At 41.3% G+C, this 112019-nt stretch overlaps 2 protein-coding genes across 4 annotated transcripts; one reads left to right on the top strand and one right to left on the bottom strand.

Annotated features, from left to right (window-relative positions):
• Nucleotides 1–17550: 17550 nt before the first annotated feature.
• Nucleotides 17551–31340, top strand: PAQR3 (progestin and adipoQ receptor family member 3). Of its 2 annotated transcripts, XM_032224268.1 has the most exons (8): nucleotides 17551–17767; nucleotides 20336–20604; nucleotides 21796–21958; nucleotides 22591–22746; nucleotides 25501–25698; nucleotides 27090–27180; nucleotides 28260–28411; nucleotides 31254–31340. In XM_032224268.1, the coding sequence occupies exons 2-7, from the start codon at nucleotides 20420–20422 to the stop codon at nucleotides 28385–28387; spliced, it is 921 nt and encodes a 306-aa protein (XP_032080159.1). In that variant the 5' UTR covers nucleotides 17551–17767; nucleotides 20336–20419; the 3' UTR covers nucleotides 28388–28411; nucleotides 31254–31340. The 2 variants fall into 2 exon arrangements, with proteins under 2 accessions (XP_032080159.1, XP_032080160.1); XM_032224269.1 differs by lacking the exon at nucleotides 17551–17767 and having other exon boundaries at nucleotides 20512–20769.
• A 9470-nt stretch (nucleotides 31341–40810) lies between these two features.
• On the bottom strand, nucleotides 40811–101507 carry BMP2K (BMP2 inducible kinase). Of its 2 annotated transcripts, none has more exons than XM_032223948.1 (16): nucleotides 100941–101507; nucleotides 81854–81972; nucleotides 80668–80773; nucleotides 79921–80063; nucleotides 75662–75783; nucleotides 74807–74888; nucleotides 73538–73670; nucleotides 71757–71860; nucleotides 70178–70257; nucleotides 66490–66647; nucleotides 65295–65470; nucleotides 64251–64358; nucleotides 62536–62717; nucleotides 61103–61260; nucleotides 56431–56544; nucleotides 40811–44275 (listed from the first exon to the last, which is right to left on the bottom strand). In XM_032223948.1, the coding sequence occupies exons 1-16, from the start codon at nucleotides 101143–101145 to the stop codon at nucleotides 42864–42866; spliced, it is 3402 nt and encodes a 1133-aa protein (XP_032079839.1). In that variant the 5' UTR covers nucleotides 101146–101507; the 3' UTR covers nucleotides 40811–42863. The 2 variants fall into 2 exon arrangements, with proteins under 2 accessions (XP_032079839.1, XP_032079840.1); XM_032223949.1 differs by having other exon boundaries at nucleotides 62536–62711; nucleotides 100941–101506.
• Between the last annotated feature and the right edge of the window lie 10512 nt (nucleotides 101508–112019).

Genomic DNA, 112019 nt, shown 5'->3' with positions numbered 1-112019 from the left:
CTAACCTCTTCTATAGACGAAGTTCCACAAATCTACAGTGCCGTTTAGAACCGGTTCCAGCTCCCTCCCCCCCCCGTCCGCCCATCATCAAGATGAAGAGCGGGAAGAGGAATTCTGGGAGTTGAAGTCCACAAGTCTTAAAGCTGTCAAGTTTGAACACCCTGGGGTTTTTTTTCCCTAAAGGATTAGGAGTGCAAGGGTCTTGTAACTTGACAGCTTTAAGACTTGCACGCTTCAATGTCAGAATTCCTGAGCCAACATGACTGGAGGAGGAATTCTGGGAGTTGAAGTCGACAAGTCTTAAAGCTTTCAAGTTTGAACACTCCTGGGGGTTTTTTTCTAAAGGGTTAGGGGTACAAGGGTCTTGTAACTTGACAGCTTGCATGCTTCAAATGCCAGATTTTTGAGTCAACATTTTGGTTGCTAAGCAAGAGCGTTGTTAAGTGAGTTTTCCACATTTTACAAGTTGGCCATGCCCACCTAGTCACGTGGCTGCCAAGCCACTCCCGCTCGGTCACATGGCCAGCAAGCCACTCCCACAAAGCAGGCTACAGAAGAGGTTCTAAAACATTTTGAAACCCACCACTGGCCCAAACCCATGCTAACCCCCAGCAGCCCACCCTTGGACTCACCACACTACAAAAAGGATGTTGAGGGCTTTGAAAAAAGTGGTGAGAAGAGGAACTCAAGAAGAGCAATTAAAAGCTCTTGGGGCTAAATCTTAGGAAGAACAGTTGCAGGATTTGGATTTGGCTAGTCTAGTGAAGAAGAACGAGGGCTGACATGATAGCACTGTTCCAGTATTTGAAGGGCTGCCACCAAGAAGAGGGGGTTGACTTGTTTTTCAAAGCACCTGAGGGCAGGACAAGAAACAATGGATGGAAACTAATCAAGGAGAGAAGCAACCTGGAATTAAGGAGAAACTTCCTAACAATGAGGACAATTAAACAGTGGAACAGCTTTCCACCAGAAATCGTGGGCACTCCACCACTGGAGGTTTTTGAGAAGAGAGTGAATAGCCACTTGTATGAAAGGGTATAGGTCTCCTACTTAAGCAGGGGGTTGGACTAGAAGACCTCCAAGGTTCCTTCCAGGCTATTCAATTCTGGCATAGCCAGAACTGAAGAGTTGGGATATTGGGGCCACCACTGAAAAGCTCTTGTCCTTTGTACAGTTTTAGAAGCTACTATAAGGGCCATTGCAGTCTAACTCAGTAAGTCCCATTGAACTCAGTAACTCATTCATTTAGACCAGGGGTCGTCAACCTGGTCGCTACCGCCCACTAGTGGGCGTTCCAGCTTTCATGGTGGGCGGGAGGGGTTTTGTCCGATACTGAAGCACTTTGCTTTTTTTTTTTTTTTAATTGACTTTTTAAAAAAATGTCATAGCATTATTTAAAAACATTTTCATTAGGTTTTCATAAAATCACCATTACTGTGGAACCGGTGGGCGGTTAGAAAATTTTACTACTAACAGAGATACAAAAGTGGGCAGTAGGTATAAAAAGGTTGACTACCCCTGATTTAGATAGATAGATGGATGGATGGATGGATGGATGGATGGATGGATAGATAGATAGATAGATAGATAGATAGATAGATAGATAGATAGATAGATAGATAGAATAGATAGATAGATAGATAGATAGATAGATAGATAGATAGATAGATAGATAGATAGATAGATAGATAGATAGATAGATATAATAGATAGATAGATAGATAGATATAATAGATAGATAGATAGATAGATAGATAGATAGATAGATAGATAGATGATAGATAGATAGATAGATAGATAGATAGATAGATAGATAGATAGATAGATAGATAGATAGATAGATATAATAGATAGATAGATAGATAGATAGATAGATAGATAGATAGATAGATAGATAGATAGATAGATAGATATAATAGATAGATAGATAGATAGATAGATAGATAGATAGATGATAGATAGATAGATAGATAGATAGATAGATAGATAGATAGATAGATAGATAGATATGGATATATCTAGCTATATAGCTATATAGCTATATAGACATCTAGCTATCTAGCTATCTAGCTATCTAGCTATCTAGCTATCTAGCTATCTAGCTATCTAGCTATCTAGCTATCTAGATATCTAGATATCTAGATATATAGATATATAGATATATAGATATATAGATATATAGATATAGATACACACACACACACAAAATTGTGAGAGGGATTTTGGAGTCCTAGTGGACAACCATTTAAATAGGAGCCAGCCGTGTGCAGCAGCTGCCAAAAAAGCCAACACAGTTCTAGGCTGCATAAACAGAGGGATAGAATCAAGATCACGTGAAGTGTTAATACCACTTTATAAGGCCTTGGTAAGGCCACACTTGGAATATTTGCATTCAGTTTTGGTCGCCACGATGTAGAAAAGATGTGGAGACTCTGGAAAGAGTGCAGAGAAGAGCAGCAAAGATGATTAGGGATTAGTGGCTAAAACATATGAAGAACGGTCGCAGGAACTGGCTATGTCTAGTTTAATGAAAAGAAGGACTAGGGGAGACATGATAGCAGGGTTCCAATATCTTAGAGGCTACTACAAAAAAGAGGGAGTCAAGCTATTCTCCAAAGTACCAGCGGGCAGGACAAGAAGCAATGGATGGAAACTAACCAAGGAGAGAAGCAACCTAGAACTAAGGGGAAATTCCCTTGACAGTTAGAACAATTAATCACAGCTTGCCTCCAGAAGTTGTGAATGCTCCAACACTGGACGTTTTAAGGAAGATGTTGGATAACCATTTGTCTGAAGTGGTGTAGGGTTTCCTGCTTAAGCAGGGGGTTGGACTAGAAGACCTCCATGGTCCCTTCCAACTCTGTTCTTCTGGTTTTCATCCCTTTAATCTAAAAACCGCACGCATCCGAAGTTTGCCCCAAAATAGCATTCAAGCTTAAGGCCAACGTTGCAAATGGTATTGACAAAAATATTGAAGCATACTGTATTTGCTTCTCCCGCTGTGTTTGGCCCCAAAGGCAATGAATCAGTTTGCCTGTCTCGTTTTTGTGAATAAGTAGAATAAATAATATAAATATGCAGCACTGAGGCCGCGATCAGAGGCACTGAATCATTTGCAGGTCCTCAAATCCTCAATTTGCAATCATTTATTTAGTGACCCTGCAATGTTACGACGGTGCTGCAAAATGTGACTGACAATCAGTCCTCGCACTTATGACTGTCATAGCATGCCTACAGTCACATGATCAGAATTCAAAGCCTAGGCATGCATTTGCAAGGGTGGCTGCATCTTGGGTCATGGGGCTGCCATTTGCGATCTTCCCGGGGGGGGGGGGTGTCATCCCATGAGACAAGCAAAGTCAGTTGGGGAAGCTGGATTCGCTTAATGGCTGGGTGACTTGCTTAATAACTGCAATGATTTGTTTAATGACCGTGGGGAGGGGAGGTAAAAAAAAAAAACAGGCACAACTGATGACTTAAACACTGCATCGTGGAGCGACTAAAGTTCTGATGCTGGTTGTAAGTCAAGGACCAATTTCGGTTATTTGCGTGGAGCGTACTGACTTGCAAAATACAGGTAGTCATCGACATACAGCGACATACAGCCGTTGATTTAGAGACTGTTCCAATTTACACTGTTTTTCCCACTTACGACTGTTGCAGCCATCCCTGTGGCAAAAATGATCATAAAATGGGGCAAAAGTATTTAATAACCGCTTTGCGCTCTCTCTCTCTCTCTCCTCTCTCTCTCTCTCTCTCTCTCTCTCTCTCTCTCTCTCTCTCTCCCCTCTGCCTCTCTCTATGTCCGTCTCTCTCTCTCTCCTTCTCTCCCTTTCTCTCTCTCTCTCTGTGTCTCTCTGCCTCTTTCTCTCTCTCTCTTTGTCTCTCTTTCTCTGTTGTTGTTTTTCTCCCTTTCTCTCTCTCTCTGTATGTGTGTCTCTCTGATTCTCTCTCCTCTCTGATTCTTTCCCTGTCTCTCTGTGTCTGTCTCTCTCTCTCTTTCTCTCTCTGTATATGTGTCTCTCTGCCTCTCTCCCTCCCTCTCTCTGTCTGTGTGTGAGTCTCTCTCTTTCTCTGCCTCTCTCTGTGTGTCTGCCTCTGTCTCTCTCTGTGTATGTGTCTGTCTCTCTGTTTGTCTTTTTCTCTCTCTCGTTGTCTCTCTCTCTCGTTGCCTCTCTCTCTCTGTGTCTGTCTCTCTCTGTCTCTCTGTGTGTCTATCTCTCTCTGTGTGTGTCTCTGTGTGTGTCTGTCTCTTTCTTTCTTTCTCTGTCTGTCTGTCTCTCAGATTAATAATAGATACCAGAGTTGGAAAGGACCTTGGAGGTCTTCTAATCCACCCCACTACACCATTTTAGGCAAACATTTATCCAATCTCTTCTTAAAAACTTCCAGTGTCAAGTTCAATATGTCAAGTTCCATTTCTTTCCATTTCTACTTTTTGGGAAAATGTGTCTAACCTACCCTGTTTCCGCAAAAATAAGACCTCCCCGGATATTAAGCCCAATCGCGCTTTTGAGCTCATGCGCTAAAATAAGCCCTCCCCAAAAATAAGCCCTCCCTGAAAATATTGAAACACAGCAGCAGCCATGAGGTGACCACGTTCGCTGCCTCCTGCTCTTCAAAAATAATAAGACCACCCCAAAAATAAGGCCAAGTGTTTATTTCGGGGGTCAAAAGAAAATAAGACCCTGTCTTATTTTCGGGAAAAGACGGTAGGTAGATTTTGCCCTAGTTTGTACTAAAAGTTTGCATGGGTGCATGCAAAAGCTTTGCTGCCATCTCATATCTAGATCTTCCCAACCCCTGGAATATCAAGTACGCCACTTACTCCAGCCAAAATATCAAGAACTTCTATCATTTTTCCTCATATCAATGGTAAGGAGACCACAGTTCTATTGACGTCACACAATATGGGGAAACTATAACTTAACTTTTAACAAAGTTAAACAAGCCACTGAAGATACACGCTTAACATCAGATCAGTGTTAAACCTGTTGGCTCTATAGATTTGCCCGACAACAAGAAACCCAAGAATTTGTAATCTACAAAAGGAGAAAGGATGCTCCCAATTGCTATTGCAACTCTGCGTGATTCAAAAGCATAATGAAATTGCAGAGAACATCAGATGCCGAAGTACATGCAAATAATTTTGTTTTTATAACCAATTTCAGACAGATAAATACTAGACTCCTTTCCAATTTCCCCCCTATTAAACTGAAGTGTCAGAGAGATTTACAATCCTCTCAACTTCTCTTTTCATAGGAACATTCATTTACATAAACAGATAATCCAAGATAAAATTTTCCATTAGACAAAGGTGAAATGGATCAATTTCCCCTGCCAAGACAAATCTTAAATCTTGAACGGATGGGGTCATTATTACCCCACCAGCCCCATTTCAGAAATAATGTGGGTTCTAAAAAATAATAATAATCTGATGGCAGCCATTTCCAGCTTTCCAATTATCTTTAAGAAAAGCTTATTCTGTGGACAATAAAGCACATTATGGCACAATATGATACAGTCCATAAAGATCACAACGTTTTATGAAAGGTTAAAAAGGAAAGCTCAGCACATCTTAGAAATTTCACCAACCACAAAGTCTTTGGTGACTTGACCAAGAGAGCTTGTGGGCGGCATAAATATTGTGAAACGGAAAAGGTGACATTTGCTTCTGAGTTAAAACACACATTTTATATAAACACATGTTTGCAAATAATTCTGTTAGAAGCACAGAAAGATTTACATACATCCCATTGCTCCAACCAAGGTGGCTTCAGAATAGAATAGAATAGAATAGAATAGATGGAATGGGATATGAATAGAATAGAATAAGGATAGAGTAGAGTAGAGTAGAGTAGAGTAGAGTAGAGTAGAGTAGAGTAGAGTAGAATAGAATAGATGGAATGGGATATGAATAGAATAGAATAAGGGAAGAATAGAATAGAATAGAGTAGAATAGAATAGAATAGATGGAATGGGATATGAATAGAATAGAATAAGGATAGAGTAGAGTAGAGTAGAGTAGAGTAGAGTAGAGTAGAGTAGAGTAGAGTAGAGTAGAGTAGAATAGAATAGATGGAATGGGATATGAATAGAATAGAATAAGGGAAGAATAGAATAGAATAGAGTAGAATAGAATAGAATAGATGGAATGGGATATGAATAGAATAGAATAAGGATAGAGTAGAGTAGAGTAGAGTAGAGTAGAGTAGAGTAGAGTAGAGTAGAGTAGAGTAGAGTAGAGTAGAGTAGAGTAGAATAGATGGAATGGGATATGAATAGAATAGAATAAGGGAAGAATAGAATAGAATAGAGTAGAATAGAATAGAATAGATGGAATGGGATATGAATAGAATAGAATAAGGATAGAGTAGAGTAGAGTAGAGTAGAGTAGAGTAGAGTAGAGTAGAGTAGAATAGAATAGATGGAATGGGATATGAATAGAATAGAATAAGGGAAGAATAGAATAGAATAGAGTAGAATAGAATAGAATAGATGGAATGGGATATGAATAGAATAGAATAAGGATAGAGTAGAGTAGAGTAGAGTAGAGTAGAGTAGAGTAGAGTAGAGTAGAGTAGAATAGATGGAATGGGATATGAATAGAATAGAATAAGGGAAGAATAGAATAGAATAGAGTAGAATAGAATAGAATAGATGGAATGGGATATGAATAGAATAGAATAAGGATAGAGTAGAGTAGAGTAGAGTAGAGTAGAGTAGAGTAGAGTAGAATAGAATAGATGGAATGGGATATGAATAGAATAGAATAAGGGAAGAATAGAATAGAATAGAGTAGAATAGAATAGAATAGAATAGAATAGAATAGATGGAATGGGATATGAATAGAATAGAATAAGGATAGAGTAGAGTAGAGTAGAGTAGAGTAGAATAGAATAGAATAGAATAGATGGAATGGGATATGAATAGAATAGAATAAGGGAAGAATAGAATAGAGTAGAATAGAGTAGAGAAGAATAGAATAGATGGAATGGGATATGAATAGAATAGAATAAGGAAAGAATAGAATAGAATAGAGTAGAGAAGAATAGAATAGAATAGATGGAATGGGATATGAATAGAATAGAATAAGGAAAGAATAGAATGGAATGGAATGGAATAGAATAGAATTGAATAACATAGTTGGAAGGGACCTTGGAGGTCTTCTAGTCCAACCCCTGCTTAAGCAGGAAACCCTACACCACTTCAGACAAATGGTTACCCAACATCTTCTTTAAAACTTCCAGTGTTGGAGCATTCACAACTTCTGGAGGCAAGCTGTATAATTGATGCATGCTAGATCCAGGGGGGAAAAAATAGCCATTCCATCAAAACTAGCAGGTCGCGGAGAACCCCATGTTATTTTTATTTTTATTTATGTACTAGCAGATAACCCGGTGTTGCTCTGGAATTTAGTTATGCTAATCCTGTACTAAACAAGAAAAAGAATGAATTATATCATCACAAAATATATCACAAAAGCTGTGCTGGCTGGGGGGGGGGGGATTCTGGGAATTGAAGTCCACAGGACTTAAAGTCGCCAAGGTTGAGAAAAACTGCGCTAAATCATCTTTAGGCTTTCTTGGTTATCCAGAATACGCCTTCTTTCTTTATTGCGAATTTTTGTCAGAGGAGATAAAACAGATTGCTAGATTTTATCTGGGGGGGGGGGGGAATCTCTGTTTATACATTACAGAAAATTATATGGAGGGAAATCTGTGCAGGACAGATTGTAAGATAGAAAAGATGAAATCTACTTTTGAGTTTACTGGCTCACTGAGCACTAACAGGGATCTCATGAAGTCCACCAACCTTCTTCTCCTCTTATTGCCTTCTCCTCTTCCATAACTGGAGTGGAAGAGCTGCTTATTGTGATTATGGTTGCTCACACAGTTGGGATCCAGATGTTTAGACTGCACTTGGCATTTTTATCCATCTATCGAACTTTCCCGCTATACTAGCTTCAATGCATCTTCTGTGCAGGAAATGTATTCTATTGGCTGTAGTCAGATTCCCATGGGGATATGTGGGGCCGTGTTTGTCTGAATCAAGTTTGGTGATGCTGGAGGGTGATGCAATTTTGTGAGCCCTTTTCAGTGGTGGGTTTCAAAAATTGTTCGAACCTACTCTGTGGGTGTGGCCTCCTTTGTGGGAGTGGCTTGCCGCCCATGTGACCGGATGGGAGTGGCTTGCCGCCCATGTGACCGGATATGAAGATGCCGACGACACTTGTCAGAACCACCTTAAATTACCTCACACACAGCACTGGCATGCATAAGAATAGGATGTAAACTTGTTTTTTAAAAGGCATCTTTGGTTTGCGTTAAAACAACTTCAACACACGCAATGTTCTGATTGCACCACAAACGCAGTAGTCATCCTCACCTTTCACAGAGGCACTGAGTTTTATAAATATGAACATGATAGTGTAGAATAATCATCTCCAAGGACCAGGGGTGGGTTTCAAAAGATTTTGGGGCCTCTTCTGTAGGTGTGGCCTGCTTTCCGGGTCCACTGGTGGAACCTCTTCTAACCGGTTCGGTAGATTTCACGAACTGGTTCTACTGAATAGGTGCGAACTGGTAGGAACCCACCTCTGCTGCGCACCCATAATTCTATCGTGTGACAACCTCCCCTTGAGCGCATGCATGCACGACCCCCCCTGCTTTCATTGTTCTGACCAGTTCTGAAGAACCGATAGCGGAACTTTTGAGTAGTTCGGAGAACTGGCAAATACCACCTCTGACTGGCCCCGCCCACATCTATTCCCTGCCTCCTGAGTCTCAGCTGATTGGAGTCCCAGCTGATTGGCTGGGTCTTCTTTTGTTGCTCTGCAGAGGAGAACGGAGCTGGAAAGCAGGTTAGTGGGGTGGGGAGGGAATGGAGATTCTGCAGTATCCTTCCCCCCAGGAGTGAGATGGAAATTGAGATTTTGCAGTGTCCTTCCCCCCTGGAAGTGGGCAGGGAATCCAGATTTTGCAGTATCCTTCCCCTGGAATGAGGTGGAAATGGGGATTTTGCAATATCCTTCCCCCCAGGAGTAGTATGGGAATGGAGATTTTGGAATATCCTTTCCCTGGAGTGAGGTGGAAATGGGGATTTTGCAGTATCCTTCCCCCCAGAAATGGGGAGGGGATGGAGATTTTGCAGTATCCTTTCCCTGGAGTAGGATGGGAATGGAGATTTTGCAGTATCCTTCCACCCAGGAGTGGGGAGGGAATGGAGATTTTGCAGTATCCTTCCCCTGGAGTAGGATGGGAATGGAGATTTTGCAGTATCCTTTCCCTGGAGTGAGATGGAAATGGGGATTTTGCAGTATCCTTCCACCCAGGAGTGGGGAGGGAATGGAGATTTTGCAGTATCCTTCCCCTGGACTAGGATGGGAATGGAGATTTTGCAGTATCCTTCCACCCAGGAGTGGGGAGGGAATGGAGATTTTTGCAGTATCCTTCCCCTGGAGTAGGATGGGAATGGAGATTTTGCAATATCCTTCCCCTGCCACGCCAACCAAGCCACACCCACAGAACCGGTAGTCAAAAATATTGTATTCCACCACTGATGCAGAATGATAACCTCCAAGACAAGAGGACATTAAGGAAGTGCTCTTGAAGTGGCCCACTGCTAAACCGTGGTATCTGGGAAATGAGCAGAGGCCCAGATGGTCACACTCTCCGCTCCATTCTGCTGACAGCGTATCTCTATTTAAATCACAGGCGTTATTCCTAAATCGGCATTATAAAGGTTAATTAGCACCTGCTCGTTTCAATGCACCTTGTGGTCATCGTGTGTCCTCTCGACTGGTGATGCCTCTCCTGTCCCTCTTGCAGGCCTCACTTCTCCCTCGTCTCCATACCTCCAAACGTGGCATCCCCTTGACGAGCATCACTGCTGCCATCTGAGTTCTTAGACAGCATTAGGGGAGGCTGATCGAAGCCCCGTACCACACCCTTCCCAAGCTGGTACCCTCCGTGCACGTAAGGGGCTACCAAACCCATAAACCCACTCCACCGTAGCTAACCCATCTGGAGGGCATCTGGTTGAAGGAGGCTTGCCGAATGCTGCCGGGTAGGAAACGGCGCCGGAATAATTGATCAGGTTTCCTTTCCATTTCCCTCCTTCTCCCGTCTCTTGAAAGAACGGCCTCGTTATGACTCCTCCACACAAATTCAGACACGAGACGGAATGATGACTTTTGGGGGGCTTCCATCGGCTTCCTGGCCAGGCTCGACGGGCAGCAGAGAATGCCCGCTGAGCGATGGCAGCAGACAGCTCCTCCCCAACCATGTTATGCCCGAGTTCCCACCCCTGGCCAGGGGACCTGGCTGATTTTAATTTCTGCCGGTTGAAATGTATTTATTGTTTGATGGCCTGCTGGATGATGAGGCTGTGGGCTTGTCAAGCGTCCTTGCCAGGTTTTTTACACACACCCCATCCCAGGTGGAGAATTGTGATAAACAGCCTGGCATCACTTCACATGGAATGACCAATGAAGAGTAATATATTTTTAATGGGCAGAATGTTTAATAAACATCTATTCTCCTGTTACTCTAACATTGCCTTTTTTTAAAGGAAAGGAAAGGAAGAAGGGGGATTGCCTTGAGCCATGTAGCTCTCCAGCTGAGAGTTTTATAACACAATTTTCTCCCCATCATTAGAGGTTATAACTGTCATTCCAGCTGCTCTTGATGTAAGATAGTCGCCCTACTTTTTTTAAAAAAGATAAAGGGGGGGAAAAAAGAAAGAACAACACGATATGGAAATAAAAAAAAAATGGGTTAGTTGCACACAGGGCTTGCCAGGATTCAGCCCTAGAGGCAGAGGTAGGATTCAGCCAGTTTGGACCAGTTCAGCCAAACTGGTAGTTCCAGTGAGCATTTGGCCCCACCCACCCACCCACCCACCCCTCCCTGCGCTTTTCGGTCCTATTTTTCCTCTATTTCTTTAGCTCAGCTGATTCGCACAGCACAGTGGATTTACTCACAGGCGCTGACATAGAAGGTAAGTTTTGAAGCTTTAAAAGGTTGTTTTTTGGCAGATTTTTTAAATTATTTTTTTCCCTTCTACAACACCTTACAGTCATTACATCAACATTGTTATGTCATCATACCTGTACATGTATATAATATTTCGCTTCTATATTTACACATCTTTATACACAGTTCTATATATATATTTATATATATATTGTTTTTGGGCTTAATTAATTTTATTCTTGTTTTGCAGCCGTTTGTACCAATTGTTCCAAATTTCATAATATTCCGACTCTTCTTTATCTTTTAATTTCAGTGTTAATTTGTCCATCTCTGCACAATCCAAAGTTTTTTTAATCACTAATTCGTCCGAGGGGGGTATTATTTTGTTTCCAGCATTGGGCAAATGCTATTCTAGCTGTAGTTAGCAGATGTGTTAATATGTACTTAATTTTCTTTGTATATTTTCCTTTGATTATTCCCAGTAGAAAGATTTTGGGTTTGTATTTTATCTGTCCTCCTGTAATTTCTTGCACCCATTTCCAAATTTTGGTCCAATATTTTTGTGTTTCCGGGCAGGTTGTTTTTTTTGAATGATGCATGTACCGGTTGCATCCCACCACTGCCTAGAGCAGCGATGGCGAACCCTTTCGGCACTGAGTGCCCAAACCTGAATGCGCATGCATGCGCATGTGCCAGAGTGTCGTAAACCCAAGGACCAGCTGCCCAGCACTGGTTTTTTGGCTGTTTTCAGGCCTTTTCGGGTCATTTTCTGAGCCGAAAATGGCCTGGAAAACAGCCTGAAGATGGCCCGAAAAACACCCGCGAAAACCAGCTAACTGATGCCCATGTGCACACTGGAAACTAGAAGAGCAGCTGGCGATGGCGCATGTGCCCATAGAAAGGGCTGTGCATGCCACCTCTGGCACACGAGCCATAGGTTCGCCATGATGGGCCTAGAGGTTGCAGTACCACTAGGGCATGTCCAGAGGGCGTATTTCACATGCTTTCATTTATACGTTTAAGAAGCGTTTGTGCCAAAACGTTGATTTGCAGAGAGCTAACACAACGGTTGTGGAAATGTTCTGTATTTCTCAGAAAAGGAGCCAACCGTGTATACGTATGAGAGATATGGTCTCCCCAGCAGAGATTAGATTAAAAATAATCATTCTCTTCCGTTACCTTCCAATTTGGTATATTATAGATTGACATCATGACGTTGTGCTTTCCATATTCCTAAAGACAGCTTTGACAAGTTCTGAAATAATTCTCAGAGATTGTATGCGGGATATCTCAAATGCTGTCAGAGGGAGGGAGGGAGGGAGGGAGGGAGGAAGGAAGGAAGGAAGGTTTGATTGACACAGCATTTAACATCCAAAGTCTACATTTGAGCCTAACATTTCTGACACTATTCTTTACAGACTAGGATGTACGGAATACAGAATAACAGTGTTAGAAGGGACCTTGGAGGTCTTCTAGTCCACCCCGCTGCTCAAGCAGAGGACCCTATATTATCCTGAACAAATATCTGACCAATCTCTTCTTTAAAACCTCCAATGATGGTTTTGCCTCCAACCACTGGAGGCGTGCTGTTCCAGTGGTTAACTGTTCTCACTGTCAGGAAATATCTCCTTAATTCTAGGTTGGATCGATCCTTGATATGTTTCCATCCATTGCTTCTTGTCCTGCCTTCGGGTGCTTTGGAGAATAGATTAATCCCCTTTTCCTTGTGGCAGCTTCTCAAATATTGGATGACTGCTATTTCTGCTTGAAACTTTGTCCTGCAAACTAAAATTCTATTTTTGCATCCTATCAAGTAGGAGGAATGTGTAGCATACTGACATATTCCTGATGCTTGAAAGCAAAATTTCAGTCATTCTGTAGCAACTTTCCTGATTATGACACCTGGGGTGAAAACTTCAATCTGCTATGTGAATAGAGAGGAGGGATTGAAGATACACACACACACACACACACACACACACACACACACATTAGTACCTGGATATGCAGGAGAAATTCAGTTCATAATCCGTTGGCTCAGTGATGGTCAAGATTGAAACACAAGGGAATATCACTGCTGCCGCTTTGAGTCCGGAAAGAGTTCCATAGGTGGAAGGCGTAGACATTTTGGTGAGGTACCGACGTTTCGTATTGAAAGGAGCCCCAGACCACTCCTGAGTGAAGGAGTGGAAAGTCTGCCAGTTTGAACTGAGGTAATGGAATGTGAGGCAACTGGCAGTTGGAACAGAGTTCTTTTCAGGTGGGGAGGGGGAGTAGAACTCCTTAGCATGAGAGCATGTTCGTTTTTGTATAAAAAATACTAATGATCTGATGGTCATTTTGAAAAATCCTTTCTTAGCTAGCACTTAGAAGCCAAGAGGAACATACTTGTCAAATTTCAAGTTTGTAGGTTTTACAGTTCTGGAGATTTCATGATGAGTGAGTGGTACTTGCCTTTTATATATGTAGATATGTCTTAATAATAACTCAAGGTACAAACACACACAATAGTCCTTCCTCTTCCTATTTTTCCCACATAAAACAATCCTGTGAGGTGGAATTTCACCAGCCCAAACACCTCAGAGTTTCTCATAACATTACGGCAGTGCTGGATTGGCTACATTGAACAGACCACAGAGGGAGGTCCAGGGGAAACCAGGGTTTAGTTCTGTATTGGCGCATGGGAATTTTAGATTTTGCTTGACTCTACTGCAAAGGTATGTGGGAAGTTATCATCCAGCCCTCTCCCAGAAAAAATGAAATATCCTAGGAAATATTGAAAAGGCAGAATGTTTCTCTGGATGTGAAAAGAAGCATGTTTTAAAAGACAGAATAGTTGCCTGCAGCTTCCTGTCCACCCCCACTTTGTCAATAGGCCCATTAAGACTAGCCAGGCTAGCCCACTTTACATAATAAAGACTTCAGTAGCAGCTACAGAAAGGCATGATAATAATTGGCCTTTTACTCAACTCTCCACATGGCATCTGAGAACTCATACCTGGATTCAAAACAGCCTAGAGAGTAGCCCCCTGCATGGCACCATGGGAGTCTGACAACCAATCAGAATACATTTCTTAAACAGGAACAGGAAACAGAGAGGTGGGACTAAACGGGGTATAAAAAGCCTAGCAAGCCCCTCCCTCAGCGCTTCTCTTCTTCTCCACCAACATTGAAGCATGTGATCACCTTTTCTGTTCAGGACCTCAAGCCATGTGGCCCTGTCCAACAATAAACCATCTTTCCAAGCAGCCTCCATGTCTCCAGTGTCTTCTTCCCCACTTGGAGCCGAACCCAGAAGGACATTTCTTTCAACAGGTATCAAACTCAGGTTGTCACGGGGATGTCATGTGACATATCAGGACTCCCCCCCCCCTTCACAAAACTGGGTGTGGGCATGGCCAGCACATGATCCATCCAGCCTGCAGGCCAGGAATTTGGCAGCCCTGCTCTACTGCAATCAGCATCTCATATTAAAAGTGCCTTTTCATTTCAAATGGAGTCGAGAGTTTTACTTCCCTATGGGATCAGACTGGGGCAGGTATGACACCTGCAGTCTCATTACATGACTTTTGGTTAGTCCAGTGTTTCTCAACCTTGGCGACTTTAAGTCCTGTGGACTTCAATTTCCAGAATTCCCCAGCCAGCTGTGCTGGCTGGGGGATTCTGGGTGTTGAAGTTCACAGGACTTAAAGTTGCCAAGGTTGAGAAACACTGGGTTAGTCACTCTCACACAACAGGGAAGGGAAGCGGGAAGGAAGGAAGGAAGGAAGGAAGGAAGGAAGGAAGGAAGGAAGGAAGGAAGGAAGGAAGGAAGGAAGGAACGGAACATGCAGAATGAATGTGTGAGATAACTCTAACAATCCCTTCAACACAGCCTCTTCCAAATGCCCTTGTAGAATTGGGGAACTGAAACTGTGGTGAGACAGAAATGTTCCTGTTATCAATGGATGAGTTTTAAAACCACAAATGCTTCCTTCACCAAAAGGCTGTAGAGCCCAGGGCTTCTTATAAAAACAGAACAGGATGGAAGACAATTTGTGTGTGTGTGTCGTGGGGGAAACAACAGTGGTGGAGTGACATCTGGTGGCAGATGGAAAGGTAGGATTTCTCAGGCAACTAGATCCACTAAGAATCACATCAGATCAGTTTTGACTACTAAACTCCTGCTGATCTCAGTGATCAGTCCAATCAGCCGAACACGTGAATCACACTTTTGATTTGGAGAAAGATTCTATCTGGAAGTAAAGTCCACACTTCTCTGAAGTACAGCTAGTCTTTGACTTACAACTGTTCGCCTAGCGACCGAATAGAACTGGAAAAAGTGACTTATGTCCGTTTTTCACCCTTACGACCGTTGCGGCATCCCCATAGTTATGTGATCAAAATTCAGCCACTTGGCAAACTGGCTCAAATTTATGACAGTTACTGTGTCCTGGGGTCGTGTGATCACATTTTTTGACCCTCTGAGAAACCAAGTCTATGGGGCAGCCAGATTCATTTAGACATATATCGCTCTATAGTGCTTTAGAGCCATGGTGGCGCAGTGGTGAGAGTGCAGTACTGCAGGCTACTTCTGCTGACTGCCGGCTGCCTGCAATTTGGCAGTTCAAATCTCGCCAGGCTCAAAGTTGACTCAGCCTTCCATCCTTCCAAGGTGGGTAAAATGAGGACCCAGATTGTTGGGGGCAAGAGGCTGACTCTGTAAACCGCTTAGAGAGGGCTGTAAAAGCACTGTGTATATAAGTCTAAGTGCTATTGCTTTATAGCACTTATGAGCAGTTTACACAGTCAGCATATTTCCTCAACAATCTGGGTCCTGCAATTTACTGACCTCAGAAGGATGGAAGGCTGAGTCAACCTTGAGCCAGCCAGGATTGAACTCATGGCTGTTGGCAGAGTTAACCTGCAAGACTACATTCTAATCACTGTGCCACCACAGCTCTTAATGGTATTAGCAAGCAAGCTACAGTATGTAAAAAAAATAAAAACTTTCTAAGTTTCATGTTCAAAGAATCTAGATTTATCTGCACAGTAGATTGCCAGAAATATCTGAAAGCTCCCATTATGAGACTGGAAACGAAAGGACTAGTGGCTTCAAATGATACTCCATGTCAGAATATAAAATTGGATGGGCTACTCGGCACAGCTGGCAGCATAATTTCATTGCAATTTCTAACGCCACAACATCTGGCCCTTGGCAGCTGGATTTCCATCTTTTTAGTTCACAGTCCACATTTCCCCCCTGGAGGACAGGGAGAAAATTTAAAAGTTTTGCATTGCTTCCAATGAAAAATTGTCATATTTGCTAATCAACACAAACAAGAGATTTATTCGGGAGCTAAACTGCATTAACCGAGGGATACAATCAAGATGAAGAGAGGTACTAATACCACTCTATAAAGTCTTAGTAAGACCACACCTAGAGTACTGTATCCAGTTTTGGTCACCACACTATAAAAAAAGACTTTGAGACTCTAGAAAGAGTGCAGAGAGGAGCAACCAGGATGATGAGGGGACTGGAGGCTAAAATATATGATGAACGGTTGCAGGAACTGGGCATGGTTAGTCTAGTGAAGAGAAGGACCAGGGGAGACATGATAGCAATGTTCCAGTATTGGAGGGGCTGCCACAGAGAGGAGGGAGTCAAGCTATTTTCCAAAGCATCCAAAGGCCAGGCAAGGAATAATGGATGGAAACTGAACAAGGAGAGATTCGAGCTAGAAATAAGGAGAAATGTTCTGACAGTGAGAACCATCAGCCAATGGAATAGAAGTTGCCTTCAGAAGTTATGGGAGCTTCATCACTGGAAGCTTTCAAGAAGAGACTGGACTGCCATTTGTCAGAAATGGTGTAGGGTGCCCAAACTTGGCGACTTTAAGACTTGTAGACTTGCTATGCTGGCTGGAGAATTCTGGGAGTGGAAGGGACCTTGTAGGTCATCTAGTCCACCCCACCCCGCCCAAGCAGGAGACCCTACACCAGGGGTGCCCCAACCGGGGCAACTTTAAGACTTGTAGACTTGCTATGCTCGCTGGACAATTCCGGGAGTTGAAGTCCACAAGTCTTAAAGTTGCCAAGTTTGAGCACCCCTGGTGTAGGGTCTCCTGCTTGGGCGGGGTGGGGTGGACTAGATGACCTACAAGGTCCCTTCCAACTCTCTTAATCTGTTATCTGTTCATGTCTGAATCGGAATCCCTGCATCCCATTCATTCCCCTACACAGCAAAGGGGTGGGCTTTAATTCCTTCCAATCCTCTTAAATTACAATTCCAATGTTTTGGTTTTTTTGAATAGAAAAAAAAAATCATTTAAAAATCGCTTCCAGCGATAATTCCCCACGCAGCCAATCCCCTTCAACTACCACCCGGGATGCTCCGCCCACTTTCCCCCCTCCCCGCGCTTTCCTCTGTTGATGTGGTGCGCTTCGGACACGCCCCCCTGCACGTGCCCCGTTGGCGCGCAAAGGAGATGGGGGAGGAGAGTGTGGGGGGAGCGTTTCTATTGGTGCGCTGTCGGCTTTTTCTTTCCCCCCTCGCCGTGACGCCAACACTGCGCGACCCGTCGCGAGGCTCCGGCATCATCCGAGCGGGCCTAGGCGACCGGCGGCGTGAGGGAGCGACGCAATGGCCGCTTAGGGGCGTTGGAGGCGGAGGTGGCTGTTTTTTTTTCTGGGCGAGGAGGAAGAGGAGGAGGAGAAAGGCAGAAAGGAGCCTCTTTTGCCGCCAGGATGCTCGAAGGGCTGAGGCGGCTTCAGCTGCTCAGGTGGCGGCGGCAGCAGCAGCAACGACCGGGGTGAGCGAGGCTCTCCGCCTGTCGGGGGTGCTTGAAGGGCCGGGGAAGATGAGGCCGTGGCCCCCGGGCTCGCTTTCTCTGGGCGAGCAGCTCCAATCACCAGCCTCAGGAAAGTTCAAATGAAATGGAGTTAAAGGGCCCCTACCTTTGTCTCTCTGACTCCCCCCCCCCTTGTAGAAAACAGCTCCAATCACCAGCCTCAGGGAAGTTCAATGATATTTAATGATATTTAAACGTAAACCTTTTAATAATGATGCTTAAATGTATACGTGTAGATAATATATACATTTTAATAATTAAATTTATATACTGCCCATCATCCAGATGACTCCAGAGAGGCAGCTGGAAGGTTTCACACAGGACTTTAATTAAAAACATCGAAAAAGGATTTTTTGGAAGGTTTTGGGAAATGAACTGGCTAAGATCTTATTTATGGGACTTTAAAATCTAAGCAGACAGGCAACTGTTCATAATATGCATGATTTAAGTTACTGGGAAAAAAAAGTTTATAGATTATAAAACAACATGACAAGGAACATGAAACAATAATCATGGAGAAAAGCAGCCTAGATGGGAACAAGGGAAAAGAAGAAATTATTAGGGCTTATTCTTAATCAGATTTAGAAACTACCCATCTCTCTCTGTCCCTCTGTATACAAGTAGTCCTCATATCACAACCTCCAAATTTCTATTGCTAAGCAACAGTTAAGTGAGTTTTGCCCCATTGTATGAACTGGCCACAGTAGTTACATGTGAATCATCACAGTTATAAAGTTAGTAATAACAATTGTAAAATGAATCTGGCTTCCCCATTGACTTTGCTTGTCAGCAGGCTGCAAAAGGTGATCCCATGACCTTAGGACACTGCAACCATCACAAATACACACCAGTTTCCAGGTGTCTGAAGTTTGATCATGCAACCGCGGGGAATCTCTGATAAGTCACTTTTTTCAGCGCCATTGCAACTTTGGATGGTCACTAAATGGTCTGTTGTAAGTCGAGGACTACCTGTATTCCTTGCATGCAGAGCACAACTTTTAAGATTGTTGTAATAACAGGGAGCAGTTTCTGGGCGGTCTGCCTTTAGGCCTCTTTCTCTAGTCAAAATACTGCTGAGAAAGCTTTTTTTAAGAGGAAAGAATATTAAACAGGTCTGTCTTTATCAACCCAGATAATTCTTGCTCTACATTGTTACCGTGTTTCCCCGAAAATAAGACAGGGTGCTGTTTTCTTTTCACCTCTGAAATAAGCGCTTGGCCTTATTTTCGGGGAGGTATTATTTTTGAGGTGCAGGAGGCCCCTTAACCTCTGCCTGTGGCCCGTAGATCAGGGGGTCCAGAGAGTGCCAGATGTTCTGTCTCTGTTTCTGGCACATTCTTGCCAGCCCTAGCGTCACTGGACCTGCTGCTCTTTTTGCGACCGCCACTAAGAGAAGGGGCATGGTAGCCAGGGTTTGCAGTAGCAGCCTCCGTGAGGCTGTTCCGTGTGGATTCCGTGAAGAGTACGGTTCTACATTTAGGCAAGAAAAATGGAATGCACAGGTACAGTATAGGTGGTACCTCACTCAATAGTAGTAACTGTGAGAGAGATCTTGGAGTCCTAGTGGACAACCATTTAAATAGGAGCCAGCCGTGTGCAGCAGCTGCCAAAAAAGCCAACACAGTTCTAGGCTGCATCAACAGAGGGATAGAATCAAGATCACGTGAAGTGTTAATACCACTTTATAAAGCCTTGGTAAGGCCACACTTGGAATACAACATTCAGTTTTGGTCGCCACGGTGTAGAAAAGATGTGGACACTCTAGAAAGATTACAGAGAAGAGCGACAAAGAGCATCAGGGGACTGGAGACTAAAACATGAAGAACGGTTGCAGAAACTGGGCATGGCTAGTTTAATGAAAAGGACCAGGGGAGACATGATAGCAGTCTTCCAATATTTCAGGGGCTGCCACAAAGAAGAGGGAGTCAAGCTATTCTCCAAAGCACCTGAGGGCAGAACAAGAAGCAATGGGTGGAAACTAATCGAGGAGAGAAGCAGCTTAGAACTCAGGGGAAATTTCCTGACAGTTAGAACAATTAATCAGTGGAACAGAAGTTGCCTCCAGAAGTTGTGAATTCCCCAACACTGGAAGTCTTTAAGAAGATGTTGTATAGCCATTTGTTTGGAACGGTATAGGGTTTCCTGCCTTGGCAGGGGGTTGGACTAGAAGACCTCCAAGATCCCTTCCAACTCTGCTATTGTATTATTGGATGGCAGGTGCATTCGGGGTGCATGGGGCATGTATTTAAATATTTTAGGGGAGGGCTTCTTTTCGTGGAAGGGTTTATTTTAGGAGAATGCGCTCAAAAGCCCGATTGGGCTTATTATTCAGGGACGCTTTATTTTCAGGGAAACAGGTTAGTCATTAGTCTTAAAAATTTCTGCTGTTGGTTTTTTGCTGCTGCTGTTGCATTTTCAGAATGTGAGTTGTTGTTTTTTTTCTATATAGAAAAACATTTTGTGACAAATGAACGAGGGAGGACAGCTTGGATGTTAAATCTCTGAACATTTTGTCTTCGTGTTTTTCAGATAACTTATAACAAGAAGTCCAAAACCTTGTGTATTGCTACATGTTTACTCTTGCCTTGGTTGATGACTTGAAACACTACTAAAATGCACCAGAAACTTTTGAAGAGCTCTCATTACATTGAGCTGGGAAGTTATCAGTATTGGCCTATTCTCGTTCCTCGAGGAATTCGTTTATACACCTATGAGCAGATTCCTGTGTTCCTTAAGGATAATCCTTACATCACTGACGGCTACAGAGCATACCTGCCTTCTAGGCTGTGTTTAAAAAGGTTTGGAGTTGAGCGAAATGGTTCAAAGTGAAATTAATCAACTAGCCTGGATTGAAGCAGTGCCTATAAGAATCTGTGAAATGTGTTTATTTTGAAACTGCTTGGTTTATTTATATTTATATCCCGCTCTCTGCAAAATATAACCAAAGCGACTAATGAAGCAAGGTGCATTGACTTGATTTAAATGTTCTTTTCTCTGTGTGAAATACATCTTAACTCTTCTGTCTTGCTGGTTATCCTTTGAAACTTTGGAGGCACAAGTCTCTTCTTGCCAGTCCCTTTTTCTAGACTCTGAATAGACCAGCTCCACCCTGCAATTTCTCAGGCCTAGTATATCCCTACAACAGCAGAAGTAATTGGCTCTCCTAATAATCTGCGAGCAGTGAGACTAATTTGCATGCTGTCCATTGCTTTAAGACTGGAATCCCTGATTAGATCTAGGCCAGTGATGGCTAACTTTTTCATTGCTGCATGCTGAAAGCGCTTGCATGCACCCATAATGCGATGCATGTGTGGAACCCCCCGTACGACCCACCTCCATGCATATGTGTGCAACTCTCTGCATGTGCGCACAGTCCCCTGTGTGCCCCCGCCCCTTGCATGCACATGCGACCACTGTACATGCACACATGACCCCCCCCCCAAGCCTGTGCCCCATGCATGGGTGGCATAGTCCCAGAAACAGGCTGGCTAGCGGGAGGCACATGCACATGCATGGTGGAGCTGAGCTGGGGCAACAGCTTGCGTGCCCGCAGAGTGGCCTCTGCATGCCACCTGTGGCATGTGTGCCATAGGTTTGTCATCACGGAACTAGGCATTGTCCAAAGCAAAAAAAAAATTAACAGAAAACAAAGTTCTGGATTGTCACGGGAACCATTTTCATGCACATATGGCGGCAATATAAATATTGCAAATGAGAAAAGCTAAAATCTCTGAATACAGAACCAAGAACTATTTTGTGATCAATTTATTTCGATTTTGTATTCTTCCTGAGGAAATGCAGAGAATATAATTCAGGTTCAGCCTAAAGTGCCCCCTTTCTGATAGACAGACTAAAGGACAGAATGCTGATCAGATGGCATGGAAAAAATACAGTACTAGCTGAGTTGGATCACATACTTACGCTGCTGTTAGTCAAAATTATTTAAAACTAGTCAGACGTCATTGTTTTTATCTTTTTTTCCCCCCCAGTCTCTTCGTTTTGTCCAATGAGACAATCAATATCTGGAGTCATTTGCTGGGCTTCTTTCTCTTCTTCACTTTGGGCATATACGATATGACTTCTGTGTTGCCTTCCGCGAAAGCTTCTAGAGAAGATTTTGTTATTTGTTCTATTTGTCTTTTTTGCTTTCAGGTAAGTTCTTTTACCTGTGGCCACCAAACTTTGCAAGGGATGGGTATGTCAGAAGGCGTGGGATAGAATAAAGCTTGCATTCTCTTCCAAGGCGAGGCTTTTGCCTCATTTATTTTAATCAAAACGTTGTGATAATTTACGGTCCTTTAATTATAGATTGCATGGAACAATATTATCATCTTATTCTGAAATCAAGGTAGCATCTCCAGTTGATCTTCTTCCTTCCTTCCTTCCTAGTCTCAATGCATTTGTATTTCATTAGGAATGTTAGTCATTAGTAGAACTAGTACATAGTAATAGAACTTTAGGGGATCGTGTAAATCCTAATTTGACGTTTTCAATTTTTCTGCTTAGTCCATTAGTATTTTCCTATAGTTGTTGCTAATTATTGTTAGCCTTCTTCTAGGATCCCCTTATATTGGAAGGTAGTAGTGTAATAAGTAAATACCTCCATCTCTCTTCATATTGTAAGCAGGTTGAGTAGAGCAAAGCCAGATGTTTCTGCTGTGCTCATGTTATAGTTTCAACTGAAAACGCACAAGCCCCTTAGACTGCTGCATGCTAAAATCTAAACAAAACAAACAAATCAGTTGCATAAAATTTAATGGGAATTTGTTTCCTTGTTTTTGTAGGTCTGTATGCTTTGCTCGGTTGGGTATCACCTCTTCTGCTGTCATCGCTCAGAAAAGACCAGTCGAAGATGGATGGCATTGGATTATGCAGGAATTTCGATCGGGATCCTAGGCTGCTATGTGTCAGGAGTTTTTTATGCATTTTACTGTAGTAATGTAAGTTGGGCACAATGCTAGCTGTTGCATCCTTTAAATTCTGCTGGGGTTGTCGTCTTCCAAATACTGTATTTTTCAGAGTATAAGATGCTCCCTCCCCCCCAAAAAAGAGGGTGAAAATTTGGGTGCGTCTTATACTCCGAATGTAGCCCCACCCACCCACCCCTCCAGAGTCCAAAAATGCGAGACATGGAGGCAGCGATGTCTGTAGCAATCCCTGCAGCCTGGAACAGCTGACTGGAGGGTATTCCAGCAGTCCAATCCACCCGCCAATCAGCTGTGCTGAATCAGGCTGCAATAAGTGCTGAAGCTGACTTGGCTGGTCAAAGTTTGCAGCAGTAATCACATTCAGAAAGCACACACAAGTAACTGATTCAGCAGGATTCAAAATAATAATAATATACAATACATTACCAAAAGCAGGTTTTCCAAGGTAGCAGTAAATACAAGCAGAACACAAGCAGTTTGACTTTCAGTTCTCAGCTAAGCCAGGCTCCTTCCTGTCTCCTTGCTCACACAGCAAATTTCATAGTCCAGATAGCCCACATTCACTGATTTTGTTGCTATGCATATTCATTGGCTGACCTTGTTACCATGTGTCAGCTAAATACCATGGATGCTGGTAGGCAGTGGCAGAATTTTTTTTCTTATTTTCCTCCCCAAAACCTAAAGTACGACTCTGGAGCATCTTATACTCTGAAAAATACGGTAATTAAGTATCTACATCTGATTGTGTATTTATTCAAAGTTCCAATCTGTAGTATAATCTATTTAAAATAAACCAATTCAAAATCCAATCTGCTATTCCATCTAAGCCGACTCGAATCCTGAATAAACCTTGATTATTTAATTACAATTTCTCAGAGCCCATGAATAACCTGTTATTTGAATACCTAAAGGCCTTGCTTGCCTCGCTAATTTAGCAAATACAACCGAGGATAATGCTGCTCTCCAAAAATGGTGCCTCTTTCATTTGGATTGTCAATATTAGCCCCATTGAGAATGTTGGATCTAAGCGAGCGAGCATAAACTGGGAAAGAAGCCATTCGCGGAGGGTCTGCTAATTTTGTCTCTCTGTGGGCCCAAACCATTCCAGCCTTCATATATTCAACACTGTGGTCTGAGGTAGCTTTTTCCAAGTAGTCCTAAGAATTCTGGCTGAGAAATGCATTCAAAAGCTTGGGAATGGCACGGCCATCCCATCTGCAACATTCCAGATCAGGCAAAGTTGATATAAATACCTTGATACTTAAAACAGTCCAGGTAGATCCTTGACTTACGACCTCAATTGAGCCCAAAGTTTCCATTTCTGAGAGAGACGGATGTTAAGTGAGTTTTGCCCCATTTTGCATTGATTTTGCTCTTCGGAAAGCTGCAAAAGGTGGTCACATGACCCCTGGTCATTGCAGTCGCGATACATGAGTCAGTTGCCAAGCATTTGAATTTTGATCACTTGACCATGGGGTCGTTAGTGTGGGGAAATGGTCATTAGTCACTTTTTTTCAGTGCCATTCTAATGGCCACTAAGCAAACTGTTGTATGTCAAGGACTACCTGTACATGCTTCTTCTGATTGGCAACCACACCACACCTGATTTGAATTGCCATTCCATAGAAACTTCAAATATTCAGAAAAATATCCAAAGTTAAGAGCAGGGAAAGGGACGGTGGCCCATTAGTGCCCATATAGCAATAGCAATAGCAATAGCAGTTAGACTTATATACCGCTTCATAGGGCTTTCAGCCCTCTCTAAGCGGTTTACAGAGTCAGCATATTGCCCCCAACAACAATCCGGGTCCTCATTTTACCCACCTCGGAAGGATGGAAGGCTGAGTCAACCCTGATCCAGTGAGATTTGAACAGCCGACCTGCAGTCAGCTGAAGTAGCCTGCAGTGCTGCATTTAACCACTGCGCCACCTTGGCTCCATCCATGGACCCCAACTCCATCTTTTCAGATAATCAAAATATGAAAGTCAGCCAGTCTTAGCAGCAAGGACTGGAATGTATACAGCTAGTGCAGATTCTAAGAAAGCTACTTCAACAAACACGGCAGCATCCCAAATGGGCTAGCTTACAGTTGAATAATCAAAACAGGAATAATACGTGTTAAAATTGCAGAGAAGAGCAACCAAGGTGATTACGGGACTGGAGGCTAAAACATGAAGAACGGTTGCAGGAACTGGGCATGGCTAATCTAGTGAAGAGAAGGACCAGGGGAAGTCATGATAGCAGTCTTCCAATAGTTGAGGGGTTCCACGGAGGAGGAGGGGAGGGTCAAGCTATTTTCCAAAGCACCTGAAGGCTGGACAAGGAATAATGGATGGAAGCTGATCATGGAGAGATTCAACGTGGAAATAAGGAGAGAGAGAGAGAACAATCAACCAAGGGAACAGAAGTTGCCTTCAGAAGCTGTGGGAGCTTCATCACTGGAGGCTTCCAAGAAGAACCTGGACTGCCATTTGTCAGAAATGGTGTAGGGTTTCCTGCTTAGGCAGGGGGGTGAGGGGTGGATTAGATGACCTACAAGATCCCTTCCAACTCTGTAATTCTATTTTCCTGTTAAAATTATTCTGTCAATATTTGGAAATGCAAATAGCACCACCCTCATTTATATAGTTGTTCCCTGTGTTTTGGAAAAGCAGCTTAAAATAGACATTCCAGCATTGGCTGGAATTGCCATGCGAGTACCCAGGTTTCTTCACATAAAGTTCTCCTCCCTTTTCTCTTCCCTCCCTCCCCCTCCCCCCTTCTAGTACTGGCGTCAAGTATACTTGATCACGGTGCTTGCTATGATCTTGGCAGTATTCTTCGCTCAGATTCACCCCAATTACCTCACTCAGCAATGGCATCGACTCCGCTTGGCCATCTTCTGCTCTGTGTCAGGCTACGGAATTATTCCCACCATCCACTGGATTTGGCTTAATGGAGGCATCACAGCATCTATTGTACAGGTAAATCTAGAACAGTTACCTGCTCCGCTACATTTGCTCCAAAGATGGTGTCAGGCCTGCAGCGGTTCCTTTAAGAATCTTTGGCCTGCCACATTCTCTCTTCTAGCTTTATCTTTAATATGTCTTTTCATTAAGGGGGGGGGGGAATAGCAAGGGGTGGAATGTGTTGTTTTCAAAACAAAAAAATCCTTTCTAGAAGCTCAAGGTTATTCTTTGTCTCCGCACCTCTGCCCCTGACCGGAACCAGCCAGATGGAGACGCCAGTGTGGAAGAAGAAGATTGGACCATGTGATGGATTTGTGGGTGTGGGGACAAGATCATGAACTTTCAACTGGGTGGGGATCCTAGGTAACTTCCAGAATTGAGATTCCACAGATGTACCAAGATGTCTGATTTATTAAATTGGAACTTTAAGGATCATTTTGCCTTGGACTCTGATTTAATTCTGCATGATACTTGGAACGCTGACAGATGGTTCTATGGACCTTATGGAGGCCCGTTTCCCATTATTATTGGTGGGGGGCAGTGCTTAGCACATAGCCAGCCACGATTAACCTTGGAGACTTTACAGGGTTGGCCTCGGTTAGTACTTGGATACAGGACCATTTGGGATTTAGCTAAACTTGGAAATTGTGGGGGGAAACTCTTGGAAAACCACAGAGAGAGGATACTTTCAAAACCCAAGAAACTGCATTTTGTTTGCTTGTTTATTTTATGGTTGTCCATCTCACATGGTTCTGGGAGCTTACAAATTTAAAAATGCTAACCTCCCACCCCAGAGTATATCTACTAAAGTCATCAAAACATAAATATACAAAATGTTAAAATTATTTTTTTAAAAACAGCCTGTGGGAAGAACATAATTTGTTTTCATAACCACACTGATGCTATTTATCAGTTGAGTTGGGCACAAGGGCATTTTTAGGGTACCCGATTTCTTTTGGTTATTACCAGTTAAAACGTCAAGCATGAGGACATTCGGTATTTAAACTTGCTTTCCATTTTTACAGCCTCGCTTTTTTTTTTGCTTTGTATTGAAATTAGGATACCTGGAAACATGGGAATATTCGCTTTACAAAGTTGTGAGTGAATGCATTGGTTGCCATTTCTTGAAAAGCCAGGTGCTTTTTTTTCTTTTAAAATTGTTTTTGTTTAGGGAAAGCTCAGTAATCCACACTGTTAGTACCCCATATTTAATTCTTTGTTTTGAATGAAATGCATAAAACATGGGAAAATGAACTGGGTAGATTTTGCAAGTCATCCAGCTTTTTTAAAATATATAATAATTGAAATCTGTTGAAAAGGGTTACCATCTTCTTTCTCATCTGTCAGAGATCTGAAACTTGGATGCTTTCAGTGACTACAGTTAATGTTTTATTCTCTTTTCTCAGGAATTCGCTCCCCGGGTGATTGTGATGTACTTAATAGCCGTCACAGCATTTCTCTTCTATATTTCTAAAGTTCCAGAAAGGTATTTTCCAGGTAAAGATATTCCTGATCGTTTGCTAGCTAGATAAAAGACGCACACTGTTGTTTTGGCTACTGTTGTGATCAGGTTTTAGAGTAAATATTGGAGGAAATATAGAAAACTCCCCGGTTTGGCACCTAAATTATTAAGTATTGTGCTTAAGGCAGATGTTGTCTTTAAATCTGCAGAGCGTTATTCAGTGTTATGAGAATATTTAGCATGATGTGCATCTTAACACACTATGCGTTACTATAACTTGAAGAATAGTATCAACATTGCTGTACACTATTTTTTAAATAGCAATAGCTGTTAGACTTATATACTGCTTCACAGTGCTTTTTACAGCCCTCTCTAAGTGGTGTACAGAGTCAGCCCATGGCCCCCAACAATCTGGGTCCTCATTTTACCCACCTCGGAAGGATGGAAAGCTGAGTCAATCTTGAGCCAGTCAGGATCGAACTGCTGGTAGTAGGCAGACGTAAACTGCAATACTGCATTCTAACCACTGTGGCACCAGGAGGGAGAGGGAGAAAGGGAATTAAGAGAGGAAGGAAGGAAGGAAGGAAGGAAGGAAGGAAGGAAGGAAGGAAGGAAGGAAGGAAGGAAGGAAGATCAATAGTACTTAGACATATACTGCTTTACAGTGCTTTACAGCCCTCTCTAAGTGGTTTACAGAGTCAGCCTATGGCCCCCAACAATCTGGGTCCTCATTTTACCCACCTCGGAAGGATGGAAAGCTGAGTCAACCTTGAGCCTGGTGAGATTCGAACTGCCAGATTGGAAGCAGTCAACAGAAGTAACCTGCAGTACTGCACTCTAACCAGTGCGCCACCACGGGTCTGCCTCAACATCAAATTGATAGTTAGCAGTAGCCAGCCAGACATACCTGGAAACTCAAGAGCCAAGCATAAGTGAGATGGCCCTTTCCTGACCCAAAAAAATTCTAGGCCGTAAAAATCCTTCATTCCTAGATCAGCCAGAGAACAAATATATTTGAATGGCTTTGCCTGTGTACCTCATCTTCATCTGGATGAACAAGAAAGCACCTTCCTTTACTCCCTTCTGATTAAATTGGTTTTCTCTTCTTCCACAGGACAGCTAAACTACCTCGGTTCCAGCCACCAATTCTGGCACATTCTTGCTGTGGTGATGTTATATTGGTGGCACCAATCAACCATGTACATCATGCAGTACAGACACAGCAAGCCTTGCCTGGATTAGAGTCATGCACCAAAGTGCATCAAGGTAAAGTGCTCTCAATATCGGAGAACTGAAGCTCTGTTCGACCCTGTTCTAGGGTGGGGAATCCCACCACTGCAGTGAATGTGATCTCTTAAGAGTTGTTGGTTGTGAAGTCGTGTCCGACCCATCGCGACCCCATGGACAACGTTCCTCCAGGCCTTCCTGTCCTCTACCATCCTCCGTAGTCCATTGAAGCTCACGCTGACTGCTTTGGTGACTCCATCCAGCCACCTCCTTCTCTGTCATCCCCTTCTTCTTTTGCCCTCCATCGTTTCCAGCATTAGGCTCTTCTCCAGTGAGTCCTTCCTTCTCATTAGGTGGCCAAAGTACTTGAGTTTCCTCTTCAGGATCTGGCCTTCTAAAGAGCAGTCAGGCTTGATTTCCTCTAGGACTGACCGGTTTGATCGCCTTGCAGTCCAAGGGACTCACAGGAGTCTTCTCCAACACCATATTTCATGGGCCTCATTTTTTGGTGCTCAGTCTTTCTTATGGTCTTGCAGACCAACTGCTTAATTCCTAGCCTGGAATTTCCCTTTACAGTGAATCCCAGATCTATCAAATTACTTGTTTCCATCGTCAGCCCATTTCTCCTCTTGTCCTTCGACATTTTGCAAATTATTCCAAGTCTGTGTTATGATTGCTGACTGGCAATGTCTCTCCTTCGTTTCAGATTGGTTTTTCTTTTTCCTGGCCCTGAAACTGTGATCAGGAGATCCAGTGTAGTGGTGGGGCTAGGGAGACCCAGGTTCTGCTTTCCCACAGGATTACAGGAGTTCACTAGGAGAGTTTAAGTTTAGGAATGTCCAACCTTGGCAACTTTAAAACTTCTGGACTTCCAACTCCCAGCATGGCTGGCTGGGGAATTCTGGGAGTTGAAGTCCACAAGTCTTATCCCTTACGATTTATATTGATTCTTTCCTAGTATGATTTGATTTGATTGCTTATTTGTACCCTATGACTATCATTAAGTGTTGCACTTTATGATTCGTGACAAATGTATCTTTTATGCACCAAAGACAAATTCCTTGTGTGTCCAATCACACTTGGCCAATAAAGAAATCTATGTTGTTTTCTATGTTAAAATTGCCAATGTCGGACTCCCCTGGTTTAGGCTATTCATTATGCTTTAGGCCAGCCTATTTCCCAGGATGATCGGGAGGATAAAAGCAGGGGAGAAGGTTTGAATCTTTTAAGAAAAGGCAGGCTATAAACATGGAAGAAAAACTTTTATGATACCTTTTACTCTTACAGTCCGTTTGTAAGTTTTTATTCATTAGGTTATATCCTGTCTATTCTTCAGGAACTCCAGGTAGTGAATACAGGTAATCCTTGACTTAACAACTAGAGCTGAGCCCAAAATTTCTGTTGCTAAGTGAAACACTTGTTAAGTGAATTTTGCCCCATTTTACAACCTTGTTAAGCGAATCACCACACTTGTTAAGTAACCAACACAGTTTTTAAGTGAGCCTGGCTTCCCCATTGATTTTGCTTGTCGGAAGGTTGCAAAAAGTGATCGCATGACTCCAGGACACTACAGTCATCCTAAATAGGAGTCAGTTGCTAAGCACGGCCGGCTGAAAAATTGTCATGTCATTTTTTTCCCCCACTGCCATTCAAACTTTGAGCAGTCATTAAACAAACTGTCGCAAGGCAAGAGCTACCTGTATAGAGTTCCTTTCTGTTTTTCTCCACCACCTGTCCCTCAGCCACTGAAGTGACCAGAGTGTCTTGGTTTAAGGACAGGGTTGAACCTGCATTGTTCCATTCTTCCTCCCAGGCCAACCTTTCAAACACCTCATTCTTCTAGCAGACCAAAGATTTGAAATTGATTCCATAAATTGTGGCCCTAATCTTGTTGGTTTGCAATTGCTGTAAATCAGATGGGACGCTGCAGAGGAAAAGGTGGCCAGCAGTGTATTGAAATATTGTCTATATAAGGAGGAAATTCTGTATTTTTTAACCAGGGAGGATGATAATGGGGGGATATTACATCCCTTTGTGTTTAAGATTCTCTTTCATATTCTAAACAAGTTATATGACCAAAGGCGATCAAAGGTATTCGTCTATGTTTCCCCAACTTAGATAAGGGGAAACCTGAGCTCTGAATGTCCAAAATTAGTGAATCAGGAATAAAGTAAGATATTGAGGTTCAGATCATGAAGTGAGCTAAATGATCATTGCACAGCTGTAATGTATTTCGTATTTCCCCGAAAATAAAACCAGGTCTTTTATGTTTTTTTGCCAACAAAAAAGGCATCAGGTCTTATTTTCAGGGTGTGGTGTCATCCATTGACTCACCTCACTTGCGTGTGTCGCCCCCAGCCTCCTTTTCGCTTTCAGAGGCCTTCAGAAACTACTTTATCTGGGAAGGCCAGCAAGAGCCGAGGTGGCGCAGTGGCGAGAGTGCAGTACTGCAGGCTACTCCTGCTGATTGCCAGCTGCCTGCAATTTGACAGTTCAAATCACACCAAGCTCAAGGTTGACTTCCATCCCTCCGAGGACGGTAAAATGAGGACCCAGATTGTTGGGGGCAATAAGCTGACTCTGTAAACCCCTTAGAGGGGCCTGTAAAGCACTGTGAAGCGGTATATAAGTCTAAGTGCTATTGCTTTCCTGAAGGACTCTGTAGCCGATAACAGAGCTCATTTTTATAATGGTTTCGATTTTCAATATGCACAGATTGATGGTGTAAAATAAATTTGAGAAAAGCAATGCTTTACAGCCAACTTTTTTGAGAACCTGGAGACGGCAACCTATCCCTACTAGGAAAGCTTTTCTTAGCAGAAGCACCTCGCTAGGTTCTGCTTGCATAATTTAAAATGTGTTTTGTGTCGTTCTTTTTCAGAATCCTTGTGCCGAAGTTTGGACACCAAATGTTTGCATTTCATGCCGATTTCAGGAGCAACAGCCTGAAGTTCTCGTTGGATCCTCTTTCTCTTAGGAACAATCTGTTAATAGGCACTCCTGAGATCATTGATCTCCATCAGCTTGAGTAACTTATTTGTCCTCTTAAGGAGATTGAAAGGACTGCAAATAACTCGGTCATATATAAACAACTTTTCTTTGAACTACTGACCTATATAAATTATAATAGGACGTGGGGACTGTTTGTGCTATCCACAAGAAAAGTTCTCCGAAATGCATGCATGTGACGTTCTTATTACATTTGCATGCTGGGATCTCACTTGAAAATCCATGTTAACTGTACCTTTTTAATGTACTCTGTGTTGTTGGCTGACGTTTCATTTGGGGGTAAAAGATATTCAAATATAATACATATTTTTTTTATTGGAGTTTCTTTTCCTTTCCATAAAAGAGTCTCCGTAGATCACCGTAGGTAACTTTTATCTTCAAACCAAGAGTTGGACCCATCAGTCGATTTAGAATTAAACCATTCTTTTCTAATCTTGGGAGCTTATAGTCAGTGGGTCAAACGTGTGATAAGGGTCAAAAGATTTTAGACTCCATTACAAATTGCTGCAAGTGACACTAGCCACAAACCTGACCTGCTTGCTGCTACTTGGATAAGTGGCCTTATGAGCTATTCTTCAGGATAGTACCTGCCTAATGCCAAACGCAAAGTGCTTGCTTGTGCCTTGACAGCACTTCCTGCTGCCTTGGAAATTTTGGAAGAAAGGGGTAAATTCAGCCAATGCAGAAAAAAAAAAAAAAATGACTAGCAGTGTGGCCACCCTGGGTTTTGAGATTCCAGCAGCCACGTCTTCACAACCTGGTGCCAAAAAGGGATTTGCAGAGAAGAATGAAGGAGGTAAGAGGCATTTGAGTTACAGTTTGTCAGCGGCAAACACTGGTATAGAATTGGGGAGGGAGGGAAAAATAACCCGTAACAAAATAAAGTTACTAAAAATCTGCTTTAAACACCCCTGGAGAACTATAGTGCTTCTCTCTTTCCCTGTAACTTCCCCCTCTTATTTTCTGACAATATTATCTGATCTTGCCCTGGGGAATTTTTTTAAAAATGTAATTCTTGTTTTAATGTGGCTGTATGGAGAAACTTTTCCTGTGTGTTTACAAGTTCATTTCAGCAGTTTTTTTTCCCCCCTTCTGAAAATTGTGCCGCAAGGCACATTAACTTCCAGAATACCCAGTCCATAAAAGTAACATAATGGGGAAAGTCTTGCTTATTTTCTTCATCTGAAGCAGGGTAAGATTTTGCCCTGTGCACACGTACCTTCAGAATTTAGGACACAAATGGGAAAGGTATGCCTTGTAGAACCTCCCAGTCCTACAGCAGTTGGACTGAAGATGCCTCTGCTATTGCTATTTTGCTATTTTTTTACAAGAGCCAAGGTGGCGCAGTGGTTGGAGTGCAGTACTGCAGGCCACTTCAGCTGACTGTTAGCTGCAGTTCGGCTGTTCAAATCTCACCGGCTCAAGGTTGACTCAGCCTTCCATCCTTCCGAGGTGGGTGAAATGAGGACCCAAACTGTTGGGGGCGATATGCTGACTCTGTAAACCGCTTAGAGAGGGCTGAAAGCCCTATGAAGCGGTATATAAGTCTAACTGCTAACTGCTACTCTTTTTTAAGTCTGATGACTACTAGCAGTTTCCCACCAGAGGTTGTAATTGGAGAGGGTAAAATTAAGCCTTCCCACATATTTCAGTTCTGTTTCTCCAGAGGTGCTATTTGGTGCATGTTTTACAAAAAGGCTTTTATCGCCGAACAGGGATGAGACTGAGGGGGGTGGGGAGTAGAAAGGAGAGGAAATGGACAGGTTTGAAAACAACACACTCGCCAGTGAAAAAGTGTAGAGCAAGGGTGTCCGAACTTGGCAACTTTTTAAGCCTGGCTGGAGATGGGGAATTCTGACAGTTGAGGTCCACCAGTCTTAAAAGTTGCCAAGGTTGGACAGCTCTGTTATAGAGCATTATAGTCTTTGGAAGGCATTGGGTTTCTCCAGATATTTGCAGTATGGACCTGTAAGGTGCTAAATTTCCTGGGTTTGGAATGAGCCCAGGCTTGTTGTAAAGCAAAATAATAAAAAACATGAACAGACCACAAAGCATAAATTGTTCATTAAGTAGGCAGAATCAGAGTTCACTGTTAACCAGTGTAAAACGTCCTCTAAAGCAGATGCGTTTTGTCTTCTGTGAGATCAAACTTTGCCTTTGATTTCCAAGCTTATTCCTTACTGATTTCCAGGCTTATTGGTATTGGAGAAATGATGTGTATTTTTGCCTTATAACTTAAAACTGTTAAGTTTCACTGGTGCCAGTAATACTGGAGGGGAAAAAACAGAATTAATGGCTTTATTGTGGTTATTAATAGTATGTCATGGCTCCTATAACCTCTTCCCATTATACCCTGTATGTGATAATAAAACAAGCTGAGTGTTTGTGCAATAGAAAACAAAATCTGCAACTGATGCCAAGATGGAAATGAACCTCCTTAAAAGTAAACTTGGCCATTCAGACAGAGTAACTCTAGTGTATTTTACATGGTTGAAAACAGTTGCTTAGTTTGTTTATGTAAGGGCATACTTTGTTACTACATTTTGTACAATGTAGAGAAGCAAGTCTGTTTCTGTTTTTAAAAAAATGAAAACCCAAGTGGAGATTCTTATGCAGAAAAAGCAGATATTAAGATATTAATTAAAGGGCTTTCCAGAGCCGCCTTCAAGATGTACTTGGAGCAGCAGGTTCTTCAAATAAATACCTCATTTTCATTTAAGAATTTAAAGAATCTCCAGCGACTTTTGATTTGCTGAAATTAAAAATGGGAAGACTGTTACCACAGGTGCATTGCTAGAAGCAAAATTTTAAATTTGGAAAGCTTATTGAAAGAAGAATTTCTCTGTGTACTTGCTTCCGCCTTGCTTCAATTTTGATAATTTCAGTTGAGAAAGGATCTTTTAAAAGTAACATCTGAAATGGCAGGTGATTTTTTTTTCTGCCTGGATAGACTGAATTCCAGTGATAATTTTCACTCTTACGTTTTTATATTTTAAAGGCATTATGCCGCTCTAACTAATGTTTTTTGGACACTTTCAGGAAGCTAAGTGCAACAAACAGCAATACCATCTCTGGAGTCCATAACTGACCTAGGACTTTTCAGCGAAGTTGATACGTGCCAAGATCTGCCACAGAAGCTGCAAGCATGTCCACAGAGGAATCCACCAGACACCTTTGGAAGAGGTTTTGTGGTGTATCATGAATGCAACCAATTCTTCTAAGGGATTCCTCTCCAACATCTTTATCCATCTCCTATGCCTTCCAATTGTTTCATGCTTTATTGTTGTTGTTTTGCCTGACACGAAAATGAAAGCTACAGCTTTATTTCAGATTTATTCCTCTGGCCTGGGAGAAGCGTTACAGAAAAATCTGGAGGAACTGAACATTCCCAGTTCACTACAGGCGACGTGTGTCATGGCGTCACCACTTTGGTTCTATCTTCGTCACCTTAGATTTTTAACTGCCTAGGAAAGTCATTAAAATTGTTGCACTCCAAGTATAAAGGCAATTTTATCAGGTTGCACTGTAGGTGTTGTGTAAACAGTGCTTCAATAAACGGTTTGCCAAAACGTATGATTTGGTGTGCTGCATGGTAACAAACGATTGGGTAAGAAAGGGATCGTGTCCTCCTCAGAGTCTGACTCCGAGATGGAAGAGGAACAGCTGACAGCAGGAGAGTGGCTCCGTTGGCTGTGCAGGAAACGGGGGTCAGGCTGGGCAGAGCAGGGGAGAGGTAGAACAAGGGAGGGAATTCAGATGAAGACCAAGGGCCACCCCCTCCTCATCCTAGAGAGTCTCCCGGTTGAGCACTGAGAGGTTTTAAAAAGAGATTGGAATGCAGAAGAGCGCAAAGGTGGGCTTACAAGGAAGGAAAAGGCCTCGATTCCCTTTGCAAGGCACACCTGGGGATGGAGTTTAAAGGAGAAGCAATTGGGAGGGGAGGTTTGTTGGGAACAAATGCTGAGTTCACCTAGTATAGCATTGTGGTCTGCATTCCTCCCTACTGTTTGAAGTATTTACGACCTTCTGTGTGTTTTATCTCCTCTTGCTGGTGTTACCTTTCGCTCCTGGGGCTCCCTATCTTGCTCTGCTGGCGTGATTGATTGCTGCCATTCTGCTTTCAGCGTTTGGGCTGCAGGTTTGTGGAAGAGCTTTTTTCCAGGCTGGAGAGTAAAAGGGACGTTGGGGGCACAGTTGGTGTTAATAAAGGTTGTCTGTCTACGTTGCCTTTGTGCCGCGCCCCAGCTCATCACAGGAGCCCTGAAAAACCCAGCATGGGAAAAGGCAGGGCTGTAAACTTTGAGATAGCCGGTATGTCCTGCCATTACCTTGCATGCTCAAAAGCACATTAAAGAAAACCTTTTAAGTATTCTTGTGAGGTACCAGCAAATCCCAAGAAGACAAAATGAGCAGTTTTGCATTCCCTTATCCCTCTTTATATGTAAGTTTTTAAGACAAGTATGGCCATATGAGGCTTTCAGTAGGATATAGATCAAACTAGTTTGAAACAAGAAGCCATACCGTTGTTCTGCCCTTCAGAAAGCTCTGAGTCTTTATAACTTGTGGCTTTTTCTCCCATATGATGTTAATCAATGAGAAGTTGGAGAGCAGCTGGATTCACACAATTCCTTAAACCCAAACACACATGCCATCTGATAGCTTACTATGAGAATAATTTAGTCTTTGTGGTGTAATCTTTACTGTAAAATTTTGGCAGGAACCAAGGTTTGTGGCATTGTTCCTTAGGATGAAGCTTAGTTTAACCAACCACGGAGAGACTATTCCGTTCCTTTGTAGAATATTATATTGCTCCAATCATAGTCTGAAAATACAGAGGTCCAATGGCATAAAACTTTCAAGTATTACAAAATAATTACCAGCACTATAACATTTACAGACGCAGAGACAATTTGGCACAAAACCAGAACTACCAAAATAATTACTGATCCAAGAAATGTAGCAATGGGGTGGGGAAAAAAATGGGCATCCATGGATACATAATTCTAGTAAATTGGGAGATTTGCTGGCAAAAATTTGACAAAAATATATTTTCGTGGTGTGATTTCACACAATTGTTCACATTTAGCCGTAGCAAGGTAAGGGAAAGCTTCCAGTATCTCCAGCCTCACAAAGCCCCCCCACCCCCACTAAATGGATTGGGGAGGGGACTTCCTTCTTCAAGAGCTCAAAAGGGCAGGTTCCCATTTACCCATCTCTGACTTCAAAACATATCCAATTGTTTTGGAGGTTTTTTTCCCCTCATAAAACTCTCTTAAAATACCTAGATAAACTCTGAAGTTTCACTCAGTTGTTATTAACACATCTCAGTAAACATGCTTTCTTTGAAAATGGTACAATAAGACTTTTATTATAACAGCTGGCATTGGATGGAACAAGATTTAAGTTAAAGGAGATGTAAATGAGATCTTACACATTGTGGGGGGGGGGGGGAAATCTTCATACAGTACTGGAATGACACATTTTACTCGTAACGCCCCAGGGCCCCCCCGTTGCAAATTCACACAGTGGTTGGTGTTACAGAAACATGGTAATCTGGTTGATTTAACAACTGGAAGTTGTTTCATGTACATTGTTTTTGCACAAAAGTCTGTATTAGTGGTTACCCTTACACATACATGCACACACACACACCGCACGACGCTTTTAGAAATTTCAAGTCTAACAAAAAATAAAATAAAATATGGAAGTGTAATTTTGAAAAGTGCACTTGAACGCTGTTTGCCAGCAATTAGAACAGTGTTTCTCAACCTTGGCGACTTTTTAAGTCCTGTGGATTTCAACTCCCAGAATCCCCCAGCCAGCTATACTGGCTGGGGAATTCTGGGAGTTGAAGTCCACAGGACTTAAAAGTCGCCAAGCTTGAGAAACACTGAATTAGAATGTAACCTTATTGTTTTATTCTTAAATGGTGTTTTTCTCCCAGAAACTAATCCGAGCAACGGTTTACAATATTCTCGTCAAAGCGCTCTAGAAAAATAATCAGACAGACGAATGTTGTTGTTGTTGTTTTTGCATTTTCTTGTTACTCTTTTAGCAGCTTTTGGCTCCATTTCGCTTTTCCAATGCCGTGAAAATATGATTGTGACTGCAATGCTATATTTTAAATCACAGACTCCCAAGAGACTACACAGGATGTGTGCGCGTGTATGCTTTATATACATCTCTCTATAAAAATACACTATCGTATTAAAAAATATTCCGATAAACTCTAATTGCTATTCTCACAGTAGTAGCTATCTCCTTTCAGTAGGTATTTTTTCTCTCTCTCTTATCGTTAAGAGGAGAAAACGGAGGATTTTTGGGCAGCCCGACCACAAGGGTGCTTGCTACTGAATTTCAACGTTGCAAGATCATCTCCGCAGAGTATATATCCGGGTAGAACACGCCAGGGAAGTAGCCCCGAATTGATATTTCAATCTGCAAGATTTGTGGCGAGAGAGTCCATCTCAGTTGCAAAGCTCAAAAGTTGTACCTTCGGAACACATTCAGGTAACAAATGCAGTCCGTAAGAGGGTAAGTGATATTCCCCCCCGAAGCACCTTGATTTCTATCTTCGACCTCACAGATAGAAATTGTATTTTCAAATTAAATATAAACAGTACCGTAGTTTTACCAGTAAATTATCCTGTCCAAAGCTACATCGGCCCCAAGATGAAGTACGCAGCTGATTAGTAAAAGGAAGGCTCAGATTTCCCTACACGGTAATGATAAGGCCTAAACATTTCACGAAAACGGAAAACGGATAACCACCTCCAATTCTGAATCAATACCTCTCAATCTTCTTACTATTGGAGGGAAGACCGAAACAGAGTGAAGACATATGGATAAATCCATCCATTAAGCGAGCAAAGCTATCTACTTCCCCACCCAAAGAAAATAGAACAGCTTTTTCAGTGAAGCACAGAATTCAATGATTAAACTAACTTGGCCAAGCGATTAAGTAGAATTCAACTTTGTGGGAATTGCCAATAGCTCATCCAGTTCAGCCACCAAAAACACACACACACACACACACACAATCAGTGTATGAATCTCATTTACAATAATCTAAGAGGGGTCGGCAACCTGCGGCTCTGGAGCTCCCATGCAGCTCTTTCATCCCTCTGTTGCGGCTCTCTGTCACCAGTCAGCGCCACAATTTTAAGAAAAGCTTCCGGTTGGGAGGGGGAACCATGGTGCACCAGGAAGAGACACTGGCGAGGTGCAGGTTTTCCGGTGGGCTCCACAATTGCTAGGGCTTTCGGGTAGGGTAGGTAGAGGAAAAAGGATGCCTCACTAGGAGGAGACTGGTGGGGGAACCGGACTTCCAATTGGCCCCAAAATTGAATGGGGGGCTTCCGCTTAGGACTTTGGTGGCTCTAAGGTTGCCGACCCCTGAGCTAGGAAATCAATTTTTTTAAAAAAGTCTGATTGATCAAAGGTGCAGAAAGCTGGGAGATTAAAGATGTTATTCAAAAGCAAAAAAAAGTTGGTGAAACAAACGAACGGCCATGAATTACGCAGGGTTATCACCAATCCTGCAGAGCTCTGTATATCTTTCATCTCGTATCTTCATCCTTATCAGCCAGTTATATAGCTGGAGCCATGTAGATGTGCTCCAACGTTGTCCAATGAAAAATCTGTCCTAGCAACCAAAGACGATGGCCAAGATCACCTGATGCATTTTCTAGCACAGATCAGATTTGGGAAGAATTATCTGAGAAAATATACAAACAGGTCAGTGGTGGGATTCAAATAATTTAACAACCGGTTCTCTGCCCTAATGACCATCTGGGTAGGTGGGGCTCGGTGGTCATGTGATTGGGTGGGTGTGGCCAACTCAAGGTCACTCAGGTCGATGGGCGCTTCGCCTTAGCTGTTACAATGTAATAAGGGTTAACTGGGGAGGCAGTTTCTGTAAGCAGGTCAATAAAGATTAGGCTAGAAACAACACTAGAATGTTTCCTTCCTGCCTGCCTTCCTTACAGGATTAGCCCTGTAAAGTGGAAAGAAACAAAAGGAGATTTCTTCCAACAATCGGTTCTCTGAATTATTTAGAAAGTTACCAACCGGTTCTCCTGAATAGGTGCGAACTGGCTGAATCCCACCACTGAAACAGATGCAAATCACGAAGTTGTGTTATTTCAGCTCTTCCCATCACCAAATAGATTGGTGCCACTTTTGGTCATTAAGTACAGGAATTCAATATATCCGTGTAGTGTAGTGAGTTCAGATGTACGTAATGTACAGAATAAAACCAACCACCACTGGTACAAAGGATATCCTTCTGGCAAATCGAAGCCACAACTTTAGGATCCTGAAGACGGAAAACGGAGTGACCCAATTACTCCAAATGTCATTTCTCATGGCATATACATCATCATCTTCTTAAACTGCTTACTGGAAACAACTTACAGCAATCTGATTTCATCAGGATTTTCTGATGAAAAGGGTTTGGATGGAGGTATTTAAAAAAAAATCAGATGGCAGGTGTAATCCTACAGATAACATTCAAAAAATAAATACGTTACCAAACTAATTAGGTGGATTAGCTGCAATTTACTTTTTGTTCCATTAATTTTAGTAAGTGGTGGCAAATTTGGGGTGAGGAATCCAAAACAGAGGTGGTATTCTGCTGCTTCGCTCTGGTTTGGGCGAACCGGTAGCGGTGGCAGGAGGCTCCGCCCACCGACCATCACGGGCGCTCTGCACATGCGCTCCTGTTTCCAAACCGGTAGCGAAGGTTAAGAGGATTTCATGACTGAATCCAAACTACTGCCTTCCTTTTATACCACATGAAGCACGTACATCTTTTCAAATAAAATGAGGTTATCACATGGAGACCATAATTAAAATCAGCTCTCCTTTCACTCTGGGACTCCAACCCATACGGACGTATCTCTTGCACAGAAAGCCTTCCACTATGACAGCCAGATACAGTACATTTAATTAGCAGGTCCTTAATGACTTGATTTTGAACAGCTTATAACCCTCCTTGATCGGACATCGGCCACGGTTGAAGTGGCCTCTGGAAAGAGTTATTTTACAACACACATAATGTCTGAGACTTTGGCACAAAAATAAAGGAACAGGCCTTCGGAGGCATGGGCACAGCTGATTTTTAACTGATCTTTACACAATATTGAGTGTAATAGACATCTAACTTTTTGGGGTGGATATGGGTTTCAAACCATGCGAAGAGATGGACTTCACTTCTAGAAGCACTTTTAGCATGAACTTGAAATTATATTTTCTAAGAATGATTAAAATGATTGACATTTTGTTCAAAACTTTGAAGTATGGTTAGAGGGCCTTAAGCCTCTATCTTCACATTTATGACGTTTGCCAATTATCCAAAAGTTACTCTATTTTCTTCAGGTTTTAATGCAGTAACAGGATGGCAAAAACCAGCTACTTGGTATCTTTTAAGGAAATTCATTCAATGCTTCCCCTTTGGAAATCTCTTCTCCCCCCTTTCCACAATGATATTCAAATTATGTAAATAGTACTCAGACACAGCTATAGTTAAGGTCATGTAGCTTCTACAGTTCAAATTCATATATGTGTGAATGTCTCTGCAAGGATCCTGAGATGTCGACCTTCATTCGTTTCATGAGAGAAATGGTGACTGAAACTTTTCACTTTTTAAGAATGGATCTAAACCAGGGGTGTCAAACTCAAGGCTTGGGGGCCGGATCCGGCCCGCGGGGTGATTAGATCTGGCCCACGGGGCTTCCCTGGAAGCAGCAAAGGACCAGCCCACCGTGCCTCTGCCAGCAAAAAAGGAGCTCAGGAGCGCTGCGTGTGGCTCTCCCGATCTACGTTTTTGCTGGCAGAGGGTCACAGGGGGCGGTTTCAGTCAAAAATACAGCTTGGGAACCCGTTTTTGCTGGCAGAGTGCTCGGGCCTCCACGGTGCCCCCGACACAAGTGACGTCAAGCGGGCCACTCCTTCACCCCACCCCCAAAGTCAAACACAACCCTGATGCGGCCCTCAATGAAATCAAGTTTGACACCTCTGTGCTAGACGTTTAGCATTTCTGATTCAAACACACACGCACGTACTCCAAAAAGATCCTGCCATGATCTCCGGATCCCTGGCCATGCTTTGTGACAAAACGTTTTACTACGTCCGCTTCCAAGACTGCCCGTTTTCACGAAACTGAAAAGGAGCTGCGGGGCATCCCATGGCTATTTTGAACACACACAGCTGCCCTAGACTGACCCACAGCGAATGAAGACATCGGGAGTTCCTTCGCTCCGATTGAAAGTTCCAAAAATGTACTTGTCTACGCACCGTAAGTTCTCCAAGTGTTACAATCTGTGTCTCAAGGGCACCCATTGGCTCAGAGGTAAATTAATATCAGGACGCGGTCCTGGCTGTAAGGCATTGCGGGTTTTACTACGCGGTAATGGTTAAGAGACTCAAAAGAGCATCGTTTTTAAGCCTTCGATTCTAAACCTCCTCTTGTTGGAAACTGACCGGTGTGTTTTGTGTAAAGTCTTAGAAAAGTACAATCACGTAATACAGAATTCAAAAATTAGGTGAGAACCATTTTAGAAGATTAAAAACCTTGTGGGGTGCATTCAGTTCATAGGAAATACAAAACCCCAGTAAAGCGAGCAGACCTGGGGTGAAAACTCTGATTTAAGCTCGTTATAGGTCTGAATTTGCTACAATTTCCTGGCTGTTTTTCCCCCCCGTATCTTTCTCTCTGTGTTGGTGTGGTGTGCAAGTAAGCCACGCTCTCTTCTCAAAATGGCAATCTTCAAAGTGCTGAAGAGAAGCTAACTGTTAGTGCTGCTGCTTTCTCGTTCCATTCCCACTTCCAACATCCCCAGCTAAGTTCTTGAAATCCTAAGAATTACAACGATCCCTGTTTTATATTAATGGCACTTACTGTGGAAAAGCACAGTTCAGGCAGATAGTGATAGAAAGATTTGGGTTTCTTCGTGTAAGTTTAGGAACCAGTATCAAGAGCGCAAGCTCTAATTTTCAGAGATGTTAAGAGGTTAAGAAGTGTTTTTCTTAAAAAAAAAAAAACCTTTAGAACAGGTACAATGAAGCAGTTCTCAATAAACCTGGCTTTTTTTTCCAGATATTTTCTTGATTTTTTTGACTGATAAGGTCTCGTTTCATTCATCCGACCCGGTCTGATGCTCCCATCAATTCAAGTGTAATTGCACTCTAGAAAGGACTCAACTCTGAATGTCCTAGTCCGATATCCTCGGTGATAGCTATCTCCCGATCTAACTTTTGAAAAGGTTTTTCTCTTACTCAAACCTTTCTCGCCATTGTATCATCCCGATCTTGCATCTTTTAACACGGCGGATGTTAAAATCTCATCGAGCCACAGCAGAGAAATAAGCGTGTTTTTTTAAAAAAATTGCTTCTCAACCGAAGTAAATGAATTAGAGTGGCATATTAAATCCAAGTTTGAAAAGGGAAAAAAAAAATTGGATGTTCCTAAAAAAAAAAGAGCCTACGGTTTGGAAGGAAACGGAGCTGCCCCAAATGGATCAAACTCCACTGCCTGTTGCTGCTGGCTCTGTTGAGACTTCACACTTGGCACGAGTTCGGTGAAAGGAACTGCTCCGAAATCATCTGTTAATTTTATGCCGTCGCCGGAATGAATGCTACCAATTAAGGAGCTCTGCCTAGGTCTCCCAGGCGCTGCAGAGTTGTGATTATCCCCACGATTATCAGCCAATCCTTGGTGTTGGGGAAGACGTATCCCTTCGGCAGGGTGGAAAGGCTTGGCTCCAAAGGGATCCAGGAGGTTATCCTCACCCTGCAAGGGATTGACTCTGTCCTTGCTATCCGACAGGCTAATACTTATGTTTTCCTTGGAATCGGAAATGGTCAGAAACTCGTTGCTGCTTTGGGAATCCCGGCGTCCGGCTTTCTTGTGCCTTCGGGCTCTCTCCGGCGTCCGGTAACTGGGCTTCAGGGTCTTCTTGCTGCTGGTGGGGGTTCCGTGATGGCGCTTGCCGTTGCTCTTGGACCCCTCTTGCTTCATGCGCCTCTGGCGGGAGGAGAGCTTCTGCAGGTTCCGTTGCTGCTGCTTCGCCTTGTGCTGCTGCTGGCTGCCGGTTATCTCCTCAAATGGGACGAGCCCGAAGAGATCCTCCCTCGCTTCTCCGTGCCTCTGCATGGAAACGGGCTGGAACGGGAGGCAGCCGAAGACGTCCACGCTTTTGGGGGGAACGGGAGACGTTTGAGGTTCCGAGCCTGTGATCGGATCGTCTTGCTGGGATATCCTTCTGCTGAAGGGGGCTTTGGTGAAGACGTCGAAGTCGTCCTGGTCTTGCTGGGAACGGGCGACGTGGGAAGAAGAATCCTTCTGTTCCTGGGGCTGCAAAACGTAGAACGGAACTGCTCCGAAGACATCAAATTCTTGTTTGGGGCTCAAACTGGAACCGGGGAACTCGGTCAACGATGGACAGGGAAGAATCGTCTCTCTGCTTTCTACGTTGCCAGGCCCTTCTCTGTATCTGCCGCAAGGCACCACTTCTGGGGGCCTAAAATGGTGACTGTCCGAGTCAGAACTGTGCTTATCGTCATCTTCTACATCTTCTTCAGAATCCATGAGAAGGGGGTGCTGGCCTAGGTTTTCTGGCTCTGTGTCGTTGTCGTCAATAAAGTCTCCCGTCTCGCCCTGCAAGACTTCTTCGTCCTCTTGCTCTTCCTCTTCCTCACTGCTCTTTGGAGAAGGGGGATCGGATTCAAAATCACTCTCCGATTCATCGTTTCCTTTCTTAGTAGGAACTTCCGCTGCTTTCTTTCCAGCATCCTGGTCCTTAACCACCTGGCTTGGCCTCTCGTACTTAGAAAGACCCTCTAACGTGTTTTCTAGATTGCTGGCTGGGTTATTAATTTCGTTTCCTGGGGAGCCTGAAAGGATGAAGAACAGGCAAAATAACTTCAATTTCAAATCAGTGTTTCACACCTCCACAGACACACATACAGATATACATGCTTTTACATTATACAGTTGGACAATTCTTAAGACTCAAAAGCAGACACTAGAACTTTTAAATCTTCAGCCTTACAGCCAGAAAAGGCATATCTGAGTATTAGTACATTCACTCTCAATAGCAACAACTGTGCTAAACCATCAACAGATGTCTTCCCACCAACCCTCATTTTGCATCCTCTGAGAAGGGAATCTGTAATGGAGGTCAGCACATTCTCTTATCCAGGGGTGAAATTCCGCAGGTTCTGACAGGTTCTGGAGAACCGGTAGTGGAAATTGTGAGTAGTTCGGTGAACAGGTAAATGCCACCTCTGGCTGGCCCCAGAGTGGGGTGGGAATGGGGATTTTGCAGTATCCTTCCCATGCCACGCCCACAGAACCGGTAGTAAAAAAAAATTGAATTTCACCACTGCTCTTATCTTATTGATATGCAATAAGTCATACTGTTTTGAAAGGAAACATACTGAAGTACAGTACTTAATTATGTTTATAATGTCATTCCTGACCACCTGCTTATTTAGAAATGTTTCTATTTAATTACTGAATGATTTTTTTTTCCCAGTATGGATTGTCCCACATCCTGGCACCGCTTATTTTCACACCCTGAAGATAAACAATCCCGAAGCTGACATTTCCTTCATGGTATATTTCCCTCTCTAGCCATTTTGTCCTTTCCACACTCTTTTCTATCCTAAATACACACTCCTTTTCAGCTAAAGTGGAGTTTGGCCTGCAGGATTCTAGCAATGCAGCTCTGTATCTGTTTCTTAAGAATTCCCATGGTGGTCCATACGATTTAATACCTAGAAAACATGTTTCAGATTTCACCTAAATCTTTGTGTGATAAAATATACCCCTTTATTAATCAATTTTATTTGCCCTCTTAATATTCCCACAAAGTATACCAGGCTGATATTTTCCTTCTGAATCAACTATGACTCCCCTCCCCCCGAGTATTAGTGACCAGTTTAGCTTTGATCTGTTTCCATGTGAAGCTAGCATTATTTATCTCAACACACATCAAGGAAACTTTCTCTCTCATTTCCACCAAACTGTTGAGAAATTATTTTCCTTACAATGTGGAACACTGTGTCTTTGTATTTAAACTGCGCTTCCCAGTTATTGATTTCCTATAAATGAACCCTTTATTTATTTATTTATTTATTTATTTATTTATTTATTTATTTATTTATTTATTATTTGGGGTTTTTATATGCCGCCCAATCCCAAAGGACTCTGGGCGGCTTACAAGAAATATAAAAAAGAAATAACGACAAAACAATTTAAAAACAACAGACACCCCTCATACATTCATTCTAGTCGGGGCCGGACCTCAACAGTGAGGTCAACAGTCCCAGGTCTGCCGGAACAGCCAAGTTTTTATAGCTTTTCTGAAGGCCATGAGAGGGGGTATGGTCCGGATTTCCGGGGGGAGCTGGTTCCAAAGAGTCAGAGCAGCCACAGAGAAGGCTCTCCTCCGAGGGCCCACCAGCCGACATTGTTTGGCCGACGGCATCTGAAGGAGGCCCAATCTGTGGGATCTTACTGGCCGCTGGGAGGTATGTGACCTTTGGATTAACTGTTGGGATTGCTTTTTGAGTCTAAAGAGTAACGGATTAGTACAGCTAGTCCCATCTAACTGACCAAAAGGGGATGCAGTGGCTCAGCGGCTAAGACGCTGACCTTATCAATCAGAAAGGTCGGCAGTTCGGCGGTTCGAATCCCTAGCGACACTTAACGGAGTGAGCTCCCATTACTTGTCCCAGCTTCTGCCAACCTAGCAGTTCGAAAGCGCGTTAAAAAATGCAAGTAGGAAAATAAGAACCACCTTTGGTGGGAAGGTAACAGCGTTCTGTTCACCGCCCCCTAGAGTCGGGAATGACTAGCACATATATGTGAGGGGAACCTTTACCTATCTGACCAAAATCTGTAACTAGCCATTCACAAGGCCACTGTGAAGCAAAGGAGGCACCAGGCATCCATTCTTCCTTTTTCCTTCTGTGGTATATCCATTAGACTCCAAGTCTTTTGAGACAAAAACCTATCTTATCCTTTACTCTCTGCACAACACAAAAACTGTTTTTCTTCCCTAACTCGGCAGCCCCCAAACTTTTGGGCACCAGGGACCGGTTCCGTGGAGAGAGGTTTTTCTCCATTGATAAAATTTGCTACAAACAGCCTATATCCTCCAATTCAATTTAAACCTAGAGAGCGTTTCTTTCAGTTTTTTCCTACATTTAATAATATACTATAATTTCTTTATTTCTTAATTAGTAAGATAACCATAACAATTGTACTACTATTCTCTTTTAGTCTACTAATGTAACTCTTTTTCCCTTTCTTCCTCTTTTAGCCATTTTCTCTTGGGCTCTCAAAAATTCCACTTTTAATTCTTTTTCTTCTGCTCCCCCTTTGCCCTAACTTCTTTTTCTTGCCTGTTTTTCTTCTTCCCCGTTTTCTTCTCCCCCGTTTTTGTGATTGCTGTATCTTTTCTTCAGGGTTGTTTTCTTTTATTATTCTAGTGACTTTCCCCAGGGTTTTCCCTGTTCTCCTCCTGTCCTTACTATTTCGTGGTTTCTTTTTTTGTCTGCTTTTTCTTTTGTGATTGTAAATATGGAGAGGTTTTCCCATGGACCGGAGAAGGCATGATTTCACATGCTGCCTGAGTGGGGCTTCACTTATTTCCGTGGGCCGGTTTCTGGCATATCGTGGCCCAGTTGCTGGACCACGGCCTGAGGTTTGGGGGAATCTCTGCTTTAAGTGTTAAATAGCCATTACTGATTATTTTTTGTTGCATCCAATATTTTATCACCATTTGGGGGGATCATTTTCTGTTGTGGCCCAGCTGCAAACAGACACCGACAGCAAGGGGCCTTATGAGTCAGCTCTGGAAGAGGTGGAGGACCCTGGACAGGGTTCCGACTCCGAGCAGGGCACAGAGAGGCTGGTTGGCCACCAGGAGGCACCTGAGGCATGGAGCAGCGGTGAGAGCTCATGACGTCAGGTCTTGGAGTAGTGACAAGGAGACAAGGGAGGTGGTGCTGGTGCTCGACGGAGAAAACAGCAACAAAGTTACAAAAGATAATTGGACTCAGCAGGTTGTAATTAGGCTCCTCTGAAGATTGTATTTAAGGAGGGACTTGGGGAGGAGTCTGATTTGCAGGATTCAACTTCATTCATAACGCTGGAGAAGCTGTTATCTGTCTATGTCTAAGTCTGAGTTGCTGCCAAGGTTCTTATCTGTTTGTTTGTGCTTGGGCTTTCAGCCACCAAAGTTTATGTTTCCTGTTAATTAAAGTGTTGTAAAATTCCAGTTAAGCTTGTCTCGGCATTTGTTACTGGACGGAGGAGGGGGTCAGAACAATTTTCTATCCATGGTTTTCTAAGATTAATGTCCACATGTACCATAGATGTATCAAACATATATAGTACATGTTTAACCCTTAGCTGCTGCCTTTGAAGTGGTTACAACCTGCTCTATTCATGCCTATAAGTCATTGATCAACCACCGAGGCAAAATATTTTAACCATTCCTTCTAGCCTGTAGACTGTATAGAATAGACCCTATTCATTTTTCATTCTTCTGCCTTCTCATTCCTTTTCCTCTTATTTTTGCAAAGTTTTGCCTGTTTTGCAAGCCTGGTAATTATTGCTCTTTGTAATATACTGCGTGGGGAGCTTTCTAAGACAAAAGAGCAAGGGGGAAAAAATCCTAGTAATAATGTATCATTCATAAAATATTCAAATGTGGGGTTAGTCCACCCAGTACAGTAATTAATCAAGGAAATGTGTTTTTTAAATCAAGGTGTTCGTAAGCATATTTCTATTAATTTTCCTTTCTACTAAAATTGTTCTCCTTTACAATAAAAGAAAAAGTTCCCCCTTACAATACTACATTGATTTTATCTAAAGTAGATAAAATCTTCTTTCATCTCCCTGACAGACACTTAAGACATTTACTGACAACAAATTAATACTAATGTAAGGTAAAGGTAAAGGTTCCCCTCGCACATATGTGCTAGTCGTTAGTCGTTCCTGACTGGGGGGGGGGGGGAGGTGGTACTCATCTCCATTTCAAAGCCGAAGAGCCAGCGCTGTCTGAAGACGTCTCCGTGGTCATGTGGCCGGCATGACTAAACGCCGAAGGCGCATGGAACGCTGTTACCTTCCCACCAAAGGAGGTCCCTATTTTTCTACTTGCATTTGTTATGTGTTTTCGAACTGCTAGGTTGGCAGAAGCTGGGACAAATTAACGGGAGCTCACTCCTTTCTGCGGTGCTAGGGATTCAAACCGCCTAACTGCTGACCTTTCTGATCAACAAGCCCAGCATCTTAGCTACTGAACCACCGTGTCCCTAATACTAATGTACTTTAACCACAAAAGTTACACTTCAACAATATCCAAAACTAAGAAAGTAACTAACAGAAACAGGGAAGAAGGTATAGGGGCATACTGCTATAGTGATAATCCAATCCTACAAATAGTCATAAAAATAATTGGATTGGGGGGGGAGCCTGTTTTTTTTTTTACATGGAAACAAATAAACAACTGTTTTTCAACTGTGATACTATAATAGGTTGTGCTACATTTCATATAATGGATTTTATAGTCATATGAATATGTAGATTCACTTTCTTGATGTGATAAGACTTTCCCCAAAGTAACAGTCGTGATAAAGAACTTTCAGAATCCATTTCCACGTATCTTTATGTGCTAAAATTGCTTACAGAAATGATTATTCTTTCAAATTAAAAATGTATTCTTTTCAGATGAACATAATTGTTTTTGTTTAACTACTAACTTTAAAACTGTTGGTAATATGGGCATACCTCTATTTGTATAACTGACAACAGCTAAACACATACACACACACACACAAATATATATATATATTTTGTATATATATATCTTTTTAGAGTCACAGCCCCTGGTATGCCCAAATATGGGAGGAAGATGATCACACTTCCATTCTCTGTCCTTCGGCTCGTCACAAGACACCATCCAGACAGAAACCCAATATTTTTTACTGTTGCCTTTTTGTTACATTTGTTATAATTGTGCTGATAAATAAATAAAGGGAGACTAGTAGGTTCGATTCCCAGCAAGGGTATGGCTAGCTGATGAGAGCTAAATAGCTTGAAATAGATCTATACTAGTCTCCCTTTATTTATTTATCAGCACAAATAACATATATATAAGATGACATACTTTCCCTTTATATCAGGAAGATAATTTGTTACATGTAACATTTGCTTGGTTGAGATAACATATAAATCAGGTAACTCATAAATTGCTCTAAAACTACTTCTCTGTTTTGAGCATTTCGTTTACAGGAAAAAAAGAAGTCAAGTCCAAATGAATCCAGATATTAACTCAACAGTAGTTCTAGCATAATGCTACTTTAAATATATGCCCACAAGAGATACCAAATCCATATTTTAACCCAATTCAACCTCCTGTGTCAACCTCCCCCCCCCCCTCCCATTTAATATTCTTACATTTATCAAAAGCCCAAGAGAGAGAAATTTCAAATTCACTTTTAAATTAATGCCATAAGTATGTTGTAATACACAACATGTAGGAAAAGATTGGATGGAAGTAATCTCAAAACTGCTCCAATGGACATCTCAAATCTGACTTTACGAACAGCTCAGAACTGGGCAGCATAACATCTGTTCGCAAGAAAATGTGCAGATTATATCACTTCTAATCAGGTTTGCCTCTTGTAGCAGGATGTAATTCTGCCCTCAAATCCAATGCAGGTAGTACATCTTTAATCATTAAGATCCCAATCTTCAAGATAAAAAAAAAAAAAATTCTGTTCCTGTGTTCATTTTCTAGACATCCGATTATAAGAGGATGAATGGCTTGTAACAACCGGAGTAATTACATGCCTTCTGCTAGTTCATCATTTCAAAAACGGGGAGAAACCCAGGGGCATAACCATTTTTTAAAGCTCTGCCTGAATTGGGAACATACTGCTGTCATCATTCCCCAGCAATCCGCCACATGTTAGCTCAAGGATTGAAAAGATGTCAACTAAATCTGCAGTCTTCCAACAACAGACAGAAAGGCAGATGTTGGACGCCGTCAAGAGATTTAGTGGCTTGCTTGGTGTTTTTCACTTAAGGGGCAGTCAAGCGGTATTTCCTTCATCACATTCACCCTTTGTGCTTGTTGCAATAGTTGGAAATACTGCAATACGGAACCTTTTCCATTCTCAGTTCTCAACCCCGGTGACTGTTAAATCATCGAAGAGAAATATTTTTGAGAAAAGGATATCTTTTTTTTTTCCAAACAGGGAATGAATGGCAGATCATCCTCGACTTATGAAGGTAATCGAGCCCAAAATGTATGTTGCGCTCAGAGAGAGGATTTGTTGAGTGAAATTTTGCTCTGTTTTACCACCTCTCTTGCCGCACTTGTTAAGTGAATCGCCGTGGTTGTCAAGTTAGGGACACGGTTGTTAAGTGAATCTGGCTTCCCCATTGACTTTGCTTGTCAGAAGGTTGCAAAAGGGGATCACTGTAACCGTCATAAATAGGAACCACTTGCCAAGCATTCAAATTTTGGTCATGTGACAATGGGGATGCTGCAACGGTTGTAAGTGTGAAAAACAGTCATAAGTCGCTTTTTTCAGCTATGTTGTAACTTCAATCGGTCACTAAATGAACGGTTGTAAGTCAAGGATTACCTCTATTAAGCACTGGTATTTATTTCAAGCATTTTAAACCCACCTATAAAGGAAAAAAATCCCTCTCAGGATGAATTCTATGTAGAATAATAAGCAATAATCTCCAATTTATGTATAAGAATCTTTGGGCTAAACTAGGTGGTCCAGGCCTGTGGTCCAAGGGTCGCATGCAGGGGTCGGTTTCAACCGGTTCGCGGCGGTCCCTGCGATCCGGTTGGTCGCCGAACCCGGAAGTAAGTAACTTCCGGGAACGGCGAAGCCCCCCCCGCGCCCGTGCGCCCGCTCCTTACCCGGTTTTGCCGAATTCTGCGCTTCCACGCATGCGCAGGACGCATACAGCGCCTGCGTGATCCTCCAGGAGCAGCTGGAGCATCGCACAGACGCTAGTACGCATGCGCGCGCCACGCGCGCACCACGCACGTGCACGCACGCGCTGCGCGCGAGGACGCCACCAGCCTCATTCCAACCGAACCGGTTGGAACGGGGCGAGAAACCCACCCCTGGTCGCATGTAACTCTGGACAACTAGTAATGTGGCCCCATTAGATAATAAAAAATATTTTTTTAAAAAGGAAGTAGTTAATTCCTCCTCGCTCAATGCAAGTCCTGGCAAGCCAAAAGATTGGACAATCACGGCTTAGATGACATATGTTCTCCAGTTGGCTTTTGATTGTAATTAACTACTCCTCAATTTCTGATGGCAAATCTAGGCAGCAGTCTAAAAAGCAGAGACATCACCCTGTCAACAAAAGTGCGTATAGTTAAGACTATGGTTTTCCCAGTTGCAATGGATGGCTGTGATAGTTGGACCATAAGGAAGGCTGAGCGCCAAAGAATTGAGGCCTTTGAATTCTGGTGCTGGAGAAGACTCCTGTGAGTCCCTTGGGCTGCAAGGCGATCCAACCAGTCAGTCCTAGAGGAGATCAACACTGACTGCTCTTTAGAAGGCCAGATCCTGAAGACGAAAGTCAAATACTTTGGTCAGCTGATGAAAAGGAAGGACTCCCTGGAGCAGAGCCTCATGCTGGGAATGATGGAGAGCAAAAGAAGAAGGAGACAACAGAGAAGGAGGTGGCTGGATGGAGTCACCAAAACAGCAGGCATGAGCTTCAATGGACTCCAGAGGATGGTAGAGGACAGGAAGGCCTGGAGGAACATTGTCCATGGGGTCGCGATGGGTCAGACATGAATTTGCAACTACCCTGTTTCCCCCCAAAATAAGACCTCCCCAGATAATAAGCCCAATTGGGCTTTTGAGCATATGCACTAAAATAATCCCTCCATGAAAATATTGCAACACAGCAGCAGCCATGAGGTGACCACGCTCGCCTCCTGCACCTCAAAAATAATACCTCCCCGAAAATAAGGCTAAGTATTTATTTCGGGGGTCAAAAGAAGATAAGACCCTGTCTCTATTTTTGGGGAAACATGGTAATAACAACAATTCCTAAATGGCTCAGAAGGGTAGATATTACTAGCCAAGTATTACTCCAAATTATGAAACAGACTAAATTATGAACACACAGTTCAGAGGCTTGAAGTCCAATTTCAAACCAGGAAGAGAAGCTCTTTTTAGACACTTTCCCCAAAAGAAAACAGTAAGGGTGATTTTATTTCCCCCCTCAATTTTCTCAGTGCTTGGTAATAATATTCAGGAAAGAGAGGGCGGGGGAGGTAAGTTTGCCAGAGGAAGTAAATTCCTGCCCGTGTTACATTTTGATGTTTAATGGACTTCTTTCTATTGAAAATAATTCAGACAATATGTGGTTTTGTAAGCTTACTGTGGAGACATATAAGATTTAGTCCCAGTTAATAATCCACATACTTTAAGGTAGATTTATAGAAAGTGATCAAGTCAATATTTGGAAGAAGTGTTCATGTTATTGTTTATGAGGCTGTGCAGATTTCCATATAATATAAAACCTCATTCTACCATCGATAGAAACACCCGTTGTGTTCGTGAAGGAAGAAAGCTCTCCTTTGTTCAACTTGCCCTAGTCAGCTTATGCAAATCCGCTGCTTCTAAACTTGTTTTTCCAAGGACAATTGGTTCTGCACTTTTTTCAAACTCCCAGTTTACAGAAGAGGGCAGTATCTCTCCATCCACAAACTAAGAAATGGTCGTTAAGTGTGAAAAATGGCCGTAAGTTACTTTTTCCAGGGATGTCGTAACTCGGAACGCTCACTAAATGAATTGTTGTAAGTCGAGGACTACCTGTGCATATTGGCTAACCTTCCTATGTAGTGATGCACACTGTAATGGATTTGTTTATATGACGCCACCCACTCCAAGAATCCAGCTCTGACAGTTTCTCCTTAGAGCCAGCTATTCGCTCAAACTGTAGAAGATCTGTAAGAACATTTTACAAGTACTTTACAATAGTTCATTTAATTTCAGTTTTTTCACCCAACCACTGCAGCATCACCTGATCAAAATTCAAACACTTGGCAACTGACTCATATTTATGACGGTGGCAGTGTCCCAGGGTCACGTGGTCACCTTTTGCGACCAGCAAAGTCAATGGGGAAGCCAGATTCAATTTACAACCATGTTACTAACTTAACAACTGCAGTGATAGGCTTAACAGAAGGAAGCTAGAAATGAAAGTAGAGAGAAGATAAAGTACCCAGACGACGCACTATTAAATGGAAAAGGGGGGAGGGAGATGGGGAAAACAGAAAAGAAAATATTAAATATATAAGTATATATTCAACAACGCGATATAAAGAGGGGGAAACATAACTAGGGTAGATTAGCGAATTTAAAGGAATAAGAAATGATATTAAATTATATCTGGGTTTGCGGAAATACCATCCCAAGGAAACATAAACTGAGTTTTGAAATAGACACCAACAACAATAGAAAAAGAAAGGGAGAGAGGAGGAGAGAATGAAAGGAAGATGGGGGAAAGAAGAAAGAGGTAGGGAGAGGAGGATGGAAGGGAGAAAAAGAGAAGGAGAGGGGGTAGGAAGATGAAGAGGAGGAATAGGAGAAAGGGAAAGGAAGAAGGAAGGGGAAGGAGAGGAGGAAGTAAGTAGAGAAGGGAGGGAGGGGAAAAAAGAAAGAGAAAATAAGGTGGTGTTATAACAGGAGGAAGGGATGGTAAACAAAACAACCCAAACTGTATATTATAACCTATTAAGTGAAATAATAAATGTATAAGAATGACAAATGTAAAGAAGAATAACAACTATGTGAATGTATACTTAAAATGGTATGTAAGAGAATAATTTTTTTAAATTATTTTTTTAAAAAAACTTCAAACACTTGGCAATTAACTCATATTTATGATGGTGGCAGTGTCCCGGGGTCATGTGATCACCTTTTGCGACCAGCAAAGTCAACGGGGAAGCCAGATTCATTTTACAACCGTGTTACTAACTTAACAACTGCAGCGATCGACTTAACAACGGTGGCAAGAAAAGTTGTAAAATGGGGCAAAACTCATTTAATTGCCTCACTTAGCAACAGAGATGCTGGGCTCAACTGTGGTCATAAGTCGAGGGCTACCTGTAATTTTAAGAATTATATTGTATTTAACAGATTTATCCTTTTATTGTTATGGTGTGATTCTTAGATTTATTTTCTTTCTTTTTCTCTTTTATTTTTATAAAGTAGTGTTAAAAAATATTCAAGAAAAAGTACAGGTAGTCCTTGTTTAGGGATGACAATGGGGAAGAGCTGTTTGGTTGTTAAGGCAAGTGGTCCCTGAGGGAAAATATTTATGATCTTACTTCGTCTTTCCATTGTTTTACAGACCTGCAATGTGGGGAATTCATCAAAATGTTACTTTTTCATCACCATAATTGAGAATAGTTGCTAAATTAAGCAGTTGCTAAAACAGGACAACCTGCAATCCTGTTTGATACATGATAAAGCCATAAATTCAAATTACATCATCAAACTGATATATTGAATTAGAGACTGATTAGCATACAAAGGAGCAAGCAAAATTGTTTTGCCAGGGGGTTGTTAATTTCACAAGAAATATATGTAAGATTTATTTAGACACTATGTTAACGGATTCCTTTTCACCTGGGGAATTTACAACAGTGCATGCTTGGGCCTTTGCCACTGTACTGAAGAGATCCCGGGATATGTTATCAGCTGCTTCCCAACATGTACATCTGACAAAAAAGAAGAGCTGAATAATTGGGCAGAGAACACACAACCTCGGACTGAAAAGTCAGCATATTTTGGTATTTGTGCCTAGGGTTTCCTGGATAGGTGAGTATATCTCAGCCTCAGCCACTTTAAGAAGGTGTGCGGACTTCCATTCCCAGAATTCCCCATGCTGGCTGGGGAATTTTGAGAATTGAAGGCCGCACACCTTAACATTACTGAGGTTGAGAAACATTGGGGTAAGTTATTTCTCTACCAGTAGAGCCAATTTGGATATAAATGTTGATTTTTACCCCTCTGGCTGACCAATATTATTTCTCAGTTTCTCTTTCTTTTTTGTATTCTTCTGCCTAAGCCTCACCTACTTTGAGATGTGAGCATTTGAAGGTGGGGGCGCAAGGGGCAATTAAAATGGCTGTACTATTGGAACCTCAACCTCCTGCCACGTGTCCATTTCTTCCGTGGTGAAATATGGACGTTGGAACTCTATATGCAAAATTTAGATTTATTTCAATCGGAAATGATGCTTAAGATAATAATAGCATTTAAGCAACAGCAGTAAGACGTATATACCGCTTCACAGTGTTTTACAGCCTCCTTAAGCGGTTTGCAGAGTCGGCCTATTGCCCCCAACAATCTGGGTCCTCATTTTACCAACTGAAAATAGTCTATTCAAATGCGCTCAGGAAGAAAACAGTGGGAATTCTCTATCTCGGGGTGTCAATCTCAAGGCCCGTGGGCTGGATCCAGCCCGTGGGGTGCTTAGATCTGGCCCATGGAAACAATGCAGAACCAGCCCACGGTGCCTCTGCCAGTGAAAATGGAGCCCACAAGGGCCATGGGCAGCCCTCCTGAGCTTTCTTTTCGCTGGCAACAGGTTTTAGGAGGCTCGCGAGGGCCGTGGGTGGCCCTCCGGAGCAACTGGCAGAGGGTTGCAAGAGGACATCGCAGGTGAAAATGGGGGCTTGGGAGTCCGTTTTTGCTGGCAGATGACTCGGGCCACCACAGGCGCCCCCGACATGAGTGACGTTGAACTGGCCACACCCACCCTGGCCATGTCCACCCCGGCCCTCAAGGTCAAACACAACCCTGATGCAGCCACCAATGAAATCGAATTTGACACCCCTGATCTATTTGGTTCTCGACCATAGGGAAGAACTTATACCACTGAATCAGCCCCATTTCCTTTCTACCAAGATAGATTTACACAGAAAGAAAGAAAGAAAAAAAGGCATGGTATATACTATGTGACTTGCCTGCGTGTGAAATGAAAGGAACAGAACCAAAGGGATCTTCTGGAAGATGGGTCAGTGGAGCAGAATGTGACTCCACTGGCTTATCTAAGGAGGTTCTCTTCTCCACCAGCCTGTCTGCAAAAATAAAAACGAAACAAAAACAAAAACAAAAGTAAAACAAAAATGGCAACTTTTAAGCCGGTTAATCTTGTATTTCATAAACGTTCTTTTTCATTTGTGGAAATAATATCCAAAAATTCTTCCTGCAACCCTTCTGAGATAATTTGCAGAAGTGTAACAAAAAGAAGAAAAAAAAAAGACCTCAATTTTAACCCAAACATTTAGTTGAACTAAGGGACAAATTTAATGATTGCTTCCAAAAATTGCCCGGAATTTAATAAATATCCAAGCCAAGGGGACCTCACAAGTGTGCAGCAGCCACAGGAGAACATGCATTCATAAAAGGGTAAAGAAATTCAAGAAATCAAAATAAAGATTTGTTTAATTTCTGAGTTTTTCCAGATTACTTATTATACTTATTAGTTCTTCCAATTATTTATTAGTTAGGTTCAAATACTTTAAAGGCTGGGTTCTGCATGAAAAGACACTGTTGTTATTTAGTACTAATTCAGAATTCTGTAGTGTTTCATGTTTCATTCATTTTAAAAAACAGTGGCTTAACTCTTTCATCATTCTCCCGCAGAACTGTTCTCTATTCTAGCAATGCGCAAGAAACACCTGTCAAAATTAAATATAAAGCACAGGTGAACTGCATGCTTACAGCAGCTGTTAGGCAATAGAAAGACTGTCCAATTTATCATATATGAAAGCTGCAGTGCACCTGCTCTTCAATTCTTTTTTCAGAAATCTATATTGTTTTTTGAATTTATTTATTTATTTTGACATTCTTAACAGCGCAGTACAGTTCTGCTCCAATTAATATACTGCCAAGAACAGTATATTCCATTTTGCTTCCCAAAAGCAATTTTTAAGGCTTCATTCCAGCTTGTGCAAACTGCATCAGCCCCATTCCCTCTGTGGCTACAGGCTGATCATTTCTCAAAGTGCAAGAATCATTTTGCAGAAGAGCCCAAATGTGAGAATTCCTTGCCTATGTAGATCTGAGCCATTAGCTGGATTATCCCTTCTATAAATCAGAGACCCATTTATTTCTGAAACAATTGAAAACTAACAAAGTCTCATTCTATGAGGATGGCAGTTTTGCCCATATGCTATTTGCTAAAAAGCCTAACTTTTCAAACAATAAAATTTTATCTGCTTTTTTTTTTGGGGGGGGGGGAGTCAGGATCCTTTTGTGGATGAAATTTCACTGAAGAGGAACAGTAGAATTTTTATGATCAATTTAAAAATTATAAATGGCATTCCAGAAGACAGCTGTATCAATTTTTAAAGCAATTTGAAACAATGCAAGTTTTTCTCTGCTAAATGTCCCCAGTGATCAAAAGCCAGCTAGCCTGTACAAGTCAAACAAATTAACAAATAAAATATTCACAGAATCAACACCATGTAGGGCTATAGACACCAAAAGACAATTGTAATTAAAATACACATTACAAAGAATAACATAAAACGTTTAACTTTCAACCTTCAATCACAGTAAATGAATATTCTTCATGCAAGACTTTTTCATATATATATATATAAACTAAGTCAAGTCTTGGAAAAATGAATTATACTTAAATGTTCTTTGGTATTACTTCTCCTTTTCTACAAGAAAGGAAACTGAAAAAGCATAGGTGTATTCCAAGAGTTTCTATCCAGTACAGAAATGTTTCTCTGCTACATGCAGATTTTAAATACTTAACACGGTAATAATAGTGTTAACAACAACAACAATAATAATAACTAAATCATAATTACTGTATCATCTTTTGTTCATTCGGGATAATGCAAGAATGGATAATCAAAATCCTACCGGATTGTTTATTCTGCATTTTTGATTGAATCTACTATTCTGTTTCCCTGAAAATAAGACCTCCCAGATAATAAGCCCAATAGGGCATTTGAGCGCATGCGCTAAAATAAAACCTACCACGAAAATAAGCCCTCCCTGAAAATATTGCGACACAGCAGCAGCCATGAGGAGACCACGCTCGCTGCCTCCTGCACCTCAAAAATAATAAGACCTCACCAAAAATAAGGCCAAGTGCTTATTTCGGAGATCAGAAGAAAATAAAACCCTGTCTTATTTTCAGGGAAACAGGGTATTAATTATACAGAAGTAAATTTAGAGACTGTCACAGGAAAAATACTGGAATTTTATCTTAGTAGATGTACTTATAGGTACAAAAAGTGAGTTTGGAAGACAAAATTATACTGAATAAAGAATTTTTTTTACACATTTTATATATTTCAATTCTTTAACTACAGGAAGCCTCAGTTCCTTATACTGTTCACAATCCAAAATGTTCAAGCAGTAATTCAGTTCTTGTTTATCAAAATGGAATAAATTGCATTTGTTTCTTCAGTTACTTAGATAATTAAGGGGAAAAGAACAACTTTGGAAGAACATAAACTGGGTTTTCCCACTTCACTGATCCTGCTATTATATTCGTTATCAGTTATTTACTGTGGAGATTGCTGGAATTGTACAAAGTGCAACAAGAATGCTATTAATCTATTGGGTCTTTTTTTAAATCCAATTCTTGCTGCAGGTGAGAATTGCAATTCAGTTACTAACAGCACAACTTCCAATGGCTGAAATACAGTTTGGGGAATAATCTTCAGTTAATATCAACAGGTATGGCCCAGAAAGTAATTCTAGATCTAATTGTGGTTTGAGAAGCAAGAAATTTTGTGAAATCCTTTCAAGTCTTACATATTTATTTACACATTTATCATAGATTTCTTCCAGGGTGATTAAACACTTCATTAGTAATACTGAGTTTTTACTGCGTGCTCTTTAGGTAAGCAGCTCCAAAACAGATATCAAAAAGTTGGAAGTTTCCAATGCTATGAAAAGGACATTCCAGTACATAACAAAAAGCATTTGAGAAGTTGAAACATTTATTCAGAGAAGAGGAAAAGCAAATTTTTTATCATGGCTCCTTCAAAGGGAAGCATTTTGAAAATTTACAGAGTTAATACATTCCAAATAAACTGCAAAACATTGCAAAACTATGAATTATAAAACTACTGCTTTCAGCTTAATACATAGGTTTTTAATAAATTACTAAATGTTTAAAGCCTTCTGTTTACTTTCTTGTACTTTTGCAAAACTTTAAAAATTTCCCATTAAATCTACAAGAAAACATTTGAAAAAAATTAACCATAAAACACAAAGAAATTTAAAATCCAATTATGGTTGATCCTCATGTAGGTATTCTATCATATGAAGTTATCCAATTTTATAATGTTGTTTAAGGAATAAGGTTTACTCCTTGCCATTTTATAACTTTGTGGAAGATGAGTAGATATATTGTAACCAATATGAATATATTGATTCATTTTTAATCAAGTAATTGTTTGGTAAATCAAGTAAAACTCAACATTCATTTAATACTGGCATCTATCAAAGGTCCTGTAACAGTTTCTCTGTAGCCTTCCTGAATTTAGTTACATGTGTTAAATATACAGCAATACAATAAATGTTATATTTTAACAAAGTGTTAAAACAGAGAATAAGAGACAATTGGCAATATGGATTAAACTTATTCATATTTAAGGATTCAGTTTAACTGGAATCTTTCAGGAGTCAGACCACTGTGTTAATAATATGCCTATCAAAACTACAGCTCATAGGATGGTTGTTTCAATGACAATCAATGACATTATCCATTATTTTAGCCACATAACAAAGAAAGCCCAGATTTAAGCTTCTTAGTTCACATGTGAAGGGCGTAAGAGAGAACATTAGTTGAAGATTGTGTTAATTCTGGGATGCTATGTCTAAATTGGACCACGAGCCTTTCATGACAGTAACACTCCCAATCAAAACAAGCAAGCTGCATTCTTAGCTTCATCATCTATATTTTGGTTAGGTTGCCTTTTACCAAGTTTAGAATCAATTTATTCTTTACAGCATTCTACGTTTTCTCCACAATTCATCTCCGCGAAAATGAACGATTACAGGTAAGTGGAAGCAACTTCAAGTAAACACACTGGCTTTTTGACTTGAAGATATTTTATTCAAATGTTGTTATTTTAGAACAATAAAGCAGCCTTTAACATTAAGCTACTCAAAATACATTACAAAACATTAACATAATGTACTGGGTCATTTTTCCCTCTTTCAGGCACTTTCAAAAGGCATTTTCAGACCCACAGAATCTCCTCTTCCAGTGTGCAAATGAACAAAACTGCCAAGTGAAGCAATAATGCATAGTGCTAACTGGTATTCTGCAGGGTTACACAAGCATATTTGTTTTTTTGCATTCTCGTTTAACATTCAAGTAATTATTCAACATACGACCCTGACGTTTTCTGTGGTTTTTGCAAATTGTTAAAATTATTTCTATTGCACACGTATATTTTTTTGGGGGGGTGACAGAAAGACAGGTCACATCGCGGGTCTAGTTTTGCCCTCAAATGCTCAGAAAGAGTTCTCTCTACAACAGACTGCGTGGCCCTTGAACAAAACAGTCTCCAGCACTGTCATCGGTACCTAACGAGCTTTTATTTTTTATTTTTTACTTTTATTGTGAAGCGAAATAAGCCTTCAAGCGTCCCTTACTTGATCTCAGAAGGTCAAACTCCCTGTCCAACAGCTCCTCCTCTGTCAGGTTGGAGAAATTGTCTTCTCCAAAAGGATTCCACCCAGACATATCAGGGGGGCTGCTGATGTTTTGTTTCTGGTAGCTGGAAAGAGACTCCGTGTCAGAGGAAGATGATCTGTGGGAATGGATTGAGAAAATGACTTCAGGCACTCTTCGGGTTATTTTAAGTCACGTTAAATGTCATTAAACACAGTGTAGAACAGGGATGGCTAATCTTTTCGGCATAAAAGTGCACACATGCACTCTCGTCTGGGCTGCGGCCATTTTTAATTCAAGGATTAAAACATTGGGTATTAAAAGTTAAAAACATCAAAATTATTATTCAAGCAGATAAAAAGAGCCAGTACATAGATGAGGTGGAAGTGGGATTTTCTACTAATCTATTAACTTGGTCCAAAATGGGATCCCTCCATCGAGGCCCCAAGCCTGTTGACAAAGACAGCTTGTCAAGCTGTCCCAAAGATGCTTTTTAAAAGAGGCAACTGGACTTTCTGGTTTTTCTTTCTGTTTTCTTAAAGAATACCCAAGGAAGTCCAGTTGCCTCTTGAAAAAGCACCTTTGGGACAACCATGACCTGGATGACTTGAGAATCTCCAAGCTTTTCCAGAAGGCCAAGAAGATAGGGGTGGATCTCACTCCGAGGGGCAAGGTATTCCAAAGGGTGGAAACCATGGCAGAAAAGTGCTTTTCCTAGACCACCACCACACCCCCGCAACTTGTTCTGACCTAGGCTTCCCCATCAGCATGAAGCTGAGTCCGAGTCCTGATAAACCCCTTTTATTTATAATTTACAGCGAATTCCTCTCCCATGGTCTTTCAAGATAGTTCACAATTACTGACCTTTATCAGGCTTGGAGAGTGGCCAGGCCGATATATTTCAGATACTTGGCAATACTTGGCAAGAATGTAGGAATGAACTAATTGTCTCATGCAATCTCCACTCCCCTTTTATTCCCTATGAGAGGGGCCATTCACCATCCACCTGTGGCTTTATTCCCAAGTTGACCCTTATTCCTTAGCTGTTCCCTTCATCTGGCAACTCTGCGCATGCGCACACTGGGAACAGGTTCCAGCTGTTCGTCTGCCTCACTGATGTCTAGCTCCAAAGGCAGCGGAGAATTGTCAGACGGCTCTGGCCCCCTCTCTGCCTCCGACACAGAGCACACATCAGAGCCTTCCTCAGACTCCAGGACTGGCTCATGTTCCTCCCCAAACCTCCTCACTGTCCGAATCTGCTGCCAGCTCCACTGGTGGGCCACAACACAAGTGCAATTCCTTGGCTAACGGGATCCAGAGCTTGCACCTTCTGCCGGATTGAGTGGGGTTGGCCAATCCCTTTGGGGTGAGATGGTTCTTTAAGTGCAGTGGCTAAAAACGCGAGGAAGCTTGCCTGTTTGTGGAATAAGGAGCATCCAGAGCTGCACCCACATGAGCTGGAAAGGATTTAGAATGAGAGATTAAGGCTGGTGAAAACTCCTGAGGAGAGGTAAGAAACTCAGGGGAACGTTTCGGTGGTGGCAACTGATTCCCAAGGACCTGTTGCTGTAGAAGAGCTTGTTGGTACTGCTGCATCTCAAAGGAGAAGGAGAAGAATGTCAGCACTGCAAAACTCTACCTCAGGTAAGCCTTAAAACAAATGACCCCAATCACACCTTGCACAGAAAATGAACATCTTCACTGAATTAACAGAAAAACACAAAACATCTGGAATTTAAACTGGCATCAAGAAACAAACAAGCTGTTAAAATAAGTTAAATCGGTTAATTAATTAGTTCCGTTTCATTTCATTGATTGTCGTTGCACCGCAACAGCGAAATCAAATGCCATCCTCAAATGTACATTATTAGAACTATAAAAATAAGAACACAAATACACATCCTTCACATGCTATTTAACTGAAACTGAAAACCCCTGATTCTGCATTAATATTGCACTACACCATAGAATCCAATGGAGTTACTGCCCTGGGATAGGAGCTGTTTTTCAGCCTGTTTGTCCTTGTTTTTATTGTCCTGTACCGTCTGCCAGATGGTAATAGTTCAAAAAAAGGGTTGCCGAGGATGAGATGGATCTTTAAAAATGTTTTGAACTTTCTAAAGGCAACAGGAGCTCTAAAGCTCTTCCAAAGAGGGGAGAGGGCAACCCATGATCCTCTGGGCAATGACGTTGACCCTCTGGAGCGCTGTCCTATCTGCCACTGTGCAATTCACAAACCATAGAGAGGCGCAGTAAGTTAAAATACTCTCTATGGTGCAGCGGTAGAAGGTCACCAGCAGTTTTCCATTCAGTTGTTGTTTCCTGAGAAGTCTCATATAGTTACATAATTAAGCACAATTAAATTATGCCATCTATTCCTCTCGCTCCACATTATGATGAACATAAAATGATGTAGCAAGACATTCTTGGGTGGGAGGGATCTTCACCAAAAATTTACAATATTGAACAAATATTGCTGTTTTTGATGGGTATTTTTCCCCGTTTCCAATATTTACTTCTGGTTTCCAGCAAAAAATACCCAATTGCATTCACTCAATGACCACCGGAAAAAAATTGCCGAAAAGACAGGTCCAGTCACATGATTTACAACTGCAACAACTTGCAACCATAATTCCGGGTTCAATTCCGGTTTTGAGTCGAGGATTATGTCCATTTATTTTGACCAAAAAACCCTTACAATTTGTTTTTCAAGAAGTAACATTTTTCTTCTATTAATTAAATATTATGGGAAGTAAATAATATGGAAGGGATTGAAAACTGAAGATGTATCATTTTCTTCACACACATTTCATTGTTTCATAAGCCAAAATAAAAAAAAGTAGCAGTCCAGAAAAATAAGGTACCTTGAAGAGGATGTATTTAAGATGAGGCTCCGCTAAAAGCCACCAGATTTATATATTCTGAGTTTAATTTATTTACATAATACTGTTAAATTCGCTCTCAATTCATTGGTTTGCTTTAGTGAACAATAAATGGTTTGACAAAATGTTTGCTAAGTAGAGCCTAATAAATTAGAGGGAGCTAATCAGTGCAATCAAACTATTATTACAGTCCAAGCTTCCCTTTCTTAGCTAGAAGGGTTTTATTGGGTTTCCCAAAGTGATTTACCATAGCAGGATATGGAGAAGGAGTGGGTTGCTGCTGCTGCTGCTGCTGATACACAGTGCGTATCAAAAGCTGCTGCTGAACAACATGCTGCTGCATTGCTTGCTGATACTGTAATTGAAAAAGAAAATATTTGCATAAATCACAAATGCTGCTCAATCAAGTGAAATAACCCACAAACAAAACTGCTTTTGGCAACTCGGGGGGAAAAAAAACCAGGGAAAGCCACAGAGGAATTCTCTAGTAATTGTTTAATCCTTATTGTGAACAAAACAGTCCCAAGGTAAGCTACCGTGTTTCCCTGAAAATAAGACTAGGTCTTATGGGTTTTTTTGCTACCAAAAAAAGGCACCAGGTCTTATTTTCAGGAGGGCGGGGGGGGGGATGTCGTCCACTGACCCACCTCACTTGCGCACGTCGCCCCCCTGGCCTCCTTTTCGCCTTCAGGAACTTCTTCTGCAGCCAGCAAGGCTTTCATGAAGGCCTTTGTAGACGATAACCGAGCTCCGGATCAATCTGGATCTCTGTTATTGACTGAAGAGGCTGTCAGGAAAGCCTTGCAGGTAGAAGAAATGGGCCGGCAAGGCAGGTGTCGGGGTGTGCAAGACGTGGCTGCAAAGATAAGTAATAGGGCAGCTCCACCCCTCCATCCCCACCCTAGCTTATTTTTTAACCCGTGCATCCTGGAGTGGGAGGTGTCTTAATTAGGGCTTATTTTGGGAGCTAAGGCTTATATTGGGCACAGGTGTAAAAATCAAGCTAGGACTTACTTTCGGGGTAGGTTGTATTTTGGGGAAAACACGGTGGTTTGGGGGCGGGGCGGTTCAGGGCTGTTCCTACTCTGTGTTTCACATTCTCTACGCTCTGTACCCCACGTAAAAATGTTAGAAATAGCAAATAGACACATCCCAAATGCAGAGCAAATCGAAAGGCATTCTGCAAAATGGTGAGGAAGACAGACAGCTTATATAAGATTTGAGTCTTAAAGAAAGTAGAAGAGGCAACGTGAAAGTGGGATTACACATCGCAGCTAAGCCACAGCGTTACCTGCTGCACGTATGAATCATGGAGCAATTGTTGTTGCTGCTGTTGCTGTTGCTGATGTAAATGATGCAGCTGTTGTAGCCTCCAGTCACCTTGCTGTAGTTGTTGCAATACTCTGTTCTGCTGTGGGGTTCCCGGCGACAATACGCTCTCGTGACCATTTCCAATCTTTGAGGCTCCTGGAACATTTCCAAATGCACATTAATGAATTTATTTAACATGTATTTTCCTGATGACTCCAATGGCCCATCCCCAAGCTCCATAAAACTCTTAGCCTAGGAATAGCAAATCTTTCACACTTCACTTCACTCACTAATTACCTCCAATAGACCGATTAGATCCCACAGATTAGGCCTCCTCCGAATTCCATCCACTGGCCAATGCCGACTGGCGACCACTCGGAGGAGGGCCTTCTCTGTGGCTGCTCCGGCCCTCTGGAACGAGCTCCCTGTGGAGATTCGGACCCTCACCACCCTCCAGGCTTTCCGCAAAGCCGTTAAAACCTGGCTGTTCCGACAGGCCTGGGGCTGATGAGTTCCTGTCCCCGCTCGAATGGTGTGTCTGTTGAGTTGTTTTTAAAATTGTGGTATTGTTTGTCTATGTCTTTTTTCCCCTATTTGTATCCCCCTGACTTGGGTTGTGAGCCGCCCTGAGTCCCTTCTGGGAAAAGGGCGGCATAGAAATATAATAAATTCAATTCAATTCACTTTTCTACAGAATATTTTCTTTGCCCTGCTTTATTTCCCCTTCAGCTAAGCCTTGACAAATAGTAACGAATCATCGATATTTTGGCGGTACAGCTACAATTTTCAACTATCCTAACCCAGTAAATTTTACATCTTAATACAGAACATTGAACATTTCCTGTAAACATAACCCTGTTGTTGCTCACTAAGAACTCCACAATGTAACATTATCGCCTGGAATATTAACAAGACTTTGTTTATTTTGGGATGAGTGAACTGTTTTGCTACAGAGAAATTTTTAACTAGATGCATTGCTTTTTAAAACAATAACATGTTTTTTACAACTCTGTGGTAGCAATTCTCATACTGTGCTAAAATCCACAATTGCTTGATTCTTACACATTCAGAAGGCAACTGCTGATGCCTTCTAATTCTGGAATGAAGTAACCATGATTTCTACTCGTTACCAAAAGGAGCTCTTTACAGCTCACTGCATTCGTTTGAGAAATTACCTTTGTGTTCATTGTTAAAATCCCCGGGAACTGGCACTTTTACTGGTGTGGCTGAGCTCTGAATTGTAAGAACACTAGAAGTGGCAGTGCTTGCATTGGCCTTTGGTCTCTGACGGGGTGCTATTGAGGTTTCTGTTGGTCCAATGGCATCTGTTATTCTAACAAAAGAAATGAAGAAGGAACTTTGTTATAATCTTTTTATAAGCAATGTACAGAATAATATGGGTGGTAAAGGTGTGTAGGAATTTCACAAAGGTTACTGGGGTGACAAATACAGCTCCCCAACTCAGAATGTTTCTAATTTTTAGTTAGTTAGTTAGTTCAGTAGGTAGATATGTAGATAGGTGGGAAGGAAAATACCTACCTACCTACTGAACTAACTAACTATGCCACACATCTCACAGTTATAGAAACACTGGGAGTCTTACAGCATAATACAAAGATGATACAAAACAATTACAAATTAAGAAAGATTAAATGAAAGCTAAAAAGCCAAGAGGACGGACAATATAGGGGTGGAGATTTATTCTCTAACTACCCATCAGCACCCCCTGCATATTGGGGCGACAGACCTCCAAGCAAAGCCAGGTTTTAAGGCTATTCCAGAAGGCCAGGAGTGTGGGGGACTGAAATAGGCAGTTTCATCTTATTTGGACTACTGCAGGGCTTCCCTTAAAAGACCATCCAAATACTATAGGGGTGATTTAATTCCATCTATGTGATACCTCTACTACACAAACTACATTGATCGCTAGTTTGCTACTGGCTACAATTCAAGGACCTCTTACTTCTGCTTGGCTGAGGGCCTGGGTATCTATGGGATCGCCTTGTTCTATCTCTTTCTATCCCTCTGATAAGACCCAGCAGGATCACAGGCACCAAAAGCAACAGTACTTCAACAACGGCCTTCTCTGTGCTCACTCTACTTGCTGAAAATACATTTCCCAAAGTTCACAAGCTACAATCTTCCTGTCCTTTGAGGAAGCTGTAAAGACCTGATTTTTTTCAACAGGGTTGGGGGCAAGGTGATTTTGTGACCCCACTTTTACTAATTGACTAACAGATGCATTGTAATTATCTAATTACTAGCTGAATACCCGTACTTCATAACGAAACTATGTGATCGGGCTATGCAGAAGAAATTCAGTTCATAATCCGTTCGCTCAGTGGTGGTCAAGATTGAAACACATAAGGGAACATCAGTCCCACTGCCTTGAGTCCGGAAGCAGTTCCATAGGTGGAAGGCATAGACATTTTGGTGAGGTACCGACATTTAGTACTGTAAGGAGCCCCAGACCGCTCCTGAGTGAAGGAGTGGATCATCTGCCAGTATGAACTGAAGTAACGGAATGTGAGGCAACTGGCAGTTAGAACAGAGTTCTTTTCAGGCGGGGAGGAGGAGTAGAACTCCTTAGCATCAGAGCGTGTTAATTACTCTATGAGAATTACTAATGATCTGATGGTCATTTCGAAAAATCCTTTCTTAGTGAGCACCTAGAAGCCAAGCGAAACATATGTGCCAAATTTCAGGTTTGTAGGCTTTACGGTTCTGGAGATTTTGTGATGAGTGAGTGGTATTTGGCTCTTGATATAGATAGATAGATAGATGGATGGATGGATGGATGGATGGATGGATGGATGGATGGATGGATGGATAGATGATAGATAGATAGATAGATAGATAGATAGATAGATAGATAGATAGATAGATAGATGCCATTCTCTATGGATTCTTAATTATCTTTGCTTGTGCATTTTAACGTCGTTTTCAAAGTATATTTTGCTGCACATTGCCTAGAGTTTGTGCTACCTGAGGCAGCTTATACATTTCAAACAAATAAAAATAAAACCATCTTTCTCTCTTCCCAGCTATGAGACCAAGAGAACGTGAATGGAAATAGTGTTTCTTCACCCCATAACCAGCCTATTGTGTCTCAATGCTGAGCCATGACAACAACGACGTTACAGTTGAAGGGATAGAAAAATACTTATCACCAGCCCTTGTTTCACAATAAGAGTCTAATAGTTGGCAGTGGAAGTATAGATAATTTCATCTTTGTTTCCCTTTTCAGCATCCCGTTATATTAATATGTATCATGTCTGGTTAAGAAGCATAGCAAGAAACAAAGATAACTCTTTACTACAGCTTGATGTTTTTTTTAAAAAAATCTTGCGTTTTTTTACTCTGAACAGTTTGAAAGAGAGTTTTAAAACAGAAAAGTGTGTTCTGGCTTCTATTCCTAGTCCTTATTATGCAAAAAAAAAACATAAAAAGCAAAGGTTAGAAACATCTCAGCTCAATTTAGTTAAATTATGCAATACATAAACATCTTTAAGTTTTTTCTATGCCTTCAAAATTGTGCATTGGGAAGCAGTGTGTCTGTGTGCATGTACACATGTGTGTATTTAAGGGTATGTGTCAGAGGTGGTATTTAGCCGGTTCTCTCCTATTTGAGCGAACCAGTAGCGGAGGCTGCGGGAGGCTCCACCCACCCGTCCCGATGTAACACGCAAGCACTGAGCATGCGCAGATGAGGCACATGGCCTCACATTTGCGAACCGGTAGGGAAGGTAAGTGAATCCCAGCTCTGGTATGTGTGTAGACATACATCATATCTGTTTATTCTTCAAAATTATCACAAGAGGGCGCTTGTGTAATATTTTCTCTGAAAGAAGCATGCATTAATGACTTATTAAATCCCGAATGTGCCGCTCAGTTTACCTTCAAATGTACCCTAGTACATTTGTACAAAAATTGATTTTTAACAAAATAAATAAATAAATAAACCACTGCCGTTAAAAAAAAAAAAAAAGCAAAATCAGATTACTAACAATGGAAACCATTCAAGAGCAAACATTTGATCTTATAAATATACCGGATTATTCTCTTTAAATGGGCAACCCTTGTCTCAAATACCCTTTCTCTTAACATATATGCAAGAGAACAAGAGTGGAAGGCAGAGGAAAATATGGGAGCTCGCAACACTTCTATTTATCTTTTTTTCCTGCACTTTTTTTTCTTTCCCCTTTTTTCCTTCCTTTATATTACTTTTATCTGCTCGTTAAAACTTTCAATAGAGTTAATATTTTTATAAATAGCAAGGGAGCAACAAAAGCATTCTGGATGAAGCATATGATCCAGAATTATCACTGTGTAGATTCAAGCCAAGATGGACCTTAGGGCAATTTTTTTATCACTGTTAGCTATACTATCCTTCAGGGCCATCTACAAGGGCCGAAAGCACTGCACAATGACAGCACTGTTCCTGAGCGGGCAGGTTCTGTCCATCAAATGTTGTAGAGGAGAGTGGGGTCAATTCATTATGGGGGATTCTAGGCTTCAGCTTTCCCTTCATCCCATTTAAACTCTGCATGAAGCCAATGGGAAGTTAGCAATGCATTGGAAGGATTGCATGTGGAGTAACCAGCCTGGATTCCACCCAAGCAAGAGCAAGTGGCTATTCATTCAGCAGCTGGCTGACCACGGTCTTGTACCAATTCTGATTCTGAACTGAACTATGTTCTACATGGAACTAGGAGCTTTCCTGGACTCACAGCACTCACACCAGGGGAAATTGTGTTCAGAAGTGAGCATCTTGTGGCCACAGGACAAAGCTCTGCATAATGAAGTTTAATAGTATGCCAAAAAAAAGTGGACTGAATTATTTAATAAAATTATTGCACTCACCTAGCTTTTATTTGGCTTTTCTTAGCAGCAGCCTCACTAGCTGTCAAGGGCTCAGGAAGAGTTGAAGGGAGAGGAGAATTCTTGGGGAAATAAGCGAGTATATGTTAGGAATAGTTTTTTTTTATTAAAAAAAATAGTAACAGAAAAGTTTTATATCATACCAAGTTGAACATAATCACATTGCATACCAACAATAAACAAGGAAGCCTATGTATGGTATTATTCTATTTGGAGAACTGGGGGGTGTAGCCGCCTTGTGAGGTTTCAGGTGGTCCCCAAAAACTTCTAAAGCACGATTTCACGATTTCATTGAGGGCCGCATCAGGGTTGTGTTTGGCCTCGAGGGGACAGAGTGGCCATGGCAAGCTCGATATCACTCGTGTTGGGGGCACTGTCAGGATTCCCATGGATGCCCTAATTAACTCTTGAGGCTCGAGCCGAGTTTCAAAAGAAATCCAGTTATTTATTAAGAGCAACATCTCAGCATGGAGTGAAGTCAGCTCTGCCCCATGTAATTTATGGCCCAACTATGACCTTGTTTTCCCCCCTCCTCCCAGGGTGTGTCATATATCACATTCTCCCAACGGAGCACTTTCATGGACTGTAGAAAACACGCCTCTCTGGCTGGCTCTGCTAACCTGGGATACAGCCTTGAGAAAGGTATGCGTGAAATGTGTTTCTGGTCATGACTGCTGAGCTGCTCCGTCAGTTCTCCGCTGTCCTGCCTATGGCAACTCAAGAACAGGCCAGGAAGGCTTTACGAGTTGACTGTTTTCGGCTGTGATGGCCTCCTGCAACCCTCTGCCAGCAAAAACAGAGCTTGGGAGGCCTTGCGAGATCCATTTTCGATGGCAGAGACACCATGGACCGATCCTTCACTGTTTTCAGGGCCAGATCTAAGCACCCCGCGGGCCTTGAGTTTGACATCCCTGTTCTAAAGTATCAGAGGAACAGTATGCGCTATTTGCAGAATGACATTTGGGAAGAAGTCTTGATGTGGCTAACAGCTGCCTCACATAAGGAGAGGCCAGGTACCCCACGTCAACAATGGAAAGAAGATGGTGAAAGTCACCTGAGCGCAGCAAGGCTTGCAGAGTGCAGGGCAACGGAGGCGGCTTTCTGATGGTGGCTTTATGATCAGGTTGCTTAGTGACAGAAATTCCAGTCCCAATTACTGTTGTAATTCAAAGACCACCTGTACAGTACTATTCTGCATTTTTAACTTTGATTTTCGTTTTTGTTTTTGCAAGAAACAAGGTCAGGTGAATAGCTCTTAACTTGGTCAATTATTTAATGACACAAGCATATCTTGGAAATGAGGCCAGGAAGTAATACGTCAAGTGCATTAAAAATGCATATTGCATTTGTTATGATCAATACAAGCATACATTATCTTATTCGGTAACTTTTAAGAATAAACTCTTCCCTTGTCGATACTACATTTGTTAAAAGATATGGTCTTTTTCAACAGAGGAAGATGAATTAATATTTTTTTTAAGTAAACCTGATTACCACTCCTACTTATTATTCTGAACAAGATGTACTGTGTCAAAACAGGCACAAATACGGATCTACGTACATTCATGTTTAAAATTGGACAGTCCTTTTTGGCAAGTTTAAAGGCAAAATAAGATACTTGAAAGATATCAGGTCTTCGCTCTTGATCTGGTTCAAGCATGTATCCTGTTGAGTACAGCAAATTAAATTATTAACATAAAAGTGAAAAGTCACTAAGGCAACCAAGTTTATTAAGAGTGAATAAATTGATTTTATAGTTACCTCTGAGTTCTAATTACATTATTTTCTACAGATTAAGGAAGTACCATAGCCAGGTATGGGTGTTAAGAGGATAGAGTGATTGGATTGATTCCTCTTAATTGTCATTACATTATTTTATGTAATAGTCTTACATCTATCCATAAATCACACTGTGAACTTTGTACCAGTTCTATCTAGCAACTAAGCTACAGGTTTTTTTTTTTCTTTTTAAATTAGATCTGGCTAATTTCATGCCTTCACAACTTAACAGCTAAATTATTCTAAACTGCTTCAAAAAATTATTTTAATCACCATTTGGCACCACTGTAAATTATCTTTCAGGCCTAATTTATGGTACCAATTTTAACTTTCCACACCCTTAAACTGCCAAGGCTAGATATTCTTGAATGCTGTATCTCCTATTGTATCATTCTTAGGCAAATAAAATACCACATCAATTCTACCTGGAAAATCATCACAATGTACATTTGATGACTGTGTGATAATGAAGCAATTTTCCCTGAGATTCTTCACTTCTTAACGCTATTATTTTTTAGATTCCAAAAAGAGTTTCATCTGTACTGGCCAGGATTAAGCTACAGACAATAAAAAATGTTAGTACCATTCCCTGCATAAGCACTCTAGTAGACGAATGTTTTTTTTAGTTTGAAAGCAAAGTGAGCCTACACAAAAATGGAAGTATCACTTTTCATACATCTGTAATTTTTTGTTTATAAATTGATGGCATTTTTTAAGGAAGAAAAGTGGCTTGATAGGGACCTGAGAACTTTCTAAACTTATTTTATGGGTGGTGATCCATCACACATAAAAGATTGCATTAACTAAGCCGTTGCTCAGAATTAGCAATGCTGTCATAAAATGTCAAAATAAATTTAGAGAACCAAAAGAGCACTGCTATTCCAACATAGCTAAAATTATAAATCTGTAAAAAAATCTATATTTGCAATAACTTTCTCTAGAAAGGGAGGGGAAGAGAAAAGAAGGTATTAACAGGAATTAGAAGTCTGATTATACACAAAGAGCCACTGAAATCTAAGTATAATAATTTAGAACTACCTATAACAGTCTAAATGTAGAAATTCATTCAACTAAAGAACTGAGTTTTTGAACACATTAGGTATAGGTAAAGGTTCCCCTCGCACATATGTGCTAGTCGTTTCCAACTCTAGGGGACGGTGCTCATCTCTGTTTCAAAGCCGAAGAGCCAGCCCCGTCCAAAGATGTCTCCATGATCATGTGGCCGGCATGACTAAACACCGAAGGCGCATGGAACGCTGTTACCTTCCCAACAAAGGTGGCTCCTATTTTTCAACTTGCATTTTTACATACTTTCGAACTGCTAGGTTGGGAGAAGCTGGGACAAGTAACAGGAGCTCACTCTGTTATGTGGCACTAGGGATTCGAACCACCAAACCACCGAACTGCTGATCGAGAAGCTCAGCATCTTAGCCACTGAACCATCACGTCCCTTTGAACACATTATTTATTTTTAAAACCTCGTGATATTAACATGTTATGCCTACACGTAGCAATTTAATTTCACATAGAAAGTTCAGTAGGTAAAGTGTACCAGTTACTTACTTATCAAACAATGCATACTGTGTGAATAGCGTGAATTGTCTGGGATGGTAAAGCTTCCATCACAAATAGCAACCTGACTCTCACCAAAGGGAAGTGTGAAAAAACAAAGTTTATACAGCAAGCAGCCAAGGGCCTGTTTAAAAAAGCACATCATTATAGTAGTAACTGAACTATAAAAACAGCAGACTATTTCAAAAGTTGCAATCAGTTTTGTTATCACAATTTCATATTATTTGAACAATTGCTAGATATAATAATAAAACCATTAAAACATGTTGTGTTACTTAGATCATTTAGTACTATTTAGCAGCAACTTTTCCTAAACTATAATTCTGTCACATTTGCTCATTTTAACAATAATTTTCTTGATTTATTTTTTTTTTTGCTGCTTGTGGCATTATGACAATTTATTCTGATGGTCATTTATTTCACTTCTACATCTTCAAAGTACACTTGTCCTAGCAAAAGTGCTATTGTGGTAAATACTGTATTTTTGGAGTATAAGACGCACCCTTTTCCCTCATAAAAAAAGCTGAAAATCTGGATGCGTCTTATACACTAAATACAGCATTTTTTCACCCCCGAAACTCCACCCCCTGTAGGAGCCTGTAGGAGGCTTTCAGAGTGCTCCTGGGAGCTGGGGATGGCAGAAATGAGCGAAAAACAGGCCTTTTTGTTCAGTTTTGCTCCTTCCCAGCCCCCAGAAGCACTCTATAAGCCTCCTAAAGGCTATGCATGCAATTTTTTGACAAAAAAATGGGCCTGTTTTCATGAAAAACAGGCTGTTTTTTGCTCGTTTTGGGGGGGGGGCACCCCCCAGGAGCACTCTACAAGCCTTTTAAAGGCTATTCGTGTCCTTTTTTCCCCACAAAAACAGGCCATTTTGGGGAGATCTGCAGAGTGCAAAAACTTTTTTTTTTATTTATCTCTTCAAAACCTTGGTGCATCTTATACTCCGAAAAATACGGTAGTTTCCAAATGTAATGGATTGGATTGTTTCTATAAATTTAGTCAACAGAATAAAAAAAACCAAAATAAATATGATTCTTTTAAAATGATGTTCTACATTGAATTTGGCAGATTAAAAATGTCACCCATTTCATTTTTATAAATTGTATAGAAGATATGAGTTGGATTCAGACACTTATACACAGCAGACTCACTGAAATTAAGAAAGATTACAATAAACCTGGCTACTTATAGATTCTTCTAATATACTGATTTGGTCAGCTCCTTTCTTATTAATTCTTACAAAAGAGTTTATCTTACCCAGATATCTGCCTTGGTTGTAATTGTTTTCCCTCCATAAAGATTGATCATTTCAGGAGCTCTATACGACAATGTGGTATACCTTAAGGCAAAATAATAAAAGTGAAGAGTAAAAGTTAATCAAACACAAATATGACTACTGTAACCTGTTTTACAAACCCAAACTACACAGCTATTGCACTAGTAAAAGTACTTGAAGGTGGGGTATTATTATTTTTTTTTAAATTATGACACTCTTCGATACATTTTTCTCAAGGTGGTTGATTAAGAAATCAGACCTGGATATGAGCATAAAATGTTTTGATTACTGACGGTTTGGCTTAGTTTTTTGCAATTTAGGGATGCACACAATAGCAAAGAGCAAAAGCATTCTACATCAATGGCAGAAGGAAAAAGATACTAAAGGTCAGCTGGGGGCAGCAGGAGTGGCAGGAAGGAGGGGGGAGGTCACAGAATGCAGAGTGGCCAGAGGGGCAGAGATGGCAGAGTGGGGGAGGGTTGAAGTGCATGCTAGAATTGTAAATGCAGACAGGCAGAAAAGCTCTGGATTTTGATCATGGGACTACAGGGAGAGAAGTGCTTCAGTGACTTCACCTCTGAAAAACATAACTATTTGTTTAGTACCACTGTAACTTCAAAAGGCCATTGATGGAATGGTTATTAAATGAGGACTATATAGAACGGATTTCTAAATGTACAAATTCATTCAATTAAAGAACCGAGCCTTTGGATACATTCTTTTTTTAAAAAACGTTCTGCTATTAAAGCAGGCACTCGAGATTTGCAAACATTTTAAAGATGTATTTTGCTATTGTTAAGATGGAGAAAACTGCTGCCTTAAGATGTGCAACTTACTTTTTAATTTCTTCTTCAACTCCACTGACTCCATCTTTCTGAGGGTTAAGGAATTTATTAGTGGCACTGCCGAAGTCACAAAGCACATAGTTTCCACTGTCATTCAATAAAAGGTTTTCAACCTAGAAGGAAACAAAAATCAATTTACAACAAATAAACACAAACACCGAATATAGTTCTAATAATTTTCAAGCACTTAGCTGTTTGAGTTAGATTGAAGAAGTAAACGTTATTATTACTTTAATTCCCCCAAGTAAAGATATATACACTATATTATGACATACACTGCATTCACACCTCAAGAGTAAATATAATAGAGTTAACAAGCTGCTTGCAATTAGCCTGCCAAACATTCTGCCCCCAAAAGAAATGAAGAGGGTTGGCTATATCAGGAGGCAGAACCTTTCAGTAGAAGCCCCTACTGGATACGCTCTTCTTGAAAGCATGATTCCTCTCTACCCTATAGTCACTTACAATGCTATACTTTCTCAGTACTACTTCAGTGCCTTCAGCTGTTCACTTAGAATCATAATTATTCTGATTTATTTACCATAAATTATTGTACTGTTGAACTACTGAGACGCATGCTACCTAGAGTCAATCCGATTTGGGCAATTTATAAATTTTGTAAATAAATGGAGGGAGATACAGCGGTAGATGCAACCTTAAAATAACTAGGAATGTCCCAACTACAAGAACTATTAACCAGTGGAACAGCCTTTCATCTGAAGCCACGGATGCCTCGTTATTGAAGGTTTCCAAGCAATGTTGGACAGTATGGGATGACTTAAGGATTCCTGCTGTGGGCAGAGAGGATTGGATGAGAGGGCCTCCAAAGTACATTTTAAATAGTATTATTCTATGAAATAAAACAAATATTGAATAGAATTTTTCACAAACCACAGCTATGTTTTAGAAAGTACAAGTTGGTTTATTTCTGTTATTTATTAATCCATTTGAACACAGATGTATATCTCTGTCCCTATATATAAGCTCTTAACTGTCCATCTCCTTACTAAAGACAGTACTGTACTAAAGATAGTACTTTTATACTTATCAAAGACAGTGCAACCAATGCTATTATCCAGGTTTAGCTGCCCAAATAGTACATCCTACATTTGCATGTTTTAAATGCACTGAGATCTACTCAAGAACATAAAAGAGAATGAAGAGTGGAGTGTAACAGGCACACACAAAAATTATAGCAAGTCAAAATAGCTTAAGTCTTTTGTTTTCAAATGATCTCAAACTGAAAAACTGCAGAAGAGCCAGCCAAACCAAACCAAATCAGTAGAGATTTTGAGATTAAAGGTTATTGATTATTTGCAAAGATTAGAAGTACATGTGTACATCTGGGTGTGATCTTTAATCCTTTTGATTGTGGGACTTTCCAAGTAACACTGAAACTGTTTACAAGACTGTTATATAGAATTTGAGTAGATTTCATGGTGTTGTTCCAGTTTACAGAAGACTAAATTGTGAGTTTAAATTACAAGGAAGCATTTTCACATGTATAAACTCAGCATCTGATAGGGTTGGTGCTGAATGCAACTCATACGTGTGTCTGTGTGGAGAGGATACTTGATACTACCTCAGTACATAAAGAAGAATTTATTAACAATAAGAGGCCTTGAAATAGCCTGTCCCAGAAAGTGGTAAATTTCAGTGGAAAAAAAGGGCAGGATGCCATAGGTTTCATAATATATTCTTCCTGGATTAGATGACCTCTACAGTCCCTTCCAACCTAATTTATAATTCTATGAACATTTTAAGCATGAAGTGAAGCTTTCTGAAGATCTCTGGCAAGAACTATACAATACAATAGCAGAGTTGGAAGGGACCTTGGAGGTCTTCAAGTCCAACCCCCTGCCTAGGCAGGAAACCCTATACCGTTTCAGACAAATGACTATGCAACATCTTCTTAAAGACTTCCAGTGTTGTGGCATTCACAACTTCTGGAGGCAAGTTGTTCCACCGCTTAATTGTTCTAACTGTCAGGAAATTTCTCCTCAGTTCTAAGTTGCTTCTCTCCTTGATTAGTTTCCACCCATTGCTTCTTGTTCTACCCTCAGGTGCCTTGGAAAATAGTTTGACTCCCTCTTCTTTGTAGCAACCCCTGTGTTCATCTTTTGTTCATCTTTTCTATAGAAGCCTAATAATGAGATGGAAGGGCATAAAATATGACAAGCAAAGGAAGCAAAACTGGCTAAAACTGCTTTACACAGAGTTTTTGGATCTAAGAGAAGGAAGAATGTCTTGGTGAACAAAAGGAAGGCACTGTATTAGCCTTGGATTATTTAGCTATTTATTGATGTACTGATTTGGTTGATTGAATGTCTAATATTTGATATTTAGATTGCACTGTGTTGGATTGTATATCCTGCTTATAGAGTCATGTGACTAAAGTGCACTTGAATCTCAGTGGCAAATAAATAACATAATAAAAAGTGATGGGAGAAAGATTCTGTTCAAGTTAGTTATCAGTTCTGATGTTGCCTAAATGTAAGACAGATACCTACTTTACAAAATTAATCAAATAACGTAAGAAGAAAAGCAATTTGATGCAAACTAGGAAAAATCCAACCAGACAAGTTCTAGCAATAGCAATAGCATTTATTCTTATATAAGGCCCTATAGCACTTTACAGCACTCTCTGGGAGGTTTACAATGTAAGCATTTTTGCGTATTTTCTCCAACAATCTGGGTCCTCATTTTACCAACCTCAGAAGGATGGAAGGCTGAGTCAACCTTGAGCCAGTCAGGATCAAACTCCTGGCAATAGGCAGAGTTAGCTGCAATACTGCGCTTTAACCACTGCTCCACCAGGTCTCCCTAATTTTAAACTAGTAGGTGTTTCTAACTATTTCTAAGGACAATGTATATGTTTTAGAGTACCACCTCCATGTTATTTGATTAGGAATTATGCCTTTTAATGCATGCTGATTAATATACATTTGAAGTGACAGTAAAATTATTTTTAGTCTATTGTCAATTCCTGTGATAGGGTAAAGTAACATAGATATTATTAAAAAGTAGCTCTAATCCTCTATGATTAGAAAAATTCTGTTCAGGAAAAATCAAGACTGCTAAAATGTCCTAGCTTGTCAGAATAGTTTATATCTCTAAAAAATACTGGACCATTTTCTAGCGACACAAACTAGGGGAAAAAAGTATTCCTTTTTTTTCAAAGGGAGAACTATCTGAACTGGAACACATAAGGATCAATCTCCCAGATCAGAAATTATCCAGCTTCTTGTCAACAAATGGCTTTATCTTACCGCCTTTAGTTTATTCCATTACTTAATCAGACAATCCTTCAATACCATCTATTCTCACTCAGTTGATACAAACTGAAAGCCAAAACTATCATCAGCATACTAGGATAAATTACTCCAAATTCCCAGAACCTGCTTAAAATATGTTATAGCTATTTCAGAAGCCAGTAATTTCTCTGAATACTATTGTTTAACAGTAACCCCGCAAATACAATCATAATTTCTTATCAATTTGGCCTCCAATCTATTAAACTACTGAAGAAAGAAATCAGAGTTGAGATTAATGTTGCTGTCAGCTAAAAAACAGTAAAGTCTTATCCCATAAGTAATCTGTTACAGTAAACCCAAAATTTTCAAGCATTTTACACAAAAAGGACACACCTGAAACAAATGATAAATAGTGGTTCTATTATTTCCACAAGCCTTTCCTAATTAATAATACCATTACTACCATTTCAAAACAGCATTTCAAACTATTATTTCTTCTGGCAAGACAGCAATTTTTTTCAGTACATTTGGCCATTATTTTCCACCTCCATTCAACTGAACTTCCAGTTCCACTTAAGGAGCAAGATGAAAAAGAATTAATTATTCAGATAATTTATTAGATCTCATCCAGCAAGTTGAGCATATTCTCAAATTAAAGAAACCAAAATTGGTGTAATAACAACAAGGTTTTTTAAGATACCATCTATCTAAACTTGATTAAGACTATGAACTTAGGAATAAAACATGGACATAAGCAACCTAATAGATAAATTGCACAAAGGCAAATATAAAGACTTTATTTGATTGTTTGAAACATTTATATAGGCACGCATTTTATACAAGAATTGAAATATTAATAGTAAAAGCTAAAAAAAACACCACATTAAATAATGCCATGAACAGTTTAAGGCAAAGATAATGAATAAATAAAACTACGCCATACAATTATTCATTCATAGACAGGAATAGCATGGATTTCGGTCACAATTTTCTCACCTTCAAATCTCTATGAACAATGGGAGTTTTGCATTGGTGCAGCCTAGCAACAGCTTCACAGGCATCACAAAAAATTCTTAGCACTTCTGATTCAGTAAAGCCCGTTTGTAATCTCTGGTTCATCTGATTCACTATTTGCCCCGCTACAAAGAAGGAATAAAAAAAAATGTTATATAGCAGATTGGATTCAATTCGGTAAGATTGGAAACATTAAATATTCAAAACCCTGAAACACTTAACACAATGTTGCTATTCAAAGAAAGAGTTTAGATTTCATCTATTATTTATTAGAGATAAATACTAAGGATATAGTTAACATAAGCATTTCACAATAACAAATTGAATCAAAACTTTTTTTTATTTAATCTGGCAATTTACAATCAAATTAGCCTGATAAAAAATATGTCCCAATATATAAATAAACTGCAGTCCAAGCACAAATGACAAAATTAATTGCACCACGTCGAAGAAAGGATCTTCTGCAGATAAACCTAAAACACTGATTCCATATGAAATGTGCTCTGAATATTTCATATTGCCCTAACATACGAGTGATCACTGTCATTTTTGTACCATTTTGCTTTCTAACAAGAAGCAACGAAATGGAGGAACATTAGCAAGTCAGGTTGGCTATGGATAATCTATTTCACCTTGCAGTAACTATCTCCAAAGCTGCTGTATTTTTCTCCAAAACACTGCATGCTAGCCAACTATTTTTGTTATTAAGATGACAAAAAATGTACTTACCACGACAATATTCCATTAAGATAAGCACTTCCCACACATTATCACTAACAGTATTAACAGCACAATCCAAATACCCTACAATGTTCTTGTGCCCAGACAATTCTTTCTGTAAAAAAAGAAACATTCTTAAGTATAAAGGGGGGGGGGGGGAGAATATGCTAACTTTTAAGGCCAAAACAAAAGTAATTCTATCACAAACTATCATTCAATGCAAACTATTAATCATCAGTTAATTATTTTATGATGTATTAGACATTTTATTAAGTATTTTTTTCCTGTTATCATCTTGAATACAGAATCTTACCAATGTGATATATGAAATAGTTTCATCTCTTCTAAATAAACTTATGAAGCTGTCTTTGTGTTATCTATTACTGGCTTAGAATCATTAAATTATTTAAAGCAGGGGTGTCAAACTGGTTTGGTTGGTCTGGATTTCTTCAAGGGCCAAATCGGCATTGTTCTCCACAGACCGGCCGGAGTGGGGGGCAGACGGGATGTACGCCTCCTGCAGCACCCTGCTGGCCAAAACCAGAGGCACCCCTCTGCGCCCCATTTTGGCCAGCAATGTGCTGCAAGAGGCCGTCCAGGCCAAAAAATGGCCTGGACGGCCTCATACCCCCCTGTGCTCCATTTTGGCTGCCAGTGGCACCACAGGCTGGTCCTTTGATATTTCCAGGCCAGATTTAAGCACCCCTGATTTAAAGCTTATCTAACATGATCTAACAATTAAATGTGTATTTGAGGTTTTATATAGAAAGCCAGGTTAAAGGGGAAATAAGCCACATAAATATTGAAGCTCTTATACAAATTAAACAGCAGTTCCTACATTGTTTCTGAAAGTGATCTAATCATTAGGAATGTGCAGCATTTCAAAATTGACTCCAAAAAGTTATTTTAAAATACGTTCAAGCACAGAGTACCCATCTCCAACTCTACAAATGCAAATTGTCCAACCCTCTTAGACAAAACTAACTGTTGAAATAAAATGTGGAATGCTACAACCCAGAAATAAGCTATTTTTACAATACACTCCATAATTTAACCACAGTGGTTTCCTCATATCAAAGAATCACATTTAAACACAATGAAAATAAATGCAAACATCAGATCACAAACTAATGCATCATTTCTAAATTATACATAGCCTCACATATACTATAACACAAAACTTATATTAACTTACCATTATTGTTATTTCCCTTTTGCAGATATTGAGGTCAGGCACATTATTTACATACATTCTTTTCAATGCACATCGAACTCCACCATGGGTACGTACAAGGAGTACCGTTGAAAAGCCACCTAGAAGAACAACAGTGCTATAAATAAGTTCGTCTTTTTAACTTAAGAAGTTAAATTTTATTTCATAAAAAATAATTCAAATGATTACTAATATTCTTGAATGCTTTCATTTAATAAAACTATGTGAAAGTCCGCAAAAAGAATTACGCAGTAAAAGACAAATGCCTATTATTTTCACATTTCAGAAATTTGTTCGTTTAGAAAGAAGGAATTAGGCTGAAGCAGTCTGTTGAATCCAAACTTGGAAAGCCAACGTATCAAAATAATCAGAAATGAAGGAAATCTTATTCAAAAAGTAACTATTACTGTAAACTCTGCAACTTCATAGAAACTTCTGCAAACATCCTATGAAATATCAGAAGTTTGTTTCACAGAATGGTTTACACAGGGGCAAATAGTTTTAGAAATATTTTATGATGATGCTGAAGTTAATACAACTTCAGCAGCATCAGAAAAACAAATTTCATATGAAATCCTGATATAACAAATGTTCACTGTACAATATAGCTTTAATACAATTACTGTGTATTGTATTATTGTCTTGTAAACCATCTTTTAAATACTTCATCCAGTTTTCTCACCATCAAAATTAAGTCCTTTCTGAATATATCCTGAATGTTTTCTTAACTGTAAATCATCCTTAGTCACTTAGGTGAGATGGGCAGTGTAGAAATGTGATGGATGGATGGATGGATGGATGGATGGATGGATGGATGGATGGATGGATGGATGGATGGATACATGGGAGTTCCCAAGGTACCACATCACTTACATACAATATGAGCAACTTCTCATGACTTGGTGACTGTTTGAAGTTACGGCTGAACAAAAGGACTTTCAACTGGTGCCCAAAGTTACGGCCATTACAGTGTCCTCACTGTCACATGATCAAAATTTGGGCACTTTGCACTCTACCCACACTTATGATTTCAGGGGTGCTGCCACTCCCCCCTCATTTCCCAAGCTATGCCCTTTTGGCTTCTTGCACTCCATGCCCTGACATCCTATCTGACTTTTATCGTCTTCATGCTCCCACTATTGACCAAGCATGCATGCACTGTCTGTCTGGTCCTTTGCAAGGCAGCTGTTGGCTACATGAGACTTGCTTCCCAAAGTTGCACAGGAGGAGGATGACCTCCCATGGTTTCCTCACAAAAGGGCATGATTTGTCAGCAGCAGGAGGAAGAAAACAACAAAGCTCATCTTTGTACAATCTTTATTGCCATTGTACTTAAATACAACAAAATTGGTCATATAGGATAATGGAGCACATCAGGGGTGGGTTCCGGCAGAGGCTACTGCCGGTTTGCTCAGGGGCGCGCTGAGTGCCTGCACGCTTGATGCGCACTGCACGCACATACGCAGTACAACTAAAATTGCTCTGCGCATGCGGAGAAGCATAAAGCAAGATGGCGGCACCTATGTGGCACTAGGAGAACTGGTTCAGGGGTGTGGCAGGCTTGGGTCGCTGCCAAGCTACTACCGGTTCGGCTGAACCGGTAGGAACCCACCACTGGAGCACATGGTGGTAGGGGCCTCAAAGTGCAAAGTGATAACAATGGCAGCTGGGACTGAGCTGACTGTGAACAACCATACACAATACTTCTGCCTCCTATTTTCCCCACATTAACAACCCTGTTAAATCGGTAGGACTGAGAGGCGGTGACTGGGCCAAAGTCACCCAGCCGGCTTTCATGACTAAGGAAAGCCTAGACTTCTGGTCAGCATCTTAAACACTGTACACCAAACTGGCTGTCCTTTTGTGACACGTGTCAGAATGCAGATTATATTAACACTAACACATATGCTAAAACACCTAATTATTCTTCAAAAGAACTTTTGCAATGGACAGTCACTTTTCTAAGAATGGACTCTGTAGGAAAAGAGTAGTCCAGCAGCACAGAGGCCTGAATAAATCAAGATTGTATGTTCTTCCATAGCTTTTTAATTAAAACAACCAATACTGCGTGTTTAAAACAAAAACTTGGATCACTTTTTTCATCATCACTGAGAAACCAACAAGTTTATACTAAATGAAGTCTGAAACTACCGAAGCTCAGATTCAAGCAAGTATTCTTTGCCATTAGATGGCAACATATCCTAACACCTTTTAAATCTATCACTGTTCTGGATAGTAAACTGTAGTATCCTGAAGAATGTCACAGATCAATATTATTATTTCCAACATTATATTTATTGAAGATTTTTTATGGTTCACTGGCCAATTATTTATAGAATTATAGTTTAAAAGTTGTTGACTGGATAAAGCAAAATGTGATGGCTTGCAAGTCATCTATTCCACAAAAGTCCTCATTAAGCAGATGTGGGCATGTTCCTACCCTTACATCCTTCCCACTATAAAACCTTTGCAAAAATGCCATATTTCATGTAGAAATCACATAACCATCCTTAATCTGCTTAAAATATTGGTTCAAGTACACACAAAGTACGCAACCCTCTCCATAGCTACTGCTTTCTCCGCAACAAAAGTCTGAGACTCAAGACGTCACGTTAGCACTATGCTATTTAAAGCTCTTACATTTTTAAGAGATTTTTTATTAAATATATTCACAGCAGGGGTATCAAACTGCATGCAGCCCCCTGTGCCTCATTTTCGCCCTCCGTGGCCTCCTGCAACTCTCTGCCAGCTGAAAACGGGTGGGACGCGGCCCATTTTCCGCCAGCAGAGTGCTTCAGGAGGCCATAGAGGGTGAAAACAAGGCGTAGGGGCCCCACACATGGCCGTTTTAGCTGCCAGAGACACCATGGGCCGGTTCTTTGATATTTCCAGGCCAGCCCCGCGGGCCGGATTTAAGCAACCTATGGCCTGGATGCAGCCCATGGGCCTTGAGTTTGACACTCCTGCTTTACAGCAACAAACAGTGCTTTGCAGAACTTCAGCTTTAAAGGCAAAAAAGTGTTCCAGTGTATGTGGAGATTCAAACATTGCACCTCTCTGCAACTCCTCTCTGTAAACCAAATATGTATAATCTTCTATAATCAGGCACAAGTAGAAGTGTGATTCGGAGGGGAAAAAAGCATTTGAGTTGCAGACAGATGCTGCATTCCAGTCAATCCAAAGAATATTTTGCCCTGCACTGCCTTAGAAGCAGCCAAAGCACCAATATGTTTTATTCCCATTCCATATGAACCGAGTTTCAATAACTAAAACTGGTCGGGTTAGAGAGTGACCCTAGCAAACAAGTTTCAAAAACCACATCCTCAACAGTGAGATTTTGAAACTGTATTCCACAGAAATCTAGGATTCTGCAAGGAATTACAGTAAATGGGTTCAATAGAATTAAAGGGGGGGGGGGGAGACTCTCTGCGATGAACCAAGAAAAAAAAAGTCATACTGTAGTCTCATGTAGAAAGGACTCCCCACCCCCACCCCCATAGTATGTTGTGAAGAGATTCCTCCACCCAGTTTTAACAAGATTTTTTTAAAAAATAAGGGAAAAAATCTCTACATAAGAAAAGTGTTATGGACACCCCTAAAGAGTAAGTTGAAAGTGGCTGAGTGTATTGAGTTTCATATCCTTTTTCTCTTGGTCCCTTCAGAGTTTCTTTGCACTCTTTTGAATCTTGGAGTTCTGAAGAAAAAAAAAATTCTTAACAATCATTTTTTGCAGCCTTAAAAAAAATTGAACACATTTTCTTCACATTAAGATTATATAATATTTCAAATATCATTCCAAAAGGTTGCTTTGGAGCAGACTGGAATGGGAATGAAGCACCTATCTGCAACCTTTTAAAGCAGATGCATCTCCTTCTGACATGGCATGACTATCACGCGATCCCAGAAACAATGCAAGATAGAAGTCATAATCCTGTATTTCAAAACATGTTTTTGAATCAATACTAAATCCTACTGTACAGTACAGCATATTTAGAGTACAATACAAAGATTATGGACAAGTCTCTGTAGCTTTCTTGGCAAGATTTTTAGAAGTGGTTTGTCACTGCCTCCTTCCTGGGGCTGAGAGAAAGTGACTGGCCCAAGATCATTCAGCTGGCTTCATGCCCAAGGTGGGATTAGAACTCAGAGTCTCCCAGTTTCTAGATGCCTCAACTACAACTGCAAACTGGCTTTCACAGAAAGAGCTTATAAATGCTAGTAAATTCAAGCCTTATGGACACTTTTTCCTGTTTATAAATAATTATGGGAATTTCACAACCCAAAAATTATTGATCCCTACACACAAACACCACCAGTGTTCTCTCATCTATTCTGCATTCCAAAATAGATTCCTATGAATGCAGTTTCTAAAGAAATAACTATTTAGATCTTTTACAGAAAGAAGGGACTTACAGCTCTTTAATAGACTAAGTTTTATTTTATTCAAACTTTTGTAATCAGAGGTTCACTTTATGTACTGTGGATTCAATGCAGTGGTAGGATTCAAATAATTTAACAACCAGATCTCTGCCCTAATGATTTCTTCCAACAACCAGTTCACCAAACTGCTCAGAAAGTTAACAACTGGTTTTCTCGAAGTGGTGCAAACGGTTCCATGTCATAAAATCTTATAACATAATACAATCATTAAAATGTAATATAACATGTAGTTTTTTATAAGTGAATGAATTCTAAAACTTTCAACTTATGCCTTCCTTCTTTTCATATCACTCCCCAGTTTCTTTTTTTAATTTTGCTGCCTTAATTCACAGGAGTACATTTTTAAAAAAAAACTGGAAAAGTCATAGTAGCAGAAAGGCATTTCTCAAAATCTTACACTATGTTTTTCTTTTTATCTTAAAAATGTACAGTACACCCGTCTGTTGCCTGCCTATACATATCTCTCAAAAGGTCTAGCCCTTGAAAACAGAACAATATTAAAATCATTTTAAAGTACAAAAGGACCTTTAAAAATTCAGAATACTTGTATGGAATTCTCTTTTCCCGGAGACAAGATGCCTCACCCACTCTCTTGGGTTTTATAAGCTATTCAAAATTGTCTTACTATACTGTGTCTCTGACCCAAATTGAATAGGGGCATCACTCTAGTTTTTAAAAGGAATGTTAATTGTTTGGTTGTCTTGTTATTTTTTTAGCACTCACTGACAAAGAGTCCACTGGAATTGGGACAGCTTATGCTGCAGATTGGATGTGTTACTGTAAAGCAGACAGAAGTCACAGAATAAAATGTAGGCTGCAAGTTTCCTAAACAGGAAGGTCCTTACCCCGTAGCAAAAGATGGGCTAAACATGCAATTGTGTCTCCAAAGGAAGAGGGTCCCATCATTTAGGAGTAGCTACTCGTAAATTATTTTCCCTTTATTTCCACTATAACTCCACAATAATTGGGGACACGGGGAAGGGCCAACTCCATCAGATCTGAAGCTGCAGAAACACTGACACGGACAAAGGAGCCTCTGTGTAGAAGATGCTCTTGATGGAGAGAGGGCAAGTCAACGATCATACAAACTTAGTTACGCCAATACAAAGATATTTAGAAAATGTCTAAAACAGGCACCTCCCTAGTCCACATGAAGACAAAAGAAGGACAAGGAGAACCACATTGAAACTGCTATTACTGTTGTATAGCCATTCTAATAAAATAGGTTTTAGGACCAGGTGGCCTCTGTTTGTTGATGTGGAGTATCTTATCAGACTGACACTCTACAATGTCTTAAAACCTTCTGGACTATGCTGGAAACAAACTGGTCATGAATACAAACCTCACAGGGCAATGTGATATGGCCACTGAAAATCCATTAAAATTCTCACTCCCACAGTATGAAACAATCATAGTTTACAAAGATCTTCAAAGATTTTTTCACTGCTGTTGTAATTTTGAATGATCACTAAACAAATGGTTGTAAGTGGAGGACTACCTATAATGTGGGAAAACTGAATGCTCTATACCAGGGGTCTCCAACCTTGGCAACTTTAAGTCTGGTGGACTTCAACTCCCAGAATTCCCCAGTCAGCTGACTGGGGAATTCTGGGAGTTGAAGTCCACCAAACTTAAAGTTGCCAAGGTTTGGAAACCCTTGCTCTATACATCACTAATCTAAAAGGTGTTTATCATCATTGTTGATCTTCAGGGAACAGTTCCAATTTCCTGCATCAACCACTACAATAAATATTTCAGATCCAAATCCAGATCTGAAGCTAAAGTAAAATGGATCCAGACGATCCCACTCAAGAATCTAAGATACCACCAAACGCTTTTAAAGCACCTTGCCCAAGAACAAAGAATTGAAGATGTCTATGGAAATTCTCAGTCATCCGTGTCCTGGTTATCCCAAGGGTGCTTTTTTCAAAAGGCAACTGGACTTAACAACCTTGAAGATATTTTGCTTCTCATACGAGAAGCTTCTTCAGTTCTGATTGCCTTTTGAAAAAGCACCTTTGGGACAATAAATTGAAGACTGCTGAAAAACCTTCCCAATGCTTTTTAGATATTACAATCTTTCTTATTAAAGATTTCCCAGTATGTACATTATTACCAGATCCTACACCCTTTCTATCCGGCCTCTCTTTACACGGATCACTGAGGAACAGCTAGGGTGACACATGTACAGGTAGTCCTTAAGTTACAACCGTAATGAAGCTTTTCCATTAAGGTCCTAAATCGGAGCCTGTCCATTACAGTCATAAATCATAATAGTCAATTTTACAAATTTTTGCAGTGGCCATTAAGTGAACGTCACAGTAGTGAAATGAATGCCGCAGTTGTTAAGTACTAAGTGAATCCATTGTTCACTAGGGTTGAACGGTTTTGCTGGAAAATGGAAGTGCTGGTTTTCAGCAAAATTGTTGTAAAATGCAGTCGCATGACCGTGGGATGCTGCAAACAGCAGTAAATGCCGCTGTGCTGCCAAGCACCCAAAGAGCAGTCACATGACCAGGAAGGAACCGTCAGAACTTCAGATCCAGGTCACGTCCCCTTTTTCAGATAGGTCATAACTTCAAATGGTTTCTAAGTGACCAATTATAAGTGAAGAACTGTCGGTACATATTGGTCTCAAACAACTAAGAACTACAAACTTAAAACTATATAAACAACAGTGTATCCATAACAAAAAAAAACAGCAAGAAAACACCACTGGTATATCATTAGACAAAGCACCTGAATTTATTTCTCCAAACAGTAATCAGCCTGTGTAAATAAATGACAGTCGGTATATACATAGCTTATTTAAGTATTATTTTGTCAGACTGAAAAATAAATTAGCTACTAAAACGTTATGTGTAAATTTCACTAATAGGGTAATTTTGAAAACAACTATCACAAGGCAGAGCATAATATTTGACTAAATCAAGTTTCTACAGATTTTTTTTTGAAAGAAAATATAATTGAAACCATTGTTTCACAAAACTGCATACATGTTTAATTTTTTCTAGAGCAATTAATACAAAAAGGGCATAAGAAAGCCTGGCTATGTGGAATCAGCACAGCAAAACTGATTCAAAATAGTAACATATTTTCCTTTAATTCATACTGTTTTCTGAACAAGCATGCCAATTGATTTCTGTAACAAAACATTTTGTTTTGCTAACTGAACAGAGCTGATACAGTATACTAAGCAGTATATTTCAAATTAAGTCTATGAGTTCTTTGTCTCATAGATTTATTTATTATTCAATTTTAATCCCACTACAAACTCATGATCTCAGTTAAGTCTTTTGTGCAACAAAGCAGTTATATTTGAATTCTGGCTAATTAATATTTCACAATAGTATAGAAAGCATACAGAAAACACTCATATTCTGAAAAGGTCACAGATCTTAAGGAAAAGATGTGGTGACATATATGGTGGTATCTCAAAAACCATAACCACCTTCTTGGGATATTCCCTGAATACCCTCCCCCACTATCCTTTTAAACTGAAATGCAATGGGAGTCCTTCCTTGGTAGCTGAAGACAATTGTCAAAACACCCAGAAAAACTTGTCAGAAAAACAAAGTCATTAATGGTCAGGATGATAGGAGCTATAGACCAAAATATTCAGAAAATGCCAAATCTCCTTTTCTACATTCTGCAGTCTTTCCTGCTTTTATATGATGCTATAGGAAATCAGACATGGAACCAACTTCAAGATTTGAATCTAAATGCGATATTGCTGTTGTTAACATTCTTTCACCGCTAATAGCTAAAACAAGGAATTTTAACGTGGGGCAATCTTATACGAGGACACTGCAAAATTCCTTAAAAGTTTCATAATACTTTGATGTCTCAAATGATGGTTCTACACAAATATAGCAATAAAGTTACATTATAATTTCTACAAATTCCCAAAGTTTTATCCCGCTTCTGGGAGATTCCGCATTACCATTCTTAAGAATAATCCCTTGCTAACTCCTATATTTTTTATTTCATGAATTTCCAAACATCCTCACTTGGGTCATTCTTTCCACAGCATAAAAGTTATTTAGCAGGATTTCTTCTATGCATTATAAAATAATCCCCATGAAGTAAGCAGTATACATCCAAAAAACTTCATGTTATCATTTTCAGAACAGTTTCCCTAATGTCTAATAATAGCCAGCAGCTGTCTCTTCCTCTACAAGTATCTAAGAAAAATGTGCTCACAATTTCCTTGATTATGTTTTTGTAAATTTTCATACGCATTATAGACAATTTCCACCAAAAGCCAACTTTTAATTTACTTCAAGGGTAAGAAGCAGTTTTGTTAAAGCCATTATATGAATGAATCAGATACAATAACACATCTGGACATCTCAATTACTACTTTGAACTAAATCTATATTGATTTATTAAAAAATATGTACATATCTTTTCCACATGCACAGCAATGGCTCTTCTGAAAAAGCCAGAAAGGTAGTTAAATTTAGGGAGGAGGAGGAGGAGTTCCTTCTATTCTTTTTCAAGCTAGAGAACCTTTAACATACTGTGGTTTCCAGCCAGGAAAAAGGAAGCCCCAACCAAACACACCTGTAGATGTTTATTCAGCTATGTAATGTAAACATGTACTCTTAAGTCCAAACAAATTAAAACAAAAGTAGAGTGATACTTTGATACAATCAATATTATGATGATCTCTTCAGTTAAACCTTTCTTCCATGATTCAGGGAGTGAGGTGTTCTTCTACCTGTCTTTTAATTTATACGTAATGTTTTAATTTAAACCAATTTAATAGGTTTTTTCCTGCTTTTCTATTTTAGATATAGGTAGGTCCTCAACTTACAACCATAGTGGAGCCCTAAATTTATGTTGCTAAGTGAGACAGTTGTTAAGTAAGTTTTGCCCCATTTCACGATCTTTCTTGCCACTGTTGTTAAATGCATCACTCCAGTTAACACGGTTATTAAGTGAATCTGGCTTCAAAATGACGCAAAAGATGACCACATAAAGCCGGGGCACTACAGCCGTCATAAATGAGTCAGTTGCCAAGTGTCTGAATTTTAATCACCTGGAGATGCTGCAACAATTGAAACAGTGAAAAAATGGCCATAAGCCACTATTTTCAGTGCTGTTGTAACTTTGAATGGTCACTAAATGAACTGTTGCAAATTGAGGACTACCTGTACATTAATTCAAGATCTGCTCAGCCAGAAGAAGGGAATGTTCCCAGATTATTTGATTGAACAGTGTCAGCTATAATAGGGGTCTCCACCAACCTTGGCAATTTTAAGAATTGTGGACTTCAACTCCCAGAATTCTTCAGCCAGCTTTGCACTGGGAGTTGAAGTCCACAATTCTTAAAGTTGCCAAGGTTGGAGACTCCTGATCTATAAGGACTCAGTGTGCCTTCTTTGCTCTTATTTACTTGTTTCATGTTGTTATTGTTGTTTTACTTTGATAGTTACCCAGATTCAGTTCAAGTGGGGGCGGTATCAACAACTAAATAAATTTTAAAAACGAAAATATTTCAACACAGGAATGTGTTCTAAAAATACATAAAAAATAAATCAAAAGATAAGACACAGGCCATAGCGTATACACGAACAGAGAGTGCATTGCTTAATTAAATTAACCATCCGATTGAAGGAAATTGACTAAACAGCATTTAAGATGGGAATGATTCACCACTGGAAAGCATTTTATTATATCAATATCTGGACCTTCATAATAATAATAAATCACTTACATGCAGATCATCAGAATAAGCCATATGATGGGCACAAATAGAACCCAGCCAGAAATTTATATTCCCCATCTCCTGTCTTCCTTCATCACACCACAAAGAGTTCAGTTATGGGCTATTTTTTTATTAGCTACAGATAGTCATTTTACCCATGCCTTAAAAGTGGAAATCTATTTTCAAGCAAAGATCCCAAAGGTGCTTTTTTTCAAGAGGCATCTGGATTTTCTGGTGTTTTCTTTGAAGACGTTTTACTTCTCATCCAAGAAGCTTCTTCAGAGAATCAAAACATCTTCAAAGAAAACCCAGAAAATCCAGTTGCCTCTTGAGAAAGCACAACCATGACCTGGATGACTGAGAATCTCCATAGACTATCAAGCAAAGGTTATCACAACAGTGCCACCGAAGCAAAGATAGTTGGGATGAATTGTTTAATTCATGTGTTACGCTCAATCATCCAAAACAGGACTGAAAATTTAATTCCTATAATAATTTTTATTTACACTGTGTTAGTGAAGTTTTTGTTATTTTGAGTTACTCAAAGTACAGGCAGCATATAAATGTTGTAAAATGAATAAATGAATTACCCAAGGAGGAAAGGAGATTGAGCAAATAAACCTAAAATCTCCTAGTCTGTATTTTTTTATCATAAGAAACAGAGGCAAATCCAGCCAGTGCCTTGGAATAATATAGTCATGTTAAATAGGTATTTTTTCTTTTTTTTTCTTGATAAATCTTTTTTTTTTTCCCCCAAACAAGCTAATGCACAAGTTGAGGTAAATAGTTTGGGAATGTCATTTCTTTTCAAATTTAAAATGATTGCCCTATATAAATTTACCCATCAATGATAAGGAAAATAGATATTATGCCTATTATGCCCTTCTAAAAATAGTACTGTAGACCATGAAACAATTTAAAAAGATATGGCACCCTGGGGAAATTTTAAACCTCTTTCCCCAACTAAATATACACAAAGAGCTGCTTTGATCTTAAAGAAATTCTTGCATCCAATGTTGCATTTACATTCATAGCATCTGCTGAGTCTTAATTTTTGGAATATCAAATTAACCCTTACCTACCTTTAATATCCCAAATGACTTATTAAAGTGCCTTATACAAATATCATCAACCTATCAATAAGCAGCCTGTCTAAATATTTTGCCTAAATATCTGAGTATCAGCTTCCAACCGGATCAATATGGAAAGCATTGCTGCTTAGCTTTCACTATTACATCAGGTCATGTTGCTGACAAGTTACAAAAATTGCAGTGACAGTAGCAGTCAACATTAGCAGAATAACTCCTTATTATACAAACTGAAAAGTTATAGCCACCCTGGCAAGCTTGTTCTCCAGATACACTGAACTTCAATCCCCATAATCCTTAAATGTCTATATTTGTCAGTATATTTCTACTCTTCCTATCTGAGTTTCATATCTACTGCTTAGGAAATCCTAAGGATTCGTTCCAGGATTTATATTTTATTCCTGGAATGACCAAGAAAAGTTATCTATATCTGTGGTTTTCACAAAGATTAAATCCCATCCAAAAGGACAAACTTATTTTGCTCGCATAAAGAATGCACAGTCTGAATGGACGGGGGTGGGGGGGTGGGAACGGTGTTACAATGCTTTGGATCCAAAAAATTCCCTTCTATAAACAAAGAACAGTGTGAGAAAAGTGAAAAATCAAATACATTAGTCTCTTAGGAAAAGCCTATGCTATTACTGTACTTTTTTCTGATACCATTAAAAATCCATTTAAGGTGGGTCACAATTATACTTAGTTTCATGCTGAGAACAACGGGCCACAAGACCCTGGGTGTTATAGCCAAATTTCTGGATGGCCTGAAGGTTCAAGGACGAGTGAGCAGGGAGCAAAGGAGTTCTAACTTCCACCATAGAAAGGATGACTGGTGATAGGCTACAGAAGCACAGACTAGGGTTCAGGTCATGTGCTTTCTCAAAGGAACCTCTGAGAAGAACCGTGGCGCCAAACACATCCCTATGAATAGCGACTGGTAAAAATGGCACGTTCATTTGGCTATTTCTATCACTATTGCTAGGCAGCTACTGCTGCTAATAAAAGGATTCAGGGTATCTGGAAGCATTTGCTACAGAGCCCCTTTTGCTCTGCTACAGAGTCCCCATTTTACTAGACAGCCAGAGATCCAACATTTCAGAAGTCTCATCTTCCTTCCTGCCACAACACTTCAGGCTCTTCCTCCGCAGCCCTTTAAGATAAGGTCAGAAAACAGACTCTACCAGAATGTTGGACTCTATTGTATTTCTGCAGCTGTCGCCATTGTTTCTTCAATGTCATCTCTGTGGCTGTCTAGTCTGGCACTGCTCTCTCTGCCATGTCTCTCTGTTAGTCACATCAGTTGTCACATTCTTCAAGTGCCTTGGATGCACCAAACCTGACAGTTACCTTCCTCCTATGGCAAAGGGGACCCAAATCCAGATTCCAGAGGTACCTTCACACATACACCCCACTAAACTTGCTCTTGTGGACTGGAAGGGCTATTCTAAAACCTGTTTTATACCAGGAGGATTGCCAAAGCTATTAGTCACCAGAGGCTGAAACCAGCAGAAGGACTGATTAGGGAAGTGATGGCTAACCTTTTCCGGACCGAGTGCCCAAAGTGCGCATGCACGCCCGAACCCCCAAAATGCAACGTGCGCCCCCCTCGTACATGCGTGCATGATCCCCCAGGCCCACCCCTTGTGCATGCCCATGACCCGTGTATATGCCCATCCCCCTGCACATGCATGTGTGACCCCCCCCTGCATGCCCCCTGCCCCCAACATATGCGCACACAACCCCCTACACAAGCCCCATCCACTACATGCGCATGTGATGCCCCACACACAACACATATGCATGCGCAGCAGAGACCCAAAGGCCACCTGGTCGGTGAGAGGCGCACATGCATGCGTGTCAGAGCTGAACTGGGGCAATGGCTCCTGTGCTATCATGTGTGCCATAGGTTCCCCATCACAGGACTAGGGGATCTAGATAGCAAAAAATTCCCATAGTATAGCAAATGGTGAATTCTCATTTTCCAGAGAGGCCTTTTCCCCTTTTTCTTTTGACCTCTCTCTCTCTCTCCCCCTCCCTCCCTCCCTCCCTCCCTCAACTCTTTCTCTTCAAGAAGCTTGCTCCATCCTCCTGCCATCCCCTCTCTGCTTCTTGGACCAATAATTTCAAAGTTGCCAAGCAGAAACTTGGTGGAAGGAAAGCTGAGCCAACTGCCCCTCGGGACATTTTCACTCAATGAGGCACGGACACATAAAGTGGATCATTTCTCAGCTGCCATGCCTCAGAGACTTCCACAACAACATTCCTCCCAATCGCCTTGCTTCCAAGGCCAGGGAAAAGCTCAAATCCCATCATCCTAATCAGCTGATCAGGGGAGACAGAGGCAGCAACCTGAGCTTCTAGAATGCAGAGCTAAAGAGCCCCTTGCCATAGGAGAAATGTTCATTCTTTCAACAGCTATTACTGTTATTGCTTTTGCTGTTATCACTAGCACTGTTTAGGACTCACACGATTATATTATTTTGGTGAGATACAATACCACAAAGCTCCAGAAACCCTGCCTTTAGGACTGAAAACCACACACCCTAGTTATAGGCAGCTTTCCATTTCCTGTGACCGATAACATCAAACTCACTAATACAACAACGAAACTGTGTAAAGTGAAATACGTAAATTATGGATATGTTCATAGAGTACATTGATGTGTACATAGCAAAAGTATTTTCTTCTGTGCAAATAGTGTTTGTCACTTAATGTCTTGCAAGGTTGACTGCAGCTGGGTTGTATTTACTTCCATGTATGGCTAAACACCTTCCATCCAGCATATTTACTTGAAAATTTATCTTATCATTTATCTAATTATATCTCACTTAAATAACTCAAAGTGATGAATATACCCAACACACTTTCCTCCTCCAAGTTTCCTCACAACAATCCTGCGAAGTGAGTTGTGCTGAGAGAGAGTGACTGCCCCAAGGTCAATTTGGATAACTAAATTCATACATAAGCTGAATCAGTTTACCCTGGCCTGTTACATTCCAGCAAATAAATGCCCTAAAATGTACTAATGGTTAGTTCCTTGTAACTCAGGTCAATAAAACATATCTTTTTTTTTCAAACAGCAAGCCTCAGAAAGAAATGGGGGCTACTACCTTAAACATCACTCTCTAGTAACAACTACCTTCTTGGTATACCTAAATGAATAGCTACAGACAGCTTTTTCTCAATGTATGCCTTCTCAAATACATTGTACAACTACTTATGGATTACAGACATTTATGTCTTGCCTTTACTCCAGGAGTTTAAGACATTGTTTCCTCTTTCATTTTATTTCCAATAACTATCACTCTTGAGGCAAGAAGGGCTGAGAGAATGGGATTGGCCCAACATTAATTCACCAGTTCCAAAGGGTTCTTCAGTTTGGTTTAGTGATTAAGGCATCAAGCTAGAAATCAGGGGGTCATGAGTTCTAGTTCACTTTAGTCACAAAGCCATCTGGGTGATCTGGGGCCCATCCCCTTCTCTCAGCCCTAGGAAGGAGACAATAGCTAATGACTTCTGAAAAACCTTGCCATGAAAACTGCAAGGATTTGTCCATGCAGTTTCCAATAATTGATGCATGATCGAAATAAGGAAAAATAAACATGCTAGAGAGCCGGTGTGATGTACTGGCTAAGACACTAAACTAGAAAATCGGAGAGTTCCAGGAGTTCTATTTCTACTCTAAGCATATAGGCAGTTGGGTGACCTTGGGCCAATCCTTCTCTCTCAACCCCAGGAAGGAGCCAATTGCAAGCCACTTCTGAAATCTTGCCAAGAAAACTGCAGACTTGTCCAAGAAGTCACAAGGAGACAATACCGGCTCAAAGGCACGTGCACACATACTTATGCACGCACACAGACACACACAGACACACACACAGAGAGTTCAAAGTTGGAGCAGGTTACCTAAGTTGACACATTTACTCTGTTAAAAAGGTTATCTAATTCCAACAGTCCAATGCATCAATAGACTCACAGATAGAGCCTCTATCAGACTTTATAATTAAATCACCAGGTACACTGTACACACACTTTCTTGTTAGTAGGATGCAGGCAACACTTAGTTTGCATAGAAGTTCAAGGACAGTTTAGTAAATTGGGTTTTGGTTCTGCTTGTGCCATACTGGCTAAAATATACCACTTATTATACTCCGTCTGAATGCAGCATTCCATACTAGTTACAAGTGCTTACTACCAATCAGTTTTGATTGATAGTATCCTTATAATTAGTGTAAAATGATGCATTCAGACAGAGTATAACTTACATCATCTAGTTTCTTTGTTATCTTACTCAACAGTACTATATAAAACCCTTGATTAACCAAAACTATAACTTCTTACTCATATTGTACACTTTGCATCACACTATCATAGTATGATGGGTATGTATGTACGGTATATTTATTTGAATTATAAAAGAGGTTGCCAGGCTGCAAAGTGAAGTGATAGCCTCCAACATCATCTTTATTTCCAGAAACGTCTCCAGTCCCCTCATGGACCCACATAAGTTTTATGGTAAGGCTGTAACTTAGTTGTTTTTTTTTTTAATTACACCTCCTTGCCCTGAAAAAGGGCAAGAATCAACAAGAACAGCAGAAAATAAGTAGCAATAATATTCTATATAAATTAATGCTTTGTATCCCATTATGACCTCCGTGGCCTCCACATTATGAATAAGCAATGCCTCCCAGCAACCATTTTGCAATTTCAATTCACTTCAAAATTCTCAATGTGACCACTAGATTATAACAAGTATTAGAAGTTATCTAATAATGAATTTATGCTTCCGATAAATATTGTTTATAAAGAGTCTTGAACATTCTAGGGGAAGATCAATAAGAGCTTCCTTAAAAATACTAACCTCTGAAGAATGCAGTTTTTAAAGCATTGTTGTGCGGTTATTTTACACAGTTGAAGAGAAAAGGATTACACTTACAATTTGCCTGATGGGGAAAGGGGGTACCTATTCCATAAGAATCATAATTTACTCCTAAATATTTAGAAGAAATACCAAAACACCCAGGTTTTCAGCATATATCCTAATAATCAAATACATCTGCAAGTTTTATATCCAAGAAAAAATCCAGGCACAATGTATCTGACTGCAAGGCACCTTCTTTCTCTCTCCCCCTCTCCTTTTTTATTAAATATATTATTAACCTATGCCCACAAACCAGGCTGTAAATCTTTTTCCGTCAACTTTATATTTGAAATCATCTACAGTGCTATATGTAAAACTTTCCAAAGTGAAAGCTGCCTTATTCTATTTCAACAAAAACAAAAATAAAGTACTTTGTGACACTTGAAGAGCATCAAATCTGGGGCTGTAGTTTTTAAAATTCCTTACAATTTCCAGTTATTTTACAAATGTTTTAATCACACTACAAACTAGAGGCAATCTGTCATGTTTTTATTTATAGGAAAAGCAAGCCATTCTTTCAGGACAAATTCTTTGATCATTCTAATTACAAATATGAGTAGAAAACAGTAAGTGAAACTCATAAATGTGGAAAATATTTCTCCTTTACATTCAACTACTACACCATATAAAGTCATGATGTTTCCTTAAAAATACTAAATTTGTTTTGAATACCACTTTAACCTACGTCAGGAATCCCCCTTCCCTCAGCAGGAATCCCCCTTCCTTCGCCCAAACATTGTTTTATTTTAAACATGCAAAAGTTCAACAGTAGGAATCATTTTCAGCCAAACAAAACAATTATAATGTACTTCATGTACATTTGCCTTTGAAGATGGCTTGGAAATTTAAATTGGGGCAGCATGTGACCATCCGGAGGCTGGAAAATCTGAACATGTAACACTTCTTCTGAACTAATTGTATTAATTACAAACGTGCTTTCAGGCCAAGTTCATAGTGTTGTTAACAAAATGGTTTATTCTTATATTATCATCCCTGTATAGATTTTTTACAGAGACACTGGTCAAATGCCCTCTAAATAAAATTGTTTATGCATACAAATATGACCTTTCTGGAAGTGACAGGCCCATAAGTATATAATCTTTCTGCTGTTATTCAGTGCTTGACTATCTTGATGAGCAGCCTTTAGATGAATCATGAAAACGAATTTCTTAACTTCAGAATGCAAACAGCTGATACAATTCAGTCACTCTGCTTAGCTATATTTTCACATACCTATTTCCAGTGCTTAATTTGTTATCTTGTATCTGTATCTCTATATACCCTTCTGGGAGAAATAGACCCTATAAGTCACTTATAAGTTATAACGAAAATTCAACAATAATAGTTATGGGCCCAGAATCTTGAGCTGATTACCAATGGATTTACAATAGCTTTAACCCCTATTAGGTTTACATGATGAATGTAAACCATTAAAGTGGATCTTGACGGTCCCTGACCATGTCAAACAAAAAGAAGAGCAGCTTTTATATTTATTTGATCGACAGGCTGAAGGGTGACTTTGGGCCAGTCACTCTCTCTCAGCCCAACCCACCTCACAGGGGTTTTTCCTGTGGGGAAAACAAGAGATGGAAGTATTACATATGTCCATTGCCTTGTGATACATAGATGACAGATAGATGACAGAGAGACAGATGAGAGAAAAAGGAAGGAAGGTGAGATGAAATAGGAGAGAGAGATAGATAGATAGCAGTGTTTTTCAACCACTGTGCCGCGGCACACTAGTGTGCCATGACATAGTGTAAGGTGTGCCGTGGGAAAAACACTTTATATATAGTCAATATAGGCACAGAGTTAAATTTTTTTAACATTTTCTAATGGTGGTGTGCCTCGTGATTTTTTTCATGAAAAAAGTATGCCTTTGCACAAAAAAGGTTGAAAAACACTGAGATAGAGATAGAGATAGAGAGATAGAGAGATAGAGAGATAGAGAGATAGAGAGAGAGAGAGAGGGAGAGAGAGAGAGAGATAAAAGCGAGATGAGATAGACAACATAAAATTGAATATTACAAACTGCCTATCTCACATAATTGACAGCCTAAGTCGTGGATAAAAATGCCAAACCCAATCTAGACATCTGATTATCAATATATCAATATATCAATGTATCAATATATATATATGTGTGTGTGCATCTATATACACATAAACACACATATATACTGTGTGTGTGTATATATATGTGTATGCATGCATACACATATGTATATGTACAGTCTGTCTGTCTATCTGTCTATATCTATCTATCTATCTATCTATCTATCTATCTATCTATCCATCTATCCATCTATCTATCTATCTCTGTCTGTCTTATTTATTCCTCCTCGTCCTCCCCCTTCCAACGATTATCTATCTATGCTCAGGGCCAACATCGCTGCAGGAAGCCCAAAGAGACTCCCCTGGAAACAGGACTACAATAAACCCACATTTCAATTCAGCCCAACGCTGTAACAGACACCCTTCGATTCCAGTCCAATTCTTTCCCCTTTGGGGAACCGACCCCCACCGGGCCTCGAAGCCCTCCCTCCCCACTACTACACCCCCTAACCCCCCACCCCAATGCATGGCTTCGTGCTCGCTTCCCAGGGAGTCACCTTCCCTACACACGCACACACCCCTCACACACAGGCCAGGCCAACCCTTCGGGGAAGAAGCCGAGCCTTTGCGCCCCAGCAACCCCGGCTTTTCCTGCAGCAGCGCCGGAGAGAAAAGGCAGAAGCAGGACGGGAGGAGGGGAAGCCCGCACGGCCGGCAACTTCTGCCTTCTGTCCGGGGAGGCCGGGCAGACAAGCGGGGGGGAAGGACCCGCCTGTCACAAGCCGGGAGTTCCTTCGGGTAGACAGGAAAGGACGAGGCCCCGGCGGTGGTGGGTAAAAGCCTCGCCCCGCTCACCTTCGGCCAGCACCTCTTCCACCGTGACCTGGAAGCGCCCCACGGCGAAGACCCGGCTGCTGCCCACCGCCAGCGAGCCCGAGACGCTTCCGATGATGCCGCCGCCGCCGCCTCCTCCTCCAGCCGCCGGTGCCCCGCCACAACCGATGCCTCCGGGGCTGCCGCCGCTGCCGTCCGACTTGGGCATCCGAGAAAACTTCTTCATGGCGGGAGAGGCGCGAGGAAGCGACCGAGGAGGGAACCTCACCGCACCGGGGAAGCCTGAGGCGACCGCCGCGCCCCCTCCCCCCCCCTTTATTTAAAATTATTATTATTATTTTATTTTATTCTTCTTCTTTCTTCGCAGCCGCTTCCTCGCCTCACATTCCCAGCCCTTCTGTGAAGGGAAGCCGAGCCCGGAGCCCGGCGGCGGACGCCCCCGCTTCCCAACCCAGCAGCAGCAGCAGCGCCGCCTTCACGGCCGGACCCGCCTCACGGGGCACTGAGGGGGGCGCTCCCTCCCTCCCTCCGCCCCTCGGACGGGCGCGCGCGCGCCGCAAGCCCACGAGAGCGCAGGCGTTCCGCCGAGGGGCTTGCTGGTTGGCGGGGCGGAGAGGTGAGGGAGGGAGGGGGCGGAGCCAAGCCAGGGAAGACACCCGGTGGGGCGTGTCTTTTGGGGAGTGTAACATATGTAGGGCGCGAGAGGTAACGAGAGAGGGAAATATGGCTCCAACTTGAGGGGGAAAGTTTGCGCGTGCGCGCTGCTGGTTCTTCCTCCTCCTCCTCCCCCCCCGCCCACCCCCTCTCCTCTCTCTCCCCCCCTAACCTTTCCTCGCCGTCTCCCTTTCTCCTCCTCCTCCTCCCTATTTCCCGCTGCCGGAAGTGAGGTTCGCCCTGCCCGGAGGAGCACGTGCTAGAGGGGCCGGAGGAGGGCGGTAGGGGCGGGGCAGGTGGCTCTTCCGCCGCTGCGCTAGTCGCGGGCGGTTGCCGCGCTTCTTTGGGAGGGGTTGACTGTAGACTGTGGGGGGGGGGGTGTCCTCCGCTTGATTATTTTCCCCCGTGCAAGGCGACCCCAGTTCCCATCATCTTCCCTCTATGCCAAGGGGACCACAGTTCCCATCATTTTCCCTCTATGCCAAGGGGACCACAGTTCCCATCATTTTCCCTCTATGCCAAGGGGACCACAGTTCCCATCATTTTCCCTCTATGCCAAGAGGACCGCAGTTCCCATCATTTTCCACCCTGCAAGGCAACCACAGTTCCCATCGTCTTCCCTCTGTACCAAGGGGACCACGGTTCCCATCATTTCCCTCTATGCCAAGGGGACCACAGTTCCCATCATTTTCCTCCCTGCAAGGCAACCACAGTTCCCATCATTTTCCCTCTATGCCAAGGGGACCACAGTTCCCATCATTTTCCACCCTGCAAGGCAACCACAGTTCCCATCGTCTTCCCTCTGTACCAAGGGGACCACAGTTCCCATCATTTTCCTCCCTGCAAGGCAACCACAGTTCCCATCATTTTCCCTCTGTGCCAAGGGGACCGCAGTTCCCATCATTTCCCCCCATGCAAGGGGACAACAGTAACTATCTTCCCCCTATGCCAAGGGACCGCACTTCCCAACATCTCCCCCCCCACAAGAGGACTACAGTTCCCATGATCTTCCCTCCTGCAAGGGGACTGCAGTTCCCATCATCTTCCCCCCCTGCAAGGAGACCACAGTTCCCATCATCTTCCTCTCTGTGCCTTAAAAGTTTTGAACCTCTTCCTGGGGGAAACTTGGTTCAAGTCCATCCTTGGCTCGCTGTGTGGTGCGAGGCTCTGAATCCAACCTGGCTTTAAGAGGGAGGGAGAGGAAACCAACCAAAGATGAGATATATGCATATATCCTCAGCTCAGGATACCAAATTAATAAAGCATGAGTGTTCCTTGCATCTGGAGAGCTCCAAGCTGGAAAAGGCTCAAGACTCAAGCTCTGCCTTTCTTGGGGCAAGATTTCTGCAACATCTGTTTGGATTTTAGTGCCAAAAATTGATGATTAAGCAACACTTTATATGCATGCAAAGTAGATTTGCAGAACTCGCTGGACCGAGGAGCAGTTCTGTAAAAACTTTGCGTATGAATAGTGCAGAGTTACAGGCAAGGGTTCAAATGGGGACATCTATGTCAAAATTGAACAGCCCCCTCTCAACAGGTGGAGGGATACGACATCATCTATCTCCAGTCTACAACCCAATCCTTTCGGCAGTCCCAAAAAGGCTCCACACCCATTTGCACCACTCAGGTGACCCTGAGGACTCAGATAAATCTCAACAACTAAACTAAAAGAATGCAAATGGCCAGCTGTCTGCAAGGGATGTTGAGACTCTAGAGCAGGGGTGACAAACTCAATTTCATTGAGGGCCGCAACAGAGGATAATCAGAACTGCAGAAAAAACAATTACTACCAACCTGCCTTCCATTGAGGACCTGTACACTGCATGAGTCAAAAAGAGGGCGGTGAAAAATACCTACAGACCCCTCGGATCCTGGACATAAATTGTTTCAACTCCTACCCTCAAAACGATGCTACAGGACACTGCACACCAAGACAACTAGACACATGGACAGTTTTTTCCCCGAACGCCATCACTGCTAAACAAATAATTCCCTCAACGCTGTCAAACTATTTACTAAAGCTGCATTACTATTACTATTAAGTCTTCCCTTCGTTCGTGTCACCCATCTCCTCCCACTAATGACTGCAGGACTGTAACTTTCTTCCTTGTATCCTTACGATTTATATTGATATTGATTGTTTCCTGAGTGCTTATTTTCACCCTATGACTATCATGAAGTGTTGTACCTTATGATTCTGGGCGAATGTGTCTTTTCATGTACACTGAAAGCATATGCACCAAAGACAAATTCCTTGTGTGTCCAATCCAGTGGTGGGTTTCAAAAATTGTTCGAACCTACTCTGTGGGTGTGGCCTCCTTTGTGGGAGTGGCTTGCCACCCATGTGACCAGATGGGAGAGGCTTGCCGCCCATGTGACCGGATATGAAGATGCCGACGACACTTGTCAGAACCACCTTAAATTACCCCACACACAGCACTGGCATGCATAAGAATATGATGTAAACTTGTTTTTTAAAAGGCATCTTTGGTTTGCGTTAAAACAACTTCAACACACACAATGTTCTGATTGCACCACAAACGCAGTAGTCATCCTTACCTTTCACAGAGGCACTGAGTTTTATAAATATGAGCATGATAGTGTAGAATAATCATATCCAAGGACCAGTGGTGGGTTTCAAAAATTTTGGAACCTCTTCTGTAGGTGTGGCCTGCTTTCCGGGTCCACTGGTGGAACCTCTTCTAACCAGTTCGGTAGATTTGACGAACTGGTTCTACCGAATAGGTGCGAACTGGTAGGAACCCACCTCTGGTCCAATCACACTTGGCCAATGAAGAATTCCATTCCATTCCTCTGCCTCCGTCTGCTGCTTGGACAGGGAATCAACAGGGCATTGGTGGGGCTGCAGCTGCTGCCATATACCATCGGTCCCCAAACACTTGCCGCCTCTTGTGTGCATGTGGGTTGCCCAGCTGGGCTGATCACCTTGAAATTGTGTTTTTCCAAATAATAAGCCCTACTGCTTACTTTGGACCCCCAAAAAAATATAAGACTGGGTTTTACTTTCAGGAGAAATAGCTAAGTGAAGGGAAACAAGTGTTCTTATCTTAAAGTGACGGACAGGGAATCTCGCAGCTACAAAACTTCAATCAGCCCGACATCAATTCCCTGGAAACGTCTGCAAATAGATCAAAAAGAAATCATTATCCGTTTATAAGCACCTTGAAACCATTGCAGTAATTTTCAGAAATCGGCAGAGAGTGCCAGGAACAAGCACCGCTCAACTCCCTTGATCTCATTTGTTTACTTTCTTAATAGATTGTGGGGAGGATGACGTACTTAACAAATTTTGAGTTCAAGACAGTGGGTACGAAAGAACAACCTGTTCGCTATTGCTTTGATTATTGTGGCATCAGGAATACGTTGGTACTGTGGTAGGGGAAGGGAGAAAGCAAAAATAAAGACTTTCTGGTATTATTACGGAAGATAAATGGGAAAGAATGGAATGGAGTGTGGGTATAGCAATAGCAATAGCAATAGCAGTTAGACTTATATACCGCTTCATAGGGCTTTCAGCCCTCTCTAAGCGGTTTACAGAGTCAGCATATTGCCCCCAACAACAATCCGGGTCCTCATTTTACCCACCTTGGAAGGATGGAAGGCTGAGTCAACCCTGAGCCGGTGAGATTTGAACAGCCGAACTGCAGAACTGCAGTCAGCTGAAGTAGCCTGCAGTGCTGCATTTAACCACTGCGCCACCTCGGCTCACTTATATATCTATCTGTGGAAATATCTGGGAAATTAAAGGAAACGCACAGGTATCCTGTTTCCCTGAAAATAAGACCTCCCTGGATAATAAGCTCAATCAGGCTTTTGAGCGCATGCGCTAAAATAAGCCCTCCCCCAAAAAATAAACCCTTCTCTAAAATATTTAACCGCATGCACAGCCGGTCTCTGCCATTTCCAGGGGGGAAGGTGCCCCATGTGCCCCACATGCATTCCACGCAGAATGGCCTCACAGAGGCCGCTCCCGTAAACCCTAACTACCGCATCCCTTCTCTTAGTGGCATCCACAAAAAGAGGTGCAGGCCCAGCGACGGTGGGGGTGGCAAGCATGTGCCAGAAACAGACAGAATTTCCAGCACTCTCTGGATCAGCTGATTCACAGGCTGATGTTAAGGGGCCTCCTGCCTCTTAACCAGTGGTGGGATCAGCCGGTTCGTACCTATTCGGGAGAACCGGTTGGTAACTTTCTAAGTAGTTCAGAGAACCGGTTGTTGGAAGAAATCTCCTTTTGTTTTTTTTCCACTTTACAGGGCTAATCCTGTAAGGAAGGCAGGAAGGAAACATTCTGGTGTTGTTTCTAGCCTCATCTTTATTGACCTGCTTACAGAAACTGCCTCTCCGGTTAACCCTTATGACATTGTAACAGCTAAGGCGAAGCACCCATCAACCTGAGTGACCTTGAGTTGGCCACGCCCACATGATCACATGACCACCGAGCCCCACCTACCCAGATGGTCATTAGGGCAAAGAACCGGTTGTTAAATTATTTGAATCCCACCACTGCTCTTAACCTCAAAAATAATGAGACCTCCCCCAAAATAAGGCCAGGCGCTTATTTCATGGGTCAAAAGAAAATAAGAACCTGTCATAATTTCGGGGAAAGGCGGTACTAATGATGGATTAAGCTTTTATACAAAAGGGCAGATCTTGATTAGTCCACACAAAAATCAAGACTTGGAAGAAATACCTTTACAAGTAGTCCTCATTTAGCCACTGTCTCATACAGCAACCATTTGGAGCAAGGGGTCTCCAAATTTGGCAATTTGAACGCTTGTGGACTTCAACTCCTAGAATTCCTCAGCCTCTGAGAGAACATGTTCATAGCTGTCTGAGGAATTGAAGTCTTAAACACTCCAATACATCTTAAAGTTGCCAAGTTTGGGGGCCCCTGAGTTGCAGTGGTGACGAAAAAATAACTTCAACCAATCCTCAAGCTGATAAGCTTTTTAGATCTATCGTGTTTCCCCCAAAATAAGACAGGGTCTTGTTTTCTTTTGACCTCCAACACCCCCCCCCCAAAAAAAATAAGCACTTGGCCTTATTTTGGGGATCTTATTATTTTTGAGGTAAAGCCAATAATATAATACAATACAATAGCAGAGTTGGAAGGGACCTTGGAGGTCTTATAGTCCAACCCCCTGCCTAGGCAGGAAACCCTCTACCGTTTCAGACAAATGGCTATCCAACATCTTCTTAAAGGCTTCCAATTTTGGGGCATGGTCACCTCATGGCTGCGGCTGTGTTGCAATATTTTTGGGGAGGACTTATTTTCAGGGGAGGGTTTATTTTAGCACACGGGCTCAAAAGCCCGATTGGGCTTATTATCCGGAATTGTCTTATTTTTGGGAAAACAGGGTATATAATACAGAGAAAAGCTGGTGAACAAAATAATGGAAATGCTCAAAGTCCTGATATTAAACTCTGCCTAGAGAAATCCATTTCAACCACCTATAGAAGTATTGATCTGGAAAATGAACCGTGGAGTTGCATTTGAAAGCCATCCAGAATGGTCATCAGGAATATAACCCATCTTCCCTTTTTTGTTGTTGTTGTTAAAATAGCAGCCATTTTATTATCATTTCTTGACTGACTCCAGCAGCCCCCGAGAAGTCATCTGTGGGACTATGTCGGTTAAAGCAGGTATCAGCTAAATAAAGTTACCAAACGCATAACACAACCCCATTTATCTTTAAAGCCATCTACAGCCATTAAAGATAGTTGCTTTGGCTGTGTCCTTGAAAAGGGGAGGATAGGATGACAGGTATAAGCCATTCATTTCCCAGGTAGATCAAAAAAGAGCAAAAAAAAAAAAATTGCAAAAACTTTCGAAATGTGCAAATTTTTCATTTTTGTGTACGGGATACAGGTAATCCTCAACGTACGACCACAATTGAGCCTAAAATTTCCTTTGCTAAGCAAAACACCCGTTAAGTGAGTTCTTCCCCTTTCTGGTCACAGTTGTTAAGTGAATCACTGCAGTGGTTGTTAGCAATACGGTTGCTAAGTGAATCTGGCACACCCCCTTAACTTTGCTTGTCGGAAGGTCGCAAAAGGGCATCACCCAGGTCACTGCAACCGTCATAAATATGAGAGTCACTTAACAACAGTGTTATTAATTTAATAACTACAGTGATTCACTTAACTGTGGCTAGAAAGGGCATAAAAATGGGACAAAGTTCACTTAACAAATTCTCACTGGGCAACAGAAATGTTGGCCTCAATTAATTGTGTTTGTACATTGAGTACCTTACTTACTTATTAATTACATGTATAGTAATTAATAGCATCCTCTAGCATCATCCAACCACTGTTATTTCAAAAGAGCTTTAACAAGGACAGAGCTTATATGACTTCCAAGATGGCTGGATGATGGCAGAAGATCCTGTAAAGCAGAAGTATCAAACTCAAGGCCCCGGGGCTGCATCGGGTCTGCGGGATGCTTAGATCTGGCCTGTGGAGCCGCCGTGGAAAAAGAGGACTGGCCCGTGGTACCTCTGCCAGCGAAAACAGAACTTGCGGCCCTCCTGAGCTCCGTTTGCTCTGGCAGAGGGCTGCAGGAGGCCGTCGCAGCCGAAAACGGATCTCGGGAGCCCGTTTTCTCTGGCAGAGTGCTCGGGCCTCCACAGGTGCCCCCGACATGAGTGATGTCAAGCTGGCCATGCCCACCTTGGCCACGCCCATTCCAGGTCCCCAAGGTCAAACACAACCCTGATGCGGCCTTCAATGAAATCGAGTTTGACACCCCTGCTATAAAGCATGATTAAAGGAAATGGGCATAAAGATTTAACTGTATCTGCCACACAACCCTGAAAAGTTGCCCTGCCGTGCACAGAGAGGACTGAATTGTACCCATAAACTGATTTAACCTGCAATTCTCACACCGTTTCTAGCTTTATACAGCAGCCCTGGCCAAAGGCCACCTGAGAATTTCTTCTTACTTAGCCCATTAACTTCCTGATTGTCTCCTTAGAAACAATAAACAGAATAGGTGATTGTGTAAACACCTGGGCATTCCAGGTCCCTGTACATCTTGCTTGCTAAAACAGGTCTCTGCCAATTAGTGAGAGCGTGTGAACCGAGAGTTCTCTGGATTGCTGTGGGGCTTTTTCAAATCAGACCGAAGAGTCAGAACTGGGAGAATTGCATTACTATTATTAATCTGTGGGAACACAAAATGTTGGAAGGTGATACATCAAGAATGCTGGTTACTTAATGTGCAAACTAAACCTTTGGAAAGAAACTTACTTACTTACTTACCTACCAGGGGTGGGTTCCTGCCAGTTCTAACCTCTCCTATAGAAGAGGTTCCACAAATCTACCGTGCTGTTTAGAACCGGCTCCAGCTCCCTCCCTCCCACGCCCATCAGCACATCATCAAGATGAAGAGCGAGAGGAGGAATTCTGGGAGTTGAAGTCCACAAGTCTTAAAGCTGTCAAGTTTGAACACCCCTGGGGGTTTTTTTCTAAAGGGTTAAGGGTGCAAGGATCTTGTAACTTGACAGCTTTAAGACTTGCATGCTTCAAATGCCAGAGTTTCTGAGCCAACATTTTGGTTGCTAAGCAAGAGCGTTATTAAGTGAGTTTCACCACATTTTACAAGTTGCCCACGCCCACCCAGTCACATGGCTGCCAAGCCACTCCCACTCGGTCACATGGCCGGCAAGCCATTCCCACAAAGCAGGCCACACCTACAGAAGAGGTTCTAAAAAAATTTGAAACCCACCACTGTTACCTACCTACTTACTTACTTATTTACTTCTTTCCTTCCTTTTTCTCATACAACCTTCCTTCCTTCTCCTTTTTTCTCAACCTTCCTTCCCATACTACCTCCCACACTCCCTTCCTTCCTTTTTTCTCAACCTTCGTTCCCATACAACCTTTCTCCCTTCCTTCTGTAAGAAGTTAAAACGCACCCCTCTCCTAGAAAATGAAACAGTTTAGGAAATATTAAAAAGGCAGATTTTTTTGCCTAAAAAAAGAAGTAGAAACTCAGAGAGGGAGAAATTCTGCCGCCCCCCTTTGTCAATGGACCATTAAGGTCTGAGCCAGTCTATTCTACATCACAAAGATCTACCCCCTTCAGGCAGAGCCATTTCATTGCCCTTCATTGCACCACCCACCAAGTTTGAACCAAACTTAGCACACAGACAACCGACACAGCTAACTATGACCTCTGACAGCAACCAATCAGGATACTCTTCCTGTGCCCCAGGAAGTTCAAAGCCCAGAGAGGGCATAAAACCCAGGGACTCTCAACATCTCGGCCCTTTTCACCCAGGAGATCCAAGGCATGTGATCCTGTCCACCATTAAACCATCTTTCCAAGCAGCCTCCATGTTTCCAGTGTCTTTTTCCCCACTTGGAACTGAACCCAGATGGCCATTTGTTTCAACACTTCCTTCCTTCCTTCCTTCCTTCCTTCCTTCCTTCCTTCCTTCCTTCCTTCCTTCCTTCCTTCCACCTAAAAGCATTAACAACAACAAAAAGCAATTGCATTGGGGAGGGTGGGGGGGACACAAGATTTTGCCAGATATCTGTATCCTGTACTTGAGGTTAAAATGTTCGTTAAAATGTTTTAGCTCAATAACTCAACCTATTTCCAATTCAGCGGAGAGAGTGGCTTCACTAAACTACTCATAGATATTTATAGCTGCTCAGAGCTACCTTGTAAGGGGGATAGGTGGCATAACTAATTCAAAAATAAATAAAAATAAAATATATAGACAACTCCAAAACACAGCTTTTTGGCACCTCTTACCTGTTTCATTTCTTCCATTCTTCACTCATGCAATTCCTCTCCGTGCTTTCATTTTTGGAGTCACTCGGAGTTCTATCTTATGCCTAAAATGGGACTAGAACTCTCATCCTTCTGGTGATGTGTCCAATGTCAACCAACCGGCTTTCAAGCCTAAAATGGTACTAGAACTCTCAGTCTCTTGGCGATTGGCCCGACATCAACCAATCCATTTTCATGCCTAAAATGGGACTAGTATCTCAGTCACATGATGATTGGCCCAACATCAACCAATCAATTTTCATGCCTAAGATGGTACTAGAATTCTCAATTTCTTGTTGATTGGTCCAACATCAGCCAACCAAAATTCATTATTTCATGCCTATCGTGGGATTAGAACTCTCCGTTTCTTGCTGATTGGTCCAGCATCAACCAACCAAATTTCATTATTTCATGCCTACGGTGGGATTAAAACTCTCAGTCTCTTGGTGATTGGTCCAACATCAACCAACCAACTTTCATGCCTAAGATGGTACTAGAATTCTCAGTCTCTTAGTGATTGGCCCAACATCAACCAACCAACTTTCATGATTAAGTGGAACTAGAATTCATGGTCTCCCAGTTTCTAGCCTGGTGCCTTACCCACTAGACCCAACTGGCTCTCAATTCTATGATTTATATACATTCAGTACCGTGTTGCATTCCACTTCAAAAGTCATTTTGGGACAAATACATTGCTGGTATGGGGAATATATTACTGGCTAAACTGCAGGATTCAGATGATGAGAGAAACATTCAGGCTAAGGCAAAGAGGCCAATAAATCATTTTTGCTGCTTCTGATAAGTTGGGAAGGAAGAGACAAGGGGATAAAACAAAAGAATAACGAGTCTTATTTGCAGGTCCCTGCAATTAGCAGTAAGTGTTAGAATCTGTTGTATAACAAGTCTTAATGAGCTTCCTAATGATACGGTCTTAATAACTAAGCAAAGAAGTTATATTTATTTTAGCAGTTGGTACTTAAGGCTTTGTTAAATACAACTCTGAGAATTTGTCCTTAGGCAAATCGAAGTGGGTAAAACAACAACAGCATCGATTCTAGGCTCTACCGTTAGAATCCCATCTCTCAAGTTACGTGATGTCTGAGCATCCAAACGAAGACATTAATAAATATAAATAATTGTTGAGTTATGGAAACCACGGGCACATAAGTTCTAACCCCAACTTAGGCAGGAAAGCCAGTTGGTTGACATTGGGCCAATCAAAAGGAGATGGTGAGTTCTAGTCCCACCTTAGGCATGAAAGTCACTTGGTTGACATTGAGCCAATCACTAGGAGATGGTGAGTTCTAGTTCCACCTTAGGCATGAAAGCCAGTTGGTTGACATTGGGCCAATCAAAAGGAGATGGTGAGTTCTAGTCCCACCTTAGGCATGAAAGTCACTTGGTTGACATTGAGCCAATCACTAGGAGATGGTGAGTTCTAGTTCCACCTTAGGCAGGAAAGCCAGTTGGTTGACATTGGGCCAATCAAAAGGAGATGGTGAGTTCTAGTCCCACCTTAGGCATGAAAGTCACTTGGTTGACATTGAGCCAATCACTAGGAGATGGTGAGTTCTAGTTCCACCTTAGGCATGAAAGCCGGTTGGGTGACATTGGGCCAATCAAAAGGAGATGGTGAGTTC

Source organism: Thamnophis elegans, chromosome 9 (assembly GCF_009769535.1).
Source record: "Thamnophis elegans isolate rThaEle1 chromosome 9, rThaEle1.pri, whole genome shotgun sequence".
Classification (NCBI taxonomy): Eukaryota; Metazoa; Chordata; class Lepidosauria; order Squamata; family Colubridae; genus Thamnophis; species Thamnophis elegans.
Note: the sequence above shows the minus strand (reverse complement) of the source record. Positions and strands in the feature narration are given on the sequence as shown.

What these genes read in the sequence shown, in the direction of transcription:
- PAQR3 (XM_032224268.1), top strand. Translation starts at nt 20,420, where the DNA reads ATGCACCAGAAACTTTTGAAGAGCTCTCATTACATTGAGCTGGGAAGT. An exon ending in TCTAGGCTGTGTTTAAAAAG is followed by an intron (nt 20,605 to 21,795) that starts GTTTGGAGTTGA and finishes TTTCCCCCCCAG; the next exon opens with TCTCTTCGTTTTGTCCAATG. An exon ending in ATGCATTTTACTGTAGTAAT is followed by an intron (nt 22,747 to 25,500) that starts GTAAGTTGGGCA and finishes CCCCCCTTCTAG; the next exon opens with TACTGGCGTCAAGTATACTT.
- BMP2K (XM_032223948.1), bottom strand. Translation starts at nt 101,145, where the DNA reads ATGAAGAAGTTTTCTCGGATGCCCAAGTCGGACGGCAGCGGCGGCAGC. An exon ending in AAAGGGAAATAACAATAATG is followed by an intron (nt 80,774 to 81,853) that starts GTAAGTTAATAT and finishes CTTTTTTTACAG; the next exon opens with AAAGAATTGTCTGGGCACAA. An exon ending in AAAAGCCAAATAAAAGCTAG is followed by an intron (nt 66,648 to 70,177) that starts GTGAGTGCAATA and finishes TTCTTTTGTTAG; the next exon opens with AATAACAGATGCCATTGGAC.